Source organism: Haliotis rufescens, unplaced genomic scaffold (assembly GCF_023055435.1).
Source record: "Haliotis rufescens isolate VD_foot unplaced genomic scaffold, xgHalRufe1.0.p SCAF_2, whole genome shotgun sequence".
NCBI classification, from domain to species: Eukaryota; Metazoa; Mollusca; class Gastropoda; order Lepetellida; family Haliotidae; genus Haliotis; species Haliotis rufescens.
In genome coordinates, this window is record NW_025963890.1 from 63582520 (window position 1) to 63726698 (window position 144179).

At 38.7% G+C, this 144179-nt stretch overlaps 1 protein-coding gene across 1 annotated transcript; it reads left to right on the plus strand.

Moving 5' to 3' along the window:
* Positions 1 to 4663: 4663 nt before the first annotated feature.
* LOC124142990 lies at positions 4664 to 95857 on the plus strand. The gene is made up of 59 exons (XM_046511767.2): positions 4664 to 5035; positions 6341 to 6451; positions 9692 to 9760; positions 13004 to 13126; positions 16610 to 16762; positions 19425 to 19556; positions 20607 to 20792; positions 24371 to 24526; positions 26629 to 26736; positions 27420 to 27473; positions 29178 to 29309; positions 29654 to 29794; positions 30203 to 30331; positions 30926 to 31060; positions 31544 to 31675; positions 32073 to 32210; positions 32561 to 32692; positions 34591 to 34734; positions 35908 to 35991; positions 36750 to 36854; positions 39131 to 39214; positions 40506 to 40571; positions 42025 to 42093; positions 44318 to 44392; positions 48099 to 48205; positions 49756 to 49831; positions 51815 to 51855; positions 53429 to 53522; positions 54906 to 54935; positions 55438 to 55500; positions 56275 to 56359; positions 57463 to 57501; positions 62469 to 62565; positions 64011 to 64217; positions 65024 to 65251; positions 66744 to 66841; positions 67803 to 67893; positions 68175 to 68283; positions 69392 to 69441; positions 70531 to 70628; positions 70995 to 71176; positions 71604 to 71657; positions 72964 to 73113; positions 74012 to 74146; positions 77224 to 77292; positions 77612 to 77782; positions 78280 to 78315; positions 78944 to 78962; positions 79454 to 79542; positions 80582 to 80634; positions 81034 to 81164; positions 81777 to 81908; positions 82798 to 82836; positions 84934 to 85041; positions 89194 to 89300; positions 89898 to 89979; positions 91521 to 91590; positions 92270 to 92309; positions 95773 to 95857. Exons 2-59 carry the CDS (start codon positions 6365 to 6367, stop codon positions 95800 to 95802), a joined length of 5844 nt encoding a protein of 1947 aa, XP_046367723.2. The 5' UTR covers positions 4664 to 5035; positions 6341 to 6364; the 3' UTR covers positions 95803 to 95857.
* The last annotated feature ends 48322 nt before the right edge of the window (positions 95858 to 144179 follow it).

Consider the following 144179-nt stretch of genomic DNA (forward strand, 5'->3'; position numbering starts at 1 on the left):
TACACTCATTGACGATACGACACACGGTACCGTTCATGTAACTCAACACATGTGGTAGTGATGAGGGACGTATTCAGTCATCATCGAGGATATTATTGACAAGAAGCCCCTTTGGGGATACCGGCTCAGAGTACGTTCTCAGCAAACCATACGCTGGTCGTGACCGGCGACCTAATGGATCGGGTGGTCAGTCTCGCTGATTTGGGTGAGTGAGTTAGGTTTAACGCCGCTTTTAACATTATTCCAGTTATATCGCGGCGTGTCAGCTTAATGTGGGAGGAAAGCCCGAAGTGATGCAGGTCTCAGACGTTTACCACTTCGGTGAAACCCACGAGCACGGGTATGGTGCTGACAAACCTAGAAACATAATCGGGGCGAACCGGGATTCGAACCCACAATCATAGGTTTCTGGAGTGCCCAAGGGACGCAACTCTGCACAGCGAATCGCGGCGCCTTAGACGACTGGGCCACCCGTGCCCCCCTCGCTGATTTGGTTGATGCATGTCATCGTAGATCGATGCTCATGATGTCAACCACTGTATCATCTGGTCTATCCTCGATTATTTACAGAACGCCGTCATATTGCTGAGTTTAAGCAACAAACAAACAAACATAAACGGACCGACATCATAATGCTCCATAGAATATTGCCAAGTGCGGCTTTGGGGTTAAACTCTAGGGTAGAGGTTTCAAAGTTCATTATACCATATCATGGCCAAGGGTCGTGTATTTTATTGCTTTGTTAATGCTGTAATGCGTCTAGTCATTAATCGGTTGATGGAATATTCGAGGTATTAAGAAGTTATGTCCACATATGACAGTGTGAGAACGGTTCGTCTGCAAAACTGGAGTCAGATCATGTGGGGTTTGCAAATGGTTGCTCGTGTTTCAGTCGTAGATCCGTTTAACACTGATTTTGCGTATTCATGAAGTGTGCCCCAGAATTCTCCTGTAATTCAAATATTCATTCTTGCCTGTTACGTATTACACGATCACCGACAGCAACACCTACACATGCACGTTGATTTAGGCGTCAGTGGGAGTTCTGGCATAAGCAATGAGTTTAAACAAAACTTTCTTCTCATATGAAGCCATCATCTCACAAATGTATATCAGCAGCTGAAACTATTCTTTGTTTCACTTTCAACACTTGGAACAGGGAACATGGAACATAGTATATATGTCTGGGTGAAGGCCCTGTCCCATGAGGTCGACCATGTTTACAATCAGTCTATCTTGAAGTGTGGGAGTCGAACGTCTTAACTCTAATTTGTAGAACGGAACCAGTGATTGGTGAATCAGAAGTTTCAAATAGCAATAATCAACTCTGACTGAAACAGCTGATTCTAAGACCGCATCACCGCGGAAGTCATAATTTATAGGAATGTACTTATTTAGGAGATAAGTAGACGAAATAAATAGAGGATATTTAATGTGTCGTGTGAAATATCATGTTTCCCTCATCGAGTGACGGGGTCATTTTCCCCCGTCACGAGATGACAGGAAACATGATATTTCACGCAACACATGGTATATCCTATTTATTATATACTTTTTGTGTAATTGTCTACCGGAAAATTAAATTATTTCATTGCAAATGTAAAACCTTGGAAGGTAAATCTTCCCCACCTAACACACAGGGACGGTTTCGTGTTTGCAAAATCTTTAAAAATATAAACAAAAGAATCCAAATATATTTTAGGGTCACGAAAATTCTTTATCATACATTTCGACATGATTACATACAGAATCAACTTTAACGAAAAATATTCTTGAAAACTAGGAGACCGCTGTTGGAGCGAAAAAATACACGCTGGTCAAGTCCTAGACTAGGATTAAGTCTATGAAATCTTATATTACACAATGCCCTTCTCGACTCTAAAATTAAACAAATAATTTCCCCCGATGTTGATTTCATAGAGCTAGCTAGAGCTGGCTTTTGTATACGTATATTTGAGGCCGCCAGATAAAATATAGAGGCATACAGTGAAAAAGGATCTCACCAGTGGAAGTATCTGGCGGCATATAGAGGCATACAGTCAATGTGGAACTAACGTTGAAAGGACGTCAACAGTTTGACACTTTCGATAAAGGGAGACAATGTAAGGGGAGGCAACTCTTGTATGACAATAGTTCCGTCAAAGTGTTCTGTTCACTGCCGTGAAATGTCAAGTGTTATTTTTACTGCAATGAAAATCTGACTTTTCTCTGGCGGCATATAGAGGCATACAGTCAATGTGGAACTAACGTTGAAAGGACGTCAACAGTTTGACACTTACGATAAAGGGAGACAATGTAAGGGGAGGCAACTCTTGTATGACAATAGTTCCATCAAAGTGTTCTGTTCACTGCAGTGAAATCTCCAGTGTTATGTTCACTGCAATGAAAATCTGACTTTTCTCAACTTCAGGAAACTCAGTCCTTCACGCTGAACTATTTAATAAAACGCAGTTGAGTCCAGTGTTTTGAGTGGCTTGTCGATCTGAATATATTACGGAATCACCGACAAACGCCTTTAACAAAATATGGCACTGTATATGCTCGAGCAGTTTGTTTACATCGCAATACTTCACTGGAAGATATGACAGGCATTGAAAACACCTTCCTACGCTAACATGAGGTGGACACCCCAAAACAAAACTCAGCAAGCCTTGTAAAGCTTTCGTTCTATATAAACAGCAAGTCACCATTATAAAGTCATATCATTGTGACGCAAAAGATATGACGGCACAGTCGTATAGAAATGCGCCAGACTTATAGGTCTCTGTTTCACATTTTTATGGTGTATACGAAATGTATTGCCACATATCCTTTGAAAAGTGCAGAAGCCGAAACGTGGCATTTTGTGACCTATTATTGCAGATATAATTATTTAAATATGCCTACCGACATGTTAATGACTGAAAAAGTACTATTCTATAAATAGCTTCCATGGTTATGCGACTGTCAGACCCGGTTGTTTCAGTCAGAGGGAGCATATTGTGATTTTACAACCTCTGATTGACCAATCAGAATCGAGTAATTTCCAAATTCATGGTAGAATTCGCAATCATTGTCGATAGTCATTATTAGCACGGCGCTATGCCGTCAGGCAGTTGCGTTATTGGCGGAACACCATGTTCAATGATGAATCGAAGGTTTCTTCTCGGCTCTACAGATGGCCGGATGTTTTGGAGACAAATATCAGAGAGGTTTATTTTTTAACGATAACTATTCAGATAACATAAATTTACATTTTGTTAACTCGAATTTGCATGATTGTAAATCCTTATTTGTTTTTATTCCCATGTGGAAATTCAAATAAATACATAAATATACATGATCTCAAACTTTCGGCCTTATCAGTTATGTTACGATTGTTACATGATGAAGGCCGGAGGGCTTTGGTTGGTTTGTTAGTTGGTTGGTTGGTTGTTTGGTTGGTTGTTTAACGCCGCACTCAGCAATATTCCAGCTATATATATGACGGCGGTCTGTAAATAATCGAGTCTGGACCAGACAATCCAGTGATTGATATCATAAGCATCGATCCACGCAATTGGGATCGATGACATGCATCAATCAAGTCAGCAAGCCTGACCACCCGATGCCGTTAGTCGGCTCTTACGACAAGCATAGTCGCCTTTTTCAAGCAAGCATGGGTTGCTGATGACCTGTTCTACCCCACAGATCTTCACGGGTCGCCGGGAGGGCTAGAGTTTGTGATTATGTATATTTATGTGTATAAGATGATAGTTTTTGTAATAGTTTGTGTTTGATAATTTGTTTGTTTGTTGTTTAACGCAATACCAAGCAATATAGCAATTTTCCAGCTATTTGACGGCGGTCTGTAAATAATCGAGTCTGGACCATACAATCCAGTGATTGATATCAGGAGCATCGATCCATGCAACTGGGATACGATGACATGCATCAACCAAGTCAACGAGCCTGATCCTGTCAGTCGCCTCTTAGGTATGGGTTGCAGAAGACCAATTCAAAACCTGATCTTCACGGGTCTTTTGTATTAGTAATGTATATAGATTATTAATATGATATAAAAGTTTAAACATGAGCACGTCTTTCGTTGATCTTAGTTTTCTTAGGAAATGTAGATAAAGACAATCCTGTAATGAAAACATCTTGGTCAGCTTAGGGGCTTAATTGCTCACAGTTAGAAAAATGAAGTTACGTAGTGGAATTATTAAAAAAAACAGCGAGTGTAAAAAAGCAAAAAGGTTTGTTTTGAACATGTCTGATGACTTTCACGTCATTATTACAATGTTTTAACAGGAAAATTAAAACAATTCCAGTGGACCCACAACGTCCCTAATATTCTTCCTCATCCTGTTTTCATGATGTTCAACGTGGGAGAACGGGTGGACGCCGGGATTCTCTATTCAGTGCTGCCACCTTCGTTGAAAGAATCCTACAATAATGACTTGGAATCCCAGGCTCGTTCTGATTATGTACGAATTTGACGTGAGGTTTCACCAAATTGGTTGCGTTATCTTGGACTTTGATCCGACATGATGTGATGTTACTGAAGTTTTGTTCAAAACGGCTTAAACCGAACTCACCAACTCACTGTATTTGTGGGACTATCGCCACAGAAACTGGGTTTACGTTTATAATTTACCTCTCCACGTGCGTTATGAAATTGTTTATTAGACGGACTCTAGTCTTTCAGCTACTCTGCGCATGCGTCCGACATTTTTGTTGTTAGGTAGTTGGGAGAGACGTAAACTGTGATTTGTAGGACGATTACGCTTATGTAACGTGAATAGGACAAGACAAAATGTGAAACAGGTGTAAAAGAAATGTGTTTGCCATCGTTATGTCATACTGACTACTTTACTTCTCCAGTAGGATTCGAGAAAACACGTCTTGCATATTTGTATACACCGTTGCTATTTTGTGATCCCGCGCTTGACGGGAACAAGTGCTTCATGTATTGATAACCGTTTCGACCCATTCGCCGAGGAAGTACACACAAAGAAACTATTTGTGGATGTTTAATATCAAATGACAACAACCAAGTCAACATTGACTACAGGTAATTTGCGTTATGAGTGTCTTATTTCACTTGTTGCATAAAAAAATGCCTCTTTTTACGACAAATGTCCAGTTTTCGTTACCCCCAAGTACATGACAATTTACAGCTTATGGACCAGATATTATTACACAAAGCCGCATCATATATATATATATATATATATATATATATATATATATATATATATATATATGTTCTTTATTTCCGTAGGTGTTCGACTATCAGTCTTATGTTAGAAATAAGAGAGTTTGGAGAGGGTACCATGACATGGTGTTGCCCATGTTATGCTTGTTGTGGTACATTGCTAATTTCCTATGCTAATCAACTGGCGAAGGGACAACTGGTCCTGTACACGCAAGTAACTGTGTCAGAGTGTGATCTTGTACCTTAATATTCAAGATATTTGCATAATCTGCACCTCGTCTAGTGGACAGTTCATATCTGCATTAAAAACTGAGTTACAAATCACACACAGTAACATATCAGGGTTGGTATTGACCCCCACTCCATGGAGAGGAATTGCAGAAATATATGTGCAGAAATTTTGTAATAAAAGGGACCATTATTGTTCTTCACTTGCCTTGAAAGAAATGAAAACATCCCCTATCAGAATGGTAAATTTCCTTTGGACATGTTGGAAAGTGTGGTGATGATCTGCACATCATACACATACAACAGTTCTTTTTGTATGTCGAATTTTGTGACACAAGCATTCTGTGTCTTCAGCCACAAGTTCGTAGAGTTTAGTAAAATATGTTTGAGTCTGGTAAAGTTAACTTATAATAGTAAATACTAATATTTGCTGAAGATGATGCTGAGAGACAAGTTCACTAGTAACACTCATCAGTCTTGCCTCAGGCTGTACAAGTTTGACTTTCATGTACCGATTGGGATGCAACAGAAACAAACTTCCACAGGGTTCATGACCTTTAGCATACGTTCTGCACGTCACTGCCAAACACACCTTACACTTATCAGTGGTTGTAATTGTCTCAGCTTAGTCACAATGGTGACAAGGGACTATAATTCTGAAAGATGTCTAGACATTACCTCACTCAACAGAAACAACGGCATATTAGCTCCCGAAGAAACTCTTAGAAAGAAGACTTTAGAAATTTAGAAACTTTTATCATGGAAGCATGATAATGAACATAACTAATGATTAAGGAAGTTGTGTCCTTATCGATGGATCTTGGAAATGACATTTTGTAATAATTTGAACATGTCCTACCGGCCTACCTCTGAAAATATTTTTGAAATTCAGGGTAAAATTGCATTTGTCAGTGTCATGTGTCCATGTTTCAGATAAGTAAACATTCAGTATCAAGGATGACTGCCGCTGTGTATGACAATGACATCGACAAATTCATTCAAGATCAGAAGTCTAAACTAGCTAATGAAAGGCAGCGTCTCAATGTAAGTATTCACAATAGTAGCTTTCCATTTTGCTGTCATTATTGCTTCAAGTTATACAGGGGAACATGGTAAATGGCAATATCATGATAATGATGTAGAACCAAGTGCATTAAGCATGAGACATGATTCTTGACTCAGATTTAGGGCTTAGGAGAAGAAACTACTGGTTTTCTTATGTCAAACTATGAATAATGATGGAGATGATTGTCGGATTACAGTCTGTCCTCAAAACTGTACAGATTTCGGAGATGTATTGATGAGACATGCATGGTTGAAAACTGTTTTCCCCAACACAATAAAAAAAGGTGTTTCCAGCATTCTACACCTTTCAAAGAGTCAGGACTGTATCACCTCGCCATTTTATGTCAAAACAATTATGGACACCATCCCCATCCGTACATGTAACACACACACCACACCCTTCCCCCCTTTTCATCCTGTGTAATAAGAGGTTTCCCCTAAATGAGGTATCCTCCCATCAGCACACAGGCCATTTGTCATACAGCTTATAACATGAATTTAACATTGTTGTAACAAGGACCTTTACTCAGAGTGTTGGGTCATACCATTACAGCTTAAGGTGAGTGCTCTAATTACCCCCCTACTCAACTGTATGATGATTGGCAATAACAAGGTGTATGACAAATGGCCTGTCTGACTGATGGGACGGAACCCCTAAATGATAGATCATGTTAATCAAATGTCTGATTTCAGTGTTAGAAATGAAAAAAACCCTGTTTTTTCGATCTCAGATTTTAAATAAATGCAGTTAATATACAAAATATATAAATATTCAAACAACTCAATTAGTACTAATTGGGCCTTGGCACAAATACAGTGTATCAAAGGTTTTTATGTCTTTTTACACGTAAAAGTGTGTAAAAATATGAACAAAACAGACTTGTGAAACTGAGCATAACCAGCTGTTAGTAGATCAAGGTGAATGTCCATGACCTATGACACCTTGACGACAGGTGAAAACAGGTGCTTGAAACCCATGTGCATGTGATTTATCAGTGGTTAGTGATTTGTGAGTGGCATTGTGGGATAGTGAATCATCGTCAAAATATCAGAACGTAAAAGTAACATATTCCCTTCTCAAACAACAACTTACATGTCCTTATTATTATGTACATAAACATAGCTGTTATTTTTATTGTTGTTTTGATAACTTTTTTCCAGACTAATTTGCATAATGCCTATAGCCTGTTTCTGCCATGTCAATTTGGACTTAGTTTTATTTTTGAATGTTGAACATGTTGAAAGTACCTACAAATTACCTCCTGTAAAGTACATTTTGTATTGAGCACTGAGATAAAACTAGCAAATCCAGACTAGTACTTTTCCAGTTGTTTTGTTATTTCATATTTACATCTACGTAATGCTTTGTGTCGATTATTAAATCCAGCAAAACAGTTTTTTTCCATTTCCATGAGTACTTTAGTCCTGTAGTCCTTGCAAAACTGCCCAATAGTTGACTAACAGAAATTTGCCCTTTGTAAAGGTTATGCTATATCTAATCATTATTAGGACTAGTGAACTAAAACTGTTAGCTTCTATCGCTGCTGATTGTTTGTAAAGCTGTCGTGAAGCACAGCTTGACACTGAACCCTGCTTTGACATGCACTGATTGTTCCTGGAACAGTCGTCATATAAATATTATGATTCAAGAACTACATGTCTCAGGACTGTCTACACATGTGCAGACATCCTGGCATATTGAACAATTTGGTTTGGGTGAATCAGAGAAAACATGGAGAAACATACAATCATTGACAAGTTGGTTGTTTGCAGGTAATATTAAGATCCAAAGTGTTACATGTATTCATAAAACACAACATGGTCTTTCCATGGTATCTTGAGATCAAGTTTATATAACTGAGTCTTTCATTCCATTAAAGCTCTCAGAACAAGGATTCTGACTTTTCACTGGCCCTGATTAATATTTGCAGATATTTGTTACTGTTTCTGGCACCAGCTTTGTGTTGAATTGTCAAGACACATGAACCTTAAAAGCTTACCAAGCACTATCATATTTTCCAGTTCTAAGTAGATCAAATTTGAAATAGATAGTTTTTGGTCTTGAAATTGGTAGAAATGCAATGGTTAATTATCATTTCTCCTTTAGATAGCATTATTATTCAGTTTCCTGATAAGATCCCCAGAATGGTGTTCCAGTATCCAGACCAACCCTTATATGATGCTCCCAACTTTTAACATTTTTTCTCTTTTTCATCGAGATGCACCATTGCTGGTACTGTCCATCTTATACGCCATTAGCGTAAATATGTGGCACTTCATAATGAATAAACTGGTCATTATGTGCATTTGAAAGCATGCTTACACTGACACAAATGTGACAGACTAAAACTTGCTGTTTCTTATGCCCCTGCATATGGTGTGTATGTGTGTGGTATATAGTCATCATCTGGTCTATCTGTCCATCTGTATTTCGTGTCCGCAGCGTAACTTGGAAACTGTCAGACTTTTCATTCAAACTTGGTACATGTATTAACCAGGGGTTGAAGTGGTGCCATTTGCTATTCTGGGATGGGAAGGGATTTGTCATCTTCTGATGACTCTTATTTTTCGAAGGAAACATGAACAAATCCCAGAATGTCTCCTTGTTGGATGACTCATTTACCCAGAAGTCAGGGTTTTCAAAAAGAAAGGAAACTGCAAAACATTTATCGCACTGTCATGTTTGTGCAGTCAGGTTTTGGATGGTCAACCCTAACAGCCTCAGGTTATTGAGATGCCAAAATAGGCAGTTATCTGGAATGTCTAGTATTCTGAGCTAAGTACTTGTATTTCCTAAAATGTTTTTTTTGTAGACTATTCCAGAGGCCTAGTGTAAACATTCTTTCTCTGGTCCTTAGAGTTGGTAGCTAGTCCTGCTTGAACAAGACAAAAATGTTTACTATGTTTACATTTTCTGTCAGTTGTATTTATTACCAGTTTGTAGCAAACTTGAAGCTTTGAGGACTGGTTTAGAATTATAGCCCTTGAATGTTACTTGTCAAGAATTACCATCATTGCATTTTTACTTCAGCACAATTGAGTAGTCTTGGTCCAGTAGGCTAGCATGCATGGTGAAAGCTGCCAGTGTGTAATCTGAATTGGGACATATTTTTCAATTTGGAGATTTTACCTCACATTTGCTGTAGATTTTCTATTTCCAATTAATTTCTATCCCTGCTGTTATGATAAGTGACTGGTGCCCCTTGTGATATCCCACAGGATGATGGGGAGAACAAACGCAGAACATGGGACAGAACTGGACATAATGACTACAAGCTAGCAGAGCAGGTACTACACAGATGTCTGTGACCATGATCAGTGTGTTCTGTTATGTGATAGATAGCCAGCTCTTGGTAGTGTGTAGTGGTGGCTGTCGTGACATTCAGCAATGCAATACAATAAAGTGTATTAGAAATAAAATGTATAAAATAAATCTGTCCTTTTACTATCATGTTTATGTCATGGGCATGAACAATGTGATCATTATCATAAATCCTAAGGATGTCATGTTGCATGTCAAATTGTGACAAAATTAAACTGATAGATTTGATAAAGAACACTGATCATTGTTGATAAGAATACATGTTGTTTACTTCTCATGCTTATATTTGCATAAGTTAAATGGTGTACGCAACCATTCTTTGTGACTTCGAACAGTCATGGTTGGGATCAAATGGGGTGAGGGAATAATCAGGGGTATTCATTGTATTCACAGGTCGTGCCTAGAGTAGAACCAAGGTTATATTTCCCACTAGTTCAATATGTCAATCTATTTCTCTGTGGCCCTGCTAGCAATGTAGGATATTACTGTGATTTACTGCTAAAAGGTTTCACTTCTTAACTTGAGTAGGATAGAATTGATGGATTAATACTGATATGTATTATCACTGATTATGAACACGATGAATCCCCAGCATGCATAATAAGATGATTTGAATGCCTCTTACCTTTTGTCAAGGAAGCCATGTTTACAGGTAATGCTGACAGGGGATTTATCTTGACCTGCTCAGAGGCCAGAGCTCCAGATAATTTTTTAGCAATTGAGTTTTTACTCGAAGGTTTCTATTTTAATGGGTTATTACATCTTTCATTGGGCAACCAATATTTTTTTCACTCATCTATTCATCACTCTATTGTTGTTGTTTTTTCCCCAAATGAGTAAGCATTTTGAGATTTAAAAAAGAAATAAATGAAATGTGTATAACGGTTCTTATATAGGCTGAGGGGCAGTCGGGTAGCCTAGTGGTTAAAGCGTTCGCTCGTCACGCCGAAGACCCGGGTTCGATTCCCGGCATGGGTACAATGTGTGAAGCCCATTTCTGGTGTCCCCCTCCGTGATATTGCTGGAATATTGCTAAAAGCGGCGTAAAACCATACTCACTCACTCTTATATAGGCTTGGCTCGGAAAGTAAATTGGCTAGTAATTGTGTTTCGGATATTAGCTCTGTTGTACGCATGCTGAAAAAGCTTCATTGGGTATGTATGCGTGCTGTTTTCAAATGATTGCATTTTCCATTAATGCATGCATATCTGTATGCAAGTTAATTGAAAGTAATTGGGTTTTGAATAGTTTTGGGAGGTATTTTACGCAAATACACAACTTAACTGAAGCTCTGAGAGGCCGATAATCGAACCCATGTCTGCAGCAAATATCAGTAAAATAAAGACGAAGAGGCTTTAATGCGTAGTTTTACATAATAGCATTTAATGCATTATTAAAATGTAGAAAAGAATTTGAACTAACTAATGATGTTTTTCCAATTTAGTTTTTCCCAATTTGTTTTGGAATCCCAGATAAATCCCTGGCTGACAGCTGTGTCTATATCATGGTATTGTGATTGCTGGCCACAATGACACATGCGTAACTGTCTGTGCAACAAGCATGACAAGTGCTACGACCTTCTTGTTGATGGCGTCTTTATGCTTGTATTTCTCTGTGTGTGCAGCTTATTCATGTGATAATGTCCATTATTTTCATAATAATAATGGCCATGTGCCAAGTACTTAGCTCTGTTAATGTATCTCCGTTGCAAATCTTGCTGTCCTGAGGTTAGAGGTCTATATTTACTTTGATCATTGACCCATTTACAAGATGTATGGGTATTGTCACTTTAGAAGTATTTGCAACTTGTTGAAGATATATCACATAGCCTATTACTTAGTACTTTTATCATTCTACCAATGTATTTAGTTTGTCATATTCAGTTAAATTGTTGAGAGAATTATGTACAAATTGCGTCATTTGTTATTTGGGTGTTGTTAAGGATCATATTGAATGTATTCTACTTGAAACATGATGAACTAGGTAGCTTTGTGTTTTCTATTGTCTAAACTAGACAACAGAAAACTAAACTTTTTTATTGCCGATTAATATTATTTGTTTACGTAGTATGGCACTCGCACAATATCCATCCGTGCAAAAAATTCTCAATTATTTAGTTTGTATCATGTACATGTATATGTTTTTGTGATATATTATCTGTTTTGTGATTTGAATAATTTTAAGTGTATTTTGATTGTTTTAGTTATTTAATGTTTATGCTCTATATCATGATACATTCTTGAATCCATCGATCACTATCTTTATGACAGATAACATGGATAACCTATGCGTTTACCACCAATGTCACCATGACCCAAGTAGATATACCCTGTGTCCGAAATAACTGCCTGCCCGTGGCAGATAATTTTCGGTCAGGCCGCATGAAATTTTCTCCACCTGCCTGACTCTCGGGCAGCTAATTTTAAGCCAACTTACATTCTCAGTTTTATTATAACTCCTCGTAGATTCTCAAGTAATTGTTTGCATTATTTCAACTGAATCAAGATGGGATTTGTCTCTTATTTTTTGTGATTTTTCAATATATATAATGTCTGAATGCAGGCAGGAACTTTGAAGATGGTCAAGCAACATTAATGGGTCACCTGCCCGACTCTCTTGTTGGGGAGTAAAATTATTTCAAACACTGCACTCAGTGCATTACACTATTTATTAACAATGTTCAACATGTTCATTTTATATTCATAATATTCATTCTTACACATTCATAGTATTTTGTTTTCTTATTTCTCAAAACAATTCAGTGTTCACAATTAATGGGTTGTCTTGGAATCCTTGAGGCATTTTATATGATACTTAGAATATAGGGACCTCTTATATTTTAAACTTTTAACATATTACATTATAAGTTGTAGCAGGTTCACGAGGGGTACGTGGGGTTTTATGCATCCTGTGTAATGTTTTGTACCCCAAGTACCGCTGAGAAATTTATTTACCTCATAGGCGGGATACATAGTATTTTATCAAGATCACATGGACCAATCAGATCTCATCATTCTGACATATAGGTATGACAGTAGGCAATATTAGATTTGAGACAAGGGCACCTTTAATTTTGAACACTGCTGTTTCAGTCTCGTTTCTCAGACTTAATGTCATTATTTCCCAATTGATTTCCCTTTTTCTTAATGGTATTCCTGTGTGGTCCCTTCATTTGCATGTTGATTGCATGATGATCTCCTGCCTGTAGACACAACGTAGACCCATGTCTGGGGGCCGCACTGGGCTGCCGATTGGAGGGGATGATGCGGATCTCAAGAAGCGCCAAATGCAGGCCGAAAGAAATCGAGAATATAATGAAATGATTCAGAAGGTATTTTCTGGTGGATGTCTGTCTTCCTCGCTCATCTTGGTTGTGTGTCATCTTGAAACCAAACCTTTCCTCAACTGACCTTCTATCCGTCTCCATGACTAAAATGTGTTCTACATGTTCTGTGATGTCCATTCTAACAGCTGATGTATACCTGTTGTTTCTCCTCCACTGCATTTACCAGCAATACTCATGTTTCCACAGATCATTCTTGGTTAAGCTGTTCTGGATCTTAAGTTTTCAGATTGCGCACATTAACATTACTGACGTCATGGGCTGTGGTGGCATTCGGTCTGTCACTCACAAAATGGCCAGTTCTAATGATAACCACTCATTCAACAGACATTGCACAAAAATATGAGTGTAGGTTTGTTTTCTACGAAAAAAAATTGGAAATTTATACTCATCCACATAACGATTTTATCTACTCTGCAAAATACCTTTACATTATATAGGTGCAATTTAATGAATACTGTTAAGGTTTATTGGATGGAAAAGTAAAATACATCAGGTTGATTCAAACATATTTAAATATCGCAATGACAAATAGATTAATCAGGTTTTTTTATCATTGATGACTGATCAGAATCCTGGAATGAGCCCACAATGAAGAGAATGAACACTGCATGTAAATATCCCTGACTGGCTTGTGACCACTCCAGGCAGTGTCCCAGCCTATCACTAGCATCAGAGCTGATGTGGCATCCAGGCTAGCCTGGGGATTGGCCTTGTAGGCTGTTTTCTAATGTTAATAATTTATTCTCTACTTAACCGGTACATTTCTAAATTACAAGAACAGTAGTGCTGCATTAACTATTTATGAAGTAGGAGATCTTTTAGATTTCCAGGGTTTGAAATTTGCACTAGGCTGTTACAGGGAGTCATTTCTCTCATGTTAAAAGTTTGCTGAGGGCTAGTGGAGTTTTCGTACCATTAGTCGTTTTCGTCATATCACTATTCTGTCAAGTAAATGTTTTGGGTTATTTCTACCTCTGAATTTGCCTCCCCAGTCAATTCTACATCTGTTTGCTCCAGTGTTGATCCACATTACTTCACCATGTTAAAGGGACATCAGGTCTTTGATATTTGAATACAAGAAAAGAAATATCACATATAACTGGCAAAAGAATCAGAGTGCATGGATCCCGATTAATACTATACCCCACTAAGGCTGATTGTAATAACCTTTAATAATAATTGCTTCTTTATATAGAAGTATTCAATGGGACAGACATATTGTTAATCTTGGTCAGAGCCAGGGTTTCAGTCAGTGTGTATATGTAGGATAATAGTAAGAGCCTTAATGTAATTGAAAACCTTCTTGCACCTATCCTGTTCACACTTATGTTCCAATGAGAAAAGTGTGGATATGTCTCAGAGCTCCAGATAACTTTTTGAGCAATTGAGTTTTTACTCTAGGGTTTCTATCTTAATTGGGTTATTACATTTTTCATTGGGTAACCAAAGTTTTTTCACTCATCTATTCATCACTCTATTGGGTTTTTTCGCCAAATTAGTGAACATTTTAAGATTTAAAAAAAATGAAATAATGTTTTAGATGTATATACCGTATTCAACGTAATAAGCGCTCAGGGCGCTCACAAAATTAGAAATAGGGGGTGCTTATTAGAATATTATTTTTAGTTGAAAGATCGTAAATTTTGTGGTTTATGCTAACAGCCTGAAATGTTTACATACGACAGATATATTTTTCAAGAATTTAATTGCCCATAATTAATGGTGATATAACACACAAGTGAGTATTATTCACGAATAAATATGTCTTGCGTACATTGATCAATCGGAAGGGGTGCGGATTGGGATTGTTCACTAGCCAATATATTAGCAAATATCGCCGTGGGCGCTTATTAGAGCGGGGCGCTTATTACGTCGAATACGGTAACTGTTCTAAATATATAGGCTTGACTAGGAAAGTAAATTAGCTCGTAATTGTGTTTCGGAAATTAGCTCCTTTGTATGCATGCTGAAAAAGCTTCGTTGGGTATTTACGCGAGCTGTTTTATATATTTGAGTTTTTCATTTAATGCATGCGTTTCTGTACGCAAGTTAATTGAAAGTAATTGGGTTTTGAATATTTTTTTAGGGGTATTTTACGCAAATAAGCTGCTTATCTGTAGCTCTGAGAGTCATAATATAATTGAAAACCTTCTTGCACTTGTCCTGTTCACACATTCCAATGAGAGAAATATGGATATGTCTTCAGTGTGGGTGCTATACATTAACAAGTTTGCTGACTTGTCTTTTATTACAACTGTATAAGGAGATTGTTATCTTTATTTGGGGGATTGTTATAATTAATTGCTGACCTTCCTTGACCAAGCGATATGTGACCAAAGTTGCACATTGTTACTGTCTTTAATCACAATTTGCAAAAAACATTTGCTGCTAATCATGGTGACAGTAGCGTAACATCAGGTTTCAGATGTTTTTCTTCGGCATTGACAATATTGACTGATTATCATCCAGCATGTCATATAGATGTATTTCAAATTTGGTAATGTAATGTCAATGACTACCTTTGCACTGATTAAACTGTAATGTTGGTAGCACTCCAGTGTGGAATAAGTTGATAAAGCGAATTGTACTTACTTTTGGAAACAATGATCAGATTATCATGGTTGTGTCACAAGTGATATCATAAATGCACATAAATGACACAAATTGCGCCACATGCAATTAACCGTGAATCAATTACTTGGCAATACCCACCACCTTATCTGAGCTAATAGCAACCATTGTCATCCCTATCATTGCCATGCAGTTGTGCCCCTGTATGACAGCCCAGCCTAGAAACATGTCTGGTGTATTGCTGTTGTGGAAGGCATTTGCATGGAAACCTCATTGATTCCATCAATCAATCATCCCTCATCATTGTCATCAATGTCAGACAGAAACGTCACGTCACTCGGCTTGTACCTTTGTACTGGGACACTCCAGTCAGTGTTGACATTGCTCTGTTGCCTGAAATGCAGTATTCTCCTTTATTGACATGAAGGTGTTGATTTGTTTAGTGCTTTGAAATGTATCGTGGTGACATTAACATAAAATGACGTGATGAGTATTTCATAGGACAGCCATTTACTGTTATGCTCTGAGATTATGTGCTGTTTGTTACATAACTGTTTGCTTGGACGAAGCTACGAGCTGCGTGTTGGTGATGCTGTGAACTAATTCATCTTGTGGATGTGTGTTTTGTGTTCGTGACATTCTCCCTTAACCGTTTTGACCTTTATAAACGATTCATATCGGTAGAGTTTACCTGATTCACATTTAAATGTGTAAGATACTGTTTGTAAGAAATACGAATATGAAGCAAGACGTTTTGGATTAAACATTCAGTCTATGGATTTTCAAATGGAAGTGATTACCCTACCATCACCTGCGTGACTGCACATTATTTGTGTGACACAACAGATTTAGATTGCTGCACATTGTGACGCACAGTGCTCTCACTCTCACCCATAGAAACCACGCCCACAACAGCGCATCCCTGTAACACCCTTTACCCCCATGACGCGTCAGCATGCCCGGGAATCGGACACTGAGGCCCCAGCCCCTGCACCTGTACGTGAACATGCTCCCCCGAGGCAGGCGGAGCATCAAGAGCCTCCTCCCCAGGTACAATGTTTGTTCATGTGTCTGTCTCATTGGTTTGGAGTTCTTATATTTTGGTATTTTGTGCCATATGTCATGCATACATTGTCATCGTTCTGCACCCTAAATTGTTCTTCTGCACTCGCTGAATTTACTGCTTGCGTTGTAAACTGGTGTTGCTGTATAGATGAACAGGCAAGATGTTTCGACATGAAACTGAATCTCTGGGAAAAAGAGCTTTCTTGTATCTAAACCTACTTTGTCCATATGCAGGATTAATTTATTGATAAGATGGTGATGCACATGTGATTTTGAAACCACATGTCATTTTCTCTATGATGCCGGGAGTACAAGTGGCCCAGTCGGAAAAGGCTTAGCAATTCACTGTGAGTCCCTTGTTCACACCAGAAACCTATGATTCTGGTTTTGAATCTTGGTTAGCCCCAGTTGTTTCTAGGTTTGTCAGCACCATGCTCTTGCTGATGGGTTTCGCCAAAGTAGTAAGACCTGCATCACTTCGGTCTGACATCCATCAATGTAGTAAGGGTGATATTCCTCTGTCACATACACACATGTAGTATTGCAGTCTGGCAGGTTGTGATCACCAGCACTGCACATGGTGAGGCGTGCTGAGCACGCTGTGTTGAAGATGTGCCGTACAAGTGTAATTATTATTCCTATTAATTATGACCATGTTTCAGGTCTAGGTAGTCTTCTTGACGTTCCTTAGAGAGGCAAGAAGTAACTTTGAAAAGAGATTACAAAACTGTCCTCATTAACCATTGTTAACATGATTAAGAAATACTCCTGTGTGCTTGTTTTACCAATTTCTGCATGTCTATGAAAGACCTTATATGTTTTAATCGCTTGTTTCCAGATTGTTTTACAAAAAAAGTAAGGTCAATGGTCGAAATGAGAAGGATGAAATTTTATGAATGTTTTTTCAGCAATTTCTGAAAAGATTTGTTCAGGAGGATAAGGGTTATAAGGCTCTCGTTGGCAGACCTTGAAGTTTTTACACCTGTATATTATTAATATACTCAACAGGGAGAAAAATACCAAAGTCATTAAATAACCTTCTGTTTGGTTTTTGTTTCTAAATATATAAGCAAGTCAATCTTGTAACCTATCTACCCCATGTACGAATCAGCTTGTCTTGATGTCTTAATGATCATCATGATGGGAATATTCTACTTTAGAATCAGGGGGCTTCATGAGAATCATGGCACCTCACTTTGTCCTGCTGAATATGATAATCTATAGCAGCACATCATCAAGGGAACAAAACAATCCATCACGAGCTGATTTACACAGTCCTGATCAATAAACAGTTTGATTATGAACAACCTGGTTTTACAGGGACAGTGCAGTCTACAGGCTTACAATGAACCACTGGCCAAGGTAAATGGTCTGGATGGAACAGAAATAGCTTAAGTACTGAACCTTGCTTGATATACCGTCAGTTTATTGAAGTACATGTAATCTTAATATATTTTCTTCACAAAGGTAACATGGATATGAATCAGAACCTAAGTATGAATTAATTCACACTAGAAAAGTAATTTGTGTGAATAATCAATAAATCATGAATGATTGACCGGGCAGATTTGTTGTGTTGCTTTGAAATCAGTGAGTTGATGACAAGTGAACCTTATACTACCTTTCAGCCTTCCTTTCCTTTGACTGAAATCTTAGAAATGTGTTTCGTTTTTGTATCTTTGTTTTTTTAGGAATAAAGGATTATGATGCTGCTATTAAGTTATTTTCATTGAATTCTGCCATGTCTAGCAGTGTTATACAATGTGTGAAGCTCATTTCTGGTGTCCCCCGCCATGATATTGCTGGTATATTGCTAAAAGCAGTGTAAAACCATACTCACTCACTCACTCTAGCAGTGTTGATTCTTGACACTGACTACTGATAATTGACCTGTAAAATTAACATGTCTCATAATGATTAACAACAACTAAGATAATGTATATTTTGAAAGTAGTATATATATGTTATTACTACTAATACATTTAATATATTGATACAATGTAAATTTACACCTTGACAGCAAGTGTTACCATTGGGAGTAGGACGGGAAAAGACCTTCTCGAACCCTAAGATATATCCCTTTGACCATGAAAAGAAAAACTGGCAACGAAAGAAAAGATTAAGGATGGAGTTACAGAGAGATTATAGAGAATATTTAGCCAAGGTCAGCTGTGTCTGGTCTGTGTCCTGTCTGTGTCCCCCTGTACCATAGGCCATTGTTGGAAAAGGGATTCCTTTGAAATATTGCTGTTGTCATGGTTGTAACGATTTCATAATTATAATTTTTTGACGATAGTTATGTTTTCATACTTTTTGGCTGCATATATTTATGAACATTTAATTGCAATATCAAATGATTTTGTTCATCATGGAACATTGTATTAAAAAATGTGTACATTTTTTTATCAGTTTGAGTAATTTATGTTAAGTTAGCTTTTATCTTGATTATGAAACACTTTATTTGATCTTTAAAATAAGTATTTGTGAAGCTTTTTAACATGTTCCAAGATACATGTGCTGTATAAAACATTTGTTGTCATCAAAGTCTGTGGCACATTATCTCTGGTCTAGGTCGGTAGTAAATCCTTGTGTTCTAGTGAACCGTTGAAGGACCTTAAACATGCATGTATTGACTTGTGTACAACAGCAAGAGTTGTCTCCCCGGAGGAAACCGTTAACACCAGTGGATGGCATGGGTTTGCCTGTAGGCCAGTACGAGAGCACTAAACGTAAACTACAGCATGACATCCAGCGCCAGTACAGGGAAATGTTAACACAGGTACATGCCTGACTATTGACTAGACTCACAAGATATAATCAAAATATTAAATGACTATCTTGTAATCATTTCATAAGGATTTAATTATGAATATCCACACTATTAGAACTGTTGTGTAGTGCAGTATGAAAAATAAGTTCCTTTTATACAATACTGAAAGTGTTATTGAAAAAGAAAATGTTTTGGTTAAGAAACTTGTGTTAGTTTTTCCTGTTTATATTTTTTTCACTTTATTTTAACTAAATTAGTTAGATTGGCAATATATATAGCTAAGTTTACCCTTAAGATAAGGCAATCTGGTCATGCTCTTGATTAGAGTGCTTGCTCATCACACTGCAGGACTGAGTTTTATTCCTTGCAGAACTACATTTTGGGTAGCCCATTCTTTGTGTGCCCCATGATATCAGTGCGCAGGTAACTTGAAATAAATGACACGTGGTCGTTGTTTATCATACAATAAAACACTGCACATTGCTGCAAGGAGAATACACCATGAGGGTTGCAGTGTTTTAGTGTACGATAAACAACGACCACGAGTTGTTTGTTTCTTATATGAGATATCAACATTATGTGCAGCCTCTTTATTGATGTTCATAACATGTACAAGCTTTAAAAATATTTACCCAAATTTTAATAATGATGACACCCTGAATAGAATCTAACCTCGGAAATGTCAGACAAGTCTATTTCCCGCATATTCTCACAAACCTCATGTCAATTATCTGTAACTTTCTCTGAATACCAAGTGTCATATCTCTCCCACTTTTGGATGCGATCGTTCGGCCTCCGCGTTTATCTGTGTAGTCCAGCGACAACCATGGGGACCAACTTACTAAACACTTCGCTCTAAAAAAACGTTGTCCAATATATGACGTCAGAACCTCCAGAAATGACATCACGATAGAACAATGTTTTATCATGAAGTAAACCACGCTTTGTTCTTCATCATTCTTTGCTATTTATCATGTAGCTATGTTATATTTGAGTATATATGCCTGTGTACAGAAAACAGCCATGTTTTAGTGTAGTTGTTTCCTGTTTATGATCTAGCAAAAAGAAGAAAATGACAGATTAACCCTTCTACAGCTGGGACTTGCTGGAAAAGTTGCTCTCCCTTCCGACTTATCAGATCAAAAGGAAACTGTTTTCCCTGAGAGCATTTTTGGGCCAGAATATGATTCCTCCAATCACATTGATCTCAGTATGCAATATGAAGATTATGATCACGGCATACAGGTAGTACAAGCATTTGGCACTCTGTTCTTTCACATGGGTGGAGGTAGCAGAATGTTCACCTAAATCATTGTAATAACAGGCCGTGGACATTGTCTGCGGGTTTTCAATGTTAGATGTTGCTTTAACCATGTTAACGTTTCTTGACCATTGTTATGTTAATATTTATTCTTGTATGTTAACTCTTTATGTTGTAACTTCTAATGTTTGTTGGAATTTGTAGCCATTGCACATCACATATTGGAGACTTAAATGAGGGTCCTGATGGGGGGGGTGTTACAAGTCAGCAGTCAGTAAAATGTGGGGCCTTTTAATATCCCCCGTGTTTGAAATATGGGGGATATAACAATCAGCATATCCATCCATCCATCCCTTCATTTTCCTGTTTCCTCTGGAGAACTCTTAAACCGTTGAATATTTCTTGTCGAAACATGTTATACTGATCAGTCTAGTGGTGAACTGGTTCTGATGATTTGGAATTTTTATTTTTTAAATTTTTTTGTTTTCATGATGACAAGTTGAAAATACTGAAAATGGGGGTATTGTTCGTTTCCGGAGCAGAACTCCCAAACTGTTGAATATTTGTCAATGAAATTTGCTATACAGATCAGTCTAGTGGTGATCTGGTGCTTTTCAATGATTTGGGATATTGAAAAATACTGAAAAACATTATTGTTTTCGTCACTGAACTGAAGGTATCCAATTGCAATGAACCAAAAGTGGCTATAAGTAGTCAAACTCCATTTCTGAATTGCACCAGACTGGGGGATATGTCATCTCCTGATGACTCTTGTAATGATAGCCAGTAGTCATTACTTTTTCAGCTTAGTTCTAAAAAAAAGGGAAAAAAGAAGACAAGCTGTCAAGTTGAATCTAGCCTGGGAAATCATCTCTATGCGAATGTGGATCGTCAGTCTGTCTGTAGGGAAACATGGGGACAGCTGGTTCTGCTATCGTTTCATTACTGTAATTCCAAATTCCAAACACTGACTGGTTTTGTTGTGTCGTTAGATCTAGATTTTTATTTTAGCACGATTGTGATAAACAGTAACATTTCTTATGCTGAGCAGTTTATTTATGGAAGTTTAACATTAATCTTTTATGATAAATAAGATTGATGTTTACCACTGTTTCTTTAGTTGTTTTACACACAACAGTATACCCCATCAGGACCTGATTGAATTCATACCAGATGCAACTTCATTATTCTATCTTTTCAAACATATGTAATTAAGAAGATGTGCACCATTGTAAACATTAACTGGCATCTGATCTGATTCTTCAATACCCTGTGAAGATCCGGGCTACAATTGATCTTCAGCGACGCATGCTTGTAAGAGGTGACTAACTGGATTGGCTAGTCAGGCATGCTGACTTGGTTGTGTCATTGTATCCCAATTATGTAGATCGATGCTCATGATGTCAGTCACTGGATTGCCTGGTCCATTTACACACCGCTGTCTTATCACTGGAATTTTGCTAAGTGTGGCGTTAAACAAAAAAACCCCGATATTGTTGTTTCTTTTTATTTGATAACAAATTCCATCCATTTTAGCTATAATAACAGTAACGCTATTTTTCAGGGCATTATCATTTGCAGAAGCCCTCAGTCTTTTCAACTGCCCTTCTTCATCGGGCAGTTAATGGAAGACCTCAGGCTTCTGCAAATAATAATGCTCTGAAAAATAGCGTTACCCTTATATCATCACACATGAGCATATTGTCATGATTGTAATAATTGCATCATGTAAACAAACAACACGACATACTTAGTGATTTTCTTTGTAGTTCCTTCAGGACAATATGATCAGATAATGTGCAACGTCTTGTTTGGTAGTGTTCGCTCCGGGAAGAAAATCTAATAATTAATTAGAAATTAATTAGAAAATCTAATAATGATTAATTAACGTTCTAATATCTCTGGATTGTGGTCACCATTTGTGTAAGGTCATGGTCATAGGGTCATTCAATATTTTTCACTGATAGAAATGTTAACATCACGTATCACGTATTGGCTTCATGTTTGTAACACGATTTTCACATGTTGCAGTTAGAATGTTTCTGATTGGCTGACCTTTGAGGTCAAGTTCACTGTTTTCTTGTGACCACTATACAGTGATACTTTATGACAGGATGTTTGGTGAAAAGAATGATGTGCCTGTTTTTATGATGTGGTGCACTGAGAGTTCAGGAGGTAAGCTCTGAAAAGAGCAGATCCCTACAAGGTTCAAATTTATTATGTAATCACAAATACCGAGACCTAGTTGCAGGGACATATTTGTGTGACAGTATCAAATCTACCTTATGACCGCCACTGGGTTCAGTATTTAACACAATATGTGAACAGGCCAATAATGACGGGACATGCAGATGATCTCATCACACTATAATGGCACGATGTCATACAGCCCCGGCCAGCCGACCTACTTGTATGGGTTAATACAAGACGGTGACTGGTGACAAATAGCTTGACTGTATTACAAGTAATGATATAGATTTTTACAGGATATTCACATTTGTTTCTTGAAGTTTTACTAATAATGTTGCTACTTTATTGTTATACATGTTTTATTTACATGTCACATTGATGTTGTTTTGTTTGTGTATTTTTTAACCATTTTGTATTTTCTTATGACTAATTAATGCAAACATTAGTTATACCAAGAAACTGTGTCTCCATGTTGGGCAGGGACCCTGTACATGCTGTCACAGCTATAGGCGCAGATGGAACTTGTTCAGTTAACAAAACAATAATCTCATTGTTGGTTGTGTTTACAAATATTTTGTTTGTTTGTAAATTATGTTGAGTTGAGCATTTTCATATCTTCATCATTTTACCATAGTTACTGTCATTTTAGAAAATATTCATCAGTCATGTAGATATTTTAGAAAATGGATACGCCTGTTTGAATCCCACATATGCACAGATTATGATCCTTGGTTCCTTAGCACCGGACCAAGGCTTGTGGGTTTCATCAAAGTGGCAAATAATCTGTTCCTCTTTGTGTTTTTCTCCCACATTCTGTGCCATGCAGTGATCAAACTGAAAAACTGTTCAAAGTTGCAGTGAACGCAGCTGGAACTGAAATGTTTCAAAATAGAAACCCATTTGTGCACGACATTTGTCTACCAAGCAAGGCCTTATTCCACAAGTGATTTTAGCACTATTACCATTGATTACTGTTATAAATGTTTTAACAGCTATGAATTGACAAACCTGACTATATAATATTCATGGCACTTTGATCACTTTGGTGATGGTACAGATGTTTCATCAGTGTACACTATTCAGGATGAAAGTACCACATAGCCAGTGATGGCAGGGAGCTTCTCTTTATCAGATGTTATTATAGAGTCGATAGTGCAGAGGGTCAATATACATGTGTAGATTAGAATACCATAGCTTTCAGAAACCGGAGATGACGTTTTCCTGGGCATGTTGTTGCCTTGGTCAGTTGGTGTGAAATTTTCCGTGAAACTTTCCAAAATAGGTTCTGTTGTTAACTCAAAGAGTTGAAATTCTTAGAAGGGAAACGGAAACTGTCAACACAATTCTTATTATCAGCATGAATCTCTTCTAGAAAGTTAAAGCCTCACAGTTGGAAGTTCTTGAGGATATTGGGCGTCGTGAAGAGCAGTTACGTAGGAAGTTAGATGTGGAGACAATACGAGAAGCAGATCAAGAGAAAACACTACAGGAAGAGGTGTGGAGACGACATCAGGGAAATCCACCCGAGGTATATGATCCACCCACATGCTGCTCCCTGCTTCACACCAACTAACACCATCATGGGTAGTTGTCTAACATGTAGACTGTTGGCGCTTACGGGGTGCACGCCTGGCAGAAAGGGCTGATATGGTCGTTATGCTTTCTTGTTTATCATTTATGGGGTGATGGTAGAAATGGGTGTGGTGTGTCCTCATAGTTGCTCTCACATGGGGATTTGTCGGTTTCGGTGCATGCTTGGTTCACTTGGTATTTGTTTTTAATGACAATTTCATGCTATTGTCACTGATGATTGACTACAGTCACTTGTTAATGATAATTTAGTATTAGTATTATTGATGGTTTTAGGTCATGTAAGATCATTACAAACATTTCCTGTTTGTTGTTCTGTCTCTGCGAAAAACACTGTCAACTTTGAAATATTGACAATAGGAATTACGAAGCTTTATAGTTTTACTGAACCCTTAGTAGCTTTATGCCTCTGTAGTTGATAATAGTTCGAGAGAAAATTGAATATTATCACATCTGAAAGTCTCTGAATCAGTGAATGGGTTGAAGCAGACCAATTTAGCTACTTGTTTTCAGATTTTCGGTAATTGTGTAATGCCTAAAGATAGACCTGGTAGTGGTGTGTGGAGCAAATGACCAACAATGTCAACAGTTCAGAGATCGGTAATCTACATATCTGACCACTGCTGACAATTCTAAGATTCTTTGTACTTATTTCACTTCAAAGTTTCAAGTCTGTTTCCAGATGTTATTGTGGAAACCTCTAAGTAGAATTACATGTTGAAGACATGTCCGGTTATAATGAGGACTAGTGTACTTTGTAAGATGCCTTCGGATTGTTTGGCATGATTGGTTAACGTGATGAAGTCAACAAAAGTGATACCAAAGTTGCTGTGTTAAATGTTTGATTGGAGTAGTCTCCCTTGGACACTTGTTAACAACCCCAGCCAGGAAATATTGACTGTTGTTGCTGGTGCAATGATTATTGCAATTTGAAAAAAACAAATCTTTCAAACAAGTAGTTAAATTGGTGTAGCTTTATTATCATATGCTACCGATTCTTTACTATTCCACTGCTATGTTATAATCATATACCCTGCTGTGCTTTATGCATGATATGGTAAACCCCCTGTAGGGGCATGCATGGCTCTGTCATCTTAGGTGCTGGAACTCCCTGTAGAGAGTTGTGTCTTGGCACTCAAGAACATGATTATTGTGTGTTGGAATCCCCAATTTGCCTGACTATGGTTCTTGGTTTGTTGGCACCATACCCGTGATGTATGTCCTCCTGGGTTTCACCATTTTAATATCTGCTTCACAATACCCTGACACGTCATGAATTAACTGAAATGCTGTACTAACTAGTATCATTTTTGCAGATCAGCAAGTCCTTTCAATTGCATTGTGTAATCTTAGTTTTCGCTTGAGAAAAAGTATTATCAGTACTAATAGCCAGATTGAGATCTTTGATTATCAGCTTTAAACTATATTGTAAGAAAGGGGGTGGTCGGGTAGCCTAGTGGTTAAAGCGTTCGCTCGTCACGCCGAAGACCCGGGTTCGATTCCAGACATGGGTACAATGTGTGAAGCCCATTTCTGGTGTCCCCCACCGTGATATTGCTGGAATATTCATCATCTTACCAGGTTATATGTATATGGTAATATGTTATGAAATTATCTCTGAATGAATTAACCAATTCTCAGCATTTACACAATATTTCAAGTAAAGGAAACCTTTGTCTTTGTATGTATGTTGTTGATTTATTGTGTGTTATCAGTGCTTAAATTGTCATGATTTTGTTGTATGTCTAATAATAATTGCCCTGGTTTTCATAATTTGATGTTTGAGTCCTTGTGGTTGTGTTATTGCCTTGTTGATCATTGTGAATGTTAACAGATTAACATATTTTTCTGTATCTGCTTGCAAAAGGTCCAGATACTGCATTGATGAACGAATGTTTTGAGTACTAATTCTGGATGGAATTTTTAATTTTTGTTTGGACATTTGTCACTAGTTGTTCCACCAGATTGAAGTGTTCAGGTTCTCTCTATGTTATACTTGTATCCTTACAAACTCATTTTGCTGCTAAATTCTTCATTTAGAACACAGCAGAATTTCGACCAGCTTACTTCAAAATTGGTGACTATGAGAAGTACCGCCAGGCTCTAAATGACCAGCGTAGAGAGGAGTACAATGAATTGTTAGCCAAGGTAAACTGGGGTAGAGGATGATAGTGGCTCTTGGATGTAGGTGTAGATGTACTAACTACGTAGCTCTGTAGAGGGGAAATATGCCTGTAATAACGACATAGAGGTGGTCTGTTGACTAGGAATTGGTTCATCATGTTCATAGACTATGTAGAGAGTTGAAAGTTTTTATACAGGTATTTCTTATACCAGCTTGATAGTCCTGTAGATACAGTTAGTGTTAGAATGGTCGAGATATGGCATTGATGATGTAGACGGATAATGATTCTTACAATGTGGATATCATCTTGAGGCATAAGGCAAATGTTGTACTTCTAATTCTCAAATCAAACCTGATAACTATTTCCAGATCTGCATACAAAATTTTGTATGTAAAAAGCAATTTTGTGCTCTTTCTTTTGACATTTTTAGAGTCCATAATTTTAATATTATTTTGCAAAAAGAAAAGCCCTCATCTTGGGATTTAGAAAGCAACAGTTAGCCTTTGTGTATTAGTTTGAGTAGCTTTGGAGGGTACATGGCCTGTATTCTAACCATGCTTTGACCAATGCCATAAGTATTAATATCATGGCCTTGCATACCATCACCTAACCTGTCATGGCCGACTAACCACAGTATCACTAGAAGTGTTGATACAATAACCGAGTGTAATTAGTACAACCACTGATCAATTACTGTGACACCAGCTGAAGGAAGTGCGACCCAGGCGGAGGTACTTCAAGACCGAGGCCCAGCATGAGGCAAGTACAAGAAGGCCCCCTGAGCCTGGTCACCCCTTCCCTCATTATAATGAACTGCGCAGAGAGTACATTCCTCTCAAAGAGAAGGTACACGGTTGTTTGCAGTGTTAAGACTGACTAGTACTTTGTTGCTGTTGACATTGGGAGACAGTTGGCTTCTTTTATTCATTGTGAAACTGTTGTTTTTTATTGCATTTTATGCTATTTACAGCATACTTTTCAATGTGTCTTACCCATGTTTAGGCAGTTTGTTTTGAGTCTTTGACCATTACTGACATGATACTTGTTTGCAGTGATGAAAGTGGGTGTCTACTAAAAGTGGAACTGTGTTAATCCGGACAGCCTGTTAAACAATGTTAAACAAAATGGATGCATGGGCGAAAAAGGAATTACAGTACATACTTCCTTTTTCTTTTTCTAATAATTTTGAAAATAAGGTTTCAAAAATGATCAGAGTCAGCAATATTTTATTGTGTTTTTATCAGGATATATTGGTTTTCCTGCTGTTGGTGATTTTCAGAGTATGATTCTCCTTATGTTGTATGTGATGTGTATCAGATTGAAGCCAGCTTACATTCAAATAGTTGTGTTATTCCAGACAGAATTTCTGCATATTTGTCTGTTTTCAGGGAGGTACTGAACATGCTCAATATATGTAAAATGTATCTGTACACAATCAGAACTGTTGTGTGGAACATGACACTTCCGTTTTGTTGTGTGAAGAATATCGTCTGTGCTCCATCTAAAGTGTGCTTCCTTTGCAGCTTGTTTAGTTTAAGCAAATATTTCAAGTCAAATGCTACATGATAATAATTCAGAGGCCATCTTTATTGTGATGTTTCCTCCAAATACCAGCAGGTAAAAGATTCATTAACCTGGCTGAAGTATAGATAACAGTTAGTACTGAATTTGCAATGAGCAACCTCTCGTTACAGTCAGAATTTTTTAGCTTAGTCAGTAAAATACATGCGTATTATGGACAAGCTGTCAAGTTGACTCTAAAATGGGAAATCCTCTCTATGCGAATGTGGATTGTCAGTCTGTCTGTAGAGAAACATGGGGACAGCTGGTTCTGCTATCGTTTCATTACTGTAATTCATGTTGTGTCATTAGGACCGCCTCCGTGGTCTAGTGGTAGAGCGTTCGCCCGGAGTGCGGAAGGTCCGGGGTTTGATCCCCTCCGCGTCATACCAAAAGACTTTAAAAGATGGTACTTGTTGTTACCCTGTCTGGCGCTCGGCATTAAGGGGCTAAAACAAGGACTGGTCGGCTCGGAGTCAGTATACTGTGTCTTAGTGGGATATTCATGTTAAACTGCAGCATGGTATCTCAGTGAGCTAGCACTATAAATCGGCATCGGTCCAGACTAGTAAAAGCAGCCACACAAACACACATAAGTACGTGCACGTCACTATATAAGTGCAATAATCTTGGACGTGACATTAAACCCCATTTCACCACCTGTTGTGTCATTACATCTCGGTATGTTTGACTTTTGCAAGATTTTAGGATAATTACTATAAACAGTAAAGTTTTGATTTCTACTAAGCATTTTTTTATGGACATTTCATGTTAAACTTTTACGATAAAATAATTGACTCATCTCATGTTTACGACAGTTATGTTAGTTGTTTTACACTGAACTGTATACCCAATCAGGACCCAAAGGTCTGATTTATGAGCAGTGAGATTTGTTGCCTTCAGCCAACAGCACACAACCGCCGCCTATGGCGGGAACCGTCGGAAGAGCTTGGTCTGCCCATCGGGGAGTATGAGAATAAGAAGAAGAAGCTAGCAGATCAGAGGAGGAGGGACATGCAGGCCAACCTCAGCAAGGTGCTTACACTGTGTGGTTTGCTGTGCCTGATACTGGTTGCTCACGAATAGTTGTCGCTTCATGAGAAACTCTGGAGATTGTTGTCATTGAGCATGTTAAGTGGGAATGGGATGGTTATTGCTACAGTTGTTTAACTGCATCTTAAAACAAAATTCACCCACTGTTCTGTAATGAACAATGCAATTTTTCTGCTTCTTTGCAATTTCAGTGATATTTTGAAAAATATTAAGTGTTTTTCCCTTGTGGTTATTCTACATGATACTTAAGTATGGCTATGGGCAGAGAGTTGTGGTAGTACTAGAGCTGGAGTTATCTCTGACTGTCTGCACATCATCGTCACCAGCAACAGCAGCAGCAGCAACCCTCCTCCAGGAGACAGTGGCAGGACTCGGACCAGTCGGGGCTCAAATTTGCAACACAGGATCAAGCTGCTAGGTTTAATGCCGAGAAGAGGCAAGAGTACAATGAAGTCATCAGTAAAAAGGTCATTGTTACATCAGTCATTCAAGACATTCAAAGACATAAGACATAAATGTTCTGATATCAGTAAGAAATGAAAATAGTTATTAATTGTTTCTGTCATATCATTAGGTAGAGAGGAAAAACAAATGAAGATGTATCAGAAATAAGGAATGTGTAAGCATGTTGAGACCAATAGATCAGGGCCCCCTTCCACAAGGTGACCTTAGCACTGTGGCTATCGTTAGTCTGTGTATGGGAGTTATAATAGCTGTATGCTAACATCAATTTGTGAAATGGAGCCCAAGAGAAATTGGTTGGTCATTCTAAATTAATGTTCAGGGTTTAGTACATATTGTTAGAAAATGAGCAAATGGGGGATTTTTTGGATAATTTAAGTAGCAGTTTATTTTTTTATTTTTTTCAATAAAAGCCACGTCAAAACCGTGAATGGCGCGAGCCCTCAGCTACCGGGGGTGTTCTCTTTGTTGGTGAGCTGGAAAAGAAACACCTAGCTCAGCAAAAGTTAGCTGAAGAAAAAAGACAAGCCTATTTAAAGAAGGTGTGAAGTTAAATAGATGTGCAGTCAGATTGATTTGTGCTGTACGTTCTATATGGCTTGATTCTGTCAGGACATGGGCTATAGTGTGACTGCTTTGGGTCGAACTAATCACGAGCTTTTTCTGATATACATGTAACCCTGTTAACTGAGTGGTCTCTCTCAATAGCTGGATTGGCGTGAGATTTGTATGGTGTTCTCTCTCGCTAATTTAATGGAGCAAATAAAAGTGTGTGTGTTTTTGTTAATTTACATCAATCCTATGTGCATCATTAGATTGACACAGATATTTTGGGGTCACAATAAAAAATGAAAGACTGTTGAAACTAAAAAGAACCCTGCATCAAGAAAGAGTACTTTTTGGAAATGGCAGGAGAAAAACTATGTTAATTTTAACTTATCATGCTTTGGGTAGGGGAAGTGTCAAGATCTGTATTATGGGTGTTATATTGAGAAGTCTTGCAGTGAGAAGTAGGTCAGTGAACCACATCTCTTGTAATATGAACTGATAAGGTTTGAGGATATGTTGTTCATATTGGCATTAAACCATACTCACTCCAGCACTGTAGATGTTAACTTGCTATGACTTAAACCCAGACTGTGGACACTTCCCGTCGGATGTGGCGTGAGCCGTCTTCGGAGGAAGGGTTAAAGGTCGGAGAGTATGAGGACAAAAAGAAGATACTAGCGGCAGAGAGACGCAGAGATTTTGAGAGATCTATGGCTGGAAAGGTTTTAGTTATTACATTTTCTCCATGATAATCCCTCCAAGCTCCTGCCTCTCTTCTTACACTGACAGTTATTAGTTCATGTAGTCAAAGGGTTTCTGGTTTCATATACATGATTTAGTATGGGAATTGTTTTTTTTTATCTGTATTCATGGTAATTATGAATGTTTTCTCTGGCCAATGAATGCATCTTTTATTAATTTTGGTAAAAATAAATTTCAAATGTTAGAATTTGAATTAATGTGTAATTTCTCCTGTGAGTCGTGTAGTTTAATGTCAAAACAATCACTGTATTCCCATTTCGATGTTTCTTATAAACATTGATGGTTATCCCTGGTTAGTTGGTTTTACATCGGCTACAGTGTTAATTGTGAACAAATTAGGTGTATTATTTTTTATTTGTTAGGAAAGTTGATGTTAACAGTGAATTAAGTAATGTGTTCAGTTAAGCTTGCACATCTGTTTGCACGTTTGTCTATCTGCTCAGAGAGATGATGGACCACACACGTGGAGGGAACCCTCATATGAGAGGGGTTTACCTCTAGGCCAGTATGAGACCACTAAGCTTAAGTACCAAGCTGAAAGGCACAGGGACTACAATGAACGGCTAGCTCAACAGGTTAGGATGACAGATGCTTAAGGAATTAAAAAATTAAAATCGTGATTATTCTTGAAAAAACAGAAAAAAAGCTTTTTCTCTGATTGGCTGTTATTTTGCTGTTGAGATGTTAGGTGTTATTGAGGAGTCAACTGGACAATATTATGATTAAGATTCCATCAACTCTTTGTACATGTACATTCACTGCATCACTTACTAGCTTTACCATGTCACCAGTCTTTCTATGATGAAGACCAGATTCTCTACATGCACAGTGTCAGTATATATAGCACTTGCATTATCCTTCATTCCTTATCACAAATTCTTTGTATCACATTTATTTAAAGCACATTGTCTCCACAATGTATGTTGTGTGATGTAGATAGTGTACGATGCAGGGTCTCACTGCTTGTTGTAGCCGCCCCGCTCTAACCGTAGACTCTGGCGCGAACCGTCTGACTCCTCTGTGGGACTTGATCTTAACAAATACAAGTGGAGCAGCAAGTACCTGCAAAAGTTTAATGAAATTGAAAATCTCAAGACCCAGAACAAGCAGGTTAATAATCCCTTCTGTGAACTACGTCTCAACATGTAAAGGCTGAAGCTGTGATAATGATGATACAGATGGAAATAGGTATAATACTAAATATGTTGCAGAAGAACATTCATTAACTCCCTTTGGATTATTATTGAAATTGAGTTCAGCATCATATCAGTAACCAAATGCAGTTTTTCAGTGTTTACCAGTTTGACATGAACTCAAGATACACAGATAATTTCTAAACCCAGCAAGTATTTAAGTGTTCAAAAAACAGCCTAAAGTTTTGAAATACAGCTCTTAATGACTTATCATTTTCAAAAGTGCTTAGAATGAACATTGACTGTTGTTTGTCTTGTCCCTGACAGTCTAGCAGTCCCCGGGGTAGCCAGACATGGCGGGGGCCGGCAACAGTACCCCCGCTGTACTTCGGTAGTAGGGAGGAGGAGGTAGAACGTCTTGCTCAAACTGAGCGAGAGTATTACGACTTGTTGGCTAAGGTAGACATATAGACGCCAGTGTAGCCCTTGCTGTGGCTTTGGTTCTGGGATGCTGCATGACGCCTGCATGGCATATAGCATGACATGAGCATGGCTGGAGGATTGTATCCATGTGTTTAGTACAGGTGCCCTAGTCAATGGCTGTATGTTTGTTGCATCGTCAGGATTGACAGGTCATGTAGCATGTGTAGTGAAAGACATCTTCAGTTTCAGTCCTATGTTCATGTAGGCAAGTTATGACCACTTAATTTACACTTTTTCAAAAGAATATTCTACGTACATTTTTGTGTTATTTATTTGAACTGTTTGTCCAGTTTGCGCAGATATCTGAATTCATGGCAATGTTAGCATGGTTAGGGTTAATTACTCGTGTAGGGACAATAACATGACTATCAAGTCAGACATGGTGGAAGTGACTGACACAGACTGACTTCTAGTTTATTGTGAAATCTGTCATGAGGATCTTTGTACGCCATCTCTATCAAATCCCTATTTTTACCCTACCCTTATTGTAATTGTAAGTCACCACAGAGTGGGTTTGAATTTCTAATAAGCGCCCACGGCGATATTTGCTAATATATTGGCTAGTGAACAATCCCAATTAGCACCCCTTCCGATTGATTAATGAACACAAGACTTATTTATTCGCGTATAATACACCCTCGTGCGTTATATGCACCCTTAATTATGGGCAATTACATTCTGGAAAATTCTGTCGTACATAAACATTTCAGGCTGTCAGCATAAACCACAAAATGTATCTTTCAACTCAACTTTTTTTTTTCACCAAAATAATATTCTAATTTTGAGAGCGCCCTGGGCGCTTATAACGTCGAATACGGTATGTCAAAAAGAAAATACGCAGCTGATCAGCCCCAAGTCTGTTCCATGGATGTGAATTTAATGTGAGGTATATGACTGCATGTATTTGTACACAAGTTCTCAACAGTGTGTATGTATTGTACTGAGGGTTCCCTCGCATGTCAACAACAGAAGGAGTATGTATCTGTCTTATAGGCATGATAGGAGTGGCTGAAATATATGCTTGAAATAAACATGTGCATTAACCATGTGTGGTGTGCTTATTTAACTCTGTACATCCTGTATTGGAAGTGTCAAACAAATTTTGTGTATTTTTCATTGTATGTGCTCTATTCATATTTGTATTGCTGTTAACTGTTAACTTCTCAGCGTGTGCCATGTTTCAGTTTCAGGATGTAACGGTTGATGTACTTTCAGTGAGACAAATGTTGCACTGTATGATATCTGCTAGTGCTCAGTTCTGTTTGTTGTTGCATACAGTATATAGTGAAAACATGGTGATATTAATTATACTCTCAATTGTTTTCCTAATGTTTGAATTATTTTATGTTGCCAAAATTACAAGTGTTAACACGCATGTATTGTTACAATATTTTCCTTTTCAGCATTTATGGAAGATAAAGGTTTATTTAGTAGTCTAATAGATTCTAACACTGTTGATGGCTTATTTTAAATATCTAACATCATTGTTTAATATCATGTTGTGACAGTGAAACAATGTTTTCTTAAAGATATTGATAAGTATAGTTTACCAAGAGTATAAATAATGGTATGTTTTATGAGCTCTTGGGCGTAATTATAGTCTTAATCATATGAAAAATATAGATATGATGAAAACTAGTGAATCCTTATCATGATTATTCTGAATGACAATATGCATACAATGCTTATCACAGATTTTTGTCCATTTTTTTCTAAAAAAACTAAGGTGTTATTTTGTAAAACCTAAGCGTAACCATGGTAACAAAAATAAAGTTCTGTAAGTTATTTTCAAGTTTATTTCTATCAGCACACACTAGTCATACATGTACAGCTTCAAGTCTGTTCAGTGCTGAATGTGAGAAACTCTATTTCAGCTGGGCCCCAAGGATCCACGGTCAGATCTGCCCCCAAAACCTGCCACCCCAGGGGGGTTTCTGAACCGACTAGGGAGGGATGAGGGGCGTCGCCAACAGCTCAGCGAGGAGAGGAGGCAGGAGTATAACCGGTTAATGTCAGAGGTAGGTCGTGTGTTATTCCATAACACTTGGGGTCAGAGGGACCCAGTTATCTACTGATGTAAGCTGCTTGTATTCCTTAAATTTTGGTGGACTGGACGCCAGTTGTCTTTGAGACTATGAAGTTGCCTCCTGTGGTCGAAAAAAACTAAATGAGACAAGCTGAACTGCTATTTGTCTACAAGATTGAAGATCAGCAGGTGGACAAGAATGTAAAACTTCCTGCACATCCCACTGCAATGCTCTAGTGGCACAAGCAACACATTTATTGTTGTCATTTTACATGTTACAACCAACTGCGTGGATCAATGCTCATGATGTCAATCACTGGGTTGTCTGGTCCATTTACAGACCTCTGTCATATAGCTGGAATATGGCTGAGTGCGGCGTTAAAGAACACACAAACAAACAAACATGTTACGAAGAATTAGTTCATGACATATTTGTGAGCACACACACGTACATGCACGTTGCTATATAAGTGCAATAATCTTGGACGTGACGTTAAACCCAATTTCACCTCACCTCACATATTTGTGTGTTAAAATTAGATCTAACTTGGGACTGCCATAAAACTCAGTGTTGTATTAAATTTGAAGTGTAAACAGGATCAGTTGTGATGCGAAGCAACTCACATAGCTAGATTTTGTAACAAGTGATGATACCGGGGTAGAATAGGTCTTCAGCAACCCATGCTTGCCGTAAAAGGCGACTATGCTTGTCGTAAAAGGCGATCGGGTGGTCAGGCTCGCTGAGTTGGTTGATACATGTCATCGATCCCAATCGCGTGGATTGATACTCAAGATGTCAATCACTGGATTGTCTGGTAAAGATTTGATTATTGTACAGACCGCCGTCATATAGCTGGAATATTGCTGATTGCGGTGTTAAACAACAAACAAACAAAGCAAAACAATGTAACAAGTGATAAAGGTACATTTGCATGTGTATTGCACACTTTTGAAAATATATGATTTTGTCATGCCAAAGACGCAAGTTTGATTCCTGACAAGAAAACAATGTACAGCCAATTTGTATTTTGCCCACAAAGAAATGTTAAGAATAAAGCTAAATGCAGCTGAAAGCCAAACTGACGTACCCCCAATATAGTGAGACTCTGTTTTACCCTGCATACATGATACAGGCAAGGGGGTAACAACATCCACTCTGCTTCAGAAACAGCAGCGAGGTGGGGGGCGTCGCCCTGACGGGGACTACGGTGCCACTATACCAGGTCTTAGAGGTGCAGATTCTGCCAAGGTGAGTTCAACATAATCTGGAGAGTTTCTATGAACATTGGCTAGGTGGAGTGAATTGTGTAATGACCCCAGCATTCCAACTGTCACGTTAAAGAGTTGGCATGTCCAATAGATCCACATGTCCAATAGATCCACAAGTCCAATAGATCCACATGTCCAGTAGATCCACATGTCCAATAGATCCACAAGTCCAATAGATCCACATGTCCAATAGATCCTCATGTCCAATAGATCCACATGTCCAGTAGATCCACATGTCCAATAGATCCACATGTCCAATAGATCCACATGTCCAAGTCTTTGCACTGATGATCAGATTCAGTTGATCTGAACCAGATTGTTAATCTTGATAGTAACATGAAATCATCTATAAAAACAAATCAGGTTATTACCACGTTTATAGAATTGTAGATGGCAATTCCAAAATGTGGATGGAGGGAGTTAGGATGAAGGAATCCTTAATAAAATTGTTTTAGATCAACAGCTGAGTCAATCTTGGTGATTTTGATGTGTCTATTATATACCACTCAAAAAAAAGAAGAGGGAAATCCCGATTTATTCATATTACTGTTGTTAATCTGTCTTGCCTTGACAGATTAACCACAGTAATATGAAAGAATTAGGTGGTCCTTAACTTTTTTTGAGTAGTATATAAGATTCTACTTGTTTGAGGCCATGTTTAGACTTTGTTCTTGATACTATGTATGACATTTTCTCCCATGAAGTGTCGTGAACTAATACACGCTACCCTGTACACAGTATTATTACCCTGAGAGGCCCAAGTCTGATAGTGATGTTCGAGGCAGCTGGTCTAAACCTTGGTTTGAGCGTAACCGTAGTTACGTGGATTTCAAACCGTTTTCTGTGAGTTATAACCAACCGGTCAGCTGACTTCCCAGTTGGCCCATCATCCTAGCATGGCATTCTAGTGTCCAGCAGTTCACACGGATCACATGCAAAAACAAACAGAATAATATAATGCACCATGAATTGTTATATTTGTTATAAGAAATTAAGTGATTTTTCATTATGAGTTGAAATAATTGGATGTAAACTGATGATTTCTTTTCATAAGGAAAATTGTTTTTCTTTGATAGTGAATAACGAAAATATATCTTTTAGACATTTTACCGGATTGATTTAAAAAATATACAACATTTTGTTGTTGTGATTATCTGTTTGTGTTTGCTGGTGGTTGTTGTGTTTATTCACAGAATCATACCCGACTGTAGGCATGTCGCTCAGACCCACCACATAACTATTTCATGATTAGACTAACAGACTTGTACATTTGTAAAGATCACTATTCGTATCAGGCATAAATATGATCTCAATTTCCAGTTAGATTAGCTTTGCAATTTTGTCATCCTTAGACCAGAAGCATTATCAGTATTTGAAAATCATTATTTAGTTGTGCTTACCTTTGCCATATTCTGTCCTCAAGTGTTCATAATGTGCATCATGCTTTAAGTGTATACTGAGATGGATCAAGCAAGGGTAGTGTTCTGTACTGATGTTCTCGAAATCCACTTTGTTGCTGCAGTAAGAGATGCACTGATATCTCACATTGGATGTAGAATATTGCTGCAGAGCTGTAGTTTAACATGAACAAACATATGTTTCAACTGATAATACAAATGTTTCTTACTGATACTGTTACAAGTTATAAACATTCATATTTCAGCCATGAGAATAGTTTCCTTAAGAAATTATTAATAACATTTAAGCAGCCCTTACAGTTTTTCGGAAGAATGATTTTAGTGTAAATTTATGAATTTATGTGATAATGGTTTAATGTTATATGACCTACCCATTTCATCATGTTGCCATCAGTAGCCATTCCTCCTTTGCTTGTTGCCCAACTAGTCCCAGTAGCCTGCCCAGCCTAGCCTCAGGTGCTAGTCAATGCCTCGCTGTATACTAACACCAGCTACTAACACTAGTCAGAGACTGTATCATGTCCTAAGTCATTTATGTCATCCTTGATTGACAGATAATGAATGTAATGTAATGTCTACTTTTCTTTATATGATAATGAGCGCTGTTTACAAGTTTGTTACGGAGATTTCTTATGAACATGATAAAAGATTAGAATATGGTGCTGACATTTTAACATGCTCAATATGTTCATGTTATTGGTGATGGTTTATGAAGGGTAAGTTTTGTGCTATCATGCATATGGCTACATTAAGTTGACCTGCCCTGATATATGTGGCTTTAATTCAAACTCACTCACCTAAGGCCATTATGTTTTTATTTGTTGGATCTGGCAACCCTATTTTCTTCTAAATTGGAGAAAAAAAACCATAATCCAAATTTACATATCTCAGTGTTTTAAAAAACAACAACTCGATAAAACTTATGATGCTCGATTTGATATTAATATTTCGCCAAAAACATTCAGTCCTCTACAAAAGTTCTGGCAAATAAATCTATTTGTTGTCCTTGATACACAAACTCCCTTTGTCATCAGAGAGAAAAAAAAGAAAAAAAAGATATCGCACAAGATGGTGAATTTATTCATTTTCTCTTCTTATCTTTCTTCCCTTCTACAGGCAAAGTTTGTAAGAAACATTCTGTGATCAGGTTTAAAAAAAGAGCTGATATCAACTTTAAAAAAATAAATTATTCCCTCCTCTGACTTATAACTTTGACTGAAAAATCTGTGATCCAACAAAGCAGAAAATAATGGCCTAATGATGAGGCTAAAGAATTGGGAAAAGTCTGTTGTTCTATCCAGGACTTAGTAGATGCTAACTGAGGCCAGACCAATGTACTTCTTGTTTCAAGGAACCCCAGATAGAATTAAGAAAATATCAGGGTTTATTTTTGGATACCTTCCTCAAAAATACTTTTAAAATTGATGTTATTACGGAATACAATCAAAATTGTGAAAAAAACATTCATTGTAATCAAACAGCATGTTTTGAAAACTTCAAAATTTTAGGGTAGCTTTTCAATAAAACAAAAGATTACATTGGTCTTGCATAAAGGTCTTGTCATTGGTTTGTGTTATTGGATTAATTAACCATAAGGTAGATAGTGAGACTTCCTTTCAGATGAGGTGAAAGAAGTAAGCAACAGTCGGTGCTTCATTGGCAAACTAAATTCAAAATGAGGTGTGACTTCCTCTCTTATAGCTGGAGAAAGTGAAACGGCGCAACGAGGAGTACAATCAGTTTTTGAGAGAGAAAGAGGGTCAGAAAAGACCCCGAGGTCAAGTTGTAAGTACCACTGTAAACACCGGGCACACTCTCTGCTGTTTGTCACTGTTGGTCCTCTCTGCTTCTGGTGTTGTCACTAGACGTTGCTGTGTCCTATGTGTGTTTTGGATTCCATAGAAACCCTTTTGTTACTGATCTGTGTGCATTTTTTGTTATTTCAGTCACCAACCATAGCATGTATGTACGAGGCTCCAAGCTTATAGAAGATGTAACCTATGCAGATATATTTTGACATTGCAAAAAATTTGTTCTTTGTCATGAAAGAGATCAGTATTCTAAATTAACAGGGTGGTTTTGTGCAAGTGGACCTAGAGCTTTTTATTTATAGTCATTTAAGCTTTGATGTCTGCAAATACCCATACTTATGGCATTTACAGGTTGAACATGTAACTAATGACAAGTTAGTATAGATGATCAACTCCCAACAGTAAATATTCCCTTGTTAGAAACACAAATTCAATCTTACTTTCTACTTTGCTGAGATACATTTAGAGATTTATTTTGGTGAATATATTTGGATTTGTTTCAGTCATCAAAGAGAAGTTATGATTTATGTATATATATTTTGGGTTGAGGAAAATGAGAATCTGAATTTATCTTCTTCCTTGCACTCTTGGTTTGTTGTTTCAAATTCTTAGAAGAAGTATTGCTTGATATGTTTCCATGTAGGTAGTGGTATTCCTTTGAGGGGAGCTGCTATGTCTGTATGTATCTTGTGACACACAGCAGAGAGGCTCAACTGTTGAATCTCACAGTTTTCATTGATTGCACAATGTTCTGGTTTGGGTTTTTGTTCAAGTTTGATACACGTTGCTTTATTCTTTTCACTCTTCTGTGTGGGAGCAATTATCCTTACAGCACACTATTTATTATTTTTTTTCAAATTTAATATGTCTTCAGTGCATGCATTGAGTTTTGAAGTTTTGACAGCCTTCATTACGACATACTTAAACATTATACTTCCCTCCATTATGTTTTGCTGTAATAACAAATGATAACTTGAGATTTTTAATTGTTCATATAGGACGAGAAGATCATGAGCTTATTTACCCACTTTTGTTTCCCAGTCGAGAATGAAATCTGCAGATTACCACAATGTCCTGATTTCCAGTAAACTGCTTTGATGTCTGAATTGGTTAATTGAATGGACATATTTTGTATATTTGTAAAAGCTGGGAAAGCTGAATGAGTGCACTGATATATTTGTTTTAGTTTCATAACTGCATCCCTGGTATATGGTATTATAGACATACTGTGATTTTAAACATGTGAGATGTTTTCTCGCCTGCAGAAGCACGGGTATCATAAGAAACCCCCCTACTGGACCGAGCCAGAGTCAGCCATTGTGACTGCACTGGTACGCCATACACCCTATAACCATACATATCCTGCGTAGTCGTAGTAGGCCCGAGCTGTACATAATCAGAAAGTTGGCGATGCCGGAGCAAAACAGGGCCCAATTCCACAATGGGGCCTTAGCGCTTATACACTGTAACATGGATTTATGACAATCTTAGCACTTGGGCGCTTTGTGGAATGTGACCCTTGTCTACAAGACACCATGCTCGATACAAGAAGCATCTGGATGACCACCAGCTGCTGTGTGACCTGATTGAGCGTGCGTCACTCCACCCAGATTGTTGCTGATGCTGTCAGCCACTGGGTGTCTGGCCCAGGATTTGATTTTTTACAGGCTGTCATGACCAAGCTCTCATAGTGCTGATTGCAATATAAAACACTATTTATCATCTTACTTTTTATATACAGTCATCTTCATCTCCCCTTGAACCTGCCTTGAACTGATGTCTTTTACCAGGGATTTATTAGAATAGTTATAAAAAATCCTGCAGGTCTTGAAGTTATTATCAGTTCCAGAAAAGGGTTTGATTTTCATAAATAATTTTCATAGTACAAGTTTATTTTATATTTTAATTCTAAGAATATATTCATCAAATTATTTGAGGAAATTAAATGACAGCAGAGATCTCCTCCTGGCTTCCCTGTAATGAGTGGTCCCAGGACATGGTCTGTGTGTAGCATGTAAAATGGAAGCTTTAGGAAGGACTGTTTGATATATCATAGTCATTGTACGTTGCTTATAAACCACTACATGCTTTTTATATCCGTTTGAATTAGTTTGATATGGAATAGGAAATCATTATGACTTTTTAACATGTTTAAGGTTGAGTATATATATTAGTCATGCTTTATCTTATGTCTTCTTCACAGATTCTCTGCTTTTTACACAACCTGTCAAAGTACTTTTTTGAGTTACCTGAGATTTCTTCAACATAGAATCAATAATTATATTAACAATAATTATGATTAACGACAATTATATGGATATGGTATAGAGCAGATATTTTAAGATTGGAAGATAAACTTTTCTATGTAAGTTTTTGCGATGACATAAGATATAACATACATACTGTCCCCATAGCTTTCTTTCTTCTCCACTAATTAATAGTTTGACATGTTTTGGTGTAATTCTCAACAAAAATGTTATGTGGAATATCTCTGTAGGCATGGTACATAGTAAAACACATTTGATTGGTCTGATGTATTTGGGAAAAAAAATGCGCTGTTTCAGATGTTTTGAGATGTTTCATATATTTCATATATTTAACAAACTAAGTGTAAAAGTGTTAATCAGCATGGGTTCTTTGTTCCTAATTTCCATCTTTTCTGGATGGAAGACTCTGGCTACGTGAACATTAGGAAGTCATGACAGTCGGCAGCAGGAGCTCAGACATAGGCTAGATCAGACTCATTAATACCAGGTACATCACGCTTGATTGTCATGGTTACAGGGGGAACAGGAGCAGGGGGACACATATGCAACATTACCGGGCCTCCGATATGAGGACACGGCCAAAGCTGTAAGTTGGTCAGATGTTGCTCTTGCATTTGGTGTTGAGCAATTCAGCCTGTTCTAGATCTTTTTCTTTCATTTTGCTGTCACTGTTAAGTTAATTTCAAGTTTCATGGCAAATTAAATACATATCCAAACTCTACATTGACTGGATGTAAGGTGAAAAACGATGTGACAGGATTATAACAGAGATACATTTGTACAATAGCTAAGTAAAAAAGCCACAAAGAAAGTAAGATGTATTAGTTGGTTTACCATCCTCCCGAGGCAAGGGAGTTAACTGGCTATAAAAGTCCAGTTTCCACCCTTGATAAACTGGACTGGAATTATGGAGTTTCATTTTGGCTGGACTAACGAGTCTGTCCAATCAAAATCATGTGACGAACTAGACATCCAGTTGATAAACAACATGGATTTCAACGTGCAGATTTCGATCGACTGCAGGACTTGCAAAGCATGTGTACCGTCAACTGGGCGTCGGCAGATATTTTCAAAATCTTTCCATATTTTAAATCATGGACCTCAAATGATTTGATGTGCATTGCGAAGTAAGACCCGATTTACTACAATACAAATTTTGATTATCGAAGCAAATGCAAGAGATATGAGAGTTGGCATCTGATTGGCCAATAGGAGGGATCTAGAAGGGACATAACACGTAATAGCCACTGGTGGCGCTGCGATTGAGCCCAGAAATTCCAACGTAGTTTGGCAAGGTTTGGTGAACTAGATTTTTTTAGTCAGTGAACTCCCTTGTCTCGGGAAAATGTTGGTTTACAGACGTTTCCTGGATTTGCTTGTGAAAATGAAATGGAAGTATATGTCCATTTTGCATGAAATATATTTTAAAAGGACATGACGTCGACCGTTCTGACGCTTTGTAAACAATAGCCGATATCACCCGAGCTTTTCAGTGAGTTTTTCTTCTCCAGTGACCACGCACCAGGTGTAGGCTTACAGTATAATGGGACTTTTCACTTGTTTGTAAACAAACACACTTATTCTGAAATAAGAACAGAAGTGCAAGTGCGCTTTACATATTGTTTTGCAAAATTATGGATATACCACTACAACTGCGACACTGAGGTACATGACAATATAGCTTTAAACATCAAAGGGACCATATTTCCAGTTCGCCTAAGGGCTTTGATGACAGCATGTGGGGGATAGATACGCAAATGAAAATAGTTTTCACATTTTAGAATATTTTCTCAATGAAAGTTTTGTGTATCTAAATGTGTAGACTTGACAGATGAAAAACACATGAATCGACAGTGTAAAATTTGATGATGTGACAGAGGAACTTAGCTGGCCGCAAGGAACTCTGGGTAGGAGAGTGATTGGCTTCATGCGACTGAGGCATATTTATTATTTGGTTTTCTAGGCTTTGATAAGTAAAGTACTCTAATTTTTATCTAAGTTGTCAATTAGTATTTTCTAACTCAGACTTAAAAAAACCCACAAACTTTCTCTTCATTTTGCCTCTTTTAAAATTAAATCATGACCGAAGCCAGTTTACTATGCACAGCATTGCGTTGTCAGCTTCACTGTGTGGAGCTCTATTTTTTTGGTTTGAGAATTAAATCAGGCATGTGACGCCACCCTCGGACATTATTTCATGCATGATTTGAAAACCTACAGAACCGTCGACGTACTGTCCCTTTGAGGAGTGTTTGACATTTATTGATTAAAAGTAATGACATATGCCATCTGAAAAATTAATAACATCGATGTGGCTTCTACTCATTCTTCATATTTGAGATTTTAAGATTTGTGTTAGCATATACATGTAACCATCATTCTAAGAACATCTGTGAGCATGGTAAACCAACTGAACAGGGTTCGACAAATACAGTAGTGCACTGGTCCGATTAGAAAATGCTTCTAATCATTACGTAGGATCCGTAGTTTTGAAAATGGAGATCGTCAGACTTGTTAGCGAAAATATATGTATAAAGATAACAGTACTTTGTTACTTTGTTACGAAATAATAGGACAGAAACTGATGGAATATTTGCTTTATAAAGATGAGAAAATGTACTCTGATGTTTTGCCGTCTCACACAATGTCTGTTTTGGACCATTCTCTGTAGCACTGGTCCAATTGGCTGCCTGAATATATTCTGTTTGTCGAGCCCTGCTGGTAGAAAGGTGTTAAGTTGGAAGTTAGGTCAGAAGTTATCCCTACAAATGTGGCCACCTTGTCTAACCTGCTGTTCCTGTATGATACAGAAATATAGTGAGTTAGAGAGAAATAAGGAGTACAATGACTTCTTAAGACAGAAGGATGCCCTGGACCGGTTGGCTGTAAGTACAGGGACACCCCTTGACCTGGGTAGTCCTCCACTTGTAGTTTACTGTAAATCATCAAATTAATGCGAGTGTTGAACCCAGGCCTAAGTTGCAACAATGTAGTAATGCGAATAGCCCTACATTTGAACTTTAAAAACTGATCAGATAACGATAACAAGACTGTAGGCTAAAAATTCCATGACATGGAATGGGGTCAGATAGTTCAATTGCATAATATCATCTCAAACCTTAACTTCAACTGCTTGGCACGTGATCTGACTTCCATGAAATCAAAAGCAGGAAATTCCAAATAAAGCATGTTCAAATAAGACCAGGTGACCAATGAAAATTATACAGGTTACATTGTTTATTGTGACTGTGTTATATCATGTCATTGTTTCCACCATGTGGGGGCGGTGGGGTGGCCTAGAAGTTAAAGCATTAGCTCGTCACGCCGATTCCGGTCATGGGTACAATGTGTGAAGCCCATTTGTGGTGTTCCTCACGTGATATTGGTTGAATATTGCTAAAAGCAGCGTAAAACCAAACTCACTCACTCACCCTCTCCACCCATGGGCAGTGAACCTGACATGACAATAAACTCGAATATGCTCGCATTAATTTGATGATTTCTGGTATAGTTCTGTTTTAGTTCTTTCTCCAATGCTTCCTTAGTTTCTGTTTTAGATTATAGTTTAGCTGCATACTGGTTTGTTGAGCTTATGAATTTGTCAGTTTTAATTTGTGAAGTTGCTGGTTGAATTGAATTGAGGTTTTATTCCAGTGTTTTTGATCCAGCCTTGTCGATGAGTAGCTTGCCCTGACATTTTCATACTAACTTTCCAAGCCAACCAGTAGAAGTCTGACCTGTTTACCTGGTGACTAGGCTACAAGATGGGGAGGGGTCACTAGTCAGTAGTCAGTAAAAGTAAGGGCCTTTTGTGGCCTGTGATTAATTCAATACATGATCATGCTGAGTAGAATGTGAAGTTAGACATTTGAGTTTGCCGGATACCTGTCATCCATATTTGTTTCATGCTTCTGATAAAGTGACACACAACGGCATAGATATTATAGGGGTATAAAGCTAAAATAAAAAGGAGAAAAAATGACCCCGCTTGCATTTCGATGGATTGATATGATTAAGTCATGAAATTATATGTCAAGGCAATTGAAAAACATTGAAAATCTAAGGAAAGCATCGGATAAGTACTCAAAAAGAGAAGTTCCCTAAATGCATATTAATTTTATGAAATGGCTGGAGAACGCATGTAAACAACTTAGAAACGGTTCAGGAAGGAGCTTGAGCACATCCCTTACCAACATGACAGAAGAAGGTATCTGATATCTTGCAATCGAGCCTATTATCTCAGCGGTAGAAACTAACATTTTTAGTCCACTAGTCCTTATAATGAGAGCATATAGCAGAACCCTTAAAAATGGCACATTTCAACTGGTCCTTACTAGCCCAACTATTGGGCAATTTGGCAAGGACTACTGTTCTAGTGACAGTTTCTAATGCTGTATCTTACAAGGAAAACATACATGATCCTTACCCTGCCTGAATTTATGACTAACCAGTGCATGGTATAATGTTTCAGCAGTACTAACCAGCCGGGCTAGCTAGATAATGTTTTACTAGCCAATATTAGAATTGAGTAGCCAGTCTATTGTACACTGTTGTATACAAGGTGAAAATGTATTCCAAGTTTCAACCGTGTTAGAACTTCAATCTGAGTCAATGTAAAACAGGATTCATTGAGTGACAAGGGACCAGAACAAGCATGTCAAATGTTACAGTACATCCAGGAAATCACAAATCAGCCATTTAACATCTACTGACAATTTTATCAGGTGATTCATTTCCTGTTTCGGAATTTCATATTTGACAGCTGAAAAAACAACAAAATGGCTCACTGGATAGAAAATTAAACTAGCCATGCGGGCTACCTTGATTTTATTTTCATGAACAAGAAAGTAAAGAAAGAGCCATGGGTCACCGTGCAGGCACTTATTTCTCACACTGTGCCTAACCCTCTCCATTGCTAAACCATTCCCCACCTCACCATGACTCAGCCACACACAGGTGACCCAATACCTCCATCCCTGTCAGGTTGCTCGGAAGATTTGATTGTGGTTGAGTGTGTATGGTTGGAACTACCAGTGTTTGCCTGTTAGCTTATGTTCCCATACTAACCTGTTAGTTGGTTCTATATCTTGGTGAATGATATTGAGAAATGGTATGTTAACATGGTTAAGGAGCTTTCAAACATTAAATGTGAAACAAAGATAATATAAAGTTCTAGCATTACTTGAATCTTATTTAATAGATATCATGGGCGGATACAGCTTTTTTGAAAAGGGGGGGTGCACAATTAAGATCTATTTATTGTCTTTGGTGGTAATTTATACAGAAATAAAGATTTTGTTCGAAATAAAAGGGGGGGTGCGCACCCCCGCACCCCCCCTCTGTATCCGCCCATGGATATACATTCTGATAAGTAACACAGAGCTGTTGCGAATATATGTGGAACAAAGGAGTTTAAGATACAGATATTTTGACACTCAATAGAAAAAGATCCAATTTTATAAATATTATGTACTTTTATGATGTCATCAACATCTAAATGAATTGTACATCCCCAACTATTTCTTTCATTATCCCAGTATTACAAAGTTTGTTGAATTGATGTGTACATATTTTGCTTAGTCTAGCTATTTTCCTACAGAAGGTGTTTAAATCTAGACAGCTATAAATATTTTTTCAGGGCTGCATAATACATAGAAATTATATTGTGACTTATACTATGGGCCTCATGGCCTTTCTACAACTAGACTGTCTGTCTGAGGAACTTTCATTGTGAATGTATCAACACAGCTATTCATGGACATCGTCTCACATGTGTTTGCGAGCATCAGCTGTTTGTTTATATGTCTTCATTTACATCAGGCTAATGGATGAGCTAGTATTCAGAACAAACATTAGAGAAGGATTATGATAAAAGTCCACAGTTGTAGAGAGTGTCTATTAACAGTAAAAAATGAATAATTATCACAACTTTTGGATCATAAAGTGACATCTTTTTGTACACTCGTGGATGACACATATTGACAGCAAGGAGCTAAGTCGGACGAAAAAGTTGAGAGCAAACTTGTAAGACTTATCCCTCTGTCTAGATGCTGATGTTGATACAGTTTTGTTCAAGGTGGATGGTGCTAGTAGAGGATGCATAATCCTGTTTGACAAATAGTATGGATCCATATCATATCTGACTAATACCTACTGTAGACAGTAGCACACACACTAATACCACAGCTTTCTTCTGTATTTGTAGCTGTATGTTAATTATGTACTCACATCCTGACAAGGAAGGAGAATGCTCTTGATATTTTGGGGAGTATTGACTAAATGAATAACAAGTGGAAGACAAATGTTTGTCATGTTTCAAACCATGCCCAGAAAAGTTACTATTACATCTCTGATTATTTTGAGAAGTTTGTGAATTACACTCTGGAGTATATTTCAGTAGATGCATTGTTATTGAAAGTGTGAGTCCAGACTCAATTGAAGAATAGTTCTGAAATACATGAGGGATTTCTGAAAGTCTGCAGACAAAATACTCGAGGCATGGAGCATTCTGGGAACATCCTTCACCCAGTTGTTAAGGTCAGGCATGGTTTCTCAGGATTTGCTTTCATATACCTTTTCCTGTTTCTTCAGCGCACCCAAGGACAGGAAGGGCCCCCTGGTGCCCCACGGAAGGGCTGGGCCACGCCCACCTATGAAGAGATGCTGGACAAGAAGAGGCAGGAGGAGGCCAGATACAGGTCAGTCTTATCGGAAGTTATTACCTGATTATCTAGAGCAAAGTGCTGTATAAATGATATTAATATGGAAGGTTACCGTACAATTCTGATGGTTACAGTTGATATTGCTTTTATGGGGTCTTCATGATCACTGTGAACAAGTCATGTGGGGTGAGGTGAAATGGGGTTTAACGTCGCATCCAAGATTATTGCACTTATATAGCGACGTACATGCACTTGTGTGTATGTGGCTGCTTGTACTAGTCACAGTTGAACATGCCACATGCCACAGTTGAACATGAATACCCCACTCAGACACAGTATACTGACTCCGAGCCGACCAGTCCTTGTTTTAGCCCCTTAATGCCGAGTGCCAGACAGGGTAACAACAAGTACCATCTTTTAACGTCTTTTGGTATGATGCGGCAGGGGATAGAACCCCGGATCCTTCCGCTCTCCGGGCGGACGCTCTACCGCGAGACCACGGAGGCGGTCTTAACAAGTTATTGAGCCACATAAAGCAACAGATTTGGTGACACAACCACAATAATGGTCTTTCCAACTGTCACTTTTACCTTCTGTCACATGGTGATCTGGTATGCCTTAAAGCTTCACTACGCATTGGTCAGTTGTTGGATCATATAACACTTAAATTTGCCTATGCTTCAGTTTTGGCTATGAGTACATGTTGATGTTAAACAATCAACTTAACATGCTTAAGGAATGAAGTAAGATGAGTTCTATGGATGAACATCTTCTTTATTACATCCATATATCCGTCTATGTTCATCCATAGAACTCGTCTTACTTCATCACACCAACTTCTAAATGCCACTGAAAGAAGTTAACTTAAGGAATGACAAAAATGTCTCCCTTGTGTCAAAAGTGTTACAAGGGCATGTGGTAAAATGTTGTGTCAGTGTTCAAAGTTAGATGAGCCCTTACGGTCCTTGAAGATTGCTCCTATAGTATTTGAATCTAGGTACCTGCCTTACTTTCAAATTTTGACATTAAACATTGGGGTTATGATAAGGTCACTTAAACTTTCATGCTTGTTGTTGAACAATGGTGGGAAACTTGTTGTGGCAGTTATCATAATCGACTCACGAGATAGATACAGTGAAAGTGTGTTTGCTTACCACTCACATAATGTTGGGTGATCAGTAGTAGGAGACGAGCTTAGTGCCATTGAACACAATAAGTGAATAACCGGAGCCATAAGGTTAGTGATATACCCCTGAAGATCCGGGTTAGAATAGGTCTTCAGCAACCCATGCTTGTTGTAAGAGGCGACTATGCTTGTCGTAAGAGGTGACTAACGGGATCAGGTGGTCAGGATTCCTTACTTGGTTGAGGCATGTCATTGTATCCCAATCGTGTAGATTGATGCTCAAGTTATCAATCTCTGGAGTGTCTTGACTCAGTTATTTACAGACTACCGTCTTGTGGTGGAATATTGCTGAGTGTGGTGTGAAACAAACAAACAAACAAACAAATTTTGGTAATATTTGAGTTAAAGGAGTTTTATTAAGTTTTACGTATGAGTTAATTGTATTGACAAATCATTTCAGACGCTATGATGACCCGGAGTACAGTCGTCCTGGTATGAAGTCCTATGGCAGTGAAGGAGCCCTGAATGGTATCGATGTAAGTGCTGCCACCATGCATCAGATTGTACTATGTTGACCTGACTGTGAGCTATATGTGACCTTGCTGTCGTATTGTATGGGGTACCGCTGGTGTGTGGGATGGACCTGTCACTGGTGGACAGTGGGGTCCGACCGTGTTGGTGACGTCAGTAGTTCTTTTGCACTAGAAGTTAACATTACACCAGTAACAGTAGCATTGTAGACTATTCTCATTCTATATAATAACTTGACATATGTATGAGTCTTGTGTATTGGCTATGTCTTAATGATCCATGTATTTCCATATATCCAGTGTTATAGGCAATAATTAATAGCCACAAAATACTATCACGTTTTCATGAAATTCTTTAGGAATGAAATTCAAACAAAAACAAATTGAATTAAAACAAAAACTCCACATTAACTCAATATTCGTACGGCCTGTGTTGATTCCACACAAAAAAGTAAGTAAAAAGTTCAAAATTTGTGGCTCATTCTGAAAATATTATCTACAAACTTGATATTAAGATGGCTTATTCTGCTTCTTGATTGAAGTAACAAAGTTGTACAGTAGGGCTGCAACGAATACTCTATGAGGCGAATACAATTCGTATCACGAATATTGGGAAACGAATACGAATATTAATTCATGAATACAATAACAAGTCAGCAGTTGATGTATTGTTTGTGATGTTCAGTGAAGCAATAACAACAAAATATTTGACATGGTTTGTTAATTATTAATATATTATAAATTTCTATACTGCACTTATCCAGGTGCTAGTATCTGCTCAAATGCGACAATGCACAGTGACCACAATACTGTCAAATCAAATAGTATAAGAGTGTTGTCTTTTGAAGAAATCTATGCATATAATATGTTCTTATGGATATTTTTATGTAAATGCACATGATTGCATGTTCATAAATATTCGATTCTAGTGGTCCTGAATAACGACTTCAATTCATGAATGGATACAGTTTGATTCACCGAATGCGCGAGTAAATCGTAACAGCCCTATCTTACAGACATTGTATCAGTCTCTATTAATGTATTGGCCAACATGTACACACTGGTAATCACTGCGTGCCCACAGAAACACCACTGCTTCTTTGCTGTGTGGACAACACTTGACCCCAGCTTGGCTCACCATATTGAAATTGACAGAAAGAACATCAATGTTTTGAATATTTTTGTGAACACACCTTTTGCCTTTCAAATTGATACATGATTACATAAAATGTAAATTACTGAATTCAGTCAGTCCTTATATTTGTTTCATTATTCTGAACAGGGACAATTTGCACAAAGAGATCTTAGCATTACAACTGTCGTAAGTCTATGTAAAGTAGGGGTGTTCCAATCATTGTAGTGCTAAGATTGCTTTGTGCAAGTGAACCCTTTCTTGTCTAGTGGGGGTTTGTGTCTGTAGGGTAACTTGATTTGCAATATTCTAGTTTATTTCTTGTACTCCATTTGTGAACAACTCATGTTATTCCGGGACAAGCCAAATAGCGACTCGTGCCCCTTTCGTGGCCATTTTTGCAACTGGATTCCATCTGAGCACCAACGGGAATAGCTAAAAGAATTGTCAACTCATTGCGCAATGATTCACATATATTTTTCCCATGTCATATATATTCCAGATGCCATTGAAAACACATTGGGACATAGTATTATACAGTGTGAATGAACACATTTAACTGTCTCTTGGGTATATTTTTAAATGCAAGACATATTTTAAGTAAAAAATTATTCCTGCGGGATTCTTTGAAGTCATACGCATTCTGAATGGTTTGTCATATTTTCACACATAACATTCATCGATAGGGGGATGAGTCTTCTTGCAGGTTACGGAAAGGGGCGAGCTTTGATGAATGCTTGTACTCAAGTGAAAAGACTGTTGTCCTTAGAACTATTTGTTGACCTGCTGAGTAGGCTACAGTAGTGCTGCAGCTTCCTAACCCAGCAGTATGTCTCTAACACTTGTCTATATCTTAGGGTGAGAGGCGAGGAAAAGGTCTAGATACAGACTTAGACAAGTAAGTTCTTGTTTATTGCATGTTCATTTCAAACTGGTAACCAGAAATTATCTTTCGACATTTTAAAGTAAAAGTAGATATGGTTTAACTGGCTTAAGTGTAAACTAATGTAAATGAATTGCTTGACAAGCATATTCGTGTTGTTGATAAAGTGTATGTATTTACTGAACGCTAACAAGGACAACACGAACACCGCGGAGAAACCCTGAGGACGATGAAGTCGCCAGGGAATATATTGAAGTGGTAAATGTTTACCCGAACTATCATATTTATCACAGACTTTCAGTTTAATTTTGTCATACCACTTCTGTAATCTCTTCCAAATTATGTCTTATTTGCATGTTTGGTTCATTGTCTCTCCTATCGTGTATATCTGTAAAAGTACATAATTAACATTCTTGTCTGAAACGTCTCACCAAAAATCAGATGAGTAACAGACTTAGGGTGCAGTGATTATCATGTTAAAAACTTGAATTTAAATTACGTTCAATTGGACAAATTTTTATCATATTATAACTGTTATACTAAACTAGTTTATATAAATGTGAAATCAGATTCTTCTGGTGTTTTTGGTGAGACACCTTGAAATGTGAGGACAGTGTACTGGATGTTGGTTACATGTTACTGATGACATCCCCACTTCCAGACATTTTGGTTTCCGACACTTGAGTCCAGTAAGTCTTGAAGCAGGTATTGTACCTAGGCAGAAGTCATAATGTGCCAACAGAAATATCCGCAGTGTAGCCTGCGAACCCTTATGTTACTCAGGGTAAAATTTTAGTGTGTGTGTATTGAAATAGGGGTGACAGTGAAGCCTAGTGGTTGAAGCTGCACTTGTCATGCTTAGGAACTGGATACACATTTTTATGCCACCTGCTAGGCTATTCATGGAATATTTATTTATCACTCACTCACTCGCTTGTATCAAAAAGGCGACCAACGGGATTGAGCGGTCAGGCTCGTTGACTTGGTTGATGCATCAGCCATGTCATCATATCCCAATTACGTGGATCGATGCTCATGTCAATCACTGGATTGTCTGGTTCAGGCTCAATTTTTACTTACAGACCACTGTCATATAGTTGGAATATTGCTGTGCGGTGTTAAACAACAAACAAACAAAACTTGTATGAATTAAGTTATAAAAAAAGCAACATAGACTAAATAAACAAACGTATATCTCTCCACTGACCTGTTCATGTCTAACATGGGGCATTAAAAAATGACAAGAAATTATGTCAGTTCCTTTTAGATATTGTTACTGTCAAATCTATTTTGAGTGGTTTTACATCAACTGTTACAAAAAGACTGCACCTACTGTCAATCCACTTCACCTGCATTAAGTAATGTGTTACAGCATAGGATTAGATCAGTTTGTGCACATGGTCCCAGACCTCAATGCTTTTGTTGACTGCTCATCCATCACGGATACATCTGCAACAACACGTGCTCATCCATCACGGATACATCTGTAACAAAACGTGCACTGTCTTCACATTTGCTGCTTACTAACACTCTCTCTTCATCCTGAGTTGCGTCACTGGCACGGTGTTCATGTCCTCTCACTATCTAGGCGGTTGCGCATCTCCGACGGGCACAGAAGCATCCTGGATGACCCGTTATGGCTGAGTCCGCGCAGGGGGGAGAACTATGACAGAGAGGCTCCGGTAATAATGTCCTTCTGCATGGAATGATGGTGTTCAGTTCGTACTGCCGTGTTTGGCATTACTGGACTTTGTTTGGTGTTACGGTTCAGTGATGCTATTGAAGGCAGTCAGTTGGTAGATGTTTCGTGGTAACCTGGAGATATGGTTAGTTAGCATGCAGCTGGAAGGTAACATATAGAGGTGATGTAGGTAGTTAGCTGTAGGTAACAGGGTTATGTAGAAGTGATGTAGTTTGTTGAAAGGCAACATGTAGAAGACGTAGATGTTTAGGTAGTAGGTACTACATACTAGAGGTATAGTTAGCTTCAGGAGTAGCTGCTGATGGGTGCAGTGTCGAAGTGGTCAGATCTGACCGGAGTAAACCTTTGTGTGGACAGTACTGTCATACAGAGTCTGGGACCGAGGGATGGACAATGGTAAGGGATTTATTTAGACTTGCTTAGAGGTCAATATTTGGCCACAACAGCAGAAATGGCAGTAAATTCCATTTTGGGGTTAAGCATTTCCAAGTCCTGCTCTTATAACTGATGTTATGGCTTTGTAGAGGTGAGTTGTCACTGATAACAGAACCAATATAGAGGGAGAGGCTTTAATGTTTAGTTTAATGTTATAGTATTGAATGAAGTGTAAGAATCAAAGATAAAATACCTCTGAATTCAGGAAAATAAGAACTTTTAAACAAATCCCAATTTTAAAGAAAATAATGATTTCCCCCGACTTGCCTCCCAAGGGCACTTAGTTTGGAATCCTATATATATCCCCATAGTAACCTATAAGGATGCTTGTCCTCTGGATTGTAGACAGAGAGGTAACAAAGGGTTGATGATGGTGTTTTGGTGAAGTTTATTTATTATTGATGTTACAATCTGATACAGTGGCTGGTGATATTGAGGGGCACTGGCTCTCTGAGATGATGTCAGCCGTATGTGCATCTATGTCTCAAAACACTTTCATTTGTCACTTTCAGCTTCTGATTTTGTTTCTGTTTATATCTGTAAATGTGTGCAGCATCACAAGGCATATGTGGCACTTGTACTTAAAAAACAGCTACCATGATCATTGAGATCTGTGCACAGCTGAATTGATATAATTCTGCATAGCAATGTAATCACTTGTTCCGACAATATACTGAAGGCACTCTATTACATCCAGTAATTTTGTATAATTAATCACTCAATACATTCTATACGATGTATTAAACTGTTAGACAAAATGATCGTAAATTTGTTGACAATTCTAATATTGTTGAGCTTGTTAAAAACTAATATTCAGACATGGCTATGCAGATTTGTTATTTAATTTGACAATTAATTGTATAAAGTCAATGCTACATGATGGCCTAAAAATCTAAACTCGCTGTACAAATGTTTGTTATTCTTTAAGATATCCCGTCTGAGAGACTATAACTTTAAGGTAAGGGGCTCTGCATCTGTTTCCAGACTTAGATAGTTAGTAGCTAGTACCAGCCTAGTTAAGAGGCTAGCTAGAATTAAAGTAGCATGCAAAATGATTAAGGGAGCATTAATAGATATATATGATATTTGGTTATTATGTTGTTTATGAATGTAAATAAAAAAACTTTTTTTTTTAAAAGCAACAACGGTTTCTTATGTAGTACAAGGTATTTTCATAGAGCTCAAAATTATGTAGACTATGTCAAATGTAGACTATTTACATATCAGACTTCTTATGATACAAGAATTACATATTTCTAAGTAAATATGTGTTACTTGTCATGCATGTGTTACACTCTAAGGAGTGGTTGATATATCCTCAGGTAATCTACGTACCAAGTAGGGTTAAGAATCTCATGTCAGTAGTCCAGCTTCTAGAAAGATGTGTAACAGTAGGCATTGATCAGCTAGAGGTAGACTAGTGTCAGCTAACTGATGGTGTTTCGTGACATGCTGCGTAGGAGGCCGAACTCTCCAGCCGTCCCACCTCGCCAAAACAACCGGCTGAGGGTGGCAACAAGAAGGTAGGTCAAGGTCATTCTCGTACCTGGGGTCATCGTTGCTGCAGCATGTACAAGATGCTTCTATGTCAGTGTCAGTGTATATGAGCATGCCTATAGCTCATTACATTCATGTGGGTAACTTTTTTGTGTCTGTTGAAGACACAAACTTGAAATGAGTGACCCGTGATGATTTGTCAGTTTACAATGCTTTTTAGTTATCTTACCCCATGTTGTTGCTCATGCTTTTCAGTATCTGTTTGGTCTTATAAAATCAGCTAATAAAATACCATGTGATAACACTAAAATGTACTAAAAGTGATGCTAAATGCCAAGTTTGGGCTGGTCGACTCAAAAGTTTTTGGCACGACTGGTAATGGTTGACTTGATATGGAATATTTTAGTGAAATTGACTTCTCAAAAGTGGTTGTACAAAAATATAATGAAGGAGAGTTTTCTTCCATACTATTTTGTCATCGTATACATATCCAACCACACAATGCCACCAAGAGATACTTGTTATTACCCTGTCTGGAGCTCGGCATAAAGGGGCTAAAACAAGTCGACTCGGAGTCAGTATGCTGTGTCTGAGTAGGGTATTCATGTTAAACTGCGGCATGGTATCTCGGTGGGCTAGCACTATAAAATCAGCATTAGTCCAGACAAGTACAAGCAGACACACACACATTTGCATGCATGCCGCTATATACCGGTACCTCACCACACAAAGATCTTTGAAAGAGTAATATGACAGTTCAGCGATGTATCCATGTTCAAGTACCTGTTTTGCCTCCACAGAGATACCAGGAAACGGCCCCTCCCCGAGACCACGGCCCCCCGCCACGCAATACCGAGCCTGGCTACTATGCCACCCTGCCAGTTGGTAAGTGTCCCCCCCCCCACACACACACACTACTGGTGTGACTGACTCTCTGCTGTGCAACCCCACCCCCTAAATACCCTCTTGATTATACCCTAATACATCACATGTATCCACCCTTATATCCTCCTTGATAACCATGTGTATTTTGTCATCAGAATAACCTGCTTCCCTCATACTGGAATGAATATGAAAGAGCATTCCTTTGGCTGAGAATAGAAAGTAGATCAGTAATTTAATAAATGGGTGACAGTAATGAAGAATAATGACATATTTTATTGATAATGTCATAAGAATAGATGTTTCATAGTTCTGAATTTATAGCTTATAAATTTATGAATCTTTATTGAATGATAAACATTGAAGAGCCACTCATTTTTTGCAATATTGTATTTTCCAATTTGTGTGGCTGTTTCATAATTTGCAAATTCCTGTGAATAACTGAATATGTATGTTTAAAATTATGTCATGTGACTATTCCAGTCTTGTATACTCCTGATAAAAAGTTAAGGACCACCCCTTTCTTTCATGTTACTATAATTAATCTGTCATGGCAAGACACGGGGGGCATGGGTGGCCCAGTCGTCTATGGCGCCGCGATTCGCTGTGCAGAGTTGCGTCCCTTGGGCACGCCAGAAACCTATGATTGTGGGTTCGAAACCCCGGTTCGCCCCGATTATGTTTCTAGGTTTGTCAGCACCATACCCGTGCTTGTGGGTTTTACCGAAGTGGTAAACGACCTGCATCACTTCAGGCTTTCCTCCCACATTAAGCTGACACGCCACGATATAAGTGGAATACTGTTAAAAGTGGTGTTAAACCCAACTCACTCACTCACTCATGGCAAGACAGATGAACTTAAGTATAATGAAAGAATAGGTGATGGCGTGACAGATTAACTATAGTAAAGTTAAAGAATCGGATGGTCCTTAACTTTTTTTAGCAGTATATTATGAAATATGAATGCTCTTTATTGGTTGTTGCTACATTCCATCCCAAATATCGGCCATTAACCTGTAATCCACACCTGTAAACTCCATGCACATTGCCAACGAATGCTGTGGTTATTGACTGCTGTGACATACACATGCTAATGGCGCTTACAGGTGATCAGCGGGAGAAACGAAGCCGCTCCACGGATGATGGCAAGTGGTTTCTATCATTTTCATATCTAATTTTCACTCTTCATACTCACAAACTGTTGCAAAATTACATGACAAACTGAATTATTAATTTATCCACTGGGTGGGTATGTCACACATTTCTTTTCTGACTCCCAATTGTAATTTGGTTTTAGAGTTTTGAAAAATACATGTATTTAGAAGTATGATGGGTGTTGTTTGATGGTCAAAGGGAGATAACTTGCTAAGACTATGTTGATTGTGTCCCCTGGACATATCTTAAACGCAATGACAGATACTCATCCTTTAGTCACTGTGGGGATTCTAGGTTAGAAGTGGTCCCCAGCAACCTATGCTGGTTGTATGAGGTGACTTAATGGTAACAGATAGGGTGGCCAGGCTTGGTGTCTTGGTTGATTGTGGGGATAGTTGTTCACAATATCAATCACTGGATGATCTGGTCAGACTTGATTATTTACAGGCTATCGTCATATAGCTGGAGTATTCCTGAATGTGGCGTTAAGCAACAAACAAACAATAATTTTGCTTCTTCTATATTTATTGTAGGGACATGCCAATAAATGGCCTTTTATCAGAAATATATCATGAATATGAGAATACAGTATTGAAACCCTTCAGCTATCTAAATCCAAAATGCATAAATGTGTGACATTGATTCAGTTTGGAATGTACTTGTGACACCTAGTTCACTCATCACACAGTGTCTCCGATCTACTTCAGTGGTATGCATGGTTTGTGTGTGAAGATGACTATTATGTAGTTTGTGTGCAGCCTGTCAGATATCTCTCCATGCTATGTCTATGTATATATACATCAATGCCATCCAAGTCTGTGTGATCCTTACTGTGCTCAGTTCTTCAGTGGTTGGGGGGCCACGGGTGGCCCAGTCGTCTAAGGCGCCGCGATTCGCTGTGCAGAGTTGTGTCCCTTGGGCACGCCAGAAACCTATGATTGTGGGTTCGAATCCCGGTTCACCCGGGTTTGTCAGCACCATACCCGTGCTCGTGGGTTTCAACAAAGTGGTAAACGTCTGAGACCTGCATCACTTCGGGCTTTCCTCCCACATTAAGCTGACAAGCCGCGATATAACTGGAATACTGTTAAAAGCGGCGTTAAACCCAACTCACTCACTCACTCACTCTTCAATGGTTGATTTCTCTGGTGTATAAGAATCTTTCCATGAGGCAGTAACTTGATTCACACATTCTAAATTTCACAAACATTTTATATTAGATACTGATGAAGCTGATCAAGGAGTTTCTAAAGTTTGATTTGAATTGATTGCCATAACACTTGGCTTGTCCTTGATACATGACGTTTAAACACAGTATAGTATTCAGTTCGTTGAAGGTTTACCATGTTATTTTTTGTTCTCTTAGAAATAACAAGAAGTCTAGTTTAGCTAAGATGATTAATATTGAAAGTGATATAGATATAATGATACTAACCATCTTAGATTGATGTGGTAGCACAGAAGTGTACTGGAAATAATGTCAAATGACAAATTTGGACATGGTAAATTCGAAATTTTTGGCACAGTGTGTTAATCCAGTGAACGATGTGCTACTGTTTCTCACGACGTCAGAACTGACTGGGGAGGGAGGAATTTTGTTTTTTCTCTGGTAGGTAACATGTCTATTAAAGTATACTGCAGGAATTGATCTAGGATTCCAGACCAATTGCCCTTGACAGGCAAAATTGAGGGATTTTGTTCAAAATTGGATTTTTCATTGTTCACATTTTTTTAAATTCTGAGAAAATAAGATTTTTTTTAATTCAAATTTGAAATTGTCTTGCTCTGAGCAGGTCTAGATAACTCCCTGGCAAGATTCCTGGTTTGGTCCCTGTGACCACTAGAGCTGTTACGATTCACTCGTGTATTCAGTGAATCAAACCGTATCATGAATCGAATTTGTTCACGCCGTTCACATTTAGCATGGTCACTAGAATCGAATATTTAAAACAAAAAATTTAAAAGAGTGTTATTTACTTGAAGTTGTCTGTTATTTATCAAAGCAAGATATGCTAAAAGGAATATGTACAAGCCATGCAGTAGTCTGTTGTGTGGGTCATCTACAACGCCACCTCGGTAAAATGGCTGATTGTCCAGAACGCTCATCAATTATCTGGACCTCAAAGGTAGCATTGTAGCAATCACTGTATTTTTCATTGAATATAATAAATGATACATCAAGTGCTGACTTGTTGTATTTGTGAATAAATGATCGTTTTCTATACCCTATATAATTGTGATAGGTATTGTATTCACCTCACAGTGTATTCGTTGCAGCCCTAGTGACCACAGCTTGGTTCCCCTGTGTATCTGTCACACTATAAATAGCATAGTGTGTACCAAATATTGGAAACCAGTGCAAAAACTGACTTTAAATTTGAGTTTGAAAAAGTCATAACAGTGCTGAAAAAAAAATGATTGAGGGGCTTGATCAATATCAGGGATAGGCAGGTCATGGGATGCGTGACATTTGTTATAACAAAGTTTGTTGTCAAGATGAGACAACAGTACAAGCTGTTTGTGTATTGCACTGTCACAGGTCACTGTGTTGTAGTTGTGTTTGTTTCAGGTGGATTTCATATGAAACCATTCTCACTTGTTTGTCTCACTTCATCTATACACCCTCTCACAACACACTGTACTTAGATATTACAAGGTTGAATTCTTGATGATTTGTACTTGTCTTCTCTTTCAGGCCGAATAGTTATTGCCTAACAATACTTCTAACCGCTTATTGAGTGTTGACTGAAATTATTTCTAATAAATGTTGTTTGAAATGACCAAAAAGTAATACTAATAGCTCCAACTTGACTAAAACATGTGTTTCACTTAGCACTATTTTTTAGTACTATTTCAATAAGAGTGTCTGACTATCATTTGTGTTCATGGTGTATGGTTTTAGTAATCTTTACAATATTTATATTTGACATGTTATTTGTGTCCATTATTCATGACAATTCATATATGAAATGACAAATTATTGAATCAATGTAGTCTGTGCCACATGCTGTAAAAGTCCTCATGGCTCAGGGAGCACACACTCATCCACTGACCGGGTCATACTATCTAAGTGCTTAGAGCATGCTTATGCATGGAGTACAGCGCAATATAAATGGAGTGTTATATTATTATAGCCTATTAATGTTTTTGTAAGAGGGAGTGTAGGTATTTTAACCATATTACCCTCTTGACTCCAGTTGGGTACATTGACCACGGACATGATCACTTGGGGTATGCTCAGGGAAGGTGGGACCCGTGAAGATCCGGGGTAGAATAGGTCTTCAGCAACCCATGCTTGCCATGACCCGTGAAGATCCAGGGTAGAATAGGTCTTCAGCAACCCATGCTTGCCATGACCCGTGAAGATCCGGGGTAGAATAGGTCTTCAGCAACCCATGCTTGCCATGACCCGTGAAGATCCGGGGTAGAATAGGTCTTCAGCAACCCATGCTTGCCGTGACCCGTGAAGATCCGGGGTAGAATAGGTCTTCAGCAACCCATGCTTGCCATGACCCGTGAAGATCCGGGGTAGAATAGGTCTTCAGCAACCCATGCTTGCCGTGACCCGTGAAGATCCGGGGTAGAATAGGTCTTCAGCAACCCATGCTTGCCATAAAAGGTGGCTAACGCGAGTGGTTTGCCAGGCTTGCTGACTTGGTTGATGCATATCTTATCCCAATTATGTGGATCAATGCTCATGATATCAATCACTGAATTGTCTAGGCCAGACTAGATTATTTACAGACTGTTGTCATGTAGCTAGAATATTAGTGAGTGTGGCGTTAAACAACAAAAAAACAAAGGGATGATGATGTATGATAGAAGTGAACTGCAGTTGACACAAAGACATTGATAACAACTGACTGTGCTGGTCAGAGATTCTTTTGTGGTCCTTGGTTTGTGGATATATCTTTCAAAACCATTGATGGTCAAAGTGTTGATTATGGTGGAAATGCATGAACATTTTTTGTTTGGAAATGACAAAACATGCTAGTTTTAATTGATTTCTTTGAAGGATATCAGAATATCAACTTCACAGATCAGTGTACACGTTAATATAAATTTATTTCACACCTCCCAAATTATGGAGCAGCAGATTTGCAAACCATGGAATAAAACATAAAATACTTCATGTACCAATCATTGTCAATACACTAAGGTCATTGTGAAAGGTCCTTTGCTTTGATTTCACTAAAGCCTACAAATATTCTTCCTTTGCTTTGAATGGCATTTGTTTTGATGTGAAGATATAATAGCCAGCAATACCATTTACTAAATTAATACTGTGCCGACATTCAAATAATGGCTTGTGGTTATACTAAAATCCTGGGTCAGTGAAATCACATCAATGGACCTTCATCAGTAATGATGTATTGGTAAGTACAATATATACCTTGGAATAAACAAAGATTTACTATGAAAATGTATTTTAAAGGTCCTGTTACCCGTGAAGATCCGGGGTAGAATAGGTCTTCAGCAACCCATGCTTGCCGTAAAAGGTGACTATGCTTGTCGTAAGAGTCGACTAAAGGGATCGAGTGGTCAGGCTTGCTGACTTGGTTGATGCATGTCATCCATCCCAATTGCATGGATCGATGCTCATAATGTCAATCACTGGATTTTCTTGTCCAGACTCGATTATTTACAGGCCGCCATCATATAGCTGGAATATTGCTGAGTGCGGAGTTAAACAACAAACAAACAAACAAACAAACAATATTATGTTCTAGGCATGTGGCACCAACTCTTAAGTACGGATAAAGTGCAACTGGAATAGAGTTAAAAATGGTTATGAAGTTGTCAGTCTTTGCAAAAGTTATTTGAAAAACAAAATTACATCATTTTTCCCTGTGGCGTATGTTAAGGATGATGCCCGTTCTTTCGGTTGCAAGAGCCTAGTGTGCTGACATGTGCCTCAAGTCCAAGGTGTTTATATGTTGTGTGTCGTGTGTTGCAGGGAGTCAGGAGAGAATGAGTGCACAGCAGCGCAAGAAGGAGCAGTACCGGAAGGAGCTGCAACAACAGATGATGGAGGCCAGTGAGGCTAAACGCAGGTAGGCGTTCAGAGAATCGCGATTGATGGGATGAGAGCCTGCTGATTGTTTGTTTGTTGCTCAACAGCACACTCAGTGATATACCCAACAATCCAGTAATTGATATTGTGAGCAACGACCCATGATGTTTGGGGACGATGTCGTGCAATCAACCAAGTCACTGAATCTGACCACCTGTTCGATTTTGGTCGCATCTTCAGAGCTCCAGATAACTTTTTGAGCAATTGAGTTTTTACTTGAAGGTTTTTATTTCAATTGGGTTATCACATTTTTCATTTGGTAACCAATATTTTTTCACTCATCTATTCATCCCTTTATTAGGTTTTTCCCAACATGAGTAAGCATTTTGAGATTTAAAAAAGAAATGAAATAATGTTTTAGATGTATATAATGGTTCTAAATATAGGCTTGACTCGGAAAGTAAATTAGCTGGTAATTGTGTTTTGGAATAAGCTCTGTTGTACACATGCTGTAAATGCTTCATTGGGTATTTACGCGTGCTGTTTTCAAACAGTTGAGTTTTTTATTTAATGCATGCGTTTCTGTATGCAAGTTAATTGAAAGTAATTGGGTTTTGAATAGTTTTGGGGGATATTTCACGCAAATACACGGCCTTTCTGTAGCTCTGCCTCTTACAACCAGTATAGGTTGTAATTCTAACCTGGAATCCCTGAGTGGACTGTAGATTATGACTAATCCTCGATTGACCGAGCACTGGGAATGACATCTCCCAGCTGTCACCTTGTTTTGGAGTCCTTGTCCCAGTCAGGGTTGTTGTCCACAATATCCACTGCTGGCTTGACTAACTCGTGAAGATCCGGGTTAGAATAGGTCTTCAGCAAACGATGCTTGCTGTAAAAGCGACTATCGTTGCAGGAAGAGGCGACTAACAGGATTGGCTGGTCCGGCTTGCTGACTTGGTTGATGCAAGTCATTGTATCCCAATTGCATTGATCGATGCTCATGATGTCATTCACTCGATTGTTTGTTCCAGACTCGATTATTTACAGGCCACCATCATATAGCTGGAATATTGCTGAGTGCGGTGTTAAACAACAAACAAACAAACAATATTATGTTCTAGGCATGTGGCACCAACTCTGAAGTACTGATAAAGTACAACTGGAATAGAGTTAAAAATGATCATGAAGCTGTCAGTCTTTGCAAAAGTTGTTTGAAAAACAAACTTACATCATTTTTCCCTGTAACGTCATATAGCTGGAATATTGCTGAGTGCGGCGTTAAACAACAAACAAACAAACAAAACTGGCTTGACTGGTCCAGGCTTTTGATTGCCATCATGACAGTTACATCAGCACAATTACTCATGTTTCCTCAGGGGGCTGGCAGTCTTTGGGATGAAACTTCCTTTCATTGTACCGTAATAGTAATATCAGAAATATTTCAAACCCAAGCTTTACAGAAATACATTTTTACTTTTGTAGAGAGAAGCAAGATGGGATGAAAGTGTCTGCAACTGGAGCCAATGACCCCGAGAAGAGGCAGGACAGACTCCGAGGCTTCGGAGCATCATCAGTCCCCCCACCCCTTCCACCCCAGCAGGCTCCTATAGTCATCGCACCTCCAGTCTACAACATAGCTGACCCAGTACCTGTTCTATCAGCCTCACTTGCAGACTATGACAAACTCAGGTGAGAGTCAGACTACTGTCTCAGTTGACCTCGTGATGGTGGGGTAGTCCAGAGGTTAGACCATTGAGCCAAGGTCCATCGTTAAATTACCCATGTGGGTACAATGTGTGAAGCCAATTTATGGTGTCCCCTCCTTTGATATTACTGAAATATTTTAAAAAGCTGTCTAAAACTGACCAGTATGTTTATATTCAAGGTTTGTGTCTTGTCTCCATTTCTCAGGGATGAGAATGGATATTTTCCTTTTCAGCTGAAACTTCTTGGCAATGGAGCGTGGTCCATAATTTGGGGGTGTTATGGGTGTTATCAGATCTTAACAAATTTATGGTCACTAAAATTTGCTGAAATTCGCGGATCCGCAGAAGATTCTCATGCCTGATTTCCTGAGTTGCATCCTAGATAACTTTGTTGTTATCCCTTGATTCCCTGGTCGTACAGAACAACCAATGTTATATTTCCTTAACTGGTGAAAGTGAGGCATCAGCAATATGTCGGCCATTTAGCAACACCAAGATAAGATGGTAGCAAATACAAATAAGCACAAGGCAACGAAGTTGATGAGTATGAGACACAATAATAATAATAATAATGATAATAATAGTAATGCAGTCTGTGACTTTAGCCACATGTCCGTAGCCCGAGTCAGATTCTGTATTAACTGAACTATTCTAATAAAACTCCATTTGATAACACTTAAATGTATGCTAAGATCTAAGTTCTGGCTAGTAGACTCAAAACTTCTTGGCACAGACTGAAATGCTCAGAGGTTTCATCTAAATTGTTCAATGATATGTGTCGATATGCAGTCCGCGGTCGGAGCTGGTCTTGGGGCGGAAGAGTCTATTCAAGGGAGACCACCAGTGGGAGCAGATACAGCAGCTGGACAGGATCAACTTCGACTTGGACCGTAAACGGTACACAGCACCTGCAAGCAACAACTCAACGGGCATCCTAGAGAGGGGCTTCGATTCGTTGCTGGAGCCTCCCCGAGTCACCAGCATCAAGGCCCCTCCAGGACTGGAGTACCAGCCATCGTAAGTCCTGGCCTTCATAGGTGCTGGTTGTGGCGGTTGTAATGATTCATGTAGTGTTAGAATGAGCATCTTTCCATGATGTCACATCAAAATATTACATATGGTATAACAATAAATCGTGAAAATGCTGTTTTCGGACGGGATAAGCAGGAGTCTGAAGTCTTGTTTACCTGAAGCTTTACCCACTTTCTTTTTGCTTGGTCTATGTCATTGCTTTTGATGATCGAATATTTGTTTATTTTTCGTGTATTGTACCTTATATAAAACTTTCTTCCACAAGGGATATGGCTTGATCTCATTCAGACCTGGCTCATTGTGACTTCGTCGGTTACTTTGACTTCACAATTATATGATATCACAAATCTCTCTGCCACTGAAGCTGGTTTGCTCAAGACACTAGTTTAGTACTAGTTATTGTTGTTTACAAAGTAAAAAGTTGGAAGAATGATTTGGATGATAGATAGAATATATAGAGAATCTCAGACACGTTTCTTTAGATATTAACGCTGGGCATGCCTCTGATATTTAAACTTTTATCAACTCTTGTTTATGTATCGGATATCAAAAGAAACTTGGGTGAGTTGCTCTACCAGTATCATCTTCCCAAGGCAAGGGAGTTAACTGACTATAGAAGTCCAGTTTCCACCCTTGCCGAACTAGGCTGGAATTATGGAGTTACATTTTGCATAATGCATAGTCCAATCAAAATCATGCAACAAAATCGAAATTGGTTCGTAAACGGTCGTGCAGATTGTGGTCGATTGCAGGATTTCCGAAGCATGTGCACCGCCAACTCGTCAACAGATATTTTCCAAATCTTTTCATGTTTTTAGTCAAGGTGCTCACGCATTGCTCGATGTAAGACACGTTTTATCACAACATAGACCTTGATTATCGATCAGATCGTCTTGACTGGGCACCACTGTTTTGTTTGAAGCAAATGCAAGTGATACGAGAGGTGGAATCTGATTGGTCTAAAGGAGAGGCTAAGAAGGGACATAACTCGTAATAGCCCCTGGTGGCGCTACGATAGAGCTCAGGAATTCCAGTCTAGTTCGGCAAGGGTGGAAACTGGACTTTTAAAGTCAGTTAAGATGTCGGGAAGATGTACCAGTATATATTTTGACCTTATCAGCATTAGAAATAAGTCCTACGGTCCTTGCCAAACTGCCCAAGCCAAACTGCCCAATAGTAAAGGTATCCAAAGGACTAGTAGAAATATGCTATTTTTAAGGGTTTTGCTATATGTTATCATTTTAAGGACTATTGGGCTAAAACTGTTAGTTTCTATCACTGCTTATTGTAACATGTCCAAGTGTAATCAGCCCTGTGATGTCTGAACATAGTGCAGTGATTACAAAAACTAGTTTTATGGAAATATACAATAACCATGATAACTGGACCTTCTATGGTTCTATATATCCATAGTGTGTAGCATTTTTCTATTTGATGATTAGATTTCATGGTATGTTGCTATTTTGTTGTATTTCAGGACGTTTGTTACCGGTGGTGGGGGTGGCAGTTTTTCGTCGTTGGATGACACGTACCACTACCTGGCCACTAAGAACCCCCTGGATCCTGAGGTGGCTGGTGAGTGATCAGCGTTAACTGACTCGGAGAATACTGACAAAATAGATAGAAAAACTATGGCAGTGACACACATCCAACAGTGGCTTTAAATGTCAGTTGTTCCGGGGCCTTTCTCGACTGATGAAAAGGGAATATGACTTAAGTAATCAGGAATGTGTTAAATCAATATCTGACTTGCCCGACTCATGTGAGATTGCCAAACAAACAACAAAACCAGCTTTAGATGCCTTTGGGAAAGCTTCGTATTTAGAGATCTTTGGTCAATTTTGATAAAATATTTGTAACTAGTACTAAACATAACTTTAAAAATGTGTAAACATCGCCAGTATGACCAATCCAATTGACGTCAGTGTATTGTTTACTTCCTTGTTCTGATCACGATCACACTTCAGGACACGCTCTCTGATTGGTTGACTAGAACATCATTAGCTAATTGAGTAACATATTGTAAGAATCATTACAGGACGTACTGGCTTCCCCAAACCAGTTATTTTCATTTGATTATGGCCTAGAAATTGATGAATTTATTTTCTGGATGCGAAAAGTAATGGCGTTACGAAAACTGATTCATCAACGTGAAAAAACCAAAATCATCTGCAGCAAGAGAATGATTTGTGAAATAAAACACCATTTTTGGTCAGTAAACTGGACAAAAAGACTTTGTCTCTGTGATGATTGCAATTGTGGCACATCCTGGTGTGGCTGCAGTAGATCGTAAAGGGAGTATTTATTGGTGTTGTGATGATTGCAGGTGCAGCACATCCTGGTGTTGCTGCAGTAGATCGTAAAGGGAGTGTATATTGGTGTTGTGATGATTGCAGGTGCAGCACATCCAGGTGTGGCTGCAGTAGATCGTAAAGGGAGTGTATATTGGTGTTGTGATGATTGTAGGTGCAGCACATCCTGGTGTTGCTGCAGTAGATCGTAAAGGGAGTATATATTGGTGTTGTGATGATTGCAGGTGCGGCACATCCTGGTGTGGCTGCAGTAGCCATTCCTCAAGCAGGTGCTGCCACAGGGGGCCACACTGCCAGGGTGCGCTTTGATGACGGGTAAGGGTACCTTGTAGCTTTCAGAGATTAATATACAAACTATTTCAAAGATGTAAGAAAGAATATTTATTGGCTTTCGAGATGTTCTGAATCATTTCAAACCTATTGCTGCTAGCACTTTTAAAAAAAAATTGTATGAAAGGAATAGTGAACTAGGAATCAAACTTTCTGAATTTGTTTGTCTGAAAACAGAAAGAAAATGCTCTCTTGTGGAGAGCTGTAGATAGCTACCTGTTAACCCTGTTGTCATCTTTGATTGTCATGATGTCCACTTTCCCCAGACGAAGACAGGCGCCTGGAGGAGGAGCAACTTTTGCTGTTGAGGTCGATGACTCCAAGTCAACCGCTCGCGCCAAGGCACAGATGTATCAGCTTGAGTTGGCCAAACAGGTGAGAGGGTCAAAAAGGTCATTGTGAGGACGGCAGTGTTTCCACTTGGCAGTATCAGCTGACCATAGAGGACCAAGAATATCCCCCCCTTTTACATCCTTATCAGTTAGTTCATGTTTTCCAAAAATGTGGACTCCATGCTATTGAAACATGCCACATCTGGCACCACTGGAAATTGTTTGCCGATTACGTTGTGTTAGGTGTTGGAGGTGAGGTGAAATTGGGTTTAACGTCGCGTCCAAGATTATTGCACTTATATAGCGATGTGCATGCACGTGTATGTGTGTGTGTGGCTGCTTGTACTAGTCCGGACTGATGCCGATTTATAGTGCTAGCTCACTGAGATACCATGCCGCAGTTTAACATGAATACCCCACTCAGACACAGTTTACTGACTCCGAGCCGACCAGTCCTTGTTTTAGCCCCTTAATGCCGAGCGCCAGACAGGGTAACAACAAGTACAATCTTTTAACGTCTTTTTGTATGACGCGGCCCGGGATGGAACCGTTAGGTGTTGGAGAAGTGCTGAGGAAAGGCAGTAAAACTACCCCAATGGAAGCAAATATACCACAGTCTTTATCTGTCGAGAGAGATGTTTATTTTAAGAACATATATAACTTTGTTTTATTTCACTTACATAATAGATCAGTGGTCTTTCTTGTGATCCAGTTATGACATAACAGTCCAATGTCTGACTATATATACTACTCAAATGATGTTAAAGAACACCTGATTTTTTCATATTACTACAGTTAATCTGTCATGGCATATAGTTACTTACACGTAGCCGTGACATTTTGCAACAAGTCATGTATTCGATCAAGTGATGAAATATCGTGCTCAGATTCGCATAAGTAAACAGTTGACGGGGTGTGGATTATGTGATTTTCTTTAACTTCTTTTGAGTAGTATACATGTATCTGCATACTACATCAAGGATGAGAAATTTACAATATCACATATGTCAGATTTTAGACAAATGTAGAATGCAGAGTATTAATGCTGTTGCTACCCACTAATCTATGACCATCCATATTCTCAATGAGGTAATCATAGCAGTTTAATGTCCTGTATGTATGAGGATCACTTATTGTCTTTATAATACCAGATTGAAGAAGACAAGATGAAGAAAGCAAAGCAAAGGGCTCATCAGGAATGGTAAGAATGGCTAGTTTACACAAACGTTCATTGAGAAAATATGATGTACATAAACAGTCAATACGCATAGTCATATACATAGAAATTAGGTTTGGTTCGTCTAGTCAAATAACTGTCTACTTAGTTCACGAGTTGTGCTTGCATCATGTGACACATGGGATAGGATCAGTTTTTTGCCATTATTGACAAAAAATTGATTTTGCTGAAATTACTTTCAGTCTAGTAAGATATGAGCTAAGATATGTGCTCAGACTAAATTCCACAGAAAGACGACGCCTCAAACACTCCAGACAGAATACAGATAATGATGTGTTTGATTACAAGTTTAGAGGTAACAAATCAATGATAACAAACTTCATTACATTTTTAACTTCGTTTCATTTGTTCAAGTTTCTCCCTTCATCTATGAGTGATGAAATATTGAAACTATATTTTCGTTCCTCTGCCTGACTGTCTTAATGTGTCTAGGCAAGTCAGCCCAAACTGCTTTTATTATTGGGGTACAGATTTTGGGTAAAAAGACCTGGTTTGTTGGTAGCAAATATATAAAAAAAGAAATTAGAAGACATTTCAGATTATTATATCTTTCATGAAGTTGTTCTCATGTGGGCAATGATGGTTAAGCTTGTCGTGTCCTCTACCCCTGTGAACATCCGGGTTAGAATTCATAGGTTTTCAGCGGTTTCAGTTTGCATTGGGTGGTCAAACTCACTGACTTGGTCGATGCATGTCATCGTATTCTAATTGGGAAGATCGATGCTCATGATGTCAACCACTGGATTTCCTGGTTCAGACTCAGTTATTTACAGACCACCGTCATGTAGATGGAATATTAGTGTGCGTCATTAAACAAACACAATCTTGTCCTTTAAATTATTCAGATTTTATTTATTTTGTCTTTTCATTTTTGTGGGACAGTGGCTCCACAATGTAACCTTTGAAGTTTTGCCTATGGTGTCATAATTCCATCGTGCTCCTGTTTCTTGATGATGAATGAAAATGTTGGACCTTATAAAAGAATCATGTTTCACACTTGTACCTTGCTAGCTTGTAGTTTAAGTCGGCAAGTGGGTGCCTGGGTTGTTGCAGGTATGACATGAAGCTGGAGGAGGAGGCCAAGAGCTACAACCCGTACGGCAAGGGGGGTGGGGGTGCACCCATGAAGGATGACCGCGGAAATATCATTGGTGAGTTACACCACAAGGTGTTATGTAGATTGGATGCTAACTTTGTCTACAGCAATACATTCAGGGGTTAAATTAATCAGTTTATGACTTGCAAGATACAATATACTCAAAGCAGAACAAGTTAGTTGATCAAGCTATGTTTTATGCATCGTTACGGGAAGTGGGTTTTGGCTTGACCTTCAAACTCAGTTACTAATTTCTATTTATGATTTTCTTTACAAGAGAAGGTATTGATTGGTATTGTGACTCAGCTCTGCATAGAAAATAACCACAGTGCTGTGGAACAAGGTAAATCCTTGTAAGAATACTCATTGTGATCAACTCATTGTCCCAACTCTTACAACTACATACATCCTTTACCTGCAGCTGACCTGCGCTCACTGAGGAGACCGGGCGGTCCCCCAACTGCAGCAGGAGTGTATGCTGGGACCTCCCCTCGACCCCCCTCCCCCCGGGATGACCTGATCCGCACCCCACCCCTCCAGACCACAGCAGCTGGGGAACCCTCACATGCCCGAGGGGGGCATGGAATATTTGGACAGCCCAAGGTATGCAATAGAATATACTACTCAAAAGAAGTTAAAGAACACACGATTCTTTCATATTACTATAGTTAATCTGGTGTGGCATGACATTTTAACTATAGTAATATGAAAGAATGTTGATTAACTTTAGTAATATGAAAGAATCGTGCGTTCTTTCACTTCATTTGAGTAGCATATTATGACAGCCAATGTACTTCGTTTACTTACGTATGATTAGGCAGCTGATACATTGGAATATTTTGGCTGATTGAATCTGGAATTAATAATTCTGTATGCGTGTTACAGTTTCAGAGATTTAAATACTTGATGAGAAGTTTGATGGTGAAAGTTTGATCTCTTTTGTTTCATTGTTGTAATGGAAACTGTAATTGATTTGACACAGAATATCCAAATCCATAACTATGACAGTGATCTATGCTCTGTGTTGCAGACTGATGCTGAGAAACACCAGACCGATGTGTACAAAGATGATTTGAGGAGACAGGTAATGCATTTGTTTTCACACCTGTGTAGAATGTATAGAAAAATGGATAACATTATTTAAGTTTACTGCGAGGTGTGAATTTTTGAGGGATGTCCTGAGTTGCATCCCTTGGATCCACTGGTGACAAGCTCCTTCCCAGCGTGTGACACCTTTGTTACACTCTCGCTAACATCGCTGCGAACAGTGTGGGCCCAGCCATTACAAGAATCTTCAAATTTGCCCTCTAACCCTAAATGTAGTAACATTTGTACTTTTGTTTGTCTTTGGGACATAGTTCATTTTGAAAAGGTTTATGACTGACCATGTTTTCCAGATGAATATATTTTTTCTTTTGTATAATCAGATTGGTTCAAGATTGCAGACTAACAGAAAATCATTTAACTTCCCCATTACTATACCAATTACATGATAGTTGGAATGATATAGAAATTCATGTCTACAAAGAAAATAATTAAGCTGGGGTAAGAGTATTCGGCGTCACCTCAGTCATCACTTGTTTGTAAACATATCGGGCAGTCGGTTGCGAGTTCAACTCCAAGCATGGTTGTGGTCACCTATCACAGTGGGGGGTTTTGACTGGTGGCAGCGATAGTATAGAGATATCGTTGTTAAGAGCTTGCACTAGTGAGTTTGAATATGTAACAATTATGCAATGCTGTGTGTGCTCGTGGGAAATCGTGCATCAATTTGGGATTTCATTTCACATTAAACTTTATTTTCATGTCATGATATCACCGAAAACTTGTTGCGAGCGACTCTTACACTTGCTCAGCTATTATATGATCATGCTGCAGTTGGGTGAGAGCCCGAAAGAAGAGTTGTCTGATCTGGCCATGTATCATGAGCCATGTGAAGTCGTGTTTGTGGTAGATTCATTGATGATACAGATTAGAAGTACCTATGCTATGAAGCTATGGTTGTAAGTTCCTGCATGCTTTTGTGTGATGAATGTTGCTTGTATCTGATGAGCATTGCTTGTGGGTGATGAGCATTGCTTGTGTGTGATGAGCATTGCTTGTGTGTGATGAGCATTGCTTGTGTGTGATGAGCATTGCTTGTGGGTGATGAGCATTGCTTGTGTGTGATGAGCATTGCTTGTGTGTGATGAGCATTGCTTGTGTGTGATGAGCGTTGCTTGTGTGTGATGAGCAATGCTTGTGTGTGATGAGCAATGCTTGTGTGTGATGAGCATTGCTTGTGAGTGATGAGCATTGCTTGTGTGTGATGAGCATTGCTGTCTAATAAGTGTTGCTTGTGTCTGATGGCTGATTGTTTTGTCTCATGTGCGTCGCTTGTGTGAATCTAGATTGAGGCCAAGAAGGCAGCTGCTGCTCTGGAGCGAGAGAAGGAAAGGTATGAAGAAGAGAAGGAGCAACGTAGGATAGACGCCGAGCGGAAGAGGATGCAGGAGGAGTACGAGGAGGAACGCAAGAAGATAAAGCTGAAGGAGGACGAGGTAACCAAGCACTTGGGTCAGAATGTATGGCTGCAGTAGAGATGGAATAGTAAATTTGTATCTTGTATCACAAGTTGGCCCTGATACCAGTGTCCAGCCTACGTCCAGTCAGATGTTTTTAAAATTGTGAGGTGGACTTTTGACTTGAAGATGACCTGCGGTAATAGGTGACAAAGGTGACAGTCAGAAGCTGTATCCTATTAATAGTGGCCATTTATTACTGATGTATCAATGTATTTTTGGGAGAATTCCACCTTTAAAACTGAAACTGACTCCCTGACAAATGATTCCTTTGAAACATCAAGACAGAGTCTCCCCCAACCTTGCTTTATGTTTTACTCTAGTAGAGATTGAAGTCACTCTCCTTCTCACACAAGACCCGTGAAGATACCGGGGTAGAATAGGTCATCAGCAACCCATGCTTGTCATAAAAGGCGACTAACGGGATCTGGTGGTCAGGCTCGCTGACTTGGTTGATGCATGTCATCGATCCCAATTGCGTGGATCGATGCTTGTGATGTCAATCACTGGATTGTCTGGTCCAGACTCGATTATTTACAGACCGCCGTCACATAGCTGGAATATTGCTGAGTGCAGCGTTAAACAACAAACAAACCAAACCAAACCTTCTCACACAAGGCATGGTAGTAGACTCAAAAACTGCTGTGAGGCATATATCACTCATTGTTTTAATTATGCAATCATACTAGGTTGGATGGTTGTATCCGTATTGTTACAGACACATGTTAGTGGATCAGTATGGTTGTGTCATACAGAATTTATCAGACAGAATGTTCCATATTCAGGAATGGATAGTTTTTTGTTTTGTTAAGTTGTTTGTGTAGAGATAGCATTCATTTTTTAAACCCATTCTGACATGAGAGTGCTGTGTTGCCAGGCTCGGAGGAAGAATGAAGAGTTGATGAGACAAGCGGAGGAGAGGAAAAGAGAAGCAGATCAGCGGAGAAATGATGCTGACGATGAGAGGAGGCGACAACAGGAGGAAGCAGACAGAGAGAGGCTGGAGAGGGAGGTAGGGAGAGCACAGATTCATCACTGCTAGGAAGGTATTGGTCAGACAGAGAGAGGCTGGAGAGGGAGGTAGGGAGAGCACAGATTCATCACTGCTAGGAAGGTATTGGTCAGATCGAGAGAGGCTGGAGAGGGAGGTAGAGAGAACACAGATTCATCACTGCTAGGAAGGTATTGGTCAGACAGAGAGAGGATGGAGAGGGAGGTAGGGAGAACACAGATTCATCACTGCTAGGAAGGTATTGGGCAGATAGAGAGAGGCTGGGGAGGGTAGGGAGAATACAGATTCATCACTGCTAGGAAGGTATTGGGCAGATCGAGAGAGGTAGGTTAGGAAAACACAGGTTCATCACTGCTGGGAGGGTATTGGGCAGATAAAGAGAGGCTGGAGAGGGTAGGGAGAATACAGATTCATTACTGCTAGGAAGGTATTGGGCAGAGAGTAGATGGAGAGGGAGGTTGGGAGATAAATGAAGACTGGGCACACAATTGTATAAAATATATCCCCGAAAATATTAATGAACTTTTTTCTTCAGCATATATATAGTACAGAATAGTTATGTCAATGCCCTTTTTTGATTAAGAAGACATTATATTCAAAATCCTACTACATTTTAAAACAAAATATGGTAATGATTGTTATCATTGTTTGCAAGAATCTTAAAGGTGCCAAACTTGGTGCCTTTGTACAAAGTGATCTTAGCGCTAAGGCGATCGTAACTCCAATACCTTGATAAAGACTTACGACAGTCGTAGTGCTTAGGTTGTTGGCACCCTGTTCAGTGTAAAACAATTCCTGTGATGACAAACAGATGAACAATTCAGTTGATAATTTTGTGAAAGAGATTCAAGCTGTTTGGCAGTAAGGGCAAACACAATGGATAATAGATGGCATGTTCTGTTGAGATGAGTTGAATGTATTGTCACATATGTTGGAAATATGTTATGGAAATCTTTCCACCCAGGGGGGCTTCTCAAGCAGTTGGTTGTCCATCTTCCCGAGGCAAGAGAGTTAAATGACTATAAAAGTCCAGTTTCCACCCTTGCCGAACTAGGCTGGTATCATGGAGTTACATTTTGGCTGGACTAACGAGTCTATGCATAGTCCAATCCAAACCGCGCACCGAAATCGAAATCCGGTTCGTAAACTGTCGTGCAGATTTTGGTCGATTGCAGGATTTGCAAAGCATGTGCACCGCCAACTCGTCAGCAGATATTTTCCAAATCTTTTCATGTTTTTAATCAAGGTGCTCACGTGACTTGATGCATTTCGCGATGTAAGACCCGTTTTATCACAATATAGATTTGATTATCGATCAGATCGTCCTGAGTCGGCGCCACCATTTTGTGTGAAGCAAACGCAAGTGATGAGAGAGGTGGAAGCTGATTGGTCCATAGGAGAGGCTTAAAAGGGACTTAACTGGTAATAGCCACTGGTGGTGCTACGATCGTGCCCAGTAATTCCAGCCTAGTTCGGCAAGGGTGGAAACTGGATTTTTTAAGTCAGTTAACTCTCTTGCCTCGGGAAAATGTTGGTTGTCTTAACATGTGACCCATGCATTGGTCTGTGTATTGGAGACTGCCAGCTGGAATATTGTTCACTGTTGCATAAAACCCCATTCACTTTCTATTTGACCCATAAAGATCCTGGGTAGAATAGGCCTTCAGCAACCCATGCTTGCCGTAAAAGGTGACTTTCTTATTGTTACGTTGATGATGATTATGAGGATGATAATGTGTATCAAGACATTTGAGTTGTATGTTATAGATGTAATAGTAACAGGGTCAGTCTTTGTGCAGTGTAGTGACCAGCCCCTGACCATAGAACCAGCGTCTAATGTCTGTTCAGCAAACTCATTACCTCATCCTCAACAGTTTCTTCTCCTTTACCTGTAATATCCTCTGTAACAATTGTAATGTTATCAGGTATATGTTTTTAGGTAACTGTAATGAATAATAATCTTTGTGACATTCTATCTATTGTCTTGTATACAAATTAATGTCTATTTCAAGAGTAGTTTCTTTCATTGTATGTGCTGTCCATGTTGTAGTCCCTAACAGTATAACACTGAAACATTAGGCTTAAAAAGATAAAAGAATTGGTTCTCAGGCAATGGCTTTTGAAAATATAGTGCGGGCGGGTGAGGTTGTTTTTTGTTTTTTGTTTGTTTTTTTGGGTGTGTTCGAACTAGTATGTAGCCAAATAAGCAGTTGTGTACAGTCAACCAGGTGAAGCCTCCCTACATGAATGTATTCCTTGATGAGTAAAATACTGCAATACAGTACTTGACTACCATATGACTACCAGTGTGTGCAATCGATTCCAATTGTGTGGATCGATGCTCATGATGTCAATCACTGGATTGTCTGGTTATTTCACAGACCGCTGTCATATAGCTGGAATATTGCTGAGTGCGTCATTAAACAACAAACAAACAAACAAACAAGCAAACCAGTGTGTGCATAATTCACACATACAATGTTCTTTGATTTTATTTCACAACGCGAAGACATTATCGTGAGCACACAACACAGGAAGAAGCATGTCAACAAGTACGCATGTTAGTCCTGTTATTACTATCTGCCTGTTAATGTGTTCCTTGTGTGTCTGGACTTACGTTTTTAATCCATTGTATTACTTTTATCCAAGATTTCAATTTTGTGGGCTGTGCCTGACAACCAAGGCTATTATATTTTTTAGCCTTAACTTCTAGAATAATATTATGAGAGAGAAAATATCACTTCTTCATCAATTATTATAAATATTTGGAATCATGGTGCGTTACATAAATTATTTTCAGCTCGCTCAAATCTCTGCCTTATCTTGTATATATCCAGTTTGCTAGTTTGTACCCTTAACAGATGGCCAAAAGCTTTTTTGTCATTTTCTAATTATTTATTTTTTTCTGAGGAAAGCAAATCATATTTGTGACATGCATGTGAGATGTTGCAGTAAGCATGCACTGTCAGGTTGTTAACACCCTCCCACATTTATCAGCTGTCAGCATCAGGGGCTTCATTTTATTGGTTTAGGAGACAGTTTATATTCATGTATTTTGACCACACTTTAATTTCCAGGCCGCAGAGCGAGGAAAATCTCCCCCATTGCCAGCAGTGGGGAGAAAGCAGGCAACTGAGCACACACCGGTAATGCATTCACCCAGTCTGGGGTAACAATCAATATTGTGGCTTAAGTGCTGGCACGGATACGCTGAACATATCATTGCATCTAGCCTGATTATTGCAAACAACACGACTATTATCGTGAACATTTCATCTCTCAAAACCTTTCTAATACCTAGTCCTCTATCTTTCTGTATTTACTGCATTTTTATAGCAACATTGCTTAGAAGTATATTTATATTATATCTGTAGCACTAAGATTTTATGTTTATGTAGCTTTCTATATATATATTTTCTGTGTACCCGTTATTTTATCTTTACCTACATAATGCACCCTTTCCAGGAACCTGCTGATAAAGCGCTTACCTATCGAGCCTCCTCCCCCCCTGTGCCAGCTGCTAGAACCAGTCTTGCTGCTGAGAATCGGCCTCACTCTGTTGCTAGGCAACAAAATGAAGAGGCTGAAACCCGCTATGTGCCCTCCGCGCTTTCCAATAGAATAGATGAGCCTTTGGTAATCTTGGCTTCCATTATCAGGGGAGATAATTCTTTTCACGAATTTCTCCTCTGGTCCTTAACTGCTGTGTACATGAATTTGCAAAAAAGAACTATCATCTATTTGTATCAAATATTTGGACAAATTTGTATTTGAATGAAGTACTTTGAGTGCCTTTATGAACAGTAATAATCTTTACACAGATAATTCAGCTGTGGAGTTTTTGAAAATTATTTGTTTCATGAATTGCAATGTAAAAGTATGACTTCAATTTGTTTTAATCAGATGATAATTCTGTGCTTCATATTTTTGGAATCTGCAGCAATTTGCTTGCCCATAATATGCATGTATGATTAGTGACCTGTAAACATTCGGTAGCTTAGACATAACTCCTACATGACTGTCTCTGACTAGCTTGCCCATGCGTACCGCTCATTGTTTGCTAACATAGTAAGACTGATCTTTAATTATATACTTAGTTATTAGTAAAGCATTACTTTTAAATTTTGTTATAGCTTGATCGAGGTCGTTCCCCAGTTGACAGAGCTCCAGTAAGTTGTGCATGAAATGTCAGTGTGTTTATTTGTCATAACGGTTTTAAATGGACAGACAGATATTGTTTATTTACTTTTTATGTTTTATATATTTTTTTTGTATGTATCAGGTTTGCTTTTTAATGCGCAAGAAAGACAGTGGGCATACAGTTGACATTGGGACAACATAGTGATTGTTATGAGTTTGTTTATACAAATATTTGTTAGATTTGTGTAGTAAATTCAGTAAAATGCAAGCGTCACTATGACTTTTCTATTCTCTTTTGGAAGGTATGGTTAATGAGTATGCGTTTACATCTGGTTCAAAATCATATTTATGTATCTTATCTGATGAAAATATTTTGGAGAGAGAGTTTGGGCAGAATTAAGAACGTAAAAACATTTGTGTCTGCTGAAAGCTCAGCACTTCCTGTCTGAATTTCACACACGCACGTTGGTTTTAGCTGTATAAAGTAATCAGAGAAGACAGTTTTGGGTGATGATGAGAACTACCAGTGATGACCTTTTGAGGCTGTGAAGATATTTGTAATATCCTCACCTGTGACAAGTGAATAGAACTTGATAAGTAGGAGGAGTCCGCCCCATGTAACTTGTGGAACTAATGTTGATTTGTTGTTTGTTTCAGTCCTCGTCTAGAGCTCCAAGTAAGTATTAACTGTGAAGGGGTTTGTTTGAGAGAATGGGATGCCAGCATCAGTGTTACATATAGGAGTCCCCCTGTGAGGATCCTACCTGTGAAGATCTGGGGTAGAATTTGTCTTCATCAACCCATGCTTGCCGTAAAAGGCATCTATGCTTGTCGTAAGAGGCGACTAACGGTATCGGGTGGTCAGGCTCGCTGACTTGGTTGATGCTTGTCATTGTGTCCCAATTGCGTAGATTGGTGCTCATGATGTCAATCACTGGATAATTTACAGACTGCCGTAATATAGCTGGAACATTCATTAGTGCATTGTTAAACAACAAACTGCAGTCACAATGTAAACATGCAAGATCTAAGGCACATTTACAACATTTCTACACAAGTCAGTTTTCTCTATCTGAGGACAATGTCTTCATGTAAATAGAATGAAGTAAACGAATAGATGGGATCAGGTGGTTTGCTAGACCTTGATTGTGACTGGCTTCTCTCCAGGTGCTGACATCCTCAATGCTCTGGCCAGGATGAAGCATCAGCTGGCCTCCGAGAGAGACCGAGTGGAGACCATGCTGGACAAGAGTGAAGTATGTACACGTCTCTCCTGCTCAAGTAGTAACATTTCACGCAAGGCACTATGTCCCTCCAAGAACTCTTAGGTCAAATCAACAATTACAGCTGCAAGTATCAAGTTCAAAACTTTGGGCTCCAGATCTTACAGTGTTGCTGTCGCTTGTTTGTGGAATTCTCTCACTCTCACGCTGATTACAAAAACAACTCTCCAGTCTATCAGATCAGGACATAAAACTTATCTCTTTTCCAATGCTAATCCCAGGGACATTCTTTCATTCTTGTATATATATATATATGTTGCTGCTGCTCCTCCTCCTCTTCCTCCTCCTCCTCCTCCTCCCCCCCCCTCCTCCCTTCTTCTTAACATAGCTCAAACTAGAGGGATTAGGGAATATCACTTTTATATCCAGCATTACTTTATCTTGACATTGGGGCAGTCTGGTTGCCTACTTGTTGTTGGATTTGTAGTCATGCCAAAAACTGGATATGATTTTCTACTTTGCTACAGTGTATGAAGCCTATCATTGATGTCTTGGACTTGAAATTGTGGAAATAATAACAGTAGTAAAGGTCCCAGGTCACTCAATTATTCTTGCCATATAACATGAATTCTATTTCTTACAGTTGCTATAGCACATTCCTTGTGAACCTATTCTTATGAGGTGTAGCGTTTGCTTGTCACGCCGAAGACCCGGGTTCAATTCCTGACATGGGTACAATGTGTGAAGCCTATTTCAGGTGTCCCCCGCCGTGATATTGCTGGAATATTGCTAAAAGCGGCGTAAAACCATACTCACTCACTCTTATGAGGTGTAATGTCAACGCTGTGTAGACTCACCATCCTCACATAATAATCTGTCATTGGACAAGGAATCTTTGTCTGTGCTTCAGCAGAATATTAATTGCTATTGTTGTATCAGACTGACCTACAGTTTGATTTTACAATGATAGCAGCTGTATCTCTAGGTGTGTTTGTCCAGCATGATGCATCGGTTCAGTTTTATGACTGTTACTTTCTGTTGTTGTGAGTGTAGATATTCATGTCTGTTTCAGAATGAGCCTGAGGTGTTTGATCCAAGGTTAGCACAGAGGCCCCCTCCAGTTCCGTAAGTGGACATCTTGCCTCCATCACCACAACTCGGGGATCATAGCTTTAAGATTATCTGATGGGTCTTGCTTTGATCCGTACATACAATAGAATCTATCGAACCAGAGTTGCTTGCGATTAGTAAGATTACAAGAGTTATGTCCCTTGCAGACACAATACCCAATTGGTCTTCAGCAACCCCTGCTTGTTGTAATCTTGCTGACTTTGGTTGATGCATATCATTGTATCCCTATTATATAGATCCACACTCATTATGCTAAAAACTGGGTTGTCCGGACTTGATTATTGACAGACTGCTATCATTTAGCTAGATTATTGCTGGGTTCAGCGTTAACAACAACAAACAAACAAACAAAGAAACGTGTGTTTTATTCTACATGTGTGTTTTATGCTACAGGCGGGTTCAACGTGACATAGACGTGTTTGAGATGGCACGGAACCGAAACACTGTTCCAGTGAGACGAGCGCCAACAGCAGACAACAACCCACACCCAGAGCACCTGCGCGAGTTCCACGATCTCAAACAAGGTACAGTGCCTCACCAGCACCAGGCATTACACCTTGCTAGACGGCTTGGAACCACAAATTGAAATGTTTTATAAAGCTGTTTGAGTACATCTTAACATTTGACTGAGTGCTTATTTAGAAATGTTTTTTGCTGATTAAACATTTCAATCTGATCCATCCAAGGAATCAGGTTGTTTCTTGATTAGATGTGTTTGTAGGGTTTAAATTTCGTCAATATGGAGTAGAGGTTGTATTTGTGTAGAGGTATGTTGGAAAAACATTGAAGTTAAATTGCCAAGAATACATTCAACCCGCTCTAATTCATGCTGAACAGACACACAAACTACTTTTCGAATTCTCCTGGTGAATGTTTCTTAATAGTTTTTGTGTAGTTAGTATTAGTTCTTCTTTGTGAGTGTTACTATTAAACCTACTTGCACACTTAGGGATATATCTTCTTCCAGATGGAGCTGTACGTTGGTCAGGGGAGGCAACTCTTTATTACCTCCCCTTGACTACACTTAACTCTGTTTAGCCGTGGTAGTTGATTGTACACGATATTGTGTGAAATGTTGTACATTCTGCATCAGTGTTTGCAAACCTTTCTGTGATGTATTTGCACCACTTTCTCAGCTGACACAGATTCTAGACAAGAATTCAAGCGACAATATCCATATGACCCGATGTCCAACGACCATCTGGAGCAGCAGCAGGCTGCCCTCATCCGACAGCAGGAACAGAATCTCCGGGAATTGAGGGGCAAAAGTGAGAACCCGTAACTTGTTATGTGCATGCCCAGCTGGTCTGAAGTGTAACTCGATCAACTCAGAAATATGTCTGTTTCCTGCATTGAACATTACAGGAGGCAGGGTTAGGAATTAATATTTATTTTCACTGGAACACAAAAATGATCTTTCACGGAATTGCCATCTGCCTAATCGTAAAAGTAGTACTCCATATGAAAATGTCACTGGTCCTTTCTGAATTTCACTTGAGTTGATCTTCGATCATCAGACTGTGAATCTTGAATCATGGTAGGCCTGTAGCTATATGGTTGACATGCTGTTCAATTCAGTTATGTCCAGTATGTCATATTTCAGTGTGATTTAAACATTGGTTTGTAAAAAAGTTATGTTATGTGATGTAAAAAGAAAATGTCCTGTTCTGTGTTGCTTCTTATCAATCTGCTACTTCTTTGAAAAAAGTGGGAAACTGGAAGAAAGTTCTGCTTAGATGCTCTTTATGGCATATTGTGTTAATAAAGTCTTTTGAACAAATTATGAAGAAAAGTAATTACCACATTATTACCTCTCCATTCATTCACTCTCAAAAATACATGTACCATGAAATGTCTTTCAAAAGTCTACAGAATTGTTTGCAGTTGCTAAATGATGCAAATCTGCATCTGCGCATTTTGGAAAAAACGTACAGCTTCTTGTACTGCCAGTTTTTTGCTTGAAGTCTTTGCACCTGTTTCTTCTGTGTAGTTGTGTCTCTTTAGATGCAAGACTCTGCCTTGGATTTCAGAACATACTTATTATCTGCATAATATCATCTGCAGATTACTTGTATCTGACCAGTACAGATTCGATAGGTATCAGATAACAGATTCATGTAGGAAATAAGTTTGTTTTTGTTTTTTCTCACTTGTTAGTAAGAAGCAGTTTAAGCATGGCCGACATGGACATAGAAGGTTTGTTGTATGGGTGTAATAGAGAGTCAGACAAAAAAGTCAACTAACTTTCCTTTTGAGTCAGAAAATAGTCTGCTGCCTTTCCTTTTGAGAGTCAGAAAATAGTCAGCTACCTTTCTTTTTGAGTTAAAAATTAGTCTGCTACCTTTCTTTTTGAGTCAGAAAATAGTCCGCTACCTTTCCCTTTTGAGTCAGAAATTAGTCTGCTACCTTTCTTTTTGAGTCAGAAAATATTCTGCTACCTTTCCTTTTGAGTCAGAAATTAGTCTGCTACCTTTCCTTTTGAGTCAGAAAATAGTCCGCTACCTTTCCTTTTGAGTCAGAAATTAGTCTGCTATCTTTCTTTTTGAGTCAGAAAATATTCTGCTACCTTTCCTTTTGAGTCAGAAATTAGTCTGCTACCTTTCCTTTTGAGTCAGAAATTAGTCTGCTACCTTTCCTTTTGAGTCAGAAATTAGTCTGCTACCTTTCTTTTTGAGTCAGAAAATATTCTGCTACCTTTCCTTTTGAGTCAGAAATTAGTCTGCTACCTTTCTTTTTGAGAGTCAGAAAATAGTCAGCTACCTTTCCTTTTGAGTCAGAAATTAGTCTGCTACCTTTCTTTTTGAGTTAAAAATTAGTCTGCTACCTTTCTTTTTGAGAGTCAGAAAATAGTCAGCTACCTTTCCTTTTGAGGGCCAGAAAATAGTCAGTTACCCTTCTTTTTGAGGGCCAGAAAATAGTCAGCTAGTATTACCTTTGAGGTTTTTTTTGTATAGGCCTAGAATCCGAGTCTACCTCTGTTGAATGATTCCTACAAGTGAAACCATACATGTCTTCAGATGTGAAACACACAGTTTATCCAATGATCTTTGTTAGGGGCTTTTCTGTCATTTGTAAGTGATGTGGGAGGGAGATATGAAGAAGGCAACCTGGTCCAATTCCATGTGATCAGCCATTGTTTCAGTTATCTAAGTAAAAACACACCATTGATTTCACAGACGATAACACAGTTTTGTGATATTAACAATTCCTATATTGTAGTGTCATGCCGTATTCTGTCATCAATATTACAGTGAGACTTTCAGAAAAACAATGCAACACTGATAGATATTTGCTTCCTTTGATTTGTGATACCTTGGGTGCAAATGCTTCTAAGTTTGCAGTTAAAATGAGCTTTGTAGGTTTCATAGGATTAAAGCATCAGAAATCATGGAAAATATTTCACAACAAAACTACTTGCAGGTATGCTCTTTCTGGGATTTTGTTTTAATGTTTGTATGGAGAGGGGGGATACATTTCTGCTACTAACCGGCTTTGTGAGTTATATAGTTTTTATTCTGGAAGAATGTGGAGTTAGTCCTTCAGCAGATGTCTAACTGTTTACCTAATGGCTTCTAGGCTTCTAGCTCTGAGACATCTGTACCAATTGTGCTGCAGACAGTAAAGTATTTATATCGAATAATTTGGATATCAAGACCAATACTTGGTTTCACATTACACAAGTAGAGACTCTTAAGATATGAATTATTCATAGATTACATATCACCTCATGCACTGGTTTACCTTGGATATTAATAATTCATCAATATGGATTTCATTTAAGTGTATGATAATATGGAAATTGAATTCAGAATTTAAGAAGTCTGTTTAAATCTAAATGTTTTTAATGTTTCAGTACTTACATGGTTAAAAATTTTTTTTTGAATAGATTAAATCATGTTAAATGTAGTTTTGGTAGATACTGATTTGTATGCACAGTATAGCGAAATAGAGCTTGCCCATCTTTAGAGGTTATGATTGCATTTTACTGACGAGAGCTCAATGTATGTGTTTTAGTGAGTTTTAACTATGGCATTCTTTCTTTGAAGATACTTGAAACTAATTGAAACATAAATATGAATCAGACAAATATTAATGTCTTTAAAATGTCACGTCTTGCTTTAAATGTAATGTTTGTGTTGTAACTGAACCTGTCTGTCTCGAAACTTTGTGTATGTAGATTGTGTCAAACTTCTGACACTTCTGTAGACAAATTATTGCTGCATCTATCTGGCAGCCTCTGTATGTTAAGCAATCCATCCTAGCTGTCTTTACACACTCTCATCTTTATCACAGGCAAGTTTGAGAAGGCTCTGCCCAACATGGAGCCTAAAGACTTAGGCTTGAATCGTCATCGCACAATCAGTCCACAGCCAATGCTACAATCCAACAGTGCCTTTATAGGTTAGTTACACAGCTGTCACGCATGTCCAGGTCTCGTCACCACCACCACTGTCGTCAATAGCACTACATGTCAGCTGATGCAATCCTTGGATGTACATGTGAGCCAGAATCCTGCCATCATGACCTGTTAACACTTGAATCAGCAATGACCATTATAGGGTGTCCCTTCCTTTACTCTTTGGAAAATATGGAAACTTGCTTTGAAATTTTGTTATTGAACATTATAAAACCAAAGCTGAAATATTATCAGGAAGGGGCATGAGAGTATTGATCTTGAAGTCTTATTCAGTATGTAAAACCACAATATAGTCTGTCTGCCAATAGTTTTGAATGGTTTCAGTTTATTGAATTCAGTGAAACTTCATAAATTTGGACTCTACTGTTCCTGCTAGAAATGTTTGGATTCACCAACATCTGGATAAGAGAATCTGATACAAAGTAATGTCCAGGTATATATTTGTTCATGGTTATGGGTAATCGTCTGGAAAGCAGATGTCAAGACTGTAAAAGACTTTCAGGAGCATATTTGTCAGTAGTACATGACACCTTTACACAGACCTATTGCTGTATTTCCCCTCAACAGGTAACACATAGAACATGTCTGACAAATCTTAACTCTGCTCTTACTCTGAATGAAGAACAACAGATTGTCCATATTCCATAGTCCCTGTATTATCGGGACTTGATATGTTAGAGTAAATGTGAGGATGTGTTACTGCCTCAAGTCAGTAGGACATTCCTCAAGGCCAAGTATTTTCAATAATGATGTGTTACATTAATGCAAGGATATGGTACTGCCTCCACTCAGTAAAACATTCTTCAAGGCCAAGTATTTTCAATAATGATGTGTTACATTAATGCAAGGATATGGCACTGCCTCCACTCAGTAAAACATTCTTCAAGGCCAAGTATTTTCAAAACATGACATGTTACATTAATGCAAGGATATGGTACTGCCTCCATTCAGTAAAACATTCTTCAAGGCCAAGTATTTTTAATAATGATGTGTTACATTAATGCAAGGATATGGTACTGCCTCCACTCAGTAAAACATTCTTCAAGGCCAAGTATTTTCAATAATGATGTGTTACATTAATGCAAGGATATGGTACTGCCTCCACTCAGTAAAACATTCTTCAAGGCCAAGTATTTTCAAAACATGACGTGTTACATTAATGCAAGCATATGGTACTGCCTCCATTCAGTAAAACATTCTTCAAGGCCAAGTATTTTCAAAACATGACATGTTACATTAATGCAAGGATATGGTACTGCCTCAGGTCAGTAAAACATTCTTCAAGGCCAAGTATTTTCAAAACATGACATGTTACATTAATGCAAGGATATGGTACTGCCTCAGGTCAGTAAAACATTCTTCAAGGCCAAGTACTTTCAAGACATTACATGTTATTGTAAATATTGGGATGAGTTACCACTGATAGTTTAGACTTAATGCCCCCAAAACAGCTTACAATTATTTCCTTCAATGCCTAAACAGCCCACATGCTGGAATTCCAAGGATTGCATCGTTGTCATGTAAGTGGCACCACAGGTTCAGCATGACATGTTCCATGAAAGTTGTCATTGCATGGGTATGCACACTGAACTGTTTAACGAACTGCATGACCATTTATTTCAGCATCCAGTGCCAACTAACCAGTGTTTTGTTTCACCAAGTGCAGGTTCACTACACAGTGTTGTATATCAGTTGTGGTTAGTCACTGACATGTTCCTGACTATATGTCCGGGAAGTGTTTCGGCACGGCAGGAGTGTCGGCTTGTCATACGAATCACCTAGTGTTGAAGAATTATGCATGGTTCACATTACTGTTCAGCATCTTTGATTGGCATTTACAAGTTTGAAGAACATGGATAACAACTTTATTGGTTTTTACAGTGTTTCAGGGTTACTTCTTGCACTTTCGACCCACAAAGATCCGGGTAGAATAGGTCTTCAGCAACCCATGCTTGCCCTAAAAAGCGACTATGCTTGTTATAAGAGGCGACTCTTGTGATTGGGTGGTCAGACTCGCTGACTTGGTTGATGCATGTCATTGTATCCCAATTGTATAGATCGATGCTCATGATGTCAATCACTGGATTGTCTGGTCCGATTATTCAAAGACTGCCTTCATATAGCTGGAATATTGCTGAGTCCGGCTTTAAACAACAAACAAAACAAAAAGAAACATCTTGCACTTTCACGGGTAGAATCTGTAACAATGTGTCAGGGCTACCTCATGCATTTCATCAAGTGAATCTGTAACATATCAGAGCGACTTCTTGCACTTTTACCCAGTGAAGGGGCATGAAGTGGCCCTGAGATGTCGTTACAAACAATAAAGAAGTTGTCATCCATAAAAGTTTCCCCTCTTCATGTTCAGCATGTTCAGCATAAAGTGTCATGTTAATGTCACTAACAGCAGGAACAAGCAACTGTTCGGGACAGCTGGTTATTTACTGGTGTAAGGTATTGGTTAATCTGTTCAGTGTTTGTAGAGTTGGAAATCAGGTTTTGGAGAGGGATGTTTGTCATTTACTAATACTGTTAAGTAGTTTTGGTATTTATTTCACTCTCGTTTTTCAAATTATTACAAGGGTATATTATGTTGTTTGAATTAATGTTTGATCCTGTTTAAGGTCTTTTAATGTGAATATGAATATTACATGATAACGATATCCGTAATAATATATGAAATATTTGCAATCTCATTAAAATCAGATCTTAGTTCTCGCTATCGCTAAACAAAGATCTGAGGACATCCCATTAGGGGTCGCGTCTGAACGACCTTTCATCCGACCAATCAGAGCGTCGCTTACCAGATCATGAAAGTGAAAGTCGGAATGGGATTTCTAATTATGCAACCTCGAAAACTTTTGACACTGGGTATTCCAAACGATAGTTACGGGGTTAACAACTGAATCCATACATTCTAGACCATATATTAGCCATTCCCGAATGTTCTTTTGTTCAGGTTTCAATTTTTGAATCGAGAATTTGTCAAAATATGTTTTGAAGCGCAGTCGTCAATTTGAAATTAGTGCCGTAAAAAACGAGTAGGCTGCCTTCTGATTGGCCAATGAAGACTTCTTGTCAGTCATTCCATTGGTCGATCAAAGTTCGCGCAAGGTCGGTCTGACATGACCCGTAATGGAATGTCCTCAGATCTTTGTTTAACGGTAGTGAGAACTAAGATCTGATTTTTATGAGATTGGAAATATTTGTTACTGGAATCCATTTCCAGAGGCTCTTTTCTTCAGTTGGAAATTGACTTTTTTATCATTTCATTTTTATAAAAGGTATTCAATCTTGAAAGTATTGTTTATTGTCAGATCAGCCTGTAGTTACCACTGAGGTGACACTAAAATAGAAATAATGCTCTCACATAGAGCTGTGTTCAAGAAGGACTCCTCTTTAGTGGCTGCTGGCCATGTTTATCTGGAATCTTAATAAAATCTTTGACTGGGTTGGTGTATTTAGTTTTCTGAGAACCAGCTGTGACTGTACAAGGCTATCGTCCAGCACTTACCCACCTATATACCCCAGCACACAGATTTGTTCCCATTTCTTGCACCCTTCACACCTGCATTGAATTTTGCCAGTTACGTTACACTGAGAAATGTAAAGATAATCAAAATTTACATAGCATTTAATATTCAGAATAATCATTGCAGATTTCACTTTTTGATATATAGTGTTATGATATTCAGTGTCATGAGATAGCTTATACAACTGACAAGATCTGATGCTGTTAATCCCCAGTTTCAATATTGTGTTGTATCAATGTGTGTCATTTGTATGATCTAACATACATTCATGCTCATAATATCAATGAGGTATTCATCTATGATGTTGATTTTTTAATTATCTATAATTTTGTGTGACATTTTAGTAATCTACTTATGTTTCTATAGTAATTATATGATTTTTGCTTTGTCTATAATTCTTCCATCCTAAATTGATTATGATTCTTAATCTTTCACTGTTTCATTAGTTTAAGCATATTTTCCATTGATGAAACGAAGAGTTGATATGTTGGAAGGTAGGTTAGTGATAAGTTGAGAATGGAAACAGGCATGCGTTATTTGTACTGAGGTCCAGGCCGAGTTGCCTCTATGACTATGTTGTCATCTCATCGTCACTCTACACAGATATGAACGGGCTCGGACCGGTGTTCCCAGACGACCTGGATGACCTCCCGCGTCGGAATGAATCTGCTCGGCAGCGACGTAGAGAAGGACTTTTTCCCAGCCCACGGGTAGGCTATACATACGTAGAGTGTTTGAAATAAGGGGCGTCCTGGGGTCCTTGAGGGTGGCTCCCACAGTGTTGTTTATATTTTGGGACCCCTTTTTCTTTAACTTTTACAAGTATGGCTAAGACAAACATTGTACATGCCACAATGTATGATCTGATTTGTCAAAAATAAATCTCATTGGTAATATTGAGGCACAGTATGCCGTCTTTGGAGATGGGAAATGATGGTGTAGGGTAGCCCAATGGTCAAGGTATTTACTTGTCCCACTGAACATCAGGTTCAATTCTCAACATGGGTAGTGTGAAGCCCATTCTTGGTGTCTCTTTTCCCTCAGTCCCAGATCTGATCCTTTCATGACTCATCTCTTAGAGTTCTTTTTCTCCCTTGTACAGAAATATTTTCTTTAATGTGATGACATTGACCTCATAAATGATTCCAGCACTTTTGTTATGTGATAGGAAATTGAAAGAAATTTCGGTAAGCACTTCCTCGTTTAAGATGATTATGATGACTAGATGATTGTTCGGGTTAACATGAAGAAAACTTGTGTTTTAAACTTTCCATAATTTCCAACAAGATTGATGCCTGTTGTTGTAGCCTGGGTCTGTGACTAGCTTGGATGTGGATCAGATTGCCAGGAAGAATGAGCAGCGTTTGAAGAAACTCCGGGACATTCAAGGTAGGAGCAGTGTCACTGTTCACACTCTTAACTGTTTAATGAACGGAGAATTAAATGATCATCATAGAAAACCTTTTACAGTGATTTTATTAAATTTATGAGAACAATTTCCTCAATAAAGGTGGATCAGTGGCTTTGGGTGCTGCATTTTTCTGTACAGAGTTGTGCCCCTTAGATGTACCAGGCTCCATTGATAATGAGTTCTAATGTCAGAATGACACTGATCTTGATCCTTAGTGAGCAACATACCCATGCTCCTGGGTTTCACCCAAACTATATGTGTGGCACTTCCCCCAACAACAAGCTGACATTCCATAAGATGACTGAAAACTTAAACATTAGCACAACTCACTCATTCTGATACATACATCTAGTGTTCAAGTTGACATCAGCACAACTCACTCACTCCAATATACATATCTAGTGTTCAAGTTGACGTCAGCACAACTCGCTCACTCCAATATACATATCTAGTGTTCAAGTTGACGTCAGCACAACTCACTCATTCTGATACTTACATCTAGTGTTCAAGTTGACGTCAGCACAACTCACTCACTCCGAGACACATATCTCGTGTTCAAGTTGACGTCAGAACAACTCAATCACTCCGAGACACATATCTAGTGTTCAAGTTGACATCAGCACAACTCACTCACTCCGAGACACATACCTAGTGTTCAAGTTGACCTCAGCACAACTCACTCATTCTGATACATACATCTAGTGTTCAAGTTGACGTCAGCACAACTCACTCTCTCCAATATACATATCTAGTGTTCAAGTTGACGTCAGAACAACTCAATCACTCCGAGACACATATCCAGTGTTCAAGTTGACGTCAGCACAACTCGCTCACTCCGAGACACATACCTAGTGTTCAAGTTGACCTCAGCACAACTCACTCATTCTGATACATACATCTAGTGTTCAAGTTGACGTCAGCACAACTCACTCTCTCCAATATACATATCTAGTGTTCAAGTTGACGTCAGAACAACTCAATCACTCCGAGACACATATCCAGTGTTCAAGTTGACGTCAGCACAACTCGCTCACTCCGAGACACATACCTAGTGTTCAAGTTGACGTCAGCACAACTCGCTCACTCTGAGACACATATCTCATTCTAAGTTGACGTCAGCACAACTCACTCACTCCAATATACATATCTAGTGTTCAAGTTGACGTCAGCACAACTCAATCACTCCGAGACACATATCTAGTGTTCAAGTTGACGTCAGCACAACTCACTCACTCCGAGACACATATCTAGTGTTCAAGTTGACGTCAGCACAACTCACTCATTCTGATACATACATCTAGTGTCCAAGTTGACGTCAGCACAACTCGCTCACTCCGAGACACATATCTCGTTCTAAGTTGACGTCAGCACAACTCACTCACTCCGAGACACATATCTAGTGTTCAAGTTGACGTCAGCACAACTCACTCACACCGAGACATATCTCTTGTTCTAGGTATAGTTGACAATGTTTACATCACAACATGAATGTGACAATAAGGTCTTCCTATATTTCCAGGTGATGATCTGTCTCTCAATGACCCTGATGATGTCCTGGACAGGTTTATGTCCAAACAGGCTCACAACAGGTAGGATTGACCATCCAGTGTACTGGGTTACATCAAAATGTCAACGTCAGCTTTAAAAGTGCATGCTTCTTCCATGTGGTAACCCACCATGCATGGGTGTTTGTGATTAACACGCTTCAAGATAAATGTTGTATGTTATTAAATGTTGATTTAACCGGAATGGGATCTACTCATTTGCACCTTAAGTCTTTCATTTGCATTTTTCACTTTTTAAAAAAGAAATAATTTAGGCTAAAAAAAAAAGAGTCTTGGTTCTCAGGCACTGCCCGCATCATCATAAATTTCGCTGCATGTTTCATTTTTATTTCCAATTTTATGAAACAACAACCAAAAATCCTTCAATATTCCATGTCCAACGGTAGTCAAATACTGTAGTCCAGTATTTTTTCATCAAGGAATACATTTATTTAGGGAGGCCCTTTCTCTGGTTGATTGTACACTTGTACACGACTGTTTAGTTGGTTACAGGACTGTGTATTTGGTTACATACTAGTTTGAACAACAACACAAAACACCGCCCGCCTGCACTATATTTTCAAAAGCCATTGCCTGAGAACCAATTCTTTTATTTTTTTAAGCATTAAGTTGCAAATTTCTGAATCATTATGGATTTCATGTTTTTGAATAACCTAGATGTGTTTGATAAGTTAACTGATTCATTTATTTCCAACTTACACAGGGATTTTGTAACTGAGCTTGATTCAGAGACCGATACCTTTGTAAGTCCCCTATAGAACCCACGTACACGTAATACATTAGACCAGGCTTTGCTATCCTTAAGATCAGTACAACAGCCAGGACCTGCAACACAGCCTAGTATTGATAGTTCACTAATATGTAGTGAGTGTTTGTTACTAACCAGTTTAGTTTTCCATGTAATTGTGGCCATCTGAAGTGGTAGTATCAATGGGGAAGGATTGTGTATTTCAACTTCTTGTATTCCTTTGGGTGATGTTTTGGTACACTGGCTGGATAAAGGAGCTGGTACCTGTACCACGATGTTGCAGTGAATGAGTCCAAGAAGTTAAACTCCATGCACCAATCATGTCTTCTTTACAGATTATTAACAATTCAGTTGATTTTTTAATTTGTAGATAAATTATTTTCCTGTTTGAAAGCCAGTCAGTTGTTTGACCCTTTTGTGTTATTTTTGGCCCAGTATAGAAAAAGTGTTTATGGCGTTTTGCTTTTACACACTTTAGGCAGAGATTTGGCAAAATTGTAGGTAAATTAATTTAAGAAATGAGGTTGATTGCTTGACCAACCGAGGTTTCTTTTACTTTAATCACCAATCATGTTTGCAATAGCACTTGCACAGCGGTCCAGTATAGCAGCTACCATTGATGTCAATCTCCTTGATAGGACTGCCAATGTTTGCAATAGCACTTGCACTGCGGTCCAGTATAGCAGCTACTATTGATGTCAATCTCCTTGATAGGACTTCCAATGTTTGCAATAGCACTTGCACAGCGGTCCAGTATAGCAGCTACTATTGATGTCAATCTCCTTGATAGGACTGACAATGTTTGCAATAGCACTTGCACAGAGGTCCAGTATAGCAGCTACTATTGATGTCAGTTGCCTTGATAGGACTGCCAATGTTTGCAATAGCACTTGCACAGCGGTCCAGTATAGCAGCTACCATTGATGTCAATCTCCTTGATAGGACTGCCAATGTTTGCAATAGCACTTGCACAGCGGTCCAGTATAGCAGCTACCATTGATGTCAATCGCCTTGATAGGACTGCCAGTGTTTGCAGCAGCACTTGCACAGCAGTCCAGTATAGCAGCTACCATTGATGTCAATCTCCTTGATAGGACTGCCAATGTTTGCAATAGCACTTGCACTGCGGTCCAGTATAGCAGCTACTATTGATGTCAATCTCCTTGATAGGACTGCCAATGTTTGCAATAGCACTTGCACAGCTGTCCAGTATAGCAGCTACCATTGATGTCAATCTCCTTGATAGGACTGCCAATGTTTGCAATAGCACTTGCACAGCGGTCAAGTATAGCAGCTACTATTGATGTCAATCGCCTTGATAGGACTGCCAGTGTTTGCAGCAGCACTTGCACAGCAGTCCAGTATAGCAGCTACCATTGATGTCAATCTCCTTGATAGGACTGCCAATGTTTGCAATAGCACTTGCACAGCGGTCCAGTATAGCAGCTACCATTGATGTCAATCTCCTTGATAGGACTGCCAATGTTTGCAATAGCACTTGCATAGCGGTCCAGTATAGCAGCTACTATTGATGTCAATCTCCTTGATAGGACTGCCAATGTTTGCAATAGCACTTGCACAGCGGTCCAGTATAGCAGCTACCATTGATGTCAATCTCCTTGATAGGACTGCCAATGTTTGCAATAGCACTTGCACAGCGGTCCAGTATAGCAGCTACTATTGATGTCAGTCGCCTTGATAGGACTGCCAATGTTTGCAATAGCACTTGCACAGCGGTCCAGTATAGCAGCTACCATTGATGTCAATCACCTTGATAGGACTGCCAATGTTTGCAATAGCACTTGCACAGCGGTCCAGTATAGCAGCTACCATTGATGTCAATCACCTTGATAGGACTGCCAGTGTTTGCAATAGCACTTGCACAGCGGTCCAGTATAGCAGCTACCATTGATGTCAATCACCTTGATAGGACTGCCAGTGTTTGCAATAGCACTGGCACAGCGGTCCAGTATAGCAGCTACCTTTGATGTCAATCTCCTTGATAGGACTGCCAGTGTTTGCAATAGCACTGGCACAGCGGTCCAGTATAGCAGCTACTATTGATGTCAATCACCTTGATAGGACTGCCAGTGTTTGCAATGTCCAGCTGCACCGCATGCTGCCAGCACAATGTCTTGTACAACTAACACCTAGTTCAGCTATTACACATTGCTATTACAGATACTACCCTCTCCTGTTCCCACAATGAAATGGGTTTAACCCAGGTATCAATGTAACAAGGCTTGGCAGTGTGGATTTAATCCTAGATGTGTTCTTCTTCTCATATATAAATTTATATAGATGTGCTCTTTCCCCAACTGTACCACAGCTGTAGTTGAGCTATTCAGGCCAGTTACGGATAACTTGATCCTACCTTAATGTTTGCTATCCTATGTAGACTGTGGCAGATAATGTTCTTATTTCAAAGAGGACCCCATTGTAGTCCTTGCACCCTTCATGCCATGCTTGTCAGGATTCTGTTGATAGAAATATGTCTATGTTCCTCATGTTTGTGTATCATGGAAAGGTAAAAATAACCCCATAAAAAGTTAATATGAATGGTATATTAATAGTTTGACTGTATCGGTTAACTGATTTTAAAGCAGACAAAACAACAATGACAACTAGGCATTATATCTTGTATGTTGATGAAATAGCCATTACAGAAGATCACAACATTTGACCTTATCCAGAACAATGTAGAACATTAGTTGCTGTTCAATGACTAAGATATTCATCTCGTTGCATTTCTTGTTTTTTCAATTGTAATTGGATAACAACATATGTGGTAGATAGGCCATAACATGCAGTTATCTCATAGTCATAGCAACAGTAGTGCATGTAATACGTATCTAGCGTAGATAACCATGCCTGGATGTAGGGCTTCCTCAGCTCAGAACCAGTGGCGGATACGCCTATGCTATTTCTCCTGTTTTTCCAATCTATTTCTTGCTCTAAATCAAGTATAAATCCCATAAATACCAATATTCATCATCTCAGTCACTGGTATATAATTGTGCAATACCTTCTGCCTGGATCTATGGAGAAAGTCTTCAGTTATCTGTCAAGTTATCTTTTAAACAGAGTTCATTGTTAGACCATAGGGATTCTGCAGAATAATTGTGCATTACCTTCTGCCTGGATCTATACAGAAAGTCTTCAGTTATCTATCAAGTTATCTTTTAAACAGAGTTCATTGTTAGACCATAGGGATTCTGCAGAGTCCATGATGTTACATCGTCATACTGAAAATATAAAGCTGATGGAGTGAAGTGGCTAAGGTTTCACTGTATGTTTGAAATAAGCATTAGTCTTGGGATCCATATCTTAACCCCAAATTTTGAAGATTAATGATCAAAGTTGTCCCCAGATTAAGACACTACAGCAGAAAGTCTGAGGACCCTCCTTAGTTTGTAACATTGTTGATTGTGAGTCAGTGTTGGTGTTGCTTGTTTCAGACCCCCTACAAGTCAGACTATGCAGGATGATTCCTGGCTTCAGCCTGGCAGCAAGCTGTCCCGCTACTGAGCCCTGTGACTCCTCCACACCTAGCCTCATACAGTGCTGCACATCGCCTCATCTAGCTCACCTCGCATCTGTGTCAGGCAGCATCTCAGTCACTCCGATCCATCGCCACTTCCTTCACCATGTGTCATCAGGCCTCATCAACTGACATCCTGTTTAAATGGTATGCTTCAGCTTAACGTCTGAGATGTCACCATGCCTCATCAACTGACATCATCGGGTCTAAGTGGTATGCTTCAGATGAACGTCTGAGTTGTCACCTCGCCTCATCAACTGACATCTGGTCTAAGTGGTATGCTATAGATTAACGCCTGAGATGTCACCATGCCTCATCAACTGACATCTGGACGTAGTGAAATGATTCAGCTGAAGGATACTTTCTTAGTGACTCAGTAAATGTTCAGTGACTAAGCTGAGTTTTTCAGCTGATCTGCAGCTCCAGCTGACCGATCTCATGCACCATCTCCCTTCACATTCTGCTGACCTTGACCTTGATGTCACTGCCATGAAGGCAAGACTATGAAGTGATTCCTCAAGAATCTTGTCTCATGTCTTTGTGAGGTACAAGAAATATCCATAAGATCCTGAGGAGGGTTCATGCAACCTATTTTGTGCAAACTTCAACATTTTCTGTGCAAATTCCAACAATGTCATATGCAGCACAGGTTCACTTTATCCATTAAAGTCAGTGCTAATTGTGACCTACAACCGCTTTGCCAGTTCCTGTATATACATTCCTGTGTTGAGGTAGACTCTGTTGGTGCGGTACGTGAGAGTCTCAAGGACAAACAAGTGGAATAACAGTTTAAATCAAAATTACCATATCTCTGATGACATATTATTAATGTTCTGACAGCTTTTCTAATTGCATAAGTGCATGCATCAGCGTGTGCATCTTCCCGAGGTAAGCATATCCACTAGCCTGAATCAAAGCCTATGAAACAAGACTTGAATAAAAAGGCTAGTGGACGCTCTTGCCTCGGGAAGATGCAGTGTGTGATACAGTGAGCTATACCTAGTATTGTCTTATTTATTACATTCCACTGACATGATATTACATATTATGTACATGCATATCACATATCAGACGATCCATTACCGACAGATGAACGCATAAAGATGAGAGTTATCTCCCATTCTCCATGGCCAGGGTCATCACAGTCTACACATATGTAAATATGCATTTCATCTTTATAGGTTCACAGTATATGAATACCTCAAGAGATACTCTATTGTCTGTAGTTTCATGTCTATATATGTGATGAGTGTTTTGTTTTTAAAAAAATTGCCATACAACTAATCTTAGTGGTGCAAAGAGATTCTCTGTTCAAGAGATCTACTATTCTGAACAGGTCACTTCAGTTTTCCTGGATCCTTTCATCAAACAGTCTTTGAAGTTGAGTCACTTTTTAATATTGAAATAATCGCCAAAGCTTTGAAAATAGATACATATTTCAGAATTGGTAGGATTGACAAACTTCATCATTCCCCACATAGGACAGTGGAGTGCACAGCATCGTTTTTATAAGATGAAGTGCACATATTACTGGATGCATGTGGCCCTGACTTTTGGGTGCATGACTGTTTGTAGTCTTATGCACAATTCTATCCTAAACTGGGCTGTCGGTCAACATAATAGACAACTCTTTGTTGCATACAATTTTGGGGTTATATTTAGGTTTTGCTTGGCCAGACACTTGTTAGTAACAGTTTAATCAGAAGGCATTGGTGTAAGTATAAAATGAACATGATAGACTTTTGTGGGTCTGGAACAAATAATGTCATGTTGTATAATGTCACTGACTTGAGCATCATCGCTCAGTGTGAACATTGTGTAAGAGTTGTGTGCCTTCCTCACCACTGCCTCAAGCTCCTCCCCAGCATGTATCACCTTGGTTACCAGCGTATCACCTTGGTTACCACCTGGTACCATCGCTGCCACCAGTGTGCAAACAGCTATTACAAGAATCTTAAATTTTTTCCCTCTAACCCCCAATATAGTGACATTTATATTTTTCTGTATTTCTTTGGGAATGCCATTTTCGTGAATATTGGGAAAGATTTTATGACTGTTTTCTGTTTTCTTTGTTTGATAATATTGGTTTGAAATTGCAGACTAACGGAAAAGCACCCAACTGCCCCCTTACATTCTCACTGTACCAATTACATGATAGTTAAATTGACACCGAATATTTTTTAGCTGGAGAAGAGTATTCACTGTCCTGAAAGCCATCACTTGTTTGTAATCATAACAGTCAGTCAGGGTTGATTTCAACCTCTTTGGTCGCCCAGCACAGTAGGGAGTTTTGACTGGTGGCAGGTATCGCTGTGAGGAGCTTGCCACTGCCTTGACATCTTCTTATAGATTGACCAGGCAGGGCTTTCTTTCATGGTTTTTCTTTTTCTTTCCGTCTAAGAAAAAAACACTGGTGAGGAAAGGATAACTTTTGGCATGTACTGATTCAATTTCACCGTCTTTGAGGGGTGGGGGTAGGGGGAACAATATTGTCCTGATATTCTGTTATTAGGCAGCATTCTAATGTGTAAATATATTGCCAAAGATGTATATTTATAATATTCTTAACTGTCAGAATATTGATGTGCGTTTGTATAGAATGTGATGAATGTAAATATGTAGGTGTAATTTGTTTATGAAACTTGTCGTTGTAAATGCCTCTACTTATTTATTGAAAAAGGATCTGTTAAAGAATGTTGAAAATTGTCCTCTTATTTCAGACTTAACAATTACCATAAATGTAATCCACAGGCCATTGAAATTGTAAGTAATGTTATTTTGCTTTAGGTGTCCTGGTTTTGATTTCATTACATGTAATGTGGATTACAGGTAGTTTTGTCAAAGTATACAAAACATGAACACTGTATGAAACTATTGTAAGTGTAACTGTATTTCTTCCTGTATGATTTCATGTGTAACCAGAGTGTCTCTGTGCTGTCATCACCCGCTGTTTTATTACTGATTAAGAAAAGGTGTTTTCATTTGATACCTCGCCAATCATTTGATACCTCTCCCATAGAGACTTGCGTTGAATCCAGAGTAAAAGTAAAGGATTTGATTTTATTGTTGTTGTATAGACAGGACTGATTGTACAAAGGCTGTTTTATGTCCATAGATCTGGAAGCTAATGCCACATATTGTTAAATAAAGCACCTCATTATCTACAGCACTATGCAAAATGTATGAATCAAAATCTGGTCATTGTCGTGATACAGCTTGTTTATTACATAGTTATCTGTCTGTGATGTGAGTTGTTGACAACTGTTGCCGTGTTGAAAACTGGCTTTAGTGTTGAAACTATTTTTGTGACAACCAAATGTGAAATTTATGTCAGGAGGAACAGAATTGTACTTAAGAATGTATTCTACCCAAAGGAAGTTAATGAAGACCTGATTTTTTCATATGACTGGAGTTAAGTTGTCATGGCATGATTGATTAACTATAGTCACATGAAGAATCAGGTGTTCTTTAACTTCTTTTGAGTAGGATGTGATTGATTTTGATTTGATTCTGAAGTTAGAGGTAAAATATCATTTGATGCCCATATTTGGAGGAAAATAGTTTGCGGGATATAAAAACATATTTTATATTAGGTGGATGTTATTGAACTAGTTTAAGTTGCACAAGTTGTTTATTATAAGGTGCACACTTATTTATGCTAGAAGGATGCCGAGATATGCTAATATTATGAGATGACAATGTCTGTTTGTTGTGCCTTAAATTTCAAGCATCTTCTTGGTATCATAATTCAAACTGGAATTTTTTCAAATAATTAAATGTATGCATATATATTTTGATTCACGGCCTACCCGACATGTATATCTTCCCTTGTGTCATAGGTATTAAGTCAATAATTTGTCATTTCATTTTATGATTTTAAGAGTTGTTTCCCTTTGATTGCTATGTTGTATAATCATGACGTTTTAGTTGATCTCTGTTACTGGTGATCTGTGGATGATTATTTATGGTGTTAGAGTGGCGCCTACTGTATGATGTAGACAGGTGCTGTTTGGGCGGAGAGTTGGAGTGTAGAGTGCACTCCCTGACAGTGAAGGGTAGAGTGTCCTCAATCTGTGTACATTGTGTTAAAGCTATATACTGTGTGATACAGGTACATAACAGATTCCCAGTATTCTAAAGCCTCTTGTTTGATCTGGAGGTTCTTAGTGTTAAATTGTATATGAATATTTTTCATACTAGGCACATGCTGTTGAAAAACAAGGCATTCTCACATTCATGAACTGTTTCTATCTCATTAAAATCAGATCTTAGTTCTCGCTATGGCTAAACAAAGATCTGAGGACATCCCTTTAAGGGTCAGGGGGCACGGGTGGCCCAGTCGTCATAGCGCCGCGATTCGCTGTGCAGAGTTGCGTCCCTTGGGCACGCCAGAAACCTATGATTGTGGGTTCGAATCCCGGTTCGCCCCGATTATGTTTCTAGGTTTGTCAGCACCATACCCGTGCTCGTGGGTTTCACCGAAGTGGTAAACGTCTGAGACCTGCATCACTTCGGGCTTTCCTCCCACATTAAGCTGACACGCGGCGATATAAGTGGAATACTGTTAAAAGCGGCGTTAAACCAAACTCACTCACTCACTCACTTTAAGGGTCACGTTAGAACGACCTTTCATCCAACCAATCAGAGCGTCACTTACCAGATCATGAAAGTCACAGTCGGAATGTATTTTCTAATCATGCAACCACGAAATATTTAACACGGGGTATTCCGAACGACAGTTACGGGTTTTATGATTATACCATACAATCTAGGCAATCTATAAGCCATTCCAGAATGTTCTTATCAGTTTTAATTTAATCGAGAATACGTCAAACTATGTTTCGAAGCGTAGTCGCCTGTTTGAAACGTCGTAAAGCTCGAGAAAGCTGCCTTCTGATTGGCTAATGTCGATTTCTTGTCAGTCATTTCATTGGTCGGTCAAAATTCGCGAAAGGTCGTTCTGGCGTGACCCGTAATGGGATGTCCTCAGATCTTTGTTTAGCGGTAGCGAGAACTAAGATCTGATTTTAATGAGATTGGAACTGTTTAAATCTATTCATCTAATTTTTAGTGAAGGAACAGTTGTGTCTTGTCAACCAAAACTTGCCTCAGAATGTGTACTTGTAGTCGAACTTGGTGTACCTGTTTGTCGTATTTCAAGCTACAAGAGGTACTGGGAATCTCTGCTTGACATCCTGTTAGTGATATACTTCTTGTCTCATGGTACATACGTTCTCACTGATCACCTGACTATCTGTGATATTGCCGTCCACTATATATTGAAGAAATAAACACATGCATATTAGTTATAGTGTTTTGTCTTTCTATCACAGGGTAGTGCTGTTATTGGAGAGGTCTCTCTTCATATTACATAACTCCCGGGGAATTTGGGGTTAGAATAGATCTTGCCTGGTTGTGAGAAGCGACATGAAGCCATATATTGAAGGCTCCTGACTTGGTTGATTGCGTGATGCCCATATCAATCACTGGATTGTCAGGTCCAGACCTGATTATTTTACGGCCCATGTCATATAGCTTGCACAATGATGAGTGCGAGGTTACTCGAAAACGAACAAATCATATTGTAACGTTGGTAGATTTACAGTGAGATGAATTCATAGAAGCGTCATAAAATGTTTAAACGCCAATGAGGAAGTCATGGCAAGAATACCATAAGGGGAAACGGCACCGCGTGCGATTAAGACTAATGATTCGATATCCTGGATGTAGACTTAATCGTAATTGAGTCTGTATTTCCAAAATAGCGTAGCTGATTGTGAGGGGAAAGAGTTATCTCCCTTACACTACTAGCTGCCACACGTCGCATTAAAAAACGCTGTGTGGTTGGTAGATGTAACTATACAAAACGTCATAAGCGAAATTAAAGATTATATGACAAAAATATGTGTTTTTTCACATCAAATATAGTGTTTGTCAGTTGAAAACCTGCACTATCTGCCCCCCGGGCATATCTGTCATGCGGTGGACAATATGATGGAGACATGTTAAATCCCCTTAGTTTTGTGTGTCACTTGGAACAGATGTTTGTGAGAGAAGTCGTGGATATTGTTGACACTGGACTTTGGTTGGGCAACATGTGGTCCTTTTAACAAAATGCTATCGACCAGTGTATTGGAGATACCGGTGTTGAACAAAGAGACCGAGTTTATTAAGAGACGCAAGATGTGATTTTTGTCATGTGATTAAGTATTCTGTTGAACGTGGACTATCGAGTGTAACATACAAAACGATTAAGCAATGAGTCAAAATTTAGTCAAGCATGGATGTGATAAATTAACTATCATGTTGCCAAATTCAATAAATTATCACGTCACGTTTAATCAACAATTTCAAATATCAAAGTGCAGTATCTAATAAGTGTAGCATTAATAAATCTGTTGAAAATATGCGTTGCGCATCTTGTTCTTCGACCCACCCCTGACATGGGTATTACTGCTTCTAATCTCTGAGTGTTCCTGAAGAAATCTGATGGCCAACTGTGCTATCCGCCGCCTAAAATATTTGGTCCGAATTCAGGGTTCGACTTATTTGTGTATTATGCCATAGTCATCGATATTACGAGACTAGTCTGAGCAGAACAGCTGTTTGACAGTTGGCGTACACACTTCGACACCACACGACAAAGTAGTCACACGCCCATGAATTTATTGACTGTATCCTATATGTACATGTATATACTTGATAGTTTATATTTGATCGTTGATAAGATTATTGAAGAAGATGTGTATATGTCGTGAATAAAGTTATGTTAACTTGAGCATGTTGCTGGTTATGTGAACGTGTTGCCTGGTTATGTGAACATGTTGCCTGGTTATGTGAACATATTCCCTGTTATGTGAACGTGTTGCCTGGTTATGTGAACATGTTGCCTGTTATGTGAACATAATGCCTGGTTATGTGAACATATTCCCTGTTATGTGAACGTGTTGCCTGGTTATGTGAACATGTTGCCTGGTTATGTGAACATGTTGCCTGTTATGTGAACATATTCCCTGTTATGTGAACATATTGCCTGGTTATGTGAACATATTGCCTGGTTATGTGAACAGGTTGCCTGGTTATGTGAACATGTTGCCTGGTTATGTGAACATGTTGCCTGTTATGTGAACATAATGCCTGGTTATGTGAACATATTCCCTGTTATGTGAACGTGTTGCCTGGTTATGTGAACATATTACCTGTTATGTGAACATGTTGCCTTGTTATGTGAACATATTGCCTGGTTATGTGAACATATTGCCTGTTACGTGAACATATTACCTGTTATGTGAACATGTTGCCTGGTTATGTGAACATATTGCCTGTTATGTGAACATATTACCTGTTATGTGAACATGTTGCCTGGTTATGTGAACATATTGCATGAGTAATGATCCAGGCTCACCATCCGGGGCCTAACACAGAATTCAGAACTTTATTTACGTTCAGGCTGTACACAACGGCATCTGAAGATACAAGTTACATTTTCAATTTGGTGACAGGGCAAATAAATACTTGACAAAAGTTTACATAGAGGACTTATAATTAGATTGCAAGAAAATGTAAGTTTTCCTAATACACCAGGCTTTTCATTTTGAAATAATTGACAAACTTAACCTCATTAGGTCTTATATGATATTCACTCTCTACATGTACTTAAATTTTTCCGGTGTGTTCTGAAGTGCGGACATTCTGAAATCGCATGATTTTCAACCCCTAAAAAAGTACTGCAAAAAATACACTTTCTATCATTAAGAGAAATACCAGCCCATGTTCCAAACTCAACAGGGAAGCGACAGTTAGCAGTACGGGTCTTTGCCCAACTAATCTTAACTAAAGCGTGTGGATGACTTCCAAATTCAAAACATGTTTTAAAGTTATTATAAGATATTCCCTTTGAAGAATTTGATAAAGATGAAAGCCAACTTTGAACATTTTCATCCTCTAAACTTGATTACAAATGTTAAATTATATCACGGCTTCTTCAAATAAATAAATATATCAATAACATGTTTGCGAGAAATAGTTACCATTTATGCATATTGTTACAAATATAACTGTCAGTATACATGATTATAAATAATTATAAATAACAGAAATGAAGCTCATTTGATTTATTAGATACAAGGCAAGCCCACAGGACCCGTGAAGATCCGGGATAAGCCTTCTTGCTTGTCTAAGAGGCGACTGAGGGGATCGGGTGGTCAGGCTCGCTGACTTGGTTGATGCATGTTATCGTAAACCACAGATCGATGCTCTTGATGTCAATCGCTGGATTATCTCACCCAGACTCGATTATTTACAGACCACCGTCATATAGCTGTAATATTGCTGAGTGCGGCGTTAAACAACAAACAAAAGAAATAGCAAGTATACGGGGCGTTTGAGGTCTATAGTACGCCACTGACTCACTCACGACAAGAATGTGGTCATACAACCTACAACCGCAGTGCACGCGACTGAGCCATAAAGAAGTGATTTAACAAAGATATTTGTTCTAAACCTAATTTGTGGTCAATATGTTCCTTGTTGCTGCAGAGACAGTTTATCCTTGACTATTACTTCTTAAACGTATTGTTTGTGTAGAGTTTTTATCTGATTATATCTCGCTATTTAAACCTGCTTTAAAATGGCGTGTAAACGTGTTACCCCAAATGAGCTATTTGCTAAAGAAAACATACCCAAAAGTTTACATATAAAGTCAATTGGATCTGTCACGGAAAACTATCTTTCACTCTCCGAAAATGTTATTTTCAGTTTAAAACGGAAAACTTTATTTTTTTGCTTTAAACTGAAACAAAAAACCGAATAAAAAATACAGTTTCCTGAGGAGCAAATACGTATTTTGGCGAAGGCTAATAACACTTATGACAAGCAGCCTGCCAAGTCTCGTGTATGTACATAATTAATGTCAGTCGTTAGAAACGCGACAATTTAACACTAAGTAACACCAGCAAATGGGTCTTATCTGACAATGATTTACATATATCAACATTTGATTACCACAGCCACCCCACAGTAAAAGGATATCGTTGACAAAGTTGTTCAGAATATCAGTTTATGATTAAAAACTAGTCTTCCAATCCCTGACAGTGACGGAGGGGCCACTCGTTCGGATGGAAATAAGCACAGCAAAATAACGCTTGAGAATATCAAAGAGAGCTGGTCGCACCGGCTGTGTTGAGAACATGGACGAGGAGTGTTGTAGACCAGTAGTCTTGCGTCATTTTGTTGGAGATCGGAGAATCTCGGCTTGATAACACTGCGAAGTTGTTGTAAATATTTGTTTACCACTTGACAGTGCTCTTCTATAGGTGCGTGGAGAAACAACGCCCATCAATACCGTGCGATGCGTCATTGGAGAAGGCTACCAATCTCAAACTTGAGGTGTCAAAAGGCAGTTCATCAGGTTTTAAGATGTGTGTAAATCATGTGTTACCAATGACAGGAATAAACAGCCGGATGGTGTTGTTAATAAAGTTTTTTTTAAAGGTGTTTGACAATGTTGTGGATTGGATGAACTATGGCAGTAAGGTTCTTCAACGCCACTCTTGCTGTTCCATCATTTCATGTAATCTCTCACAGTCCATTTCAATGTTTTTCTTGCTTATTAGCTGAAGTATTCACGCTCTCCTTCGCCCAATGACCGCGTCCATGGCCTAGTGGATAGAGCGTCTGTCCATAGAGCGGAAGGTCTGTGGTTCGATCCCATGACCGTATATCATAGCAAAAGACGTTAAAAGATGGTACTTGTTGTTACCCTGTCTGGCGCTCGGCAATAAGGGGCTAAAACAAGGACTGGTCGACTCGGAGTCAGTATACTGTGTCTGAGTGGGGTATTCATGTTAAACTGCGGTATGATATCTCAGTGGGCTAGCATTATAAAACCAGCACTAGTCAGGACACACGCACGCACGCACGCGCTCACGCACCAGAAACCTATGATTGTGGGTTCGAATCACGGTTCGCCTCGATTATGTTTCTAGCATTAGCTTTGTCAGCACCATGCCCGTGCTCACGGGTTTTACCAAAGTGGTAAACGTCTGAGACCTACACCACTTCGGGCTTTCCTCCCACGTTAAGCTGACACGCTGTGATATAACTGGAATACTATTCAAAAACGGCGTTAAGCCAACTCACTCACTTAAGGTGATTTAGTCTCCAATTGACAGTTCCAGTAAGTTTCTTTCAAGTCACTTTCTTTTTCTGCTAATTGAAATTTAATTATGTGCATCAATCTTGCCTTATTTAGACCCGTAAAGATCCGGGGTAGAATAGGTCTTCAACAACCCGTACTTGTCGTAAAAGGTTAGATAGGTCGCCAACAACCAATGCTGGACGTACGCGCGACTTACTGGATCAGGTGGTCAGGCTCGGTGACTTTGTTGATGGTGTGTCTGCGTAACCCAGCGGCGTTGATTGTGAGGTGAGGTGAGGTGAAATTGGGTTTAACGTCGCGTTCAAGATTATTGCACTTATATAGCGACGTGCGTGCACGTGCATTTGTGTATGTGGCTGCTTGTACTAGTCCGGACTGATGCCGATTTATAGTGCTAGCTCACTGAGATACCATGCCGCAGTTTAACATGAATACCCCACTCAGACACAGTATACTGACTCCGAGCCGACCAGTCCTTGTTTTAGCCCCTTATTGCCGAGCGCCAGACAGGGTAACAACAAGTACAATCTTTTAACGTCTTTATGTATGACGCGGCCGGGGATCGAACCCCGGACCTTCGGCTCTCCGGGGGGACGCTCTACCACTAGACCACGGAGGGGGTCTCTCTTAGTAATAGACTTAAAGCGAGACTCTGCTGTAAATGCCTTGTCTGAGATATCACCAATGTGGAATTATGGAAATCGTCAACATCTTTTAGTTGTTCTCGCTAGACAGGCCACCATGAGACAGTCTGCACTTTCGCCACACTCTTATTCCAGAATTCACATGTTCATCAAATGAACGTCGAGCTTCTGGGTAAATAAACTGATCTACGCTCGTTTTCATGGCAGGCGGTGCAAACTTGGCTTTGTTTAAACTTTGTTCTTTTTATTCTAATCCGCCAAAACTAGCTGAAAATGCATATCTTGCTATGATGAACTTCAGAGAGAGAGAGAGAGAGAGAGAGAGAGAGTGAGAGAGTATATGGAGATGAGAGACAATGAGAAGAGGGATTTAGGGAGACAGCGACACGGAGAGAAGAGATATGAACATTGAGAGAGAGAGAGAGAGAGTGACGAGATTGGAGAAGAGAGTGAGAGGGAGACATACAGAAGAGTGAGTGAGTTGGGTTTAACGCCGCTTTTAACAATATTCCAGTTATATCGCGGCGTGTCAGCTTAATGTGGGAGGAAAGCCCGAAGTAATGCAGGTCTCAGACGTTTACCACTTCGGTGAAACCCACGAGCACGGGTATGTTGCTGACAAACCTAGAAACATAATCGGGGCGAACCGGGATTCGAACCCACAATAATAGGTTTCTGGCGTGCCCAAGGGACGCAACTCTGCACAGCGAATCGCGGCGCCTTAGACGACTGGGCCACCCATGCCCCCACATACAGAAGAGAGAGCGACAGAGAAGAGATGGGAGAAGAGAAGAGATAGTAGAGAGACAAGAGATAGGGAGAAAGAAAGAGATGGAGAAGAGAAGAGTGTCAGGTGAAATGAGAGACAGACGAGAGGGAGAGAAAAGAGAGTGTATGTCAAAGAGAGTGCCAAAGAAAGAGAGAGAGAGGCGTACGATTTGAATGACATTTGAACACGGTTCATTGGTAGACATGACATGCACGTTTACAGCTAGAACACAGATCAGAACCCAGTAGTACCACACTCCTTCATGTTCCGCCGGTACTGGCCTCAAATAGCTCTCAGCCCGCTACAAGCCTCACTGTTTGTGCGCCGATAGAATCTGTTTTCTTGTCTGAAGAGGGTACAGATGATGATATAGACAACAAATACAAGCGCCACCTAGGTAGATGATGTGAAATTGACATAGGAGCTGACACGTAGGTCACGGGTCAGAGTGGTGATTAATCTTGTAAATGTCTACCACTTGTACATTGCAATATGTACTCGCTTGTCTGACAGTTGACGCTGCTTGTGTATGTTTAAACACTTACACAGAGAACGTCAATGGGTGACTTCTACCTCAAATGTTGTGATGTTTATGATTGTATGACGTAGAGATATTCGAACTGTTTGGCTTTTATATTCCTTCGTGATCTATGATGTGATTGTGAGTGAGTGAGTTGGGTTTAACACCGCTTTGATGCGATTGTAATTCTGCTGGGACGATATTGATATAAATTAAATGTAAAACTCGTAATTACTTCTTTTGAATATCTTATCTGTATAATATATAATTTTGATATGTATGCTATGTTACCGACGGCTTCAAGTTAGACAAAGTACGCGTAAATAGTCAAGAGACTGGACATTTACAAGCTATTCGCGGTCATAAGCAATTTCGCCTGAGCCTACCAGAATTACCATTTGCTTTGATCGATGTTTGTATAAGTTGTAACTGTTGTTAGCTTTTCGACATCAGATGTAGAGGTCATTATTCAAAGAGACTACACACAATTTAAGAGTACAATTTTAAGAGACTTTTTGAGCAGCTCTGGAACGTGGAAAAACCTGGCCACAGTCGAAGATGATTCGCTGGTGTTTGCAGTCGGACGATGGCGTTGTTGCGTTGGGCTTCCGTCAGTCGTGGCATGTTTTCGCTGTTCACTTGCTGTAAGATTGCGATGGCATGCAAATGAAAACCCAACGTTTTTATAGCCCAACAAGTGATGTTGCACGTGTATGTGTGTTTCCTCGCCAGGCTCTCACGTGGTTGCGTGGTCACGTTTTTTGCGATATTTCCATCTTTTCACCAAATTTCTGCAGTACCTGATTTTTCCAAACAAATCAACCCCAATCCATGGCGAAATGACGAATTCATTTTTGGTATTAATTCTGTACGGTTATCGGCAACACTCTGTCAGATACGATTTTACTACTATTGCGTTTCATTTTTTGCAGAGTATATAAATGAACTTATTCCAGGTCGAATCTTAACCAATTTACAACAAATCAGCTGTAGCACACTAAGATATGCAAGATAGTTCCTGTCTGATGAGATAAATCTGTGGAACGCTCTGCACGGGGATTTCCTTCACGTTAGTTCACTAAGCGAATTTAAAACTTTAATCAATCTCCCTAACACAACAACAAACAATTATTAAGACTTTTTTGTGTAAATTATTAATTTATGCTCGGTTGCAGCAATTTAACACGCATCTGGCTGATCAAACTGCATATCATTGTGGAGATGCTGTACATTTTCTACTTTGCAAATAGCAGATATGATATAATTTTACTTCCATGGTAGGTATCTGAAAATAGTATTATTAACAAACGCTTCTTTCATTGTGTCAACCAACATATAAATTCTTCATTTCACTTTTTGTGTGTTAAGAACACAATATTCGAAAGAATAATAATGAAAACTATAGTAATGATATTAATTAAACACAATTTGCACTTTACGGTTGCGGATATACTTTTATGCATTGTACATTAGATTATGTTTACTTTAAAAGGTCTTGAAAACTGTTTCCCGGATCAGCAATTACATATCAAGGAATCTTGCTTGTTGACCAATCCATATTTCATTAATATGAAAGATAAATATAAACATTTTAACAAACATGATCCTTCTTGTCGTTTGATGTGATTGTGATTCCTCATGATAAAATAATCCATTGAAACTGTATAACAAACAAGAGAGAGAGTGAGTGAGTGAGATGGGTTTAACGTCGCTTTTAATATTATTCCAGTTATATCACGGCGTGTGAGCTTCATGTGGGAAGAGCGCCCGAAGTGATGCAGGTCTCAGACGTTTACCACTTCGGAGAAACCCACGAGCACGGGTATGGTGCTGACAAACCTAGAAACATAATCGGGACGAACCGGGATTCGAACCCACAATCATAGGTTTCTGGCGTGCCCAAGGTGCGCCTTAGACTGGGCCACCCGTGCCCCTAAGAGAGAGAAACATGAATACATGTATATAGTAAAATGTCCATCAAAGACTTCAAGAGAGAGTAACAGTAAAACCATGTATATTGTTATTAACAATTGAAATTCTAAATTCACCTTGACGCTTTGGACTATAATGCTCAACAAATATCGATCAATCTTCTGTGCACACTAGAAAGCACTTGTCATGACAAACCCTTGCAGTTTCGTGACGTCCTAATGGGTATTGGGATATATTAAAAAATCACACTTCAAATTCTCCTTCCCTTTCATAGTGCGGTTCATCTCTAATGGTTGATTAAGGTGAGGTGAGGTGAAATTGGGTTTAACGTCGCGTCCAAGATTATTGCACTTATATAGCGACGTGCATGCACGTGTATGTGTGTGTGTGGCTGCTTGTACTAGTCCGGACTGATGCCGATTTATAGTGCTAGCTCACTGAGATACCATGCCGCAGTTTAACATGAATACCCCACTCAGACACAGTATACTGACTCCGAGCCGACCAGTCCTTGTTTTAGCCCCTTAATGCCGAGCGCCAGACAGGGTAACAACAAGTACAATCTTTTAACGTCTTTTTGTATGACGCGGCCCGGGCTCGAACCCTGGACCTACCGCTCTCCGGGCGGACGCTCTACCACAAGACCACGGAGGCGGTCAATGGTTGATTAAAATAATCAAACATTTCACTATAACGTGTATCATAAATAAAAGCAACAGAACGTTTCCATGACGTAATCTCTTCCATTATACGATTCCGACTTAATCATGAGCATGTTCGTTTATGAATCACTATCATATCGTGATGATACCAGATGTTCGCGAAAAGGTGAGCGTATCCTGCTCACCGGTGGCACCCGTCACAAACACATGCACAGGCAAGACATTTGTAAACAAACGGGAACATATAGGCCAAGTGACAATGGGGAATTACATCGGACAAGTGACAATAGGGAATTACATCGGTCATTATTCTTGTCACTGAATTTGTCTCCGCTCAACTGAGGCCTTGAATGGTGTAACGTCTGAGCAAGAGCCGTATGACGCTCTTTAAAATCTTGGCAGAAATTAAGAGCATCCTCGATTGTACCTCAAAAGTTGTTAAATGTAGACACCAAAGGCTACAGATGCTGAAATACTGCTCGACATAAAGGAAAAGTGAACTGTTGGAAAGCTGAAGTCATCTTTTGGCACTCTTTATGCACAGATCTGAGTGAGTGAGTGAGTGAGTGAGTGAGTGGGTGGGTGGGTGGGTGAGTGAGTGAGTGAGTGAGTGAGTGAGTGAGTGAGTGAGTGAGTGAGTGAGTGAGTGAGTGAGTGAGTGAGTGAGTGAGTGAGTGAGTGAGTGAGTGAGTGAGTGAGTGAGTGTTTTATTTGCATATACTTCCTATGGATATCATGAACGTCCCAAGAGCATGTCCATGCCCGCAGTCCATTAACGTGATAGTAATAAATATTGAAACTAATTTTTAAGCCTAATTCAGATTACTTTTTTAAATGTCATTAAGGACAAACAGTTTAATTACAGTGCTATTGATCAGCGTTACGCACCGCAACACAGAACTACTCTTGGAACAACGTTTCACGTCGCGTTTATGTACAGAAAGATGCACTGTGGCTTATTGCTTTGTTTAACCGGTGTTGCGGGGGTTTTGAAGACTTGCAAGAGGTGTTAATATTTTCAATAGTTGCATATAATATTTTAAACATAATTTCGAATTATTACAATAATAGCAATTAGAGCATCCTTTAAACACCATCTTGAAAATATATACTATAGATGTGTATTAACTGCTCCGCTGGTTCAGAACCAAGTTATATTTACATATCAAAGCTCTGTTTGTGTTGGTAGGGACAAATAATTAGCGTGGAAATACATATAAACATATAAAATCATTATCTATTAAATCATTTGATGTTTGAATTGATAATAATCTAATTCATATCAAATGTTTTTGATAAATACATTGTAGTTGTTTTTTTTATACAAAACAAGTCCAAACAATTTATCATATATTTATTACATTCTCGTACGACATTATTAGACATGTTTATTGAAAGGTAAAAGGTAATTTTTAATAGTTAAAAGGTAGTTGTTAAACATGACGTTTACATGTGTATGCGTGTACATACACATAATAGTTAATCATTGGTATCTTTTTAAAGAAACTCTATTTAAACTCTATTTAGATTCGATAGAAGATTGCCACATGAAAGCCATTTTCGTTTGTATTTTTAGTCGTATTGTAATATACCTGCTTTACTGGCGTCATTCTAACACATGGTGCATGATGCTGAGATCTCAATATACACATAGATACCGAGATGCCCGACATAGCAGTAGACATACCGGGATATACACTCAAATGATTACATGATCTTCTCAAGGTTAACAACACAAACATAACGTAATTGTCAATAAATCTAAATATACCATTACACGATCTGTATAAACATGTGCAGTAATGGTGAACGACCACAAGTCCAGAACAACATGTCATTCTCCATCCCCGTCCATGAGAAATGAGCATCGCAATTATTCTCAAATTGCTGAAATATTGTTCATACGACTCATGCTCAGAAGTTGTTCGATCAAGGTTACAACATTCAAGGCCTCAGTAAAGCTTTTAAAAAGGACATTTCCAAATATGACGCATCAGTGACAAAAATGATGTCCAATGCAATTCCCTATTTTGACTTGTACCATATGTTCTCGTGGTTTTTTTTCAGGTGAACAATTGATTTGCCTTTGCATGTGTTTGTGATGGGTGCCACTGGTGGGGCAGGATTCGCTCACCTTTTCGCGAACACCTGGTATCAATACTGCTTGATAGTGATTCATAAACACATACTCATGATATAGTCGGAATCGTACAATCGACTCTGCTTTATGCAGAGATTTCTATTGGATATGAAAAGGGTTTTATATCTATCTATATATATTTATATCTATTTATGAATACATTGATATCGGTTTCGTAAAAACCGAAACCTGGATAGGAATTAACGTGCTTAGTCATCTTTGTGAGGTTGCTCTTTGGACAAGAGGAAATTTGAATAATATTTATGTGATTTGCAACCCGTTACTGCTACTACAGAAGGGTGTATTTTCCAGAATGTTTCATCTGAAATACATGTTCATATTATCTGAATACAGTATAGAATTGGACGGCAGTGCAGATACCTTTTGATGTGTAAAATCATCAATATTATGTTTAAAAATGTAAAAGCTTTAGTACTACTGCATCATTGAAATATAACCCTGGAAAAAAGTTAAGCGACTCACAGGGTTGGAGTGAGTGAGTGAGTGTGGTTTTACGCCGCTTTTAAGCAACATTCCAGCAATATCACGGCGGGGACACCAGAAATGGGTTTACACAATGTACCCATGTGGGGAATCGAACCCGGGTCTTCGGTGTGACAAGCGAACGCTTTAACCACTAGGCTACCCGACCGCCCCCACAGGGTTAGAAATAACAGAGTTAATATCACTTCTCGCGCACCAGTGTATTGTTTCCGTCATCCGGACGGCATTGTTGACGTCATTCGAATCTTATTGTGACGTAAGGTCGGAATGACGACACACCTGAAACGTCGTCATGGCTGAAGATTGTTGAAGTCATTCGACAGATTCCGGTTTTCAAGGACAGCGGTGGTTATCAGTGCGTTTTTCTGAAGGGAGTTCAAAGGGATTAAGAAATAATGGGTAATATAGAAATTATTACAAACACATGTGTGTCATACTGATTTTACGAAACGAGTGTACGAATTCTTGTATTACCCTCGCTCTTGCTCGGAAAATACAAGAATTCCGACACTCGTTTCGTAAAATCAGTATGAAACACATGCTCGTGTCTATTTATCGGAAGCCAGGCTTTGAGCTGTTCTATGGCAATAGATGTTTCACTACCCTCTAAATTTCTTCCTTTGCCTTTTTTTATAGTATGCTTGATTATGCAACATACAGTGTCCTTGTAGCAGTTTATCGGTGGTATCTTAGATATGAATGAGATCAACGTTTAACGTTATAAACAGGGGCAGAAGAAACCTTACCTCTCCGTTGTTTGTATATGTTTGATTTTGTAATTGAAAATATCTCAAATTAGCTATATCATATCCAAACAATCAACTCTACTGGCGCTAAGTCAGCACTCAAAGAATAATTTTACATAGCTATAATTTAATTTAAAACTTTTAAAAAGTAAAAAATAAATACACAACTGATGATGGGTATTTTAGACATCCTAACTTTAATAATCAATACGTTTCCTTTTTTCGGGACAAATTTACAATATTCTTAACATGGTAGAGGTCATTTGGTTGCAAATTAATTTTTTACCCCAGTCTTCATTGAATCAATTTATTTTTACACAAAAATTACCCGGAATGAGTGAAGGTTAAACAGACAAAATCAAATTTAGCAACAGTTCTTTCATCTTCAGTTACATAAAAAACAAACTCGGTATACTTTCTTTTGCCCCTTAGTATATTTTAATATTTACAAAAATAATTCACAGGTGATAAACTGTAAACGTTCGTCGGGAGTAGACAAGCTTTTACACAATGGACATGTGACGTCCTGTTTCTGATTTAATTCGCGATACACGTGATAGGATGTATTGCCATTATGTCTGTTGAACAATATAAAGAAAATTAAAAGATAATAATTCACACATCACCTGATTTGAAGCTTATGCAATTAAACACCAATTCACAGCGATTTGATTTGGGATAGTTTAGATTATCTAACGTGTACTAAAGACAAATTGTGCAGGAATGTATGGAGTCTTTGTTAACCGGCGAGCACAACCTTGCCTCCATCCCATTTCAATTTTTCTGTATGTTGTTCTTTTATGCCGCATTCAGCAATATTCACGTTATATGACTGTGGTCTGTCAATATTCGAGTCAGGACCAGACAATCCAGTGATTGACAACAGCCCCCAGCTCACCTTATCATTTGATGAAACTACTGCATATTTTTTATGACCTCGTATTCTACGGAAGCGTAGTAGGGCCACGGTGAATTTTTTTCTTGTCTAAGTATCTCCTACGTAGGACTTTGTATCTCCTACGTAGGACTTAGTATGGCCTAGAATTACTATCTCCTACGTAGGACTTACTATCTTCTACTTAGGACTTAGTATCTCCTACATAGGACTTAGTATCTCCTACGTAGGACTTAAGTGTCAAGTTTCAAGTGTGCTCAATATATAACAGGCAGTGACAAAAGTAAGTCTGTAACACATGATCTACTCAATGCGGCAAAGAAATATGAATTATGGACCACAATAGTCCACTTTATGAAATCTAACCAGTTTCCGTCCAAGGTTGTGTGGAACAAAACCGTACAGACTAAAATAACAGAACATGAAACTGCTCATTGGCTCACGAGTCTGCGAGATAACCCTAAATTAAACAGATTTATTAACATTCACAGTAAGCTTGTACCTCATAGACTGTGGAATATGTGTACTTTGTACAATATACCAACTAGACCTATGTATGCACTTGTGAAGCTTGGAACTCTACCAATAACACCTGGACAGTGTTTAATGTGTGATGACGAGTGCGATTACATAATAAAGCATCAGCTGCTATGTTGTACAGCTTTAGCTGATGCAAGGAACACCCTCAATGAACATCTATTTGACACTTTAAACCTCGAGCAATACATGCGTATTGAGGACTGTGCAGATGACGAAGTAAAACTTGTGACATTACTAGGTAGTATAAACCCCTATTGTAGAGGATATGAGCCTTGACAGCTGGGCTGAATTCATATCTTCTGTATCACGAGATATAAGCTCCTGGAACATGCGATCAATGCTCTGTCTATAGACAATATATCTCATACCAGGACCACGACATGCAAATATTTAGTATTGCAAATTTCTCTGCATAATGTTCTTGTAAATAAGCTGTGTTAACATGATTCCAAATGTATATCACTCTCCGAAATTAATGGTGGAAATAAAGATCATTCATTCATTCATTCATTCATTCATTCATTCAATCATTCTCCTACATAGGACTTAGTATGGCCTAGAATTACTACGTAGGCGATATCAGGGGCGGTCGGGTAGCCTAGTGGTTAAAGCGTTCGCTCGTCACGCCGAAGACCCGGGTTCGAATCCCGACATGGGTACAATGTGTGATATTGCTGGAATATTGCTAAAAGTGGCGTAAAACCATACTCACTCACTCACGTAGGCGATATCAAGTCCTACGTAGGAGATAGTAAGCAGGACATAGTAAGTCCTACGTAGGAGATAGTAAGTCCTACGTAGGAGATAGTGAGTCCTACGTAGGAGATAGTGATTCTAGGCCATTCTAAGTCTTACGTAAGAGATAGTAAGTCCTACGTAGGAGATACTAAGTACTAACGGTGGCTTCTGTTCATACGTCCCTGGTTTGTCTGCCAGACTAACATGTGTGGTGAACATGCGACTGTGGTATAACACCACGCATCTCTCGAGTTCCGACAGTGAAAAGGCCCTATTTGAATAACGGACTGTATCCAGTGTCGTTTTCATTGTCGAGCTGGCGTTAAGCTCTGCGTGTTAGCAGGCTTCAGTAAACTGGTAGTCGGGTACATTCTTTGTAGAGGGGGATAGTTAGCTACTCGTTTTCTTGAATTGTGAGGGTTCTAAGACAACCATGTAATGACTGTATCAAACCTGGGGAAAGAGTGATCATGTGTTTTCAGACGCAGAGTTTTCACTCTGTAAAGTTGCGTCCCTTAGTCACACCAGGATCTGCTGATCACGGGTTCGTATTGATTATAAATATCCCCGTGCTCATGGGATTCACAAAAGTTGTATAAATCTATGACCAGTTCATTTGGTATTTCCTCAAACTGACATAACTGGAATACTGTGCGAAGCGGCGCTAAACTCAACCTCACTCACTCAATGTAATGGCTATATGATTCGCAGCAAGTCAAGACAAGAACTGACTTCTTGAATAGATTGTCAGAAATGCGAGATTTTGTGACAAAAATTATTCCGGCTAATATTTCTTTTGTTCTAAGCAGTATTCAGACAGCAATATGCAATTATCTTTTCTTTCAACGTTCACCGAGGAGAGTTTGCTTTGAATAGCCATTTCTCATCCCCTGACAGGTGCGTGAATATGTGACCTATTCAATACATCAGAGGCGACATAAACCATGGTTGTTTCGATAGATCAAAGCAATACAATTTAAACATCCCAAAGCAAATGAGGTTTTTCTTCGGTTGAGCTGGATACAGCCTTTTGAAAAAGGAGGGATGCACTCAACACACAACATGCTTGATGAATGCCAATAGTTTGCGTTTGATAGTCGTATTGTGTTGAAAAAAAATTCCATTGAAAACATATCAACAAATGAATAAGTTCTACAGAATGACACTATAACGGCACCTCCACACGCCACGTCACCTTGATAACGGTGTGAAAGAGTTTACATAGGAAACAACGCAATATGCAATGCACCAGAATAGTACGTTTTCATATCATTTTCTATACTTGACTCTTTGTCTACTAAATTCATAAAGTTTTAGTATGCTTAAAAGGTGCGCAGCCCTGTACCCCTCCTCTGCATCCGCGCATGAACTGATGCTCTCCTTGGAACCAGGGAGCACCCACGGGGAACCCATGTATCGCAGACTCACGGAGTACATGTCCAAAGATCTCCTACATCTGGTAAAAGTGTCAGAAAGCCCGCACAATACTCCCCACTATTCCTCCACCAGTACTCCGCAGCACCTCCACAGGCTATCAACAAGCTAGCACGTGGGACCTATAGCTATCACACCTCCATCGCTACTGTACACAGCTCTCAAACGCCGCAAACCATGTTTGTTTCTTTTACTGGAAATAGCCATTTTAATATTTTGCATCGATGTAGGTAACGTGCAGTACAGGGCGGAGGGTTCCGCGCAGCTTGATGCGAAGGTGTCAAAGGTTGCGAAATAGTTTCCGGACAGGAGGATATAAGAAATTATGTACACATGCTGCCGTCTTCCATTTATTCCCGACCACCCAAAGAGGAGAATTGTAGGGGCTAGGAACCTCGGTATTTGTATTTAGCCAGCTGTTTTTTCATAAAACACTACTTGAAATGTGGAAGAACATTGCCCATTCGCTATACTAGATGACTGGTGTATATTCGGTTTGGATATTGCATATTTCCATAATACTTTTTCAGTTAGATTTTTTTTGTGATTGAGTAGGTTTTAGCTTTTAGAGAGCATGCTTTCTAAAATCAATTTATGTTTGGTTTTAATGTGTTGATATTGTAGGGGGTGGTTGAAAAACCAATGAACATTTTGCTCCAGTCCTGAAAGTGTATTTAATGTTAAAATGTGCGGTATGTGAACTTTGGTGTTTGTTTAACATCTACACATTACTTAAAGCCACAGCGAGGGGTAATTAGACGTATAATCATTTACGTTCTCCCCGCGTGGTTTCAGTCAGACCATCCAACTGTATACTGGGCAGGTAATGGACACAGGTCGCTGGGTTGTTTATCTTTTGACGCCGAGAGCACTTAATGTGTCCTTTGTAGGAACTTCACCGCGTGCGACTACGACTGTTTCAGATTCTTCTGATGTTGTAATTAAAGTTTATTAATTTAGATTGTTTTATTTAATACATTATCGGTCGAAGGAGAATATCACACGTGTTTAAATATTTAAATTAATTCATTTATTACAAAGCATACAATCTATGTTTAATATTTTATATATGTATATATTATTTCTAAAATATATATAATGCGTATCCACGGTGTGAAATAAACCGTGCCCTGTGAGGAAATTCAAAACGATGCTTATGATATTCCTATAATAATTATCGATATTATATATTAAGGTATATTATCTTTTATATATTATCTATATTAATCATTTCAGCTGATCATGGATTTAATCACAGAGCGGAAGATTGTGCTCACTAAATCGAAATGAATTTAAGTGTAGAAAGTAATTAGTAATTAAAAAGTTCGCTTTAAAATATTCCTATGTTTATTGGTGCAACATCTTGATGTCCATACAAATAATAATAAACGTTTCTATCACTCTGTAACATGGTTGGTGTTAATTTTAAAAATTTAGTATTTTAAGTGTGAGGGGACTATTTTTTAAATTTTTATTGTTAATAAATGTTGTTACATCATTATATATAAAAAACTGACCAGATTTCAATATTGTGATAACTTCATTGATTAAACCTTTTACATCCGCAAATCTTTTTGCAAGAAGTATATAATGTCATATCTTAGGTAACCATGAATTTCATGCATTTGAAATAGTTGTGTTTATCCCAGAATTATTTATATTAGATCATAATCAAACAAATTTTTGACCTTGAATGAATATTAGACATGGATAATAATACTGAAACATTACAGTCAAAAACCAAAAAAATCTAGTTTCATGTAAAAGATATAAATGTATACATATGTATCTTAGTGAACGTTGAGAGATGGTATTGTGATAACACTCATCCAGTGATGATTATACCTATATGTTCACAGTGTACAAAACCTATGTTTGAATCAAATAAAATTACTAAAGAGGTCACAGATATATTTATATATATTAAGAAAATACAGTGAAACCCCGTTAATACGGACTGCATGTTCTCCAGTGAACTCGTCCGGATTAATCCCTGAATATCAACTGCTCGGAGCGGTATAAAGTCTCTATACGTAGGTGTACGCAGAGGTCCCCCGTGAAGATACGGGTTAGAATAGGTCTTCAACAACTTATACTGTCGTAAGCGGTAACTATGCTTGTCGTAAGAAGCGACTAATGGGATCGGGTGGTCAGTCTCGCTGACTTGGTTGCTGCATGTCATCGTATCCCAATTCCGTGGATCGATGCTCATGATGTCAATCACTGGATTGTCTGGTCCAGACTCGATCATTTACTATAAATAATAATTTCATATAGCTGTAATAGTGCTGACTGTGGCGTTAAATAAACACATATACACCGAGGTAATTGTCCAGAATACGGGGTGTCTAAACTGTTGGGTTTCGGACAATAACGAGATTTCGTTGTAAACCAAGTAATTTGTTAAAAAAAAACCTCCAAACGGATCGCGTCAAAGTTCAGCATGAGTTATGACGTATACACACGAAAAACAAACAGAGTGACAACCAATATGGGTCACCACTGTTATGTAAATACGTAGACAGAGGCGATTCACATCATGCGGTGCTAATACCTTGAGTGGGAACCTGGGTCACGATATAAGTGTTCATTTACTAGTATAACATCTTCTATAAGCTAGTTACACTTGTTCTGACATATTCTCATACCATGTACTTTCATGTGTGCTCGACACTAACGAGACAAAACGATGAAACAGTTGTTAAAATAGCCATGGTAAGGTCCAGTAGCATTGCTTATTACAGGTATATATGGTTATATATTTGAATGTTTTCACCATTAATCATTTTTTTAGTTTCTTTCTGTTAGCATCCAATCTTACGCTGCGGTTAGTTCGCTGGTTTATTCTTACCGGTGGGGCAGGATACGCTCATCTGTTAGCGAACACCTGGTATCATTACTATTTGATACTGATTCATGAACCATGCTCATGATATAGTCTGTATCGGACTCTGCTTTAAACAGAAATTGACTGTTTTTGTAGCTTTTATTTATTATTATTATTGATAATTATGATTGTTTTGTTTCTATGTAGTACTCCTACTAATAATACTGTTTGCTTATTTGTTTAGTCCCTTCTTACGTTTAATTAAGCTAGCGTTATAATATGATTATATTTCAATGTTAATTGAATATTTATTCAAGATCATATTTACTAAATTTAATTATCCCATCCCGTCTACAATGATGCAGCCTTGGTATCTTCCCAACCAGAACCATTTATATGGTTTCATGCCATTATCAATTATTTTCGTATGTTTTCTTAATACTAATAATGTGACTTGATTTAATCATATCCCTTCATGATGATAGTAATGCTAGGGGTTATTCAAATTATCTTTTTAAAGAATTAACAGTTCTTTGCGAACACCTGGTATCATCACTATTCGATAGTGATTCATAAACACATGCTTATGAAAGAGTCTGAATCGAAACAATGAACTCTGCTTTAAAAAGAGATTTCTTATGAATATGGACATGGTATTTGTGGCTTTTATTTAATCTGTTTCCATGCTTTGTACCTTTCAGTAAATGTTTTATTATTGTCACTGATATGCTATCATCTCCTCCTGTTTACAAATGATGCTAGGTCTATTTCCGTTATTTCTTTCCTTTAAAAACTGTTTTTTATTCATAGTTTCTGGTTTCATTGTCACCTCCTACATGCATGTTTAGCAATGTTTATGTATTTAGTGAACCTACATGTATGTGTTTAGTAACGTTTATGTATTTAGTGAACCTACATGTATGTGTAATAATGTGTATGTATTTAATAAACCTACATGTATGTGTAATAATGTTTATGTATTTAGTGAACCTACATGAATGTGTAATAATGTGTATGTATTTAATAAACCTACATGTATGTGTAATAATGTTTATGTATTTAGTGTACCTACACATATGTGTAATAATGTGTATGTATTTAGTGAAACTATATGTATGTATTTAGTAACGTTTATGTATTTAGTGAAACTACATGTATGTGTAATGATGTTTATGTATTTACTGAAACTACAGGTATGAATAATAATGTTTATGTATTTAGTGAAACTATATGTATGTGTTTAGTAACGTTTATGTATTTAGTGAAACTACATGTATGTGTAATAATGTTTATTTATTTACTGAAACTACATGTATGTGTAATAATGTTTATGTATGTACTGAAACTACATGTATGTGTTATAATGTTTATGTATTAACTGAAACTACATGTATGTATTTATTAACGTTTATGTATTTACTGAAACTACATGTATGAATAATAATGTTTATGTATTTAGTGAAACTACATGTATGTGTAATAATCTTTATGTATTAACTGAAACTACATGTATGTATAATAATGTTTATGTATTTACTGAAACAACATGTATGAATAATACTGTTTATGTATTAACTGAAACTACATGTATGTGTAATAATCTTTATGTATTAACTGAAACTACATGTATGTATAATAATGTTTATGTATTTACTGAAACAACATGTATGAATAATAATGTTTATGTATTTACTGAAACTACATGTATGAATAATAGTGTTTATGTATTTAGTGAAACGACATGTATGCATAATAATGTTTATGTATTTAGTGAAACTACATGTATGTGTAATAATGTTTATGTATTTACTGAAACTACATGTATGTGTTATAATGTTTATGTATTAACTGAAAATACATGTATGTGTAATAATGTTTATATATTAACTGAAACTACATGAATGTAAAATAATGTTTATGTATTTACTGAAACTACATGTATGAATAATAATGTTTATGTATTAACTGAAACTACATGTATGTATTAATTAACGTTTATGTATTTACTGAAACTACATGTATGAATAATAGTGTTTATGTATTTAGTGAAACTACATGCATGTGTAATAATGTTTATGTATTTAGTGAAACTACATGCATGTGTAATAATGTTTATGTATTTAGTGAAACTATATGTATGTGTAATAATGTTTATGTATTTACTGAAACGACATGTATAAATAATAATGTTTATGTATTTAGTGAAACTACATGAATGTATTTATTAACGTTTATACATTTAGTTAAACTACGTATATACATAATAATGTTTATGTATTTATATGGATAAACCCCATTATTCCTGTAGGCATCGGTTTCAGTGAAATCTTCCAGATAATTTCCGAACTGAGAAATCACGTTGGGGGTAATAATATATTTTCTTCCCCAAACATCGCCAAGAAGAAGAGTTTTCCAAACTGACGAGGTTTGGCAGTAATTATAATTATGTTATTAACATGTTGGCTTTTCCATATCAATATTGCTGCTTGGTTTGCTTTAATGACGTCAGTCATTATATATGGATGTTTTAATGTGCAATTCAGATTTTAACATATTGATGTTGAGAGATTTTTTCATCGCCACTTCGAATTCACGCCAGGTAATGCCATAACAAAAATTCCTCTTCATCAAAATACATGTATGTATGTAGTAGTCTTTCCAACACAACATTCCGCGGGATGTGTTGCTCACATATTAATGTTCTTTTCTATAACTTTTTAGAATAAATGTATTAAATATGTATTATATCTTTAAGATCTTTACATATTATTTTATGTAGTAATTACGTGTAAAAAGAGACTTGGTGACTAACACTCTCACGTTTGTTACCCCGTTTCAGTAGCTACAATCTCCTTGCAATATTTAAAATTGCACATCAAGTTAATAATTTATGTAACAATTGCTACTATTTTCATGGTAATCAACTTACCTTAATACTTGTCTATGGAGCTCAAGAATGTAAAGTGACGATTAACAAGCGGGGAGGTGTGTCACCTGCACTTTTAGAATATGACAAGTAGTTTCTGGCGCGCGGATAATAGTTTATCATCCATGTAAGAAAATACGTATGGCCATGGAAACTAATTTCATCGTTATTGTATTAACGGACATTTTCAATGTATCCATTCCCCTGTGGTTGAAATAAGATCCATCACACATATGACAATTTGGAGGTGTGGGATTAAAGAGATTCTGCTAACCAAAAAGACCTGAATAAACATTGACAGCTCGGCATTTTAAACTCCAAACATTTTCGTCTCAAAGCATTGGTTTGACAAAAGAGGATAAACAAGTTTGCTTTCTTGTCAAAATGTCAAATTTAGCACTGACATTTGATAGCTACCGTACAGAACAGGAGGCTTTGCCTACTGCTGCCTTACTGAAGCTATTAACATTTTAAAAGACCGATAAGGCCCATCCGTGTCGCATTGTGCAGATAGAGCGCGCTGTTGAACAGGCCGCTATGACATGGTCTAGTCATAACAATAATAAATAGCCACTAAGGATCATTTTAATAATCGACCCAGGGTGTTGAAATAATTTTCAAGGGACAATGATTTGTCACACCTTTATGAAATTCGTAAACGTTGAAAGCGTTGATGGGGGTTATTTAAGTACAAGTAGGTTTTTTTATATTCAGTTGTGGTTTCAAATTGTTGCCACAGTTTCTCACTCATTGTTTTAAAGGTAGAGTAAAGGAAACGTAAATATTAACTGTTTTGTCATAGCTATTGCAGCAGCAATGCAAACATGTGGTCCAGGCACACGTGTGTTCCATGAATGCTTCGGTCAAATGGAAGTTCTTAGGCAGTCGACATTTCAAGAAGTACTTCCTGGGATATTTACAGCCACTTGACAACTGACATAAAATAGAGGGTGCTTCCAAAAGTGTTTTCCATCTTCACAGGTTGAACAGGAAACGAAATGTGTTGGATATTTGTGTCCATAAGTGATTCCGAATGGGTAATCTGCCATAGAGAGGTTGCTTGGTACCTTTCTTAAACTGTACGATAACATTAAATCTATGAGTAACGTGGAGAACGCTTGAGTAACGTGATTTGTGTGTGTTTAGTTTAATCTTATTATTGATCAGGGTGGCATGAACATAGCAACCTTAGCGCAACGACTATCATAAGACTATGTTAAGGTATGGAAGTTACGATCGCCTTAGTGCTAAGATCGGTTTGTACAATGGCACCCAGCACATTACAGTGTCAGGGCGGAGGAGTAGCACAGTGGGCTAGGTCGTCGTTGTGCAGAGTGGTGTTTTTGCTTCCAGGATATATAGGCCTTGAGTTCGAATCTCTGTCGGCACCATTTGGATGATCGTTAGTTTCCCCAAAGTGACAGACATCTACAGAAATGGGCGCCAACACTTTAGTCTTTCAAATCTGGGCTTAAAAAACATCTCTTCCAGCGCTATTCCTATTAACTCTGCGGTTCTTCGGGTAAGCACGTCCAGAGCAAACCGCGTTCGCCAATCCTCCAACTTGCACTTTGAGCTTGCCAATTTGTTGTGTTGAAATATAGTGCAAGATCAGTATCATTATTGTTATGTGTAGTAGTAGTAGTGGTAGTAGTAGTAGTGGTAGTAGTAGTAGTGGTAGTGGTAGTGGTAGTAGTTCACACTGATCTTTCTCCCACATGAACCTGACAGTTTGACACGCCTTGACATAAATACTCACTCACTCTCGTGATCTCATTGATTTATACCTTGGAGCTTAATTACTTACTTTGAATAATATATAAATACTTTAAATCATATCGTCGACCTTTGGTCATTCATCGCAGGGGCACCTGTGAAGCAGTAGCCTAAAGCGCTGATATTCGCTGTGTGGAGTAAAACAACCTATGGTTGTGGGTTCGAATCCCATGTCATGATTCTTGGCTTTCAGGCACCATTCCTGAACTCATGGGTTTCACCAAAATGTTCAATACTGTTCAAAGCGGCGTGAACACGAATTCTCTTAATCACTACATCATTCACCCACTGAACCCCGTCACCAGATTTCGAAAATAACTAGATGCACTTCTTTCTAAACCTTCACGGCCTTAAAACCGAATGAACCTTTAGGTTTGGATTTGCGGGCCATGGTATTTACTGAAGCATATCCTGTTGGCATTCGGGGGATGGGGGGTACTTCCCTTAAGAGACTCAAACGGTGAGCTGGGGGTAGAAACGCGTGTCATCGTTCCCAGACAGCGTGGAACGTTCCTCATGTCATCAACGCCCGGTTTATCTGACCTTACCATGGTACGTGTAGAGAATACGTGAACATATGACTTATAACGTTAAACAATTATGGAGTAAATCCATAAGTGTTTGAATATAAAACGTCGACGCCAGGGAATAACCAGTCTCGATTATCCACCGTAACAGATTCCATTGGGCGTACAAGGCAAAATAGCGGTGAAAATTATATGAATGGATCACTTTCGTTTAAAGAGTAAATGGTCTGTTTAACTCTCTTCGTGCCGTTCTTGCTCAGCTCAAGTGTTAAAGTGTCCCAAAAGATAAGCTCGGTCCAAACTCATCCGATTTAACGTCATTAATATGCGTCTATGTCAGTAGTAGGTCCAAAAGGTCAAGTACGTCTACATACGTAGTTCCATACTTATTTGCCTGTAACTAAAAGCAACAAACCCCTTTCCAAATTCATAGGAAATCTCTGCTAAAAGCAGAGTCCATTGTACGATTCCGACAACATCATAAGCATGTGTTCATGAATTACTTTCAAATAGTGATGATACCAGGTGTTCGCGATAAGGTGAGCGTATCCTGCCCCAGAATTAAATATAAAAATCTCTATCTTTACCACAGAACCCTCTCTATGCAGAATCGGAAATGCAAACCCTTATTTCCCAAATAAAATAACTTCAAGCCAACATGTAAGACACATGCTTGGGACGCAATGGTTTCGTCATTGTTAGCTCTGCTGAATGTTCATCTGTGGCGCTTGTATGCATAGTGTGAGGCGTTCATTTCTGAGTAGTTTCGATGTTTTAAGAGTTTTAAGAAATAATCGTGTATTCAGAACCAAGGGTTATCAAAGAGAATGTCGTAACTTTCACCCAAGTTTAGAAGAATTCGACACCTCTTGGCGCAAAGGCAAATCTGTAATCGTTCATAATACGTTTCAAACGTCGGGATAACAGCACGTGGTACGTGAAAACTAACACAATCCCCTAAAATAACAGAAAAGTTTTAAATTTGAGTCTTTAGCTCGCCCCAGTAGCATTAACTAAAGATAGTGAGCAAGACGCAGAAAGGGCGCTTGTTTCGATCGCAGTGTGACATGCCCACTATTTCAAGAAAAAGACTCTATGAGGCAAAACACCACTGGAATGTACACGATTATCAGCTGAAACCTAAACCCACGTCTATATTGTGGACGAGACTATGCACAGTTTCTTTTCCCCATCTTTTGCCTCGCGATTCAGATTTTTTTGGTTTCTGACTATCAAGGCTATTTCTTCACACAGTATCCAATTCGGGAGCTATCTATCAGTGGTGGGTTTCCTTTCGTCTTATTCACAGTATCTGCTGGTAACATAAATAAGCAAAGAAGATCGTGTCACTCAAATACGACCCTAATGAAGCTACACACGGTGAGCAAGGAGGCAGGAGCCGGGCTTGTTTCGTTGAAAGCCTCTTTCATAAATTGATTGTTTATTCTTCAATATCAGAGAAAATGGCGTCGGGAGCCAAAGGGGTGATCGAAATTGAGAACCGGCGCATCTAACGAGCTACGGAATAGGACTGTTTGGACTAGTGGCGATATTCAGTGATAATAATAGGAGATAAAAACGAAAGAGAGAAATTGTTAGATAGCAGAGAAGACCACCAAGGTGTCATGGTTTACTACTTCAGCGGATCTCAAAGACGTGTCGGGGTGCCTTCGGCGTATCAGCTGTTATCTGCTGCTCAACTCGGATATACTGTAACATAAACGGGCGCGGAAACGAAATTGAATTATCTCGCCATTAACATCCCTGCTACATCGCCATGGCCAATAATAGGAGTTTAAGTCAACATAAACTGCTCAATTTATATTTTGGTTAAGCCCTGTTTCCACAAACATTAAACTATTTACTTTATACATTACACTACGCGGATGATAGTGGCGCGGATAATTCTAAAAAGTAGTGCCCCCAGCTGATTTCTGTTAGTGGACACTTTACTACTGACCGGAAACACACCCGCCACGCCAAACAGTTCTATATACACTACCGCCATATCTAGCAATATCAATTAAAGGGAATTAATCCTCAGACGATTTTCTTGGCGTATTGTAAACTTTGTTATTGAATGATAAACTCATTTCAAGTTTGCAGATAAATGCAAAGTTGGTCGTTTGCAGTATTTGGTTCTGAGGAATCACATTCATGACAGAAACACAACCTTATGATTCAGTTTCTAGTGATGAAATTGTATTCTTACGCCAGCAATGATCCAGCAACATATCACTGACAATATGTAATCGAAACCAGGGATCGATAGTGTGAACACCAGCTTATTCCCCATCACTGCACCACGTAACCATAAGTTAGTATGTCGGTAAAGGTTGGTTTACGTAATGTTGTGTCTGGCAGCCATTGTGAACACCCGACCTCCATTGTATAGAATAGTTCAACACATACAGAAGCGTGCCAGTACTATTGTAAAATATATCGAATAATTTAACATGTTCGTTTCTATCGTTTTCATTTATCATGATGTGTTATTTTACAATATTTGAGGGAAATATATTTTTCATTGAATTTACACTGTTCATTTTCGAATCCTTACAGAACATGTTTTGCTCATGTCTTCTATATTGCAAACTTTACATTAATTGCACTTGATGAACGGAGAAATATACACAACGTCTTAGTAAAGCACAATTGTTTACTTTATACAACAAGAGCATAGAGGGACTAGCATTCACATCAATTTGGACATGTGTTGTTCCAGAGAAGGAAAATAGTTTTAACGTCATACGCATCTTACATCGCAGACTGTCCTGTGTCTGACAAACGGTTGCAATGATCCACGGTGAGGAGAGGTGAAATGGAGTTTAACGTCGGTTCAAGATTATTTCATTTATATAAGGACGGGCATGCACGTGCATGCGTGGGTGTTTAGCTACTTGCACTAATCCGGACTAATACCGATTTATTTAAGCCACTGAGATACCATGCCGCAGTTTAACATGGGCACCACACGCACACTACACCGTTTCTGGTCGACCTGTTCTTGTTTAGCCTCTTAAGGCAGGGTAACAACAAGTACCATCTTTTAACGTCTTTTGGTATGACGCGGCCGGGGATCGAACCGCTGACCTTCCGCTCTCTGTGCCGTATCCACTAGACCACGGAGGCGGTCGGCAATGATCAAAGGCAAGAAACATTCCTCTGTGGTAATACCACCTTGAATCAAAACACACACAAACCATAGAGGTCTGGAAACTTTACGGGACAATTTGTTTTAAATTTCACACTGCACGGTGACGTCCGTGTAGTTTCATATTACGATTATCACCTTGTTAAATGTGACCAATACAGTTTGATTAATCTTTATGTCCGACTAATAACAGAGTAGTAACGCCTGATGTGTTGCATTGCAATATGGCTTTCAGGTAATACACACTTCTTGAGGACGAGCGTGAAATATAAAACGCTGAGTGTGTGATGTACGTGTTTATTGTTTAATCACAGGATCAAATGCTGTATAAAGGCTATCACTGCATCTATATGAATACTCTTAAAACAGCCTACATAATACGTACTTTTGGCAAACAGTGATTAAATAACACTCGTTTTTCCAGTCACGCGTGTGTGTATTGTGATTTTCTTTTTTGTTGTTTGGCTGTTTAACGTTTCGCTCTGCAATATTTCAGCTGTATGACGGCGGCCTGTAAATAATCAGGTGTGTAACAGACATTCCAGTGATTGGTATTGTGAGCCACAATCGCCGTTGGGGTACGCAGACACACCATCAACAAAGTCACCGAGCCTGACAACCCTGATCTTGTATGTCGCGCGTACGTCCAGCATGGGTTGTTGGCGACCTATCTAACCCGGAATCCCCATTGGGTGTGATTTCCTTAACGAGAGGGATAAAGTCACCACCAAGGGGCTATGTTTTCAGCTATATGTGGTATAGTGAGTGAGTGATACTTTTTAACATCGCATCGCACATATTTTAGCCGTAACGCAACACAAGAAATTATAACAAAAATACTTACACAACCTGTTTGACCATACTCGTGACCAAGAATGACCATTAGTAATAATGTAGAAAACCAATAGAACGGAACAGTAGTAGACGAGAATAAGTAGAACAGCCATTAAACAACCACAGAAAAAACTAACATTTGGACACAATTGTAGAACGGAAGTAGAACACTTAGAAAATCAGTGAACAACAAAAGATGAATTTGAACAGCAACTGAACGACAGCAGAACAACTGAAGATCAGAGGAAGAGATTTAAAACAACCATAGAACATTAGAACATAATAGTAGAACGGAAGTAGAACACTTAGAAAATCATTAGAACAATAATAGAAAACATTTGAACATAATAGTGGAACGGAAGTAGAACACTATGGAATACAGGAAGGGCAACTGTAGCGAAGCAAGTAGGACAACACTTGTCATAGCCACACATATTTTGGGGATTCAGTAACGTCGATGTTGTCCAGGTTTGTGCTCGCCCGGGAACATCGCAGCAGGTTAATACAGAGTTACCCCCCTTACCCCATGAAGCAATACTCCGAGCAATCGTTCACTGCTCTCCACACTGTGGAGGTACTCTGCAGCATGAACGAACAAAGACGGAACACCCTCTCATGTCGAAAAAGGATAAAATAAAAAATCATTAGATAATACCAGAATGTACATACATTGTTTTAAAAGGATATTTCGAAATTATTTTGCTCCCTAACTGAACATTGTTTTAAGCGACATTTGAGAATTGTTTTATGAACATCAAAATAAATACATTAGATCACACAAATGTTTTGTCCCACATTGCAGTGTACAAAGAACTAGATTGCATCTAATCATACTTTCCTAGGTTAAACTTAATGATTTTTAAACCCTAGTGATTTTAAACAAACATATATACCACACACAATATAGATTTTTTGGTTTTTTTTAACATAATATTTTATAACATTTTATAATCTTAATCAGGTAATGTTGAACAGGTAAGTGATTTAATTAAAGATAATTTCAAATATACATACAAACGGTGAAAATGTTTGGCCCTGTTCCACAATGCGATCTTGGTGCTGAGACAATTGTAACTCCCATACGTTAACATAGATTTACGACAATCGTAGCGCTAAGATCTCTTTGTGGAACGGACCTGAATTGATCTTACGATGCATATTAGGAAAATGTTCAAAGAAGTCAAATTTAATTTTCCCTTGAAGAGTAAATTTGGAACACATGCATAATATACACGCTACATTGTCAGGATTCTATACTTATTGTTTAGCTACTATTCAGAAAATGATGTAAGATAATTCCCTTTTCTCTATCAAACCATTTTAGAAAGTGTTCATATAAGAATTCATTCATCCTCGCAACAGTGAATCTCGCTACCAGTACAGCATGTATCGCTGGTCCTCACTGCGATCCGTCGAGCAAACTGTTTTATGAACCCATCATAACATTAAGGGTTTTGGCATATTATTGCAATACTTTTTACCTGACAACTTATACAGATATAATCTTTATATCTTAAAAATAATCTCCAGGACAACATAATTTTCTGTAAGATGGTTTCACTCAAAATCTGTATCTTTTAACAAGTCCCTTAAATTTATCTACAATTGGGGGTTTTAGGTTCAAAGGCGCTTTTAAACCGAGAAGGGAATTCGTGAAATATTAAATAGCTTCGTCGTACTCAGAACATGAGTTGAGAAGCTTTGTTGAGGATCTCTAACTGCTCATAATTCATCTTCTAAACGTTCTTTAATATTCTGTAGACACAGCAAGGGGGCTTTGAAGACCGGGGCTGCCAATGTTTGCAACAGTGTAGACTTTTTATGTTAAATAAAGGTTTTCAGGGCATATTATCACAAGAGGAAATCTTTATGGTATGTCATAATCATTATTATGTGATGTGCGCGTCAGCTACCTTTATGAATGCAATACATTTTCCATACAGTTAGGAATGCGCTCTGCTTGAGAATGACGGAAAGTTATAAAAGACACTATTCAACCGGCACGTTTTTAACAAATAATGGACTCTCCCCTCTCCTAATTATGGGGAAATTAAACCTCGTAGATATAATGTGTGATATCGCTGAAAAATATTCCTTTAAAAATATACAAGAGAGACCATTGTTCCTTTTGTAGTTATTGACTCAATAAAAATCTTTAATAAAGTGTTCTTTATATTATTTATATACGGCAATTGTCGTAAAACGCGAGGAGCACACGCATAGAATGAACACTGTTGCATTTAAGCTATAACAATGTCTTGTCCTAACCAGTACAGACTGTGATGACTTGATATCGCGTGGTCATTATAACCCAGCGAGATAGAAACGATGTCATAATTCGTTATGAATGAACAAGCTTAACCACATAACAAACACAAATTTAAAGAAAGAGAAACTATTGTCAAAAACAGGCAGTCAAATACAATTATTCACTTTTCTCGTGCAAGTATATATTTTTTCCAAATAGAAAAATATAACAAATAGGACAGGGCATACTTATCCTTTTCGCGAACATCTGTCATCGCTGATTTTTAGTGATCCATTCATGTAATTTTCACAGTTATTTTGCCTTTTACGACCAATGGAATCCGTTTCGTCCATTACTGTGCTACATGTAAATATTGATGCGTAAGCATGTTCGCGAATACGATGATCATATTTAAAACTACTGCTAAATATATCTAATATCACAATTATTAAAGACTTCCAATAAATAATGGGTCAGTTGTCTGTGCTTCAACCTAGTGTAATCTGTCTGAATAATTGGAAAAAAACCGGAAAAGCCCTTTCAATATTCATAAGACATTTCTGGACGATTCCTGCTATACCATGAGCATATAAATTCATTGACAGCTTTAATCGAATGATGACATCATATCACAAACAACTCCATATGATGATGTGATGATATAGAAATCAATTTTCAGCAAGCACTTAGGCTGACGCAAAGTCATACTTTTCACTTTCAGACCACAGCCCGTCATTGTAGAACGCACACGGTGCTAGTCCAATCTTTTAGTAACTGATCTCTTGCTTTATCATGAGACGCTGAAATACGTGGGTTCTCACGTGTGTCAAGTACATACAAGTATAACTGCCCCGACTATTTCTCATAGACATATTTTGGAACAATAAACGTGTAAATAAAGAATATCAGGATTAAATGGTGAGGTTTTCAGTCGGAAACTGTAGCTCGCTGAAGGTCGTTATGAAACACGATCTCACTGCTGCAATTGAAACCAATTTAAAACATATTTTTCAAAGACTAAACTCCCTCCTGTTGCGATAGGCTAATTAACTGGTAGAGATAGATTATGTCGATTTAAGAATGGATTTTTGGTGAAATAATGATAGGACGGTTGTTGGGGATTTCACAGGAATCGAGGACAAAGCTCGGGGGTTTCTGTGATATATAACAACATGTTGTGATAGCTATTTCACTGTCCGACACGCCTTCGTCATGAAGGGCCCCACAAAAACACATGCCAATTTCGGGGCACCAGATGTCAATGACGACGAGGAGATTAACACGCTGCAATAGGTACATGTTTTGTATGTGCAACTCTACCCTGCTTCAAAGACACATGCTTGTTATTTTGTACCGTATGACAGAGTGTCCCTAAAAGTAAAACGAATGAGTTGTAGATTGATAATCCTTCAAAATAATCCCTCTATTCATTTCTGATGTTTTCTCGAATCATTCTGGTCTATTGGGTTATATTATTGATGGTAGCCAAGTTTTGTCACTGTGCTATGCATTGTCTATTGTCGGGCGCAATCAGACGTATTAAATACCGGCCGTGTGGTGATTTGATAAATAAACAGCAATTGATTGCACAAATGAAACTTGATAGCAATCCCCGAGTCAGTATCTGGCTAATGTGGCGACACGCTGACCAAACACTCTAACCAGTCACAGACATGCGTCCAGGAGATAAGCTGTCAGTAGAACACATTTGATCGAATATCAATGTTACAGTACATACCCAAACCCATTAGCTCAGGCACTCTCCATCCGTGAGATATATAATCATTATGCTTAAAACAGTCACTCCTCATCTACTGAACTGTGTAACCAGGCATAACGACTGATCGTTTTATTGGAGGTATGTATGCATGTATTTCATGGTTGACACATCATCATGTATGCATTCATCTCAGTGACTTAACATCGACTGAGCTCTATATGCATGCATCGCATGACCACTGACATATGCATGCATGGATCTCACTACTGTGACGTCACGACTACTGAAATATGCATGCATGGATCTCATTACTGAGACGTCATGACTACTGAAATATGCATGCATGGATCTCACTACTGTGACGTCACGACTACTGAAATATGCATGTATGGATCTCATAACTGTGACGGCGTGTCCACTGAAATATGTATGCATGGATTTCAGTACTGTGACGTCGTGTCCGCTGAAATATGAGTGCATGGATTTGAGTACTGTGACGTCATGACCACTGAAATACGCATGCATGGATCTCGCTACTGTGACGTCATGACTACTGCAATATGCATGCATAGGTCTCATTACTGTGACGTCATGATCACTTATATGCCTCCATGGATCTCATTACTGTGACGTCATGGCCACTGAAATATGCTTGTATGAATCTCATTACTGTGATGTCATCACCACTGACATGCATGCACGACTCTCATCACTGTGACGTCATGACCACTAAACTTGTATGCATGGATCTATTTAGTGTGACGTCATGACCACTGAAATACGCATGCATGGACCTCATAACTGTGACGTCATGATCACTGATATGCCTGCATGGATCTCACTACTGTGACGTCATGACTACTGAAATATGCATGCACGAATCTCATTACTGTGACGTCATGACCACTGAAATATGTATGCATGGATCTCATTAGTGTGACGTCATGACCACTGACATATGTATGCATGAATCTCATTAGTGTGACGTCATGACCACTGAAATATGCATGTATGGAACTCATTACTGCGCTTTACTCGACTGAGATGTTTATGCATGCATCGCTTGTCAGTGACTTTGCATCGACTGAGATGTTTATGCATGAATCTCATCACCGTGACGTCATGTACACTGACATATGTACGCATCTTATTATTATGTCTCCCAAGCGCAAATATCCTCATCGGAGATCTGTATACGTTACAATCAATGTTTAAAATGACTGACATTTTCAATTAGGCCATTTATAAAACGCCAAAATATTTCAGTCTTTATACAATTGTTTTCTACATTTGTTATATTATGATAACGAATTCATAACCCATTTTGCTCTGTTGCATCACTCAGTGACAGAAAATGATGGGATTAAAAGAAAACGAAAGTCAATGTATGATTTAAAAACACGTGGCTACTAATCCGAGAATAATTTGTCTATTGTGATGTTTTTAATCTCTTCTTAACTTCTTAATAAGTTTTAGCCAATCTGAATTTTAGTATCTGTCAGACTCGCTCTCTCAAAGAAATAAAGACTGACACGAGCGATTGATTGACAACCATTTTAACCATACCAACATGTCTAGCTGAAAGTGCGCAACTGTATAGTTCCGATTAGAATTGATATGTCGCAGGCTCACTGACTCTAATAGTGGGTTGACAGAAGAGCCGCCATTACAGTCGTGCTTCTTTTATTAAGCAGGTCACATTCATATTAATGTTATGTTTTCATTCATGTAGAAAATAATTATACAGAATCTATTCTCATTAAAAGAAAGTTGAAGACGTATTGCTTTTTATGTATAATATTCATAGTACCTAATTATTGAGAGATTCATGTGTGAACTTGAAATATGAACACTTATGTTTTCCCTCCCCAAACTGAGCGTTTTAATGTCTTTAGTGTTCCTTGTGTTCTTATAATTCACCGTGGCTTATCATAAAATAAATGCAATATGTTTTTGTCAATGCAATTTATAATATTCGTCTTAATTTAAAATATGTCATATTTTATCACCAACACAAAGATAGAAAGGTATAGGCTCTACTATATCTCAGAACAAGAATAATAATGTGTTGTACAGACATATACATGAGTGAGTGAGTGAGTGAGTGAGTGAGTGAGTGAGTGAGTGAGTTAAGATTTAACGTCACATCGGCAGTATTTCAGCCATATCGTGACGAGAGGTACATTAATAAGACATATATTGAGACGAAATAAAATCCTGTCAACGATGGACAGTACAATAACTAGTATATCACAGATTTGATTTAAAACTAGTTGAGAATATTGAAAGTTAGTAAGTATTAGAGAACAACACAATAGAAAAATGGGCTAGAGATCGTCAGTCACTACATATACATGATCTCACATATACAGATATTAGCCCTGACGTAGTTATATCGTTTTCATGCCTCTCAATACAAGCTCTATATCACATTAATCATGAACTGACGTGAAATACTAGATTGCAACACACGGGACACGTGGATCAAAGGGAAAGTTCATGTCTAAACAAAGAACAAACATGACAAGGTGTATTACAGGTAGATCAGCTGATAGGACATATACAGATCCTGTGATATTGACATGAAACTGACAACTTATCTAGCATGCAATTGATACCATAACTTAACCCAAGAAAAAAATCACGAAACGCCAGTCTTTCAAAATACTTGTTAATCTTTAAAACAGACGACTGTTAGAAGTGGTATCTACGTTTATTAACATACATAGTCACAGTTAACAATTTGAATAAATTATTGTACGGTCAACAAAGTCGTTGACGGTCTAACGGCTGAACGCATTGCATGCTAGTGATCACGAACAAAGATAGAAAGATACAATTCACCACTTTATCCAGTATCAGGTTCTCGTATAGATACATGGTTTCGTTAGTGAAATATACATACTCTCGCTGATTGTGTGATAGAGGCAAGGATATGTATTATGCTACAGTCAAAGCTCGCGTGCTATCGGCTCCCATCGTGTCCGATGTTACCATGTTCCGCTAAGAAATCGCACGAGAAAGGAGATCGACAGATATACGACATTTTCCCTTTCTTGAGAGAGATGGTATCGGCAAAGGCTGGTCGAGAGAGTGATCTTAACGTTCAACTTAGCCCTTTAAGAGATACCAAGTCAAGCAAGGACCTGCTTGTGTAGGGACACTGCATTGACATGAAGCTTGAAACCTAGCAGGAATATCAATAAATTAGAATCAATTTGGGTGTTTTCTTACCGTCCGGTCGTCATCTGTATTGTGATACGGATGACAAGGGTCACTGGTTTGAGGGTACACTACACCGTTCTGCTGGTAATGTATGGTGTTGGGGATTTTGGAATGGTTATTTCAGTATTCCGGGTGGTGGGTATTCTAGTGCGTTCGATCGTCGCGGTAAAGACCCGGATTCGATGACATACATGTATAGGTACAACGTGGAAAATACACTTTGGGGCAAAAGAAAGTAAAGACCCATGATTCATGGTGGCGAACGATGAAACAAACAAGAATGGTTACTCAATTGTGATGTAATGAGTGAGTGAGCTGGGTTTAACGCCGCTTTTAACAGTATTCCAGTTATATCACGGCGTGTCAGCTTAATGTGGGAGGAAAGCCCGAAGTGATGCAGGTCTCCGACGTTTACCACTTCGGTGAAACCCACGAGCACGGGTATGGTGCTGACAAACCTAGAAACATAATCGGGGCGAACCGGGATTCGAACCCACAATAATAGATTTCTGGCGTGCCTAAGGGACGCAACTCTGCACAGCGAATCGCGGCGCCTTAGACGACTGGGCCACCCGTACCCCCGGTGATGTAATGAGCAGAGAGAAGCAGGTATTGTCATGGTCACTTTGTGTTGGTCCACAGATAACAGACATTCAGCCAAGTAACGTTTTGCTAAACCTTATGGTCATATCCAAATTTTTGAGAGCATACTTGAATTTGCCCGGCAGCTTATAAGGTCAATGCATGAAATTAACCAGCCTCGATTATCCGCCCAAATATATTTCAAATTGGCGGAAAGGGCAAAACAGCGTGAATGGATCACTGAAAATCAGTGATGACACCAGGTGTTCGCGAAAAGAGTAAGCATGTCATGCCCCACGGGTAGCACTCATGACTCACATAATTTGCATAAAAAGTGTTTGTTTGTTGCTTGACGCCGCACGGCTAGTTCATGGCGTCCTCTCGCCGTTATATGGCTAGGATATTCCTTAAAAAGTGCGTAAAATCATACTCACTCACTAATATGGCATTCATTTGGAGATTGTGAGTTATCGTTTGATTCAGATTCTAATACTTTGATGGGCACGAAATTGAACCTCTGGTTATCAAACACACATACTTTTATAACTTAAATCACTTATATTAAGTTTGTTATAAACGAGGGGCAGTTGGGTAGCCTAAAGTGGCCTAGTGATAAAAGCGTTCGCTCGTCACGCCGAAGACTCGGGTTCGATTCCCGTCATGGGTACAATGTGTGAAGCCCATTTCTGGTTCCCCCGCCGTGATATTGCTGGAAATTTTGCCCATAGCGGCGTAGAACCATACTCACTCACTGTTATAAACGATAAAACATACATAGTTTTGTAGTCGCAGTATAGCTGAAAAATGGAAATACGATATAAATTTAAAAACTGACCAGGATCCCCGTGTCCTTCACCTAGACAGCAAATCCTGGGGTTAAAAGTCATGTGGATCCTGTCCAGGCAACAGATCAGCCAACACGCCAGTAATGACAAGAAGTCTTTGTGAGCCCTGACGCAATCCACGGTGTCTGGAACAACTTGTACATCGTCGGTAACAACGTTATCCACGCGGGGTATCTTTATCTAAATGTATTCCAATGTATTCTTGTGGATTCGTGGACCCATGCCTACCATGGTTGAAAGAGACGATTTAATGGTGGTCCGGCGCGATGACTTAATATTGCTGAATGCAGCCTCAAACAACAAATGAGTGAGTGTTTTGGGTTTTACGCCGCTTTTAGCAATATTCCAGCAATGTCAAGGCGAGGCACACCAGAAATTGGCTTCATTAAACAACAAAGCTATCAATATACAAAACCATCAAAATACAACCTGTAAAAAACGTTGCACCAACTTTGTGATGTCACTGGAGGCCGTTTGTCTCCATGATGAATTGGGGGCGGTCGGGTAGCCTAGTGGTTAAAGCGTTCGCTTGTTTCGCCGAAGACTCGGGTTCGATTCCCGACATGGGTACAATGTGTAAAGCCCATTTCTGGTGTCCCCTGCCGTGATATTGCTGGAATATTGGTAAAGGCGGCGTAAAACCATACTCACTCACTCACTATGATGTACTGTGTCTTTGATGCCTGGAAAAGCATGTTCCGTTACAGAAGCTCTCCACCTAAATGCGCACACAATTTAAAAAAAAAATCAGAAAAATACAAAATATCAAATGGAATCAAAGGAGAGCAAAAGTGAGCGTGGCTCACTAATACCCCCGACCCGCCTAGTGTGTCAGTAGTTTCAAATTAAATAGCTAGGATAGGGTTAGGGTTAAAAAAAACATTTAAAAAAAAAAGGAAAATTAATAAAAACAATGTTTTTCTTTTGACTGCACCCCTCAATATGACACAGATTATATGTACTAAGTTTGAGATGAATCCACTGAACAGTTTAAGAGAAATCGCGCGGACAAAGTTTTCGGACGGACGTTAGGGTTTGAAAAATTCATAAAAAAATGGAAAAGTAATAAAAACAATTTTTTTCTTTTGACTGCACCCCTCCATATGACACAGATTATATGTACTAGGTTTGAGATGAATCCACTGAACAGTTTAAGAGAAATCGCGCAGACAAAGTTTTCGGACGGACGGACGGACGCACCTTGGTATAACTATATACCCCCGACCTTTAATTCGGGGATATAATTAGAATTAATAAAAACAAAACACTTGATCTGTCTTAATACGACTTCTGGGTGTTACAGGGAAGGAACAGGACCAATGGAAACGCTATTCAAAGGTTCACGTGTTTGAAAATATAAAAAACCCAACAAGATTGTATTTGAGCAAACTCAAGGTGGACCGTGATAGTTTTTACCTGTGTGTGAAACAGTTACACAACATCTCCCCAGCCCTGCAACATCGCGGGAAGGGAGCAGACGATATACCCCATATCACCACAAACAAAACACACGTGAAATACGCCGTAAAAAACACACAGCAGATTTGTGGCAAATGTTGCTCCAATTTGTAAAAGTGACAAACTGTTATTTGTTTGACGTCTTCGCCACTCTCTACAATGTAACCGATCGGCACTGTTTCAATCATTTGACACGTGCAGTGACGTCACAGAAGTGGGTCGTCTGCTTGTAATATGGCGCCACACCCGCGAGGCTTGACATGGGGGTGAGGGTCACGTGAGGAGTAGTCGTGGACGTGGTTTCGGGTGTGTTGTCGGGAGCGTGACAAATGCCTCTCCCTGTACTGACCAGTGCGCATGACCAGTACTTTGGTCAGGCATTTGTATTCCACGTGGACCTCTAACTGTGACTTTCCTAAAACTGATATTTGTGTCATGCGTATTGGTACCTGATTTAAATTTTGAATTTTGAAGAATAAATTACAAAAGGCTTGAGTTTACTTAAAGCAAATATAAGCAGCTATATAAGTATGTTTCGTTGTACTATCGTTGGATGGTTGATTGGTTGGTTGGTTGTTTTACGCCGCACTCAGCAATATTCCAGCTATATGACGGCGGTCTGTAAATAATCGAGTCTGGACCAGACAATCCAGTTATTGATATCATGAGCATCGATCCACGCAATTGGGGTCGATGACATGCTTCAACCGAGTCAGCGAGCCTGACCACCCGATCCCGTTAGTCTCCTCTTACGACAAGCATAGTCGCCTTTTACGGCAAGCATGGCTTGCTGAAGACCTATTCTACCCCGGATCTGACATTGAGATTATGTCTCACATCCTTGGCTCGTTTACGAAAACTGTGGAATTCCTTGTTTTCATCATGAGTCTTCACATGCTTCACAAGAGAATCTTCAGACTAATAAATGTGTGCAAAGGTGCACAATACAGTTCTATCCCGAAGAGCCTCGACGTTAATCAAACCACGCCCTCCCATTATGATTGGTAAACATAAGCGATTACATGAAGAGCGAGGGTGGTGGGATCTATTGTCTGACATGATTCTTCGTGTGAGGGTTTCAATACCCTGAATCATAATAATCATCATAGTCGTCGTCGTCATCATCATCATCATCATCATCATCATCATCTATTGTCTGACATGATTCTTCGTGTGAGGGTTTCAATACCCTGAATCATCATAATCGTCGTCTTCATCAACATCATCACCATCACCATCATCATCATCATCATCATCATTATCGGAATAACCTTAGCATGAACGAGTTATTCAACGAGGACACAGATAAACGGTGGTCTACTAAATACATGGCACAACTCGCCTACAGAATTGCGTCTGGGCGTAGAAAATCGAAATCGCTCCCGCCAGAATCCTTCGTGTGTTAGCACCATGCTCGTGGGCTTTGTTTTGTATAGTACTAAAACAAAACGGCCTCATCAACGTCTTTCATAAACACTAAACGTTCGTAGGAAAGGATGTCCTTGAAGCTCAGCAGCATCTGCTCTCAATGCCCGTAAAGTGTCATGGGTTTCTGGATTAACCGACTTAAGTTTATGTACAAATGTAGTCAGATTAGCTTTGTTTTGACAGATGCGGAGTTTTCGTTCGGTATGAAGGGTGCCATTGTCTACTTAGCAGCTGGAGTTACATGAATATATCGTTTGTTTTGTTTTGTTTGTTTGTTGTTTAACGCCGCACTCAGCAACATTCCAGCTATTTGACGGCGGTCTATAAATAATCGAGTCTGGACCAGATAATCCAGTGATTGACATGAGCATCGATCCACGCAATTGGGATGCGATGACATGCATCAACCGAGTTAGCGAGCCTGACCACTCGATCCCGTTAGTCGCCTATTACGACAAGCATAGTCGCCTTTTACGGCAAGCATGGGTTGCTGAAGACCTATTCAACCCCGGATCTTCACGGGTCCCACGTGGATGTCATACATATTATGCTTTATATTATATATTATATTATATTACTAGAGATTTGTTTGAAAATATAGTTGATGACTTCATAGCATCTTCTTTCTATGGATAATCATTTTTACCAGGAACTAAATGTGTATTCACCCTTTAAAAAGAAAACGTGCACAATCAGTTGATAATATCTTACAAATGAACAGGGAATACAAGAATACATTCAACCTCTAATTGGTTTCTTTCTTTAACAACCAATAACACCCATTTTCTTACACAAAGTTATTATTATGTCGACATATTCTACATTAATTATCAGCTCTTGTCGATGACGCAAATTGTGTTTATCAATTCATTGAAGCGGAAACGGGATCGCCTTAACAGCCATGTGATTTTTCTTATTGTTGTTGGCAGATTCAATTTACTTCAATATGTGCTTATAATTATGGTATTCTGTAAATGAAACAAGGACGAAACAGCTTATCGAATTCCCGCTTTCCTTTTTATCTTTTCACAGAGTTGGATCTCCTGTTAATTAAGTATGTAGTTTACTAGTCCTATAACCATTACAAATACTATCATTACTTCAACTACTAACACCAACACTAACACTAAGACAACCACATTTATCACTAACACGCAGACAATCACTACCGCCACCATTACATCTTTACACGCCACGCCACGCCGCCACGCCACACCACAACACACTACACTACGGTACGGTACACTACGCTACCCAACACCACACCACACTACGGTACGGTACGGTACGCCACACTACACTACGCTACCCAACACCACAAAACAAGACAAGACACCACAACACACAACACGCCACGCCACGCCCGGCCACGCCACGCCACGCCACGCCACAACACAAACAAAACAAAACAAAACAAAACAAAACAAAACAAAACAAAACAAAACAAAACAAAACAAAACAAAAGTACAAATACTATTATTACTTCAACTACTAACACCAACACTAACACTTAGACAACCACTTTTAACACTAACACTAAGACAATCACTACCGCCACCGTCACACGCCACGCCACGTCACGCCACGACACGACACGACACGACACGACACGCCCTACACTACAAAGCGTACACTGCACTTCTGCTACTGCTACTACTTTAATTAACTTCTACTGCTGCTGTTAGTACTACTAAAACCAGGCTACTGATATACACTCTCCACAAAAAGAAACGCACAGGTAGAATGTAGCTGAACATGGCTACACAGAAATCCGGTATATAAATTGGATATATGATATATGTTGGTTGCCTGATATTCGACACGCGGTGCGCCAAAACGCAGCCATTGTCGACTTGCAATGTCTTAAACGGCATTGTTTTCACACTTGTTCAAAAATATCATGGAGGAAAACAGTAAAGCAAAATGCACATGCAAGTTATGGCATTCGTAACTCGTAGTATTGGCTATAAAAAGGCAAGTATAAGCCAATAATTTGTCATTCGATTGTCAACATTTTTCAAGTTCGAAAATGCCGGGGGCATGTCCTACATCAGGAGATCTGACTTGGTTGTTGTTCAGGGAAATTTGACAGCAAATCGCTACATGAATCAATTCTTCAACCTCACCTTCTTCCAATTATGACGCCAGAGGGAACTGTTTCAACAGGACAAGGCTCCACTGTCACGGTAGACTACCTTCATAATGCCAACGTCCAGATCTCAACCCAATCGAACACCTCTGGGATGAACTCGATCGACATGTAAGTCAACGTCAGAACACGCCACAGACACTCCCACAACTGGACAACGCGTTACAAGCAGAATGGCGCAGAATTCCGCAGGACAGAATTCGTACACTTATCCAGTCAGTACCGAGGAGATGCAGAGCCGTGATTGCTGCCCGGGGCGGTCACACATGTGACTATCGAGCTCCTATATTTCATATTTGTATCTATGATATTAGATCTATCGACTACATTAGGTACAATACATTTACTGTGCGTTTCTTTTTTTGAAGAGTGTATTTACTACTACTACTACTACTACTACTACTACTACTACTACTACTACTACTACTACTACTACTACTGCTACTGCTGCTACTACTATTTCACCACTCTTATAAATGATGTTTCTGCTGCTAATATTAATGATGCTGCATCAATGTGTTATCTGTATTGAGTGAACATTGATTCGCACCCTGTGTAAACAAACTAGAAATGAAATACGCATCACTCTCTCTGCCTATGGGAATGTACATGTACTTAAAACTGGCCTCTCCTCTAACCTAGCCTCTCATCATACAGCTTGATTACATTGCAGTACCGGTAAACACTTGTTGAGGGAGATGACAAGAAGTAGCTTGCACAAGTTTCATCGTGTACCCATAATCACAGGGCGGAGCTGAAACAATGTCTTTGGGCGGAAAGTACATCAGGCAAAGTCATTGTACCGAGGTAAGAGCAATAAAAGTATAAAACAAATTCAAACATGTATAATTTATTTCAATTAGATTGAAAATGTCACCGAATCTGTAACAAAGCAATGTGTTTGGAGGAACAATGCATGTCGTATGTGGGGAATGGGACAGA

Coding starts and splice junctions, on each gene's coding strand:
- LOC124142990 (XM_046511767.2), top strand. CDS start 6,365: ATGACTGCCGCTGTGTATGACAATGACATCGACAAATTCATTCAAGAT. Junction 79,543..80,581: donor CCATGCTGGACAAGAGTGAA/GTATGTACACGT, acceptor TGTCTGTTTCAG/AATGAGCCTGAGGTGTTTGA. Junction 89,980..91,520: donor GAAACTCCGGGACATTCAAG/GTAGGAGCAGTG, acceptor CTATATTTCCAG/GTGATGATCTGTCTCTCAAT.